Source organism: Anopheles moucheti, chromosome 2, assembly GCF_943734755.1.
Source record: "Anopheles moucheti chromosome 2, idAnoMoucSN_F20_07, whole genome shotgun sequence".
NCBI classification, from domain to species: domain Eukaryota; kingdom Metazoa; phylum Arthropoda; class Insecta; order Diptera; family Culicidae; genus Anopheles; species Anopheles moucheti.
Genome location: NC_069140.1, coordinates 49474081 through 49615239, shown reverse-complemented (window position 1 = coordinate 49615239; position 141159 = coordinate 49474081). Strand labels below are relative to the sequence as shown.

The window sequence follows — 141159 nt, the reverse complement described above, 5'->3', positions numbered from 1 at the left end:
CTCGAGCTTCAAAATAACACTCCGACCGAAAGCGCGGTTATTTGCGTTGGAAGATTAATAATGCTCGCATGTAGCCGGTTACATTCCACCGCGCCAAGAACTGTCCGTAGCCAGTTTCTGCCGGCGAGGACATTAATAACATAAATTAAGTTACCATTTACAACGCCGCCTGCACCGAAATAGCAATGAGAGCGTATGCTTGGGGTAGGGACGTCAGCAAAGGAGGGAAATTTATAGAATATATGATCAAATTATCAATTATGGTAATGTGCGAGCAATCAGTCAAACTGACGATTACAGACGGACGGTAATGACACGATGCTTGATGATGATGCTGGAAGCGCGCTGCTGCCGTTGGGCGAACGGATTTCTGGTTGCTTTAATGTAGTCATGCCCGTTCTTGGTTTGCGGTCCAACATGGTTTGCGGCATGATCCACATCACGCACTCGCCCTGCTTGATGATTATGTTGTTAACATTGGGGAGTGCTGCTGCCAGTTGGCTCGTGTCTCGCATACGCACCTGAACGTTTCAGTGATCTACCTCCGCCGTCGTACCACGGCAGCACTTGTACCGATTCCTTTGTCCTTGTGCACGAGCTAGAACGGTGCACGGGGATCCTGCAACGGCGGGCCAAGCCAAGAACTTCGATGTGCGCACGGTGCGTCGATTGCGATCGCAGATTGTTTTGCCAAAAGGTCAATTGAGGTTTGGATCAAGGATCGGATTGGCGTGCTGCTGAAGGGTGAGAACGTGCGTTTGGTTAATTGTCAGGGCTCGGAGTGAGGAACTTCTTTTTTTTTTGTATCATTGCTGATGAGTTCAGGCACGGAACGGTTCGAAATGCAAGGAAAGCATCTTTTCATGCGCGATTGCTTTCAATGCTAATGGTTCTAGTTGGGAACTCTTAAAGCATTAAACGCTATGATAATGAGTTCCAGAAGAGTATTAATGTCTCACATTGATGAAACTGAAACTTGAAGCACGTTCTTTGCCTAATGAGATTACAGGGTGTCCCAGAAAGTATAAGCACGGTTTAAAAGTTAGACAAAAAAAACCTGTTCCAAAAACTTAATGTTTATTTGATAAATACAGTTTGTGGTATGTTCTGGACTATTTAAAAAATAAAAATAAATTCAATCGTATGCTAATGATCGCACTTTTGATCGGACGCTTCCCATCAGGTTCAGCACAGACTTGTCCCGAACGATTTTCGACACTTTCTTCCAGTCTTTTTGAAAACTGTCGATGTTCTCAGCAGCTTTAAAATGCTTTCTCAATTGTGCCTTGGTTTGCGCCTTGATTTGCGCCCCAAAATAACTCAATCGGTCTGGCTTCAGGGCAGTTCGGGGGATTCATTTCCTTCGGCACGTACCGTACCCCATGTTCTTCATACCATGCGATCGTATCTTTGGCATAGTGGACAGGGGCCAAAGCAACACTAGACCTGCATGTTTTCGTATCATGGGCAGCAAACGTCGATTCAAACACTCCCGGATGTCGGGATCGGTCCTCATCGTCTCCGTTGTCACTAAACGGTTCGGACATCATACCTCATTCGCAAATGGCTTGCCACAACAACGCCTTTTTCCGATATTTTGGGGAAATATAGATTTGTCGGCTTCTTCGACGTCCTGGCATTGGTTCGTACGGTTCCGATACTCACATCTTCCGATTTCGCTAATTGACTTAGCGAAATGTTAACACTCGAGCACCATTTGTGCACAATGCTTTTGCGCTTTTCGACGGAAATGCCTCGCATTTCAACAGACGCTATTGAAAAAAATAGAGTTAATGCACTAGCTTGTAGCTAGCTAGCTGCTAGCTAGCTGTGAATGTAAACAATCAAGCATATCAAGAATCAGCTGTTTTACGGCATCCGTTTACTAGATACGTCATTTAGAAATCGTGCTTAAACTTTCGGGGACACCCTTTATTCACATATTCACGTACACCACGTGATGGGTTCGTGAAGGAAGTGCTAGTGGTATGTTTATTTGAAGACCATACTAAAATACTATTTGTATCTTGAGCAGTGCATTTATCATCGTCAAATGTTTTAAAATTGAACGTCGAAGTTAATAGAGCATACATTACGAGGTTAAGGCAATGTGACCGTATCACCTGCAAGATATAATATGTATGGATATTCTGGAGTTAATTTACTATTAATTCGATTACCGAGAAGAAGAGGTTGAAAGTGATCGGTTGAAGTACTAAGAAGATAAGCATTGGCGATCATCGAACAGAAAATTATTCTTTCCTTTCGAACGTCGATTTGGGAATTAGTCACCGAGTATCGAAGTTATTGTTTTAATAAGTAAGTAAGACGCAAAAAAGCGAAATTTTGAAATAACTTGGTGATGGTGAAGATCATTTATGTCTAGAAATATCTGGAGGGTATGGGCGGTTAAGATTTGTTAGGGCTTTCACTGAAGAGCACTTTTAATCTCAATGATCGACTGGTAGGGAGTCATTTCAACCTCCTTAATTAGGATATTTCACCATCATATTTTTATTTTCACTTCTTAATAAACGAATCATAAAATATGGATAAGATAAACACCGAAAAGGAATAATTTCTTCTTCTATATCGCTTGTTTAGGAACGTACTTTTATCGACGGCCAGCAAACAAACCCCACGTGTAGCATCAAGATACGACCAAGTTCAATATTTTGCTAACATCTACGAAGAATGTAACAATAATCTTCCGTACGTCACACTATTCGCAACTTCTCCGTAAGACCCAACGAATCGACACGAAAGCTTTTCCGTCCTACCGTTGACGATTGCAATTTCCCGGCAAGTGCGTCTTATTTGCTCGTGCCAGCTCGATGATGGAAACAAATACAATTGCCGTACCTTCTTCGATGGTTCATCAGTCAACATCTCGTCGGCCAATCAATCATTCCAATCAACCCGGCGTAGAGAAAACAGAACCAGGAAGCAGGAAAGGGAACGGCCAACCTCGTGTCGGCGGCTAGCAAGGGTTGTGTGGTGACGATATTCATAAACGTAGCAATGTTACGAACGGCAAATGGAATCGATTGCAGCAGCTTCAATAGCAGGGCAGCTGTGCAAACATTGCGCACAGGATGATGCTTTTCTGTCCCCGTTTCTCTTTCCACTTCGGGCACTTTTTGCACTGTGAAGTTGTTTGCGTAGATTTCGGTGCGTCTTCCGTATAGTTTCAACGTGCCCTTGCATGACAGTTACAAATGAATGATTGCATACAATTTGATACATATACAATTTACCGCTTGCTGAACGATTCGGTTTTGGACAGAAATTACTGACAGTTATTAAAAATTGATTCTCGAAAGAAAGAGACATATTAATGGTTTGAACAAACAAATGTTGAAAATATTCAAAATATTGTCTCAACGATGGTCAGTGCGAATGAATGGATGCTGATTGTTTACTGTGTTCCAAATTTCTATTGCTTGCCCGTGCAATGTCGTTGCAGCATAATTAAATTCACCCCGGAGAGTAACATGATAAATAAATGTTAAAGCAATTTCATAAGCTAGTTTTGTCACCAACCACCAACAAACAAGACTAAAGTTAATAAACTCAAATAAATTTCGATGGACTAAACATCCAAGAAGAAATCAACTAAAATTAGACAAAATGATATGTAACGCTGACTATTTCACACTCACTATTAAACAGTGTTTAAATTTGTCATAAAGAAATCTAAAATTGCACCACTGTATCGGGAACCCTTTAATAATTGTGTCGATCGTAATTATGTCAACCGGTTCAATCGAGTAACGGACACACATCGCCAACAATGCCATAAAAAGTCGAAGTCAAAACCAATTCACCCACTGCAATCGTGAACTGTCTATTTTGCAATGGCAGTTCAACACGATAACGATGACAAAAAAGTTTCTAATTTGGTCTGGCAGTTAATTTGGTGGCAGGCTTACGGTGTAGTGTGTATTTGCGGCTTTACGTGCGTTCTGACATGATACTTGTATCGAACACTGCAAGGTGCATAAAAATGCGTTCCATGAAAGATGAAATGAAAAATTTTTAAGGTAATAAACTTTTCAGAATGATGTAATACACAATAATATTAACAAGCTACATTATGGTAGCGCTTAAACAGGGTAATACTATTGAGTTGTAAGTACACTTCAAAATAAAAGTGGATTATTGTGAAACCAACCTTGTATTACAGTGGAGCGCCGATTATCCGTGCTCATCGGGACTCAACAGTTGCCAGATAATCGGATAACACGGATAATAGGCACATATCCTATTTATGATAATATTTGCGTACAACGTGCCAAATATAGGTCTTTTTTAGAGTAAAATATATATCAAATATGTCGGAATATGTCAAATTTCCTTTGCAACTGTCATTTTCGAGCTGCACGGATAATCAGGCACACGGTTAAATGGCTCCCGGATAATCGGCGCTCCACTGTATTTACTTATTGGTAATATCGACTGTTATAATTACCGTGTCGTTATATATAACAACAACATATTCAGCTTCCGCTTAAGAAGACACCAATCAATGATATAGTTGAAAATCGAGTTTGGTAGGTGGTTGATAGGTAGCAATTAAGCAGTATTCATCTAGCAACGATAGTGCTCAAAACTGTCAAGACAACAATCAAATTTGAACCACAAAAGACTGTCGGATTCGTGGTAAAACCGGACGCGAGACGTTGTGTAAAATATTAAACCACATTATTGATCACATTATGACAGCGTTCAATGTGACATGGCCTAGAAATACAGTCAACATTTTAGACCATTACCGGTAGGGTTGAATGGAACCACGATTGTGAATGCTTTTTGCTTGTTCGCCTACGCAAGACCTCCAATGTCGTGGCCGCCCGGAAAGCCTTCGGTTCGCTACGTACCCTGAGATTTGCATCTATAGACATGACTTCATCATTGGTACAGATCCATACTTCCAAGTGGAACCTTACAAACGATACACTTGCAACGAAGAATTGCACTCCGTCCGGTGATCGATAGCAGATCGTAACAATTGCAGCATCATTTCCGAAGTCGGTCAAGAACCCGGCCAAGAGATGTAATGTCCCGAAGGGGTGAGGACGAGATAATGCCAGAGGACGCAGCCTCCACTACATAGCGTGGAATCCTGTGTGCCACGGTTCCCGCTGGCTGATGATTAATTGCTGTGACATTAAAGTCTGTCGATCCATATCTTGACGGTGGTCTGCCTGGTAGATAGCCCATTCGGTCACCTCGTAGTAGTCCGCCGACAGACGAACGTATTTTGGAGGATATCCGACATATTCCGGGAAATTTTTACGTACGTACGGTAGACATTTACATAGACAGCATACACGCTATGCACAGACCAGAGGAAACCTGTATGCATCCTTGAACGATGGCACATGGTGTTGTGAGAGTAAAAGGTCGTTTCGTTTGTTGTACATGAGTAACCCCACTCGTGGACGGACGGCTGCAAATGCAAGGCTGGAAGAAAGGGACCACCTACTACCACCCCGGTCAGCTTATCAATTTCAACAACTTATTCAATTAAACCCTACATCGAAAGCACATTTAAGAAAATCTTTCGGGCCTTAGCTTAGTGGAGTTCCAATATCCACTAAGGACGTAGAATTTTTGTACAAAAAGTAAGAGGCGTAACAGTTCTTTAGAATTTCCCTGTTAAGAGAAGAATAACTGAAACCGTCTTCTTTTAATAGGATAATCGTGATCGGAAAGTTCATGATTTAAGTCCACTCACTCGGCACGGTATTCGTGATTCAGGGAAAGACGAGTTTGTGTTTCTTCATCTTGATAGTCCAGCAATGAGAAAATGAGAACTTTTTCGCCCTTATTCGAGCCATAGGCATTGTCCTCTCATTGTCCTCGCTAAACTTTTTGTTACCGAACGGATCATGCGACCGTTGTCAGGGTCACGCATGAACGAGTTACATTTCTCGGAACTGCTAGAAACGTTACAACTCGTTTGTCTAGGTTTTTTGCACGGTTTGAGCAATTGCTCGTCCAGCATCTCTCGCACGACTGAATGCTGGAGCTTTCTGGTACGCACCGACGTGTGTGCCGACATCCGTGGACAAATCGATTTATTAATGTATGCTAAAGTGTGTGTCACTCGCGCCGGAACGGATGTATACGATTTGCATATGATTATACTGCCACCTTGCCAAACAATAGTGTATTCGTGCCCCTTTCCCTACCACTGCCGGGGATTCGATGAAGACTTCTCCTATAAAATGTCCTCCCCCCACACACCAGGGCGGAATGTGGGAAAAGGAACCACCGACTTTGGATTGCGGTTAACATCTCTCGTTCGTCTCTTCGATTACTCTCGCCTCCTCCTTCAGCTGGTGGAGTTCGGAAATGACAGTCAGAGTGTACCCGGAAGCAACACTTGCGGCTTTTGATCAGTGAGCTTTTTGAATGGACGCGTTCTGTCGTTTGTAGACATTGGATTTTTTTTTATTATTATTCATTACTGCGTTCATTTCATGTTGATTTAATTTGATGCAACTCTCACAATTCTGCTCGAGCCGAATAATATGTAATTGGTACATATAATCTTATGGCAACAGTAAATTTGCTCTTCAAAAGGTGAGGAATTTGGACAATTCGGACAATTTTGGACAATGCGTAATATATAATCACCGAAAATTATAAATGTGGTATAAAGTGAATCGTAACATAAATATTCGAGGAAAATGAATTAGTCTCATGGACCAAACAGTGATAAACGATGGACAAACTGGCACTAATAGTTTGCCTTCGTTGTTGTTTTGTCCATTGCGTCACTTTCTGTTAGTCCGCGGCAAGTTTGCGATTGTCAAAATAACGTTGCTTCAATTAATCGTTTCCACCAACCGAACGGAGAGTCCCTGAACGTCACATGAAAACCTTCCGGTCGGTCATTATTCATACGAATCTTACATTGTCACCGCTGTCGATGACAACGACGCTGGTGATGATGAACGCGGGTACTGGTGGTCACGAAGAAAAGCAACCCAAGTTCAAGGCATCAAACCTGCCGACCACAAACCACCGCGGCTCCAGAACCCGATGCAAAGTTTAAAAGATTGCCACAAGTAATCCCCCAGACGACCGACATTGAAGTTTCCGACATCTGTCTGGGGCGACTTCTAGCAGTACTGGACGGCTAGATCGCCCCACGTGACTACAGCAGCGACGAGACGTTTCCTTCCGCAACGCATTTGATCAAGTCGCGAAAGAGATGGCTGAAAAATGAGCAAAAAAATAAATCATGTCCAGCTTCGTCTGGTCCTGGGTTTGAAGTTCAACATTTGACATTGACTTTTGCTCTATTTTTTAATGGGTTCGTGTATCCTCTGCCAAAACAGGCAGCAGTAAAGGGCCATTTTCCATCGGCACGTTTCACCACTCGCCACGCTCGCGCTCCCACATTAATAAGAAGGTTCGAAATTAATTGAACGGAAATCATAAACGGGGTCCTGCCGCTGTAGCATAACTCTTACAGTGCAGGCACTACAAACGATCGGTACACGATTTGCGAACACCCAAAACGGAGAGATTTGTTCTACAATGGGTCGATAAAAGCGATCCGAGCGAGAAATCACTCCAGTGCACTGTACGATTTACGATCGCGTGAACCTTGCGTGAACGATCATCGAGCAAACACACAAACCGCCTGTCCGTAAGCCATGGCACTCTATGCACTAACAACAGCGCTTGCTTGTTCGCTGTCAACGGTACGTTTGCAACGAGCGCTTCGCCAACCACCACGTACTTACGCTACGGCGATCAGCATCCACCGTGCGGCGTTGGGGAGTGAAGAAAAAAACTGTTCCTGCAAGACAGTCTACGCTCTACGCACTGCGACTTCGCATCATTTCGTTGCTCGGTGGTCCTACTTCTTGTTACCGATCAATTTCAATTTATGTCGATCTAGATTGGTCTGAGACTGGGGGGGCTGTCGGGTTTGCATGTTACCATGTACGAGCAACAATGTTATTGCCAACAAAAACTTTAACACCATTCGGTCTGTCGATGAAATGTATTATTAAATAGGATGGTGGACTACAAACCAATGGAAAAAATAAATTAATAACATGAACAGACTGTTAATTATGCCTTTATAAAAATTTCAATTTTATTGTAAATATTAACACATAATATTTGATTTTTATATGATATAAATGTTATATTTTATGTATCTGTTCTTAATATAATAAATTATTTGATTAACATACCTACAATCCTTTGGATTTTTTGGATTCATTCGGAATAATTTTAAACATAGCAATTCCCAAAGGGTTGTCACAGGAGTGTAATTAAATTCGCCAGGAATTGGAAACATAAAATTTAATCATCGTCCTACTGAATTTGCCATCGCCTATAAAACTCGGATTAATCACGCCTCGTTATGGAACCAACTGGGATGTTTTTTTGTTGCTCCCGAGTACAGCAAGCAGCACAATAAAATTCAGTGCGTATATTTGCAGCAACGACACTAAACTGGACAAAAAAAATCCAGCTGCCGTGTCGGTTGTTGACAAACACATGAACCATCAAGGAAGAATGGAAACAAGATTCAACCCTTCATTGCAACAGTAGCAAGCAATTTTGTGGCACATTGCTTCCGATTAATGTGAATCGTGTACAACGCGAGAAATATAAAAATAGTGTTTCCGTTTTCCAAAAAAAAAAAATAATTTACACTAATAAATAATTCGTTAAAACCCTATAATATGACATACACATTAAATTTTAGTGGTTAAACTTTAATTTATCTTTCTAAATGTAAACATTCCACCTAATCATGCTAGGGTTATCATTTCGCATCGAGTTACCATTGGAAGCAAAAGAACAATTGATCAGTTGAATTGGACAGTACTGATCGTACCAGATCGACGATGGAATTTCTGGAGCGGTTGTAGCGGATGGAAACCATTATTGATTGCTGTTCATTTAATTTATTATTTTCCGGATGTAGACTTGAACGCACAGATTTCTCACATTGCAACGCATTGTTTTCCTATTTTCTGAACCTGTTAACCATTGTAATTTCTACGACGATGACTACTGTAGGACTACTATTTACATCCGACAAAGAACCTGTAACCAACTGGAACATATACCAACTCTACAAACAAGCTCATTTTAAGAATACTAATTATTCGTCAGTCAGATGAAATTAAAGGTAGACGAATCAAAAATGAAATCAACAAACCTGTATCAGCGTTGCGATTTTTTTTCATGGTTCATCGCCATACAGAAAAAGGCCCTTTGCCGCATGATCGTGTAGGGTGAACGACTTCTGGGATCGGTTTGAATCGGTTTCAACTTGTTTTTGTGTGCTTTCCCTCCACTCGAATCCTCTTATGCGCTAAGAAGAGAAGAGAGATCTCTCCTCGGGGGGCCCCGGTAGTTAGTAAACGCAGGCAAGCAGAGAAACTGTAGCTGTATCACGAAGAACCTGAAGCGCCTTCAAGGGCAATCAGCCACGATAAATTAGGCAATCGATATAGAATTTCTTCAATGCCCTTGGGCGATCGGATGGCGTTTGCGGTCTAATGTGCCGATGCTATATAGCACCACCACAGAGATCACAATGGTCGTGCAATTTAGTAAATTATTATTAATTTGAAATATTTCTTTTATGAATATTAAAATTAACTATAAATCTATTTTTACTTGCACAACTTTTTAAATTTTTAACAAGACTTTAAGCTGAGACCGAGTCAGTTTAGTGGTAGAGAAATGTTACTTAAGAAATACCAGACCCTCAAGATCTTCTACAATTATATACAAAAATGTGTTTAGACTGTAGCATAAATTATAAAAAAAATAATCACACAGTTTAAGTCTTTTGATCAAAACTTATTTCACATTATACGATAATTATAATTTTAGTTTTTTATTGAAGAATCACATGTTTACACACAACAAAAAAAGATTCTTTGAAAGGTTTCTTTCTCTCTCTAGCGATAAAATTCTTCGAAATGAAAGAAAAATTCAGTGGCACGTGGAGCATTCTTACGATATCCTAGAAATGCATTGCGCAGGAATTATGTTTTCCACCACTCGTTTTTCAGCTTGACCTTCGTGCCAACCTGACATGCTTGGCCTTAACACAAACGAAGAGAATAATTACGCTTGCTTGCTAGGAAAGCTACCAAGTTACGTATGCAAACCGCTACAACGGTTCCAACAAAAAAACACAATTCAACTCATCCCCATCAACAGCGCGTGCAGATTACGGAGATGCAATTAGAATTCCACTCTGCCTGCTAAAGTTCGACGGGGGGACGCGTGAACGCGGAAGATAAAGAGCCGCCCAAATGATCATTCTATTCGTCATTAGACGGTGGGTGTGTCCACCATGGACACCCCGGCCTGCTCCGCTTATATGCGCCTATTTACGACGCTAACCAACGCTAGGTTCGTAGTACGCGCGCGAGCATAAAACGATGCTCGGTTGCTTTACGCGTGGCGTTTATCTGACGGCGTACCAGAATTACAATTCGGTTACGTGCCTGATGAGATGCAAATATATTCGCGGCAAACGTTCACGTTATCACGAACCCCGCGGACAGAATTAAAAAAAAGGTGATGCCTCCACTAAAATACAAAGCAAAAACATCCCACACACACACGCACGGGATCCACGGCCTGTGGTCTGGGTGCTGGAAACATTTTGAAGCTTACCAGCAAACAAAGGCAATCGGTGAGGGGCAATGGTGGTATTGCTTGATTTGATTTTAAAATTTTCATTATCCTGCCTACGGACGGGGCACGTCCAAACTGATTTCAGTCACTCTTGGTATGCTAATGCGAAGAAGTAATGCCGGCCTTGAAAATATGGTTTTTGCTATCTAAATTGAGGAATCTGCGTAGACAAAAAGAACCGGAATAAACTGAAGCAAAGGAATGATGCGCCATTTGCACCTGTTACACTAAACAAAAGCATATGAGAATGCTGGTCCATGTACAAAAAACCAATATAAAAATACAAAGCAACTGTAATAAATTCAGTTGTCACGCATATTAATTAAAATTATTATATCACATGAAATCAGTGCTCTCGTTTGCAGAAAATTTCTACTTTTAAATACATATCAATATGTTAAATTCTTTAGATAAAATGCACAACGTGTACGCCACTCAAATATTCGAAAGTCGGACGCAATGGCAACGCAACCATACTAATGAAACAACGGCACAAATTTGACGTGAAAAATGAACGACATAATTGAATCTGACGGCGGCATTATTTGCTGCACAGAGATGTTGACGGGATTCGCACGTGGAAGTGGAAGGCTATCACGATAACGCACCATGGGCATCCGGAACTGAGTTGCTCCTGCGATCGTTGCGTATGGTTGCATTTGCATCCCGTGCATTTGCAGTGCTGGGGCAATGCGTGCACGGCTCCCATTGAAATCGTCAGGGAAAACCATCTTGTTCGAGTCATCTAATTTGATTACGTCCATCAATCCGGTTCGTATCAGGGAGCAGTTCTCCGTTCATGCTGCTGTAGGCCGTAACTAACAACCAACTCTCTACCCCGATGGCGACAGTTTCGACACGACGTTGCATTTAATTGTCAACCAAAGCTCGTTACTGCCAACCTGAGCAGGAAACGGTTCAACAGCAGATCCTGGTGCTAGGGAATTTACAATCCTACATGGGCGGGTGCGCATCTTTGCAAGGTAAATGTCAAAGGATGCATCGTTTTGCCTGAATGCAGGAGGGAAACAAATGAATGAGTACCATAAAAATCTTGAAGAGATGTCTATTAAAATTAAAGATTAACTAACCTTCTTTTATTTAGTAGTAAAGTTTGAAGTTTGCTGAGCTTTAAAACTGATTCTGAAATTCATTTCAAAACAAAGAACAAACGACGATACTATAGGTAATGTTAATGTCATTACTCTATTTTACCTCTCTGGAAAGATCTGGCCTGTAAAGACCGCCATGTAGAATCAGTATGGTGCACAGCAACCCTGTATGCGCTAAAGTAAGGCACCAGAGGAACGAGAGGACGATGCAATTTTAACGAGATTTTCATCCAACTAAGTTACCGCTACGCTACGCTCGTCGAACTGTTCCCGCGTCACTAGGTAGCGAAGCGAGCTTTGAGAGCCGATTGCTCACAGGACGTTTTTGCACCAGAAATGGGTCCGATACGGCGTTTCTAGTTCGGTTATCCGTACCAACCAGCGAACCGTCGAACAACAAGCTTATGAATAATTCAACGACCATAATGGTTAAGTTAATATTGAAATTGATTAAGTTATGAACCCCGGTGCAAAACCCGGTACCAACGCTGACCTTACACCTTGCTGCAGGGCTCGCGATTTATCGCGATCTAACGACACGATGTAGTAGTGCTGTGCGCGCTCGGGATCTTTAAATACGTATGTTTCGCTCCGTGGCCCACAAATGGGCAAACACGTTTGCATGGCGCACACACAAAGCTGCCGAGGGGTCGAGAAGAAAATGCTTATCAATCGGTGCTGGGTCGGAATTTTGTTTCGCGCTAAAAATTGATCGATCGATTGATGGACCGAATGGGACAGTTTGGTAGACGCCCGTGGCGCGTACAAGGATGAATTGATATCATTCTTATTCGTGTCGGAGTTTCTTTTATGGCAGATTGGTAGTTTCGAAAGGGAAAACTGCTATCAGATTCTTACGATACCGGCTGCCGTAAATTAAAGGGTTCGTAAGCGAGTGATCACATGTGATCGTAGGAAATGACTGTCTAGCAGTACCCAGAGAGCTTTGTTCCCATAAAACGACAAGTTATTAATTGTCATCAATTTTTACTTAATTTTTCTCATATTATCGTCATACTCTAACGTTTAGACCAACGAATTGCCGGGCTCCCCTCAAGAAATGTAAATGGAATGAAATATCTACAGCCTGTAATAAATATGCTCCTAAATTTGTCCCCAGAGGTGTTTTAACTCGAACTTCAATTACAATGCCCAACAAGGTGTCGTTAACGGAAGCACGTTATTTAATAGGCAAAGCATGCAAAAGAAGAAATCAAACAATCACGGTAATAATCCTTAATTGTAATCGCGTAATCTCGATACAATTCCGTACCGTATCTACCGTACTTGTTGCTCTCGTTTGGCATCGAGTGGCGTAAGAAATTCATCTCCCGTGTCGAAATACAGGCAAGCAATTGTGACCGGATCGCGTGCGAAATGATCGAGTACGGTCGGTGGGACCCGAGTTTAACCGTGCAAGGTCGATGAATTGCATTGAACTTTAAATCATTCTCGCTTCTCGTGTGATGGAATATGCAGACCACAGCAAAACATCAGGATCATTGGGCAGGTTTTGCGCAGGGGGGCACAGCAGCGAAAGGAAGAAAGCGAAGAAGCCAAAGGTCAACCCATTTATGCTCCAGTTTATGCACGCACTTCTGGATGCTGGTGAATTTGAGTCGATTGGACGCGTTGCAACCGTGGGCTGGTGGTGATGGTGGTGCGAAAGACATTTGCAGTTGGATGTGGAGGCGCAGAGGTAAGTTATCACAAAATCCCATCGGCGGAAGCAGCCAGACGTGTAAATCGCATGTAAGAAACAGCTTTAATTTCATGTTCTTTAGGTATCTCTTACAAAAAAAACGAGCAATAAATTTGCTGTTACTGATCAGCTTCGCGAAAGCTGAGCTGATTGTTGATTTGCCACCGAAGCGATGGTTAATATATGGGTTTATCTTCGGCTTTGTCTGACTCTTAAAGCTGGAAAAATGAATAAACTAGGGGAAAAAAACAGACAAAACGAAGGAAGTTAAACGCGTTGATTGGAAAAATATGAATGCAGCGTAAGGCATAACACTAACAAGGGCAAGAGTTGAGCAAAGCTTCGGGCATATTTGGAGCAAACTGTTGATATTGTTCTTGCAGAGTGTCATTCGAGAAATAAAACCTTGACAATTGGCAAATCGAAGCTCATGTAAATCGCACAAGATCTGATTATTAAAATATGTGGGACTAAAAAAACAAATAAACTGTTTTACAGCTGATATAGGACAAAGTAATTTATGTAAGTAAAAAGTTGCCGAAATCCAAATTCAATTTCCAGTTACATTGACTTGAAAATAGCGACATTTATTTACGACTCGATGCGTATTGTTTCGTATTTGTTTCGTATGATACAGTTTTGTTCCTTGTCTAATGGCCTCGGGCGTGATTATTTAACGTTTTCACCTTCGCAGGGTTCTTCACCTGCAGAAACCGTTGCGGTAAGCGGATATAACGGAAACGAAACCCATCAAATAAGATACCCATAACCGGCCAGCTCTATATTTATAGCCCTTAAAACTGGCTACCTTCATCGTGCCTGCGACACATTTAAAAGGGCATTCGAATTTGATGATGGACGTGGTTAGACAAACAAACCGTATTGTGGCATCAAATCAAAAGAGTTTTTTTTTTTTTGGTCGGTAGATGAGGTATCAAAACATTGCTTCCGTCATCTGCAGACACAACGTTTAACCTGCCACTCTGACCTGGTCCGCGTTAAAGGGCCGCTTTGTAACGCAAGGTCAAGCCTTTAACATCACGACACCGGACGGAGGTGACAGACAGGTCGCTGCTGCGTAGGCCGTGTCCAAGTGACAGCAAACTTCAGCGAGGTGAACAGCGGACATAAAACCAAAAGCACGCGTTGACTTCTTGTGCCGTTGTGCGTAGAAAAACTGTTAAAAAACCTGATGGTGGCGCTCGTTGACGGTTCGCAGTTAGATGGATGGACAAAACACGGCGTTTCACGGGCGGGCTACACATTTGACCGGAAAACTTCCGTTGACGGTTGTGGCGTTGGTAGGTAAGTGCTTTGTTACTAGACTGCCGTCCACTTCTAATTGAGTGTGGGCTCCGGATGATGGTAACAATAGTTTGCAAAATAGAATTCTTCGCCTCCTCCCCCCACGGTAATTATCCGATGCAGAGCGCTTTTATTTACTTATGCTGCGTCAAAACAACTGTCACCCCAATGGCTGGGAATCCATTTTGCAGGTTATTATGCAGATTGGATTAAAAAAAACAAAAACCGGGTCGTTTGGATCATTTAAATGCATCGTCATTCCGGACAAAAGGGAATGGTGTATTTGGGAACTGAAATTCGTGTCGCGTCTAATTTAGTATGCATAATCGCTTATCGGATCGTGTACGGGAAGCTTGCACGCAAGCAGACACGCACGGTTCGCATCGACGAACCGGTCACCAGAGACGCCGGATGTGGCCGTCCGATTCCGGGTTTTTGGTTTTTGTTCAGACCGCGCGAAGTAAACTGGAAAGATTAAAGAATCCCGCTTGGAGACAAAAGTTAGCGCACACAAAATGTGACATGTCACGTACTGTCACGAATCACCAGTCGTGACACGCTGGTCAGTCTGTCGGAGAGCAAGAATGCGATATATATATATTTCGATTGTTTTATTCTGTTGCTCAGTGTTTTGCGTTCAATTGAATGATTGAACTTCCTGAACAACAAACACTTGACTAGACGGCGCTGGGTACCCCCTTCGGGGACACGCTTGATTGGGTGAAATTGGCGAAACACACCCCCGGTGGTGGTATAAATTGAAAATGATATTTCAATCACGCCTATCAATAAAAAACAACCGATCCCTAAAGAAATCACTTTGTGCGAACAGCTCCAAGTGATAGCCAGTTTTGTTGAAAACAAGTATTAAATTGCTGTCGTTTTGCAGGGCTTATATTTGTTTTGTAAAAATGTAGCGAACGTTTGGTTGTCGATTGCTTAATGTGAACAAGTGCACTGAAATCACGTTGCTGAGCATTTTTTGCTTTACTGCACATTATTTACTGGACGAGTTAAGGGAAGAATAATATCAATGTATAAACACGAAGGAATTATACTTACTTATGTTATGTTTTCATAACTTTAGTAACGGTCGCATACTGTCATTTCCATTATAACGAATGCAAATGAAATTAGATCTTACCATCCGAAGCTGTCATAAACTCAATGCAAATTTACTTTACTAACATTCAAAGCTTATAAGCTTAATTAATAACGACATCGAATTAAAAGCCACGCAGAAAATACACGACATGAAACAATAATATGCAGCACTATAGCAAATATTTTAGCTAATTTGGTAATATTTAATATTTTTGTAAAAACACAAAGTAGCAAAATCTAAAATGTTGAATGGGGATGAAGCAATATTTCGAGCGATAAAAACGAAATAATAACGCAAGAAAATTGCGTTTTTTCCAAAGCTACAGCCGAACATTTCTACACCAAACTACAAATGCAAACTCACTACTAGTATCGCTAATCGCCTGATGTTGTCTGTTGTTACGAATCGCGACAACAATATGTTTTACAACCAAACAACACACGTGGTTTAGCCGCCAATCGGCGATCGATGAATTCAACTTAACAGACTAGATCATACCAGACAGGTTTCCGGTTGCGGAAATGGCTTCCTTTACCGGGTGCGCACAGTACACACACGGGCGTGTTGACCATTCAAAGAGGGTATTTAACATCGAGGACGGACGCAGCGATGGCGTTAATGAGTGTCATGATTGCCGTTCGATCCAGTATTTTATATCCATTCCAGCGTTCGGGGGTAACCAGCTGAAGTGACGCGGTCGGGGATGCGTATCAAAAATATCTATAAATAAGGCGCCCTCACTTACGTACAGATCACCATACGAGAATTGGATCATAAACCGGTTTACAAATCACATTCCATGAGCAAAATAGCCATACGGAACTTTGCAGTTTACTGCAGCTGCTATTTCTGCATTCAAATCCACCCTTAAAACAAACACTCATCACAATAAACGATATTAATGTAATTTTTAAAGTAAAGAACAATTAGACGACCATAAGAGAGTATAACGTCATTCATACGAATGTAATAATAAAGACTAACGTTAATAAATAGAAGATATTTGGTGTTGGAAAACATTCAAATTATTCTAATAAACACTGTTGATTGAACTATTGATACGTTCTCTTCCGACTTGGTTTATGAGTTTATGGTTTATGGTTGTGAGTTGATGGTTTTCATTACTTTAAAATGTTTGACTCTATTCGCGTGAAACTACGTGAACCTTAAGCAGATTGCTAGTGATCTCAAAAGAGTAGTGCTAATAACGTAGAATGTGAAAAATTCACTACTGTCGATATACTTCTACCATCTATGGATACTACCGCGAACTTCTATCACAGGCACGTAGTAGGTCCATTCCGAGTGATAAGAAAACAGAAAATAAAGAGCAGAACAACAGAAACGAAAACTTACTGCCAGGTGAGACTTCCGGTAATGCCCTCACGCAGCCGATCTCGCAGGGAACGCTGACGGCTAGGGCCGGGACCGGTCGGTAAAGTTGGTGGGCTGCCAGTTGTCGACATTTTATTGCTACCGAACAGCGACAGTTTCGTCGGACTACCGCTGACTGATGGTGGCGTTGACGGTGGTAGGTGAAGCGTACCCGTGAACCGCACGGAATGCGTTTACGAATTGTGTGGCGAATATTGTTTGTTTGTTTTGTTTTGACGACACCCGCGTAGCAGCGATGTTGTGTTTGTGAAAGGACCCAGAGCGAGCACGAAGCACAAACGGAATGCCCGTAAAAATCGGCAAACATGTGGATCGACAGTGACGGACCGGGAGAGTGTGTTTGTAGTTGGTGTAAGTTGGTTATTGTTTTTGCATTTGTAGTGTATCAGTTAAATTGAGGTGAAGCGATGACCCAATGGCAGCAATCAATGGAATTTTGTAGTAAACAAAATAGAACAAGAACAAACAGTTATCGAAATGGTATAGGAGATTTAACAAGGAAATTGTACTATAACAAAAAATTACTGTACCGTTGACGAAATAATATTTTTATGATATTTTAACGAAAAGAAGAAATTGTGATTACAAAAAAAATCATAGACACAAAACCATAGGAAAGACAAACTAATTTTATCTTTATTCAAATATCACATTAAAAGATAACAAAAACTGAAATGTTCCAATAAAAATATATACAACCAAAAACCATATCTATAACAAAAAAACACCAACAAAAAAAAGCCCAAACAAATAATAATATACAAATCATACCAATGAATAGATGCACAAACAATTATGAAATTGCAAATGTCAAAAACTGCAATGAAGTCATCAACAGAAACAATGCTCATCCGAAACATAATGACTATGATGTTTGAATGTGGAAATAAAAGAAGAACAACGCAACTGCGAGCAAGGAAAAAAAGAGTTAAAATAGTAACCAAAGAAACAGTAATCGTAGCAAGCGCAAAACGTACCGCTAGCGAACGAGAGCGAAGATTCGATGGAATTTGCATGGCCAGCCGTCGATGAAGCGAGCGACGAAGAGGACGAGGTGTGCGCGCTAAAGCCGCCCGACCCCGTACCACTACTAAACGTGCGCTGCTTCGGTGAGCAGTCACGAGATGGCGTTGTCATAGCCAAAGAGAGTAATGAGGTCGATGGTTGATTAAAACAAAACGTTGAACAGGATCGCGTGTACTGTGCGCCTTGAACGGATATCGACGTGAGCACGCGTGCTTTTTTCCTTAGCGTCACCGTGCCTTTCAAAGGATCTCGTTCAGATGACCTAAACAACAAAACCTAATCGGAGACGATGGTAAACCAGGCAGGGTGCTGGATGTGAAGATTCGGTAACGGGGCTGGATGGGAGCCTAACAGATAACGATCACGCATCGGTAAGCGTGAACAGATTCCATGCAATCTAAGTTTCAGCTTAGGTGATCAGCCTACCCTATTCAAAAACACGGAATATTTAAAGAAATTTAATATGGACGTTCCTTAGATTGTTGGAAATCATCAGATTGCTTACCTCTTCGAAAGTTTAGCAAGAGAAGCTTCCTGTTTCAACAATAGAAGGTGTTTAAAGGTTTGACGAGTTATTCGCAGTATCATTGATTTTGTTATTCACTCATTTTTGCTACACTTAGTAGGAAAAGAGAAAAATGCTATTCATTAACATATCAATATCAGTCTTCTCGGACAGATACTGCACAAAGAAAAAAAGTCTCTCGATCACTTTTATCAAGCGTCGTTGGTAATGCGATATTTACGCTGCAATCAAAACAATTTCATTGCAAAACTTTGACAATAACGTCTTATTCGTTCAACACATTTTGGAATGCATCATTGAAAAAAAAAACAGCTACATGTTTACGTCAGCAATATCTATAATGATAGTCTAAGAATCAATTAAGGAAGAAGTTTTCTAATAATCGTCCATCCAGAGACCAATCCCTTTGCGCTTTTGGGAGCTATGTTTTGCAATGGCTGTTCCGTAACAAACTGCCCGCGGAAGTATACAAAATGGTAATTGGCACTATTTTTCACGTCCTTCATGTGTCGTGCCAATTACAATATTGATCAACTTTAATGGGAAAGTTTCACCATTAAAAGAACATCCGAATTGTTCTGCAATTCGACATAGAAAAGGTATGTATTGCGCATTGCATACTGTAAGGCGTTTAAAGGAAGGAGACAGCGAAATGATGAATTGCCTGAATCGATTTTCAACATACAGTGCTTTAGCAACATTTTCGGCATAAATATACCATTTAGCAAGAATAAAAGACCAAAACAAAATAAAAATAGTTAGTTGTTTATGACTTATTATCCACAAGAAATAAATTTTCAAAAAATCGCTTGAATGTATGTGTCCTATATCCGAAAAGTACGCGAATATTATAAAAACCTAGTTCCAATCAAAACAACAACACAAACCCTGGTTATCCAAACCCTGATCCTGGTTTCCGCAAAATAGCCGTTTTCGAAAAGAGCAAATTAAAGAACCAATACGTTAGCACAAATGGACATTTTTTTCGAAAAGCAACACAACACACGAGGTAACACAGTTGGCGAACGCACAAACACAACACAGCACAAAACAAGAAGACGCTGCAAAGCGAAGTGGTGATAATGAAAATGAACCTTTGAGAGCGTGAGCGTTGATGATGGTGGAAGAAAAGTTACGTTAAAAGATAAGCACAAGAGCGCGGAAGAAAAGATATCGAAGACAAACACAGACACAAAGCAGAGTGTGTAAAGAAACAAAACAATTCAACGAGAAGAAAGAACGAGAGGAAGACGAACGTAAACATAAAGAAGGAAATAGTTCGAGTATGAGTTTGTAGTAGAAAGATGTTCAGAGGAGATATAGTGAAACACATACATTTGTGAGAGCTGCAGTGAATCGATGGAGGCGCCCGGTGCTGAGTATAAATCGTTCGTTTACAGTCGTGTTCCCAGGTGAAACCGGTCGAAACGAGTATCTAATACAACTTAGGACACAGTATTAGAATGTGCGTTTGTAAAGATGACGATTGGATGTACAATAGATTTCATGAAACGCTTTCACAGCAGAGAGTTAATATTGTGTGTCAAGTACGCCTCACTGTGTTTAAAGTACATAAAGTGAATAGAAAACATGTGATTTGGTATTGGGTTCAAGGTGATTGAGTAGTGATGCTGAAGGGAAACGGATGCTTTGCATCCGTTCGGCATTCGAGAGTACTCCAACAACATTCATGCGACTCACTAGATGCTTTTGGGTGCATCGATTGATGCTATTCTCGCACATACGACAGGTTTACAATGCACTCAAACACGTTGCAAAGTGACACCACAGTTTTAGGTAAAAATAGAGAGAAACCAAAACAACGCGTCGCTAGAAGAGAACATAAACGGTGTTTTTTGTGTGTGTGTTTTTTTTCAGTTCGAAAGCACAAACTTAATCGGTAGCCAATTGTTTGATCCTGAAAGAAAGGAGAATCCAAAAATAATCGGAAGAGAAGAAAAAGAAACCAAAAGACAAAGAGAAGAAAATACAAAATCATTAGATCAGAATTTATCTTTACCAGTTTTCAGGTAACATCAAGTAGATAAGATATCTACGAAATTGGAAAACAAAAAACGTAGAATTTTGTTTCGTATAGCAGTAACAAATGTCACTCAACGTTAGTTTTATAAAATTTTAAGAACACAATCATTCAAAACGTGAGTAAAATTAACAAGAGAACAAACCGTAACAATCACTCAAAATAAACAAGGTTGTTCGTAAGATCGTGCCAATACACAACGAGGAAAGAAAATCAAACCACACAAAGATCGAAGTAAAACAAAACAACAAAAATACATATGTACACCGGAATCGAGTAGTAAAAATTGGTGACAATGTGTGGGGACAAACACGCTTAAAAGCACTAGAAGGTAACGAGGCGTACAGGTATAAAAGAGAAAACCCAGGCAATGCGTCCGATTGAAGTAAAACGGTATCGTTGCAAAACTAAATGTGTAACATTCTACGAGACAACCCGCAGATTTCGTGCTGTGTATGATGCGTTCATTTCGTTCATTCATGTCATCAGTGCGATAGGAAAGACAACTTTGCAGTAAACAATTATGACACTAGCTCTACGGTAAATGTATCAAAAACTTGGTCGCAATAAAAACACTCTCAAGAATATAATAAAACAATCCCAAGTGTTTGGTTATTGAAGTTCGAAGAAAATATTCGGAAACGGGTACATAAACTACATATTTGTTAGTAGAATGAAAAAACCATATAGATGCAAAAATAAAATATACTACAGATTCACCATATTCAAATACTACAAGGTTAAATGCAGTCTCAGACATAGGGCCAATAAAATAATGCAATCATCGTTTGACTGAGAAAATTCATGCCACGTATTTCCTCAAACCGCTGTTACAATGTATTCCGACATCATTAACATGATTAGTGAAGCGTAGTAAAAGCATACATAATTATTACGGACTGCAGTTCAATACAATTGAATAATAACATTTAAAAACATCAAGAAGTGTATACGTATAAATCACACTCACGCAAATTCAACATCTACATTACAAAATGGATTTTTAGTACAGTTCAATAAATAAAACACGAGCTCAACGATGCTGCTGGCCTGTGAAATTACACTCACCTGTAACGAGATAAAAAAAAGAAAAAAAATGTTAATTATTGTTTGTAATTTCACAATTAAATTTAATATGAAATGCAGTAAAGTACAGCTATGCAGCATGAAACTAATATTTGTATTTTAATAAACGTATAAATTTTAATTAAACTGTGCCTAAGGAATAATCACTGCATGTTATGCATGTTAAAGCTAGTTTATTCAAAATATGATACTTATATCGTTAAGCCTGTTAAGTCTACTAAATGTACCAACCATGTTTCTTCAATGCCCGTATGATGCTTCTTAGCTGTCAAAAACTCTTGTCGGTAGAACTCAATACGGTAGTACCTATATGACATGTCATAACGTCAGATACACCAAATGTCAAGTGAAAGAAAGCATTTTGCTTGCATGGGAGGCGTACAGAGCTTTCGAAGGAGCGTTTCAGCATTGACACAACATACCAGAATTGCATGTGCCATAGCGAAATGTAATTTTATGGTCGCAGAAATGGTTGTAAATATAGCACAGCGTTGCAAATGCCGTGGACTTCATTACGTTGACAGTTGGAATAAAAGCAATACTTTTCTGCACCACTCCATACAAGTCGCAGTACAACGTACGGCCATAATTGTGGTGTAGTATCAACGTCATTTCATACGAAAAGTGTAAAGCTGGGTAATCCACTGAAGCAGGGTTGTGTAACCTAGATACACAGCGATGCATGATATATTTTTAGACATCTTCCATTTGATTGATACAAAACCGATTTTCTCAGCAATGACACTATAAATCTCCAGAACATTAATTTCACGCCTAAAAGTGTAGCACATTCTATGGAGGAAGCAAGGAAGAAAAAATGAGTGCATCACGGTTACGACAGTTGCAGTTTATGCAACAACAAAGCATTTCTTTCCAACTTCGATATTTTTCAATAGGAATTTCATACGAAGCTGTTGAGTGCGATGCTTGGAATTTTCCCAAACATTAATATAAAGTCTTTATAAATAAAAATATGAAAAATCGACAATTTACCCGTGGATATAGAAAAATAACACTGAAAGGTACAGCATTCTCAGAAGGTACCGCCACTGCACACATAACGTAACCTTTTCTTTTTTTTAAACTTTGAATATTACTGACTGTATGAATGAAATCGCTAATCAGCTTAATATTTTTCATTACAACTCTTCAGATATATCGTCACAGGCATAAGGCAGCATTTCAAAACAGAAATTTTAAAGTAGTTCTGCAAGTTCCTTCGCATCATTTTCTTATACTAACTGAGTAAAAACTCAGCTACCACCATTTGTTAATCGAGCTTGAATGGTCATACAACATATGAATGTAGTATTGCACATTTGGCATTTGCCGGGATTAAATTAAAAAAAAAATCAATTATTAATTAGCGACAAACCAAAGAAGTTTGTTAAGCCATATGATCAAATTGAAAAAATATGTATCTTATACATATAGACGAGAAACATAACTCGTCTGCTTTCCAAGTACGAGGATACCCAAGTAACTATTTCTGAAAAAAAATGTGAAAAAGACAAGTTTTTTTGTTGCAAACTTTAAATCAATAAGAAAACATAAATCAAAAAATTAATATCGGTTTTTGATGATTGAAAACCTGGGCTCACATCTGACGCTTTTATATCTTTTCCATGAGTTTAATATTAGCGTAGTTATACTAAAGAACCTAGCTGGTACTATAAATATATAAATAAAAATAAAGTATCTTTAGTTCTTTTTATTTTTTCTGGAAAATAGTAAAATCAATGTACTATCAATGACTAAAGATATAAAGTCTGACATGTGAAAGTTATCATCGGTTCAACGAGAAACAACATCATGATCTATTTCCCTCACACGCATTTGGTAATTTAGTAACCTTGTTTGTCAAAGCTAATTTGCAAATGAATTTGTCTCAAAAATGTCGAAAGTGGGGCACAATTTTTGGCTCATGCTGTAGCCACCAAAAATTGCGATCCAGCTATCTTCGTCGCGACAGTCTGTTTGTGTTGTGCTTTGGAGGCGTGTTTCCGTATAGGCAGCGAGAGTTCTGCATGGCACAACGCAGTTCCGAATAGCTGGCGGACGGCCAATTATTATGGGGAACTGTTGAGTATTGCATCGCCGAAGCACACTCGAAAGCGTACTTGTTAGATTGTACGGGTCAAGGACGATAAAATCCATTGCAATCAAACATCCCGTTACTATTTGTTCTGGCTGGCCGGTTCACTCTCTAACATTAGTGCTGCTACTCTGACTGATATTGACCTTGGTGTTTACTAGCACAGGATTACTATATTAAAAAATGCTAGTTAAATTACTAATGAATTAAATAAACCAGAGCACAATCCAAACAATTGTTTTACAATATTGCAAACATTTTCAACAAAATGCACTCATAAAGTACGGAACCCATTCATGGTACGATGCATAATGTAGTTGTGGTTGAGAGGTTGAATTTAATACTCGAAATATTCCTGCCTAATAATGTGCGCAAAAAGTCTTACACTGCAAAATTTATACACTGTCAGAGTAGCAACACCTTGTACACCGTAAAATGCGCATTATCAGTAAATGTCACGTACAAAATGCCTTACCACAGAGTAAATCATTAACTTCTGGTTATCGTTTTGCAGCAAGCAACCAAAATTCCCTTCACCAACGTTTGCTTGCGGTTGAATGGGTTTCCGTGAAAGTCCTGTAAAATAAATATGGCAGCAGTGGTGCGAAAGAAAAATAGAACGCACCATCCAAACGGTTTCCCACCATCTGTATGAAGTTCCCATCCTGCAGCAACATAAAGCTGGGCACATAAATTCCTTTGGAAAAGGCCGGCATTTACACCGTCAGCTTCATGGCAGCTTATCTGCCAACCATCGGGCATCGAGCGACCTCATCCAGTGTGAGAGTCTGTGTGTGTATTATGGATAACAAAAAAAAACGAATTGACGTCCTGGAATGGTTGATCCTAAGCAAAGTAATTTTCACCATTTTGTAGAAAAACTCGTGCCTAATCCTTTTCTCATTTTATGAGTTTTCACACCAAACATTCACCTTCATCGCGCAGAGACGAATGGGGGAAAAATCCAATAGGTTAATATTTTGTTGAATAAAAAAAAACCGAGCCACCCAGCAGCCAAGGTGACACGGTTTCGGTATGCTAGTCGCTTAGCTAGAAAGCCATGCAGAAAATGAGAACGTAAAACTAAAGAAAAATTCCCAACTGCCGCTGCAATGGACAGCAGCATGGTTCTGGTAGCTAGAATTGGTTGACTGAGGTCACGTTTTATGCCATCAGTCTCAATTAAATTAGGATTAGCCAGATTCAAGCTCCGCCTCAAAAAAGGCGAGCTCGCGGCTTGACTTCATCTCAGCATTACAGATGCCCCGTGCATTTCATACTACCCACCGTTCGTGTGTTCGTACTGCTTCACGATGACAATATACAGGCAATTATGTTCGGTGGCGATAAAATTCAATTACACGGTAATAGCAACGGCCAGCACGTCCTGTACAAGTGCAAAACACAATCAAACATCTTGAGGAAAACCACTGGTTGTAAGGTTGTTGGCGATTGTCAGTGACGCATAGAAACCGTTACTTGTTGATGTGCAGTTTCAATAAAGCAGCAAAAAAAACAAACAAACTTCAAATTGTGTTTTGTGATGAGAAGTTCGTTTTATCAGATTCAATTACCCTAATCTACAACCGATAGTGATTCTCCGAAAGCCAAGTGGACCTTTTTTCATGGAAGTGAAATAGTGACTGATCTTAATATCATTTGGTGCTGGAGGAAAATGTGTTGATTTAATTGAATTATCAGATTTCTTCAGATACTGGTACAACGAAAGATAGAAAAATTAACCTCCACTATTTAACGGTAAGTGCAGATCGTAACATTGCAAACGAACATGTCAGGCTTTAAATTTGAAGAATTGCTGGAGCATTTAAAATTAAGTGAAATGCCTTAAATGAGTAGGTGTTCGATCCCGATTAATCAGACGTTTGGGCAAGCGTCTGACGTGAGAAAGTTAATTGGGTCATGAGCGAACGTGACGTTGGAAGTGTCCAGTGAGATCCCCAAAAGCACAAGGAAATAAAAAAGAGATCCTCACTAGAGGATATAAAAGGAGCCTAACTTTGTGGCTCTACAGTTCGAACCAGTTGTTTGTTCTTACACCTTTTGGTCTGCAGACAAGACAACCCCATTTTGTGAACCCCATTTGTGAACCCCAACGGCTCTTATCAGAGCCAAGAATATTTTGAAAGATACAAAGTTTGACAAACTCCAAAAAACACAACGTAGGACATCCCCCGGACGGAACAGTACAGAATTGAAATAACTACCAAGAAACATGGCAATTTAGCTGCAATTGTTTATGGTTTAACTACAAATAGGACGATTTGAAACTCCGTTAAACAGGGAGGATATCAAACAACAAGGATTTGTGTAACTAACATTGAGCAAACAAGCGCGATCAGGTCAAGATGAATAGAGTATCATCAGCGTGCACAGAATGCTCTGGTGTTGATACACTTGTGTTCCAGAGTGTTGTCGGCCTGAAGTATTCTGCTGCAAGCCATCCACAACATCGACCCCTCCCTGAGAACCCGTCTTTCCAATGCCTCCGCTTACCTGTAATAATGAATATTAGTAAAAATAAGCGGATCCTAGTCCTACGTTTGTTTGCTAACTATATTATCCACATTATTGGAAACAACAATACTGTGATTGATATAGAAGTCCTTAAATGTTCATTGTAACCTTGTTTCTTGTTTTCTCCGTTCTTTTTTTTTGTTCTTGTTTTTGTTTCAATTGTAAGTTAGTATTAAAATATTCGTTTTTTTTTTCTTTTTAAAATCTTCTCTTCAAATTCTGCGTTTCAAACTAAAATAAATTCTTCTTTTCAAACTTTTTATCACTCAAACCTAATCAGTTATCTAAGATAATTTCTAAATTTACTAACTTAAGATAAACGTATACGTATACAACGATAATAATATTAGCCAAAAAAAAACTATTTATGCCTAGAAACAGTAGAAGGTATAAAATATTAACATCAGATAATGGCGCTGAGCGGCTAAACAATAAAAAAATAAAATTCTTCATGCTTCCAAATCAGCATAACGTATCGGAATTAATTCTTCATAGCAATGTTTAAAATGAATATCTCTATATTTTTCTCTCTAAAGATAATCTCTATCTTCTAAATAAAAACCCCCACATTAGAGTTCTGCATGTATACATTAGGAATCGTGTAATATTTTAAGATACAAACACGAGGCGTACATTCACACGAAAGTTCGCTCGGTATGGACAGCATGTTGTTTTTGAGGAAAAGGCGAATAGTAGCACCGCAAATAACGTGACCCCTCTCCCCGTGTTGAGTAAGCAAGCTGAAGCAATCCTGTTTGACAAAAACTGTCACTGCGACGATCATCACAACGGGCCCGATATCCGATTCCGGATGAACATTTGCCGCACAAGAAAGCACCAGCCCTCGCATACGACCAACAAACATGGCCGTTCGGTTACAAGAAACATGAACAACGGAACCCGCCTACGCTTCGTCCCTTTGCGCGATGCTACACATTCGCACGCAAATTATGTAACAATGTTTTCCGGCTGATGGGGCCATTGAAATACTCACACGCATATAGGTTTCCTTTCTTTCGCTACCACGTCGTCCGTTGGCCCAACACATGCATATTCCCGGTTGTGGGCGAAATATGCTGCAAACATGTAGAAGCAACTGAAGCCAAACCGGAAGAAGGCCGGTCCCCCGAAAGAACAAGTGAAAATTAATGACATAGGAATCTTGACATGATTAATTGCACTTGCGAAAGACATGATGACAGCAATTCAAGTGGAATGTTGGAAACAAGCAATCAATAGCGTACACGCGTCTGTGGTGTGTGTGTGTGTCGGGTGTGTCGGATGTGGGCTGAGAAGAAGGAAGACATCGAGATCTTAAGAGTTCGGCAAGCGTTCCCGGATGGTTTGACACGTAACATCGCGTTTCGAGCTTTAACGTCCAGTGACGAAAGCGATGTCGTCTACCATGTTTTGCTCCGTGGCACACAATGGCACTTATCGTTTGAAGGAGTAGTTTCTTTTTCCTTCGTCGGAGCGATTGACAACCAAAAAGGCGAATGAAAACTGTGCGTCATGATGGCACATTGCTGTTTGGTGAGCAAAGCATATGCCTAAAATACGTACATAATTTACATTCCAAGAGCTTCCATTTAACTGGCATTTAGTTGACGCTAATTTTGGCCAATGATGGTTAAAATTTCCTATAGTGAAATCCAGTAGTCGTATTCCCGATTGCGCTTTTTGGAGGCGCAATGGAAGTAAATTTGTGGTTTCATAAGAGCCACTTGCGAAATGTCTGGTCTGCTTCAGCATCTCCAGCGGACGTTTTTGATGACGATGCCACTCTTTTCCCTGCTTATTTGGAGGCAGAAGTTAACACCGCGTTCGCCAAGAAGAAGCCAAAGCTCATCGTCGCGGTACTACACCGGCGGCAGCGGATTATCCTGCGCAGCCAAAAAAAAAAAGGGGCCATGATTTCATTACCGCAAAGCAAAGCAGTTAGGACCGACGCTCATCCTCGAACGATGATATTATCAGCGCTTTGAAGCGGGAGTAAATCTTCCAATGACTCGCGCTGTACAATCTCTGTCGAAGATGAAGTTCTGTGGCAGGGGGAACGAGCCGTTCTTCGGAGCCGTTCTCTTTCACAACAACCATCACACCATCAAGCCACATACTGGCGCACATATACGGCAACGCCATGCTAATAATGCCATGCACGAATGGGATGATGGTTGCGTCTTCGCTGCTTCGTGTACATCCTTACACCATCGTGTTCGTGAAAGAAAAGCCAAGGATCAATCTCGAAAAACGGAACAAGTCATTGGTTGGAGGCGAGACCATCGAAATAAAACACAACACGTCCCGTACGTGATTAGGAAGTGCGGGTGTGGTGAGAAATTGGGAAGAAATCGGAAGAAAATAAAATGGATTCCCTTCATGATGATAACACCACCACCAGCAGTAGGACGGGAACGGTGAGATTCGCAAAGGTGGGAAAGGATGAAATTGTTTTTTATTTTGGCGCTAGCGCTCAGATCCGGAATGACGATAGCGAAAGGCTCACGTAATGCTTTGTGTGGCTGGATAGAAATATCGAGAGTTCGTTTTTGGCCATGGCCTTGTTCATTCTCTAATAGTCGCACACACATACACACACACCAGCAGCTGGCATCGAATGAGGACAAGTACCATTGTTCGGGACAGTTGCAGTAGCACGGCACCGAAAGTCATTAAGTGACGCAATTAGCGATAAACGAGAATCGACCACTTGGGAATGTGTCCAATCGTCGGCGAAGTATATTCCCGTATGGTGAGGCAGTGTGGGAGACTCGCACTTGCTAGCTCATGAGTTAATGATGCGATGGATTTTAGTTAATACGTAGAGTGAGTTATTCGTTGGGATTTTTTTTATAAGTAGAACAAAAAGACATACTTCAAAGTAATGTTTACACTCTTAAGCTATGTTTCTGTACAAGAATAGATCTAAAATACATCAATTCGGTTTTTAGTAAAAAATTGGCAAAAAATATCTCACAAACCTCTCTCACACACACACGCGGAAGTCGGAACACCCATAATAGTTGAATAATCGCACTAAAAACTAAGCGCATTTAAAACGGTTGTTTGCCGTTCGATCGATAAAACAATCATTCCCATGCCACAATTGTGTCACCGCATAAGATATTCAGAACGTATCGTAACAAAAAAATCCAGCCACACATATGACAAAGAAGAAAAGCAGAAGTGCACGACACTGTGTTGTTTGGCCTCATTTGTATCGCACATCGCGCAGAAGGTGAAGCTAAAACTATGTCTTGGGAGAGTGTTTTTTTTTGTTCCCTGTCACGAAACTATTGTATTTGTGTTGGGGGTAAGCACAACAAAATGCTATGCACACCAAACGAAAATGGGTTTTTTTCCCAAATGGTAAAAGAGAAAATATTTTCCACGACGTTAGGCAGCGTCCTTCGATTTCGATTGAGTGGTTTGCGCCTTGATGGCGATTCCATCCATGTGAGCTGCACATATGGTTCCTAAATGGCGACCAAGCAAGATACGGCTCCTTCGGCTGGAACTATTAAGCTGGTGGCGTGTTTTTAGAACGCTTCTTTTCCACTACTATTCTCACATTCACCCAGCCTCTACCTGCGGAAGGTTGTGAGCCACCAGGAGGAAAAATATTGAACATCCTTCTGGATCCTTCTACCGGCTCTTAAATGGCAAGGGCAAATAGAAGCACTCGCTGAGGATTAAAGCATCCCACCATCCGAGGAAGGGATGTCCTTCGGTTATGGGAAAACCAACAAAAAAAAGAAACTGTGTTTCCCTTTTTTTTCCCCCTTCAACAACAACGTGAGTTGCGGGATTGGTCTAATGGTTAAAAGCGACCCAGGACCGTTCCGGAATAGAAAAAGCCACTTTTCTTTAAGTCGTCTTTTTGTCCCCCACCCTTCGCGATCGCGGTCTCCTAATGGTAGAAGTTCTAGGCCAACACAGAACACAGCCGATAGAAAAGTAATTTTCCTACAGCGAGAAAGAACTTAAGAAAGTGGAAAACATCAATGAACAGTGCAGAAAATTATCTCACGTACGAAAAACGGACCGAAGACGGGATCAAAGTTTGCAAGCGAGCAAAAAAAAAATCCGAGCTACGGTGGACGGAAACCGGAAGACTATGAAAACAAAACAAAAAAATACCGAAGATGAACAGCACTCGGAAGACTCACCAAATGCAGCAGGATGTTTCATGCATCCTAAGTACGCCTCAGTGGAGAGGAAAATTTGTGGGGGGTATACATTTCAGCACCATTTTCCCGAACGTCAGGGTGAACTGGATAGGAGGAAGCAAAATAACAACACGATACCCGGAACACACGGCGACAACCACACGTTGGCCATATACGTCCTAATGGGCATGAGAAAAGCTCGAGATCAAAACTAGGTCACGGTGATAGTCCGGACGGTTTTCCTAGTTCCGATAATACCTATTTTCGCTAGTGGAAGCAATTCGCGACGAAAAAGGGGAAAAACATCATATCGCTTAACGTTGTGTATGTTTTTCTATAAGCCTAAGCTAAACAATTGCTCTACTTTATTTTAGGTAGCTTTTTCGAGCTCTCCAGCTATATGTGATTGCCATCAAACATTTAAATCAAATAGCTACTCACAGAGAATGCATTTCTGTTTACGCCTAAAAGTATACAATTCGTAATACACATGAACTAAGAAAAACTACGAAACTGCAACTGCACTACTAACTGCATACGAAAAAAAAACTGAATGCAAATTGATGTTGTAAAAAGAATTTATTAAAGCAGAAATTAAATTAATCTCTGCGAGATTTTAAGAGCTACACTCTTAACACATATGCGTACAAAATTTGATTACCGAGCCTTTCTAACACATGTAGAGCATTTCTTATTAGGAACTCTAATTTTAAGCATCACAGACCAAACAAAAAAATCACGCTTAAACATAAAAGAGTATAGACATACGCGGCCTAGTACAATAAATGCACAAAGCTTCGCAGAATTCCATTCCCATAATCATAACCCATCATGGGTTCGGTTGAAGCATTGCGCTTTCTCCTTAGAACTATTATCCACAGGGTAGAGATAAACCTACACTGAGGTGTGATGCGTTACAAGTTTGATCACTATGAGGAGATCAGATCGTTCAAGCTATGATGTATAAAGCGAATAAAAGTATAAAATATTTACTAAGTACTATAATATTTATACTATCATAACTTCGTAAGAATATATTGTTTCCCAACTTGAATTGAAGCTTAAATCATTAATATCTTATTCCACCCGATGATCAAAACGTCTTTGCGCATATCGCCGTCTGCCTCGTTGAATTAACACCTATTGTCTACATGATAAACAAGTATCAGTAAACAAGAGTCAAACTCTGCACAACCTTCAATGGGATGTGTGATGCTAATGGATTGTACAAACGTTAAGAACGTAACACGAGTGCCGAATCGCGTCCGAATGTGTACTGGATGGATGATACTACACATCATACCGACTGTGGAATAATTTTGGCAGTACTTGTTTGAACATGGCAAAGCTTTTTGTTAAAGCCTGTCTTTTTCGAGAAAAAAAATTATAAAATACTACATTTTGCTTCTATTTTCAACTTTACAAAAATGTTTCTCCAACCGAACCTCTGCATATTTCATAATTCATTTAGCTAAGCTCTACACAATACGTCATGGACGAAAAAAATGACATCCTAATCGTATATAAGCTTAGCGTAGAATAATACTTCAATAAAACGATTGTTCCACATTCATCCATGTTGGACCCGCGCGAGGGTGGAATAGCAGAAAGGTATGATTTATTTTGTTTTTATTAAATAATTATTTTCTCCAATTAATCCATCGTACAGCGACACTGTTCCATACGCCCTTCACCATTCACCCAACCTGTTTACCAAAGCCCGGGACAACTGTACTGCGCAAAGGTATTGCGTTTGTTGGGCCCACGCTGCCATGGCTGGGGCGCTTTATCATCGGTGTGGCTCGCTTTGTGTTTTTTTGCGATAAGACATCCTTTACCAAAGGGGTTAGGTTGAGGTTTTATGGGTGTTTCGATTTTTTGTTCCCCATGTTTAGAATTTAAACCCCCGGAAAAGGTCAATGGAAAGCTGTTTGGCAGTGGTATTGTAAAAACTCATTAAAACTTGATGAAAATCGTCCACACAGAGATAGCACCTCACTCGAGACCGGGTAAGGTTTTACGATCGAAAAAGGTATCCCATCCAGCATACGGCAAGCTGTTGACAGCGGGAGCTGGTGCCAGTCACCCGCAGTCGCCAGCTTTGTTCCTTTCTCCTTCGCGAAGGACGTGGTTTCCTAGCTCTGGTGAGGATTTGAATCCGTCCGCTCACAATCCACCCCTAGTAGGGCATAAAATCTGCTCGGATTGCTTAACCGAGGCATCAACCGCATAAAATATACATCATTAAAACATGGCTTCCATCTTACAGTTTTCGAATACGTGCATCGCAAATGCAATCAATAAATTCCGAAAGCTTTTAATCAATGGAGACGCCAGGTAGTTTGTACGATAAAGGACGAAGCTCAAGCGAACAATCTCTGCCTGCTTGATTTTGACGATCTATTTTTAAAATCAATATACGTATGATGCAAAAAATTCGATGTTCGAAACCATCAATCCGTCAATCAATACTGTATCGTTGAAAAGCTTAGAATGTTTTATGAGACAAACACGGAAACACCAATAAGACCCATGTCGAATTATTAATTATGTCATGATTATTGATTATCGTGTAAAACGTTATATCTATTCGGTAAAATACTATATTTTCCTTTTGTTCGCTCTACATTAGCTATCGGGCCATTTTACATAACTCCTTTCGGGAGTAAATTGTTCCGAACCACGCAAAAAAACAACTTCTTCCAGCCACCATCGCCGTGGAGCGGTTACGTAATTCCAGCGCAACACGGCCAGCGTTGTGGCTTGGAAATCATGAGCATAGTAACTAAGAGCGAATCGAATGTATCCCTTCCGGGATGGTCGAGGCCAACATGGGGGCGACACACAAAAAAAAGGCGAAGAAAAGCAAAGCTAAAATACATGTCAAACGCGTCCAACATTCAGGCCGTAATCAAAACTGTGGGTGTGTGAGTAACATGAATATGTAAGCAGAAGCAGGATCCACTCCACTACTGCCCGGGTAAGCACAACAGCGTGTGTGTGTGTGTGTGCCGTTGTTTATGCTTGAACTTATACTTTGTTTTGTTGCTCGTTCTGCTAGTTTACTCAACCGCTTTCGTTCGCATCTGTTTTGTAACAGATAAGCTTAACACTAGCCATCGCTCGCAGTAACAAACGCTTCGGAGAGAGAAAAACAAATATTCACGTGGAATTCCATACAACGCGTATGGGGAACTAGGCGGCAACACTCAACGCTGGCGTCAGGAAATGTACATTAAGAACAAGGATATAGCGGCGAGGTAGGGAGGACACAGGAATTTATCAAGAACTGTAACTCAATTCCGTCGTTGCGATACGAGGACATTCGTTCGATCGATGGCATCCTGCGTAAGTCCTTATCGGTGTCCTTGGAATTGGTTCGATGAAGAGCGCGAGAAAATTGAGAAACACAGAGAGAGCGAGAGAGAGTATGTATGCTGCGAACCACACTACCAGTTGGACATTTCCTTGCAGAGATGGAAGCTTTCCAAAAGAGGATAACCGAAGCACACAAAAAAAATGCAATGGAGATGAAAACATACCACAGCAGAGGAGAGTGGTACGTGCTCTGAAGACATTGGATGGTAACACGAACACAACGATAGGACTGAATATCCTTTTTGGTGCCTTGGAAGCGACTCTTCCATGTGTGTGTGTGTTAGTAGCATTCACCAACTAGCCTTTCAACCCTGAGCCGCCAGAAGAGCTGGCAGTATATGTCCATGCAGACTAGCGACTGAAGATGAGGTAACCGTTTGCTTGCTGTCAGCTGTCAACATTCCCAAAGGAGGAGCAGCACACTACTCCTAAGGTTCACAAGCACATTCCCGGTGCTTACTGTATGTCTTTTGTTAAATATTTAATGAAAGACACATTGATAAGAATCCAATTAGCAGGACACAAAATAGGTAATAGTATTTTACAAAATTTACACATAGTAATGGATGAGAAGTATAGAAAAAAGAGAATTTTAGAATTTGATTTGAATAATTTTTAATAATAAGGAGAAATGCTAATGCGAAATTCATTGCTAATGAATCATCTCCTTCAATAAAATAATAATAATGAAATGTTGTTGTAAGAAACGACTTAAAATAGATGTATTTGTGAACTACTCAAGGCATTAAACAGCTTTGCAAGTAATTAACAAACCCCTAAACACGTGTGAAATATGTCGGCAATATCAACAAACAACGGAAATTGTTATATTTCTAGCTCGAGACAAACACGTTTGCCTGAAACGTTTTAATTAGGATGTTAATCAGTTTTCCATCATTTGGCAATTAGACCGTGCCAAAACGAATTAAGATATTGCTAATTGAGTTTTAACAAATTGAGCGTGTATGTCTTTAGAAAAGTTGACGGAAGTGTGCATTTTGAAGCATATGAGACAATCAAAAATATAATACAGTTTCGTGTGTTATTGAACTCGTTATCCAATCATAAATTGTCGTAAAAATAAATTGCACATAAACAAGAATTGAGATAATACTAAAAGTTCGTCGTATAATGCTCGTATTATCATGCTATTGCTTTAAGTGCAGTAAAACTGTGTAAACAATAGAACCATCTGGCTACAGAAACAGACTTGTGCATTAAAAGCTCTTTGCCAACGACCATATGCAACGCTGATCTAGCAAGCACTGAGAAAGTAAATTGAAAATAGAGCAGACAGGTTCGAGCGAAGAGAGAAATTATTTATGCCACATTCCAGCAGGAAATGCATCGGTATGCGTGCTAGCCGGAGATTAGCCGAGGGAGTTGTGACGTGTTCAGCGGTAAATAGAACTTGTTTTTATCCAACGTTTGTCTGCGGGCGGTGAAGAAACACAGTGAAACAGTGAGAGAGAAGTCTCTAACTCCTGTGAGCAAAACCGCGTTTGCGTGTACCTCTTCGCTCTCGCTCTGTCGCGTATGCCAAAATTGTATTCTATTTAATCATTTTCTACTTTTACATTACTGTTCCAACTTATTTGCTCTTTCTCTCTTGTGAAGTGTCACTTTGCAACTCCCTTCCCGGATGTTTCTCCTGCTTTTTGCAAGTTGTACATAATAATGTCGGGGTGCGTGGATGCTATCGTTTCAATAGACAAACTAAGTAATACGAACGAACAGTTGCAAATAAATGGAACAAACTACTAAAACTCGAGTTACTGAACAATAAAACAATTGCATTTATCTGTACAGCTGGCCATCAACTGGTGTATGCAGTTGTATAGAGAACATAACAACGGAAATATGAACAAGTTAACAACACGAAAACAAAACATTAGACTTACATTTTGAAGCTGGAACTTCCGCTATCACTATCCGCAGGAAACTGGGGACACTGTTCGAAATTATACAACTCTAAGGAAGGAAGTAAACCTTTTCACTCTTATTTCTTCGCTTCACCACCTCAAAATGCCGTCACGGCCCTTTGCTGGGCTGGCACACGCGTTTCACACAGCTGCTTCGAATATGTTTGTTGTTGTTACACGCGGCAGAGTTGGAATTAGTTCTCGCACCCGAAAGAAGAAAACAACCACGAAACACACACACGCGCGCGCGCTAGTTGTATCGTATCAGCAGAAATCTAATGCCAAATTTGAACCCAAATGTAAAGACAACTGCAATAGGTGACAGCTTAGCACGTTTGGCCGTGTACACTGCCCTTGGTCATATATCAAGACGTTCGCACAAAATTATTTATGCAAACTGTGCGCAGCCTATCGGAACCGGTAGTTGAGTGCAATTTGGTTCTGTGGTGCTATGTTGTGTTGATATTTCGGAAAACGGATGAAACACTCGCGTCTAACTTACTCGCACGTCGCTACAATGAATCGTTGCACACACAAAAGAAAAAACAATATGGTACCAACCACGAGCTAAACGTACATCAGCATGGATGGATAGTTTCCTTCTACATCTTTCTTCATAACATCGCGATCCGGAGGCACCACACACCAAACGAGATTGGGAAAAATCGATATCTTCCTGCTCTTTCACTCTCTCACACACGCGTACGCACGCACGGGTCGCGGAGAAATGGCTCTCGCACACACTAAGCCGTCACACAAAAGCGAGCGCACACACCAACGTCGGACACACCTTTCCCTAGCCGTGTACCAAGGCTCCCACTGTTGACAACAATCGCTTCGAAGCCAAACAGAAGTGTGCCTTTTCAGAACAAAAGTGACACTACGCAGAAGGATAATCGATCAATTCGTGCGCCAATCAACGTACCCAATCAACACCGATAAGGGATACCTTTTAGCACACAACGCACGGACTGGCTCTTACCGGGAATCGTGTTTATTTGTTGCACAACCCAGTCACACAGAAAAAGGCAAAGAGACAACGCAATCCAAGCAATCGGCGCTTGTTGTTGCACCGTAGATGATGCGGTTCGATCCGATTCGGTTGCTGCGATTTGTAATGCCAACTGCAATTTGATAAATAGTTTTTCCTCTGTATTCACACTGCCCTCTGCACCGAGCACTACGGATTGTACAAACCACCTGCGAGTTGTTTCGCGTCTCAAATGCAATTGGGAGTGCGTTCGCTTCCGTCCACCGTACGATGCTCCACAGCAAGATGAAGTGAAAGCTTTCGAACGGTACACCAAATGAGAGAGAATGAAGTTCTCTTAACCGTACTGGTTGCAGCCAAGTGGTTTGCTAATGAGGTGGAGAGAATAAATGCTTGATTATCTATATTCACTAAGACTGTCGATGATTTTTATCAGTTTTAACAAAACAAAACCATGTGACAAAACAATAAACTACAAAAATATCACACTTTGATGGAAATGGAGTATAACTTGAAGTATGAAACTATAATCCAGACACAACGGTTAATGGAGAGAATTTTTGATTCACGAGAGCACGAACGACAAAGAGAGCGGTCAAAACAATATGAAAGCTTTTGCTGATAAATAACAAAAAAATAGTTAATGCACGAGCTTTCCTCCTTTTAGCAATATTGTTTGGATGAATAATAATTTATCTTGTGACAAGTTGCAAATCAGCGCTGGAGAAAAGAATGACAACAGTACACATATGCAATTCTACAGCCAATAATGTCATCTTGTTGCATCTACTCTTACCTTTTCGCAGAGTTCCTCTTGTTAATTTCCGACGAGTACTAAAGTGTTGCAATTAAATATTTTGTATTGGGTATTAAATACCCAATGGAAAAGTAATGAACCAAATACAATGTATTCCCCCATCGATAGTATTGCATAGAACGTCACTTAGAAGAGCTTTGGTCACTAAATGGTATTCCGTATCACGATGTTATATTTTTTTTGCACAGAATTCATCGAAACGAAGCTACATAATCGATCCGTTGTCTCAAATCTACGCAGTAAAACAGAGATAATGCTAAGTTTCTGTCTTGTGCTTGCGGAGTCCACAATAAATAAGAGTCATGCAATATGCATTTTTGTTCCGCGTGGCTTAGAGCTCAGTGTGAACCCGTGAACCGCTGTCCTTTTCCGTCGGATGAATGAACAAACCCTCGGCAGCGATCCATTCCGTACCGGAGTATGGATTCGGCATACCAACCACCTCCATTTGTCCATTTATGGGCCGCCCAAAGGTACGTCCGGACACGCCAAGGTACATGTCGGTGTCAATGTGCTGGAACCGAACCGGATTTGTTCGTACCCAGTTATCACCGGAGCAAATCAGCAACCAGTGGTCTCCGCTATCACCTTCACCTGAAATAAAAGCCCTCGTTAGATCATATTTTGGCCGAGTTATTCGTTAAAGCGGTTCTGATTTACCTTGATCATCGCCATAGGCTGAGATTTCCTGATTGCCCGTTAAAGGACTCTGAAAGTGGTGCGAATGTAGGTTCTTGTTCGTAGCTAAATGATGCAGACGAATTGTGTCACCACATTTAATGGGTTCCCTGTTGGAATGGATACATTAGTTTAGCGTAGAAACCGATGGAGCTTCAAACTTCCAACCTCATTTACATACCCTCGTTCGCAATGTTTACCAGTCGCAGCCTTCACTGCCCAGTGACTGTTGACGTCTTCCTGCAGTTCGGTGGCCGTCACCGACTGTTGACCCGACCCCGTACCATACTTTACATCGTGCGAATGTAACCGCACCTTGTAATCCACATTCTGCAGCTTGAGAACCGTTCCACAGGTCACATGTCTGTTGTTCCGGGCAGCTAAAAACACAAGACAGTTGCTTAGAATGCGTGGAGCATGATTTCTATGTTGGGTAATGTTTTCACTGACGTGGTTCTAATAACGCACAGCATTGTTGGCACCGGCGGCAACCGATTCATGTTGCTATCACACATGTCCGAGCATCACGCACACAGCGAAAGGCTGCGGCCAATCAACGCTTCCCAGCACACTCGTCAGCAAAACAAACCCTCGTTGTACTAGCCAGCGCAACTTACCTTCTATGAAATTGAACGTACAAACTATGCTGAAGATTAGGACTAGAAGCGATGCTGTGCTTACAGGTGCGATGCTCATCCTCGGGAATTGATTGTTAGAAAATAGATCCTAGCAAATATCTTCAGCGCTCGAGCCAAATCTGAACTCTCTTCAAGCGACCGTGTACAGTGTAATCGAGAGCAAATTGACATTTCTCAACATGACAGAACAGTTCTTGTGTCATTGCGGGCGAAAGAGTAGGCGAGGGGAAGTAGGTATGGTGATAGTCCAGTGTTTCTCATACTCATTCTGAGTGCTAAACTAATGTCTTCAAACTTCAAATGGTTTCTTGGAGTTGTATGCATCTATTCATGCATGGAATGATACATCAAGAGAAAAATACTATTTTCTGAGCTAGATAACCGATTTTCAGCGTACTTCACGGATTAGAAACATGAGAATGAAACTTTTAATCAGCTTGCGAAACACTGAACCTCTTACGCTGTAAACAAAGTCTGACAGATGCCCACCAAAATGGATCCCAGCCTAGACGATAATACACCTTGGGGCTGGTATAAACCGAACTGTCATTATACCAGTTCAAAACTGACCCAAAAGCTGTTCAAACTTACAAAATGCAACAAAACATTTTTTTACATGTTATCATACCACTACTTTTCTCAGAAAGACTTCTCATTGTGTTTGTTATTGGTATGTGGACAGAATAAGAGTTTATTTTTAATACTGTTGGCAACATTTTATAAATTCTTTTTCTAAATTGTAATTTGTAAAGGCATTTAAATTGTAGTTTTGGCATGAAAATCTAATGAATTGTCACACATTTTGTCAATGCATTAAGTATTTTTAGTAAGTAAGGCTCACACGGCAGGACTTAAACAAAATCCCACCCGGAGCTTTCTCGCATAGCTAGGACTGACCATCCGGCTACATGAGAAAATAAGTCGATATGACCGTTCTAACGAAAAAAGGGCTTATTTTGTAAGCTGGTCTATTTTAAGAGCAAACATAGACATAATTGATGTTTAATTTCTTACACAAAATCACTATTCACGACCAAATTTATGATCCAATGTATTTGTTTTAAATTCAAATATGTTTTAACAATTTAAACACGATTAACCTACTTTCAACCGGTATTCATAGATGTATTTGAAGCTCCCATATAATTTTTCTACTTAAATGAACATATTCGCCATTTCTTTCTTTAACAACATTTAATTGCAACGTAATATAAATATAAATCATGGTTGTTACTGTTTTTGGTGATTGCGCAAAGAAACTAGAGAATAAAAACTGATAGTTCGTTTAATGTTAAGTTATTTGTATTTTTTTTATGTAAACGTCATTTACTACTACTTAAACTACTGTAATGGATTATATCTGCATCTTCTGCATAAACACAATAAAGAGTAAAACAGCATCCATTTTGAATGTAATTAAAAGTGGAGTGCATTCTCCAAAAGAATGTTGTTACACCACATGCAACAATGCGGTTGTGGTTGTGGTTCAACAGAAATTAAATTATTTCATCCCAGCTGATGCATCATCAATAGTACGGCCGAAATCCGATTCATTCAAAGTGTGCATTATCATAAATAGTAAAAATGTCCTTCGGGTTTTGGTAGCGGAATGTTAAACGTGACTCATGATAGGATATAACCGTAGTAATGGGATCCATTGCTCCCATGTTTGATCAGCTGTTGATACATCGCGGAAACAAAGCATCACTCTCACAGTAACGAACATTGCCAAGGATCAAAAGCAGAGTACAAATGAATCACAACCATTCTAAGCAATAAAGCCTACGGAGGGCGAATTAAATGGTTTTCGTACCAAACCGGGGGAGAGTGCAGTCAGGTTGGCTCCAGCGCATATGTACTGTGGATGCAGAAACTCTTCGAACGACCAGCAGTACCAGCCAAAGCGCAGCCGGAGCGTGCTCACTTCCTTGCGCCACATGCATTTGGGGCCACAACTGGTTTTGTCTGCGCTGCGCTCACCAACACCACACCATTTGCTGCTTTGCTTCGATTTGTCTGCAGCGCGGCGTTTCACTCGAGGAGAGAGATTTCAACGACCAGATCCCAACGAACCCTGGTCGCATGCTGTCGCGTCGTCTGGCGGTGCTGACTCGTTGCTCTACGCACGGGAAAGAAGTGAGGTTTGCTTCCAAGCGATTGTAAACCGTACGCTGCAGTGTAAGTGCGTTTTTCTTTTGCTCTCAGCAGCGCGTTCAATGCGCTACAGTGAAGCTTTCATTCAGTCACTTTCCATCATTCGCATCTTGGTTAATTCGCGTGTTAAAGTATGTTTCGTTTGTGATTTGTAAGTTGTGTAGATTAAAAAAAAACAATGGTGATCGAGCATGCTGTTGATGAAGTGGGTGACAATGGTGATGGTACTGCGAAGACACCGATCTAAAACTCGCGATTCCCGTCCGGCCAGTGCTGAAGCGACTGCCACTATGCTGCTCTCTCGAAATGTCAAAGCCTTCACCTTTACGGCGCACAGCACACGGATCTTCGCGCGGGATACTGTCGTGGCGAATTCCGTGCCTTCGTTCGTTCTTGTGTGTTGCGATGGAACAAATGTAACTTTAAGTGCAAACAGCTCTACTGGCAAATGATTGCAGTGAACAGCATTGAAATAGGAAAAGAACTGAAGCTAACGATCCACTAGCCGGTTTAGTGAGCGGGCAAACCATTCGAAAGATCGTACGGACATCGAACGGAAAGGATTGATCGTTGGATATGTGATCCATGCACGGTGAAAGCGAATGTTTTATGTGCGAACTTGCTACGCTAGCCGAAACTAGTTTTCAGTGGGAGAAGAAAAACATTGTTCACGGCAAGAAATATAAAAATCCCGACCGATAATGCAAACTTAACATATAAAACTTTCAACAACTGGTGGCGCTAGTGCAAATATAAAACAAGAGCATTTAAGGCATTAAGAAAGTGATCATACACGTGAGAATTATCTAAGCTGATCGTGGCTGTGCAGATACCTTAAGCATGGTGATGGTGCGCTTCTTCATTAGTCATTCTACCGCGACAACGTCACTAAATGAGATGCAAACGTTTGAATTTGAGGAGGGTGGCCGATTCGAAGCGTGGTAGATCGCGCAGAGATTGATCGCGTGTGTGGGTGCGGAACGTTTGTGAGCATGTGTACGTTATAAAAGCTACTTTGCGTACCTTGACGCTACCTTCAGCTGGCGTAGATCGACCCGACGGTACGCCACCGTTACGTCTTGGGCTGGATTTTTTTTCCACCCCCCCACCGATTTTCTCGATCGTTTCATTTCGTACACCCCGAGTGACACTGGTGGCGCGTGGACCTGATTTGTGGCGACCTGCTGTTGCGTTGGTGTTGGTGCGGAGTAGCGTGTGTGTGTTTGTGTGTGCATGAGTGGGCATCAAAAAAGTGGCCAATGTTCCGAAGGTCTTTGAAGGTAGCTGCCACATGTAATGCCCATGTCTGTGGTACTTTGGTGGTAGTAGTTCAGTGTAAGGGTGCATTAAAAGTGCACTATTTTGTTCATTTAATTAAACGTCATCACACACAGAAGAGCATACTGCATTCGATAGTTAAAGTCGAAATATAGTCGATAATTCCACCTTATTGCTTTAAATAAAACTGTCTTTCTATGTCAGGAGGTTCGTCTCACATCGGGAATTGAAGTCTAATGTTAAACATGAAATTTGTAGCACGAACATTAAGGTTAATTTATCCACTTTTCCACGTTTTTGTTATTTAAATCATTTTCTTCTTAATTTTGTCAATGTTTTGTTTGCTTCGGTGAAAGGCAGTAGTGCGTCGACCGACCGATCGCCGTAGTCGTCGTCGAAGATTGCCGTTCATGTTGCGTAAGATAACGGGGCGAGCGTGAAGACGGAGAGTAAAGAAGAAACACCTCAAAGAGCAAACGTCTCTGCGTAGTGGTGCGACAACGTGCGCAACAACTGGGACGAGGGGTTTTTGGCATTGTGTTTTCGGATATCAGCGGCATATACCCCCGGCCGTGGTAGCATAGCGACACTAAAAAAAAAGGGCAGCTGAAGCATAAGCCTCAGCCGCTGGGTTGGAGTACGATCACCGTTGACTGGAGCCGTTGCTAGGGTAAGTTGCACTGTTGCGGGATTTTTTTGTTGACTATTGAGTTGATTTATCGGTTTACGATGAACGTCAGAACAATCAAGGTTGTCCTTTAAGATAATGTCGTAATATGGAAGATATATTAACGTACAGTTTAACATAGGAAAAGTGAAATTAAATTTTCATTAATTGAATAAACAAAGAAATTTCGTTTTTTAGAATATCCAGCGATCGTATTTGCATGTAAATTAAGCATTGAATTGTTTGTTCGTCGTTGCATTTCTCTCTTCTAATTGTCACACAACGTATAACAAGGTTATGAAACTATAGCTTACATTGTGAAACATTTAATCAGCGTCCCATTCACGGTGTGTGGGTTTCGTTCACCGAGCTTGACAAATTTTTGCAAAATAAAAATGTAATCGAATCACCTGGCCCGGCTATCTTTTCTGACCGAGCTGTGAGCCGCTGGCTGAACTTTAGTTTCACTGGCATAGCACAGACGTTGCTTGCATTACGGCACGATAAGCTTGTTTTTGGCTTGGTGGCCAGTTATTGGTGCGTAGCGCATTGTGCAATGTATTTTTCGGGTGTTATGTTTTCATTATTCAAATTAGGTCCCAAGTAAGAAACTCAACAATTTTGTTGGAAATTAGTAAAAAAAAATGAATACATTTTTAATGATAAAGAACGATTCTTCATGAAAAATAATGAAGCACCTTGTTCGATGTGGAGCAAGAGTTTGTGCAATAGAACCTTCCATTAACGATAGTTTCACAACATCCTTTTTTGCCATGAGGGAATAGAAGTTCTGGCCGACACCCCCCACCCCACGGCAAACCAATTTCCTCGCTAGCAAGCTGTCAAAACAATATCATGTATTGTCTTCCGAAGGGTAGAGCTTTTCCGCCGTAAAGACCACCCCTGTAGGTCTTTAGGTCTGGCGAGTGAAGCAACCACACACACATATAGACAAGCGGATGTAGATTTTCCGGTGGAAATCCATAATTGTTCCGTTCCGTTTCTTTCGCTTTTGCTTTTGCAATCAAAAACAAAACACACACAAATAAGCATAAGGGCTGCTGCACTGGTATGTACGAAAAAATAAAAGAAAACATCATAACGCATAACGCAGTAACCTACACTATGGTCCACGCTTTACTTACAGCTACTCCATATAATCAATTGCTCGTGCTGGCGCGTTGCATGTTGGTTTAATTATTTTTCTTTGCTTTCTGAAGCGAAAAGTGAAACGAAAAAGCACACTTGAAAAAGGGGTGGTTCGTTCGTGGTGGAAAATATTCAACTCTCCCAGCGAACGGTTCACCATCAAAACGGTGCACGGCGCGCAACGTTGTCTCGCGTGTCTTGCACCAATCAGAACGCGATCAACCTCAACCATACGTTTGGCTTTGTTCGCGCTCCGCGGCTGCACCGGGTTTGAGCTTTAAATGGCTCGATTTTATTGTTTGTCAGTTCAGCGGCGCTAACGAGCGCTTCAGCAGCAGAAATAAAGACACATGCACACAGGCACACACGCAAAATCACCCAGAATGTCAAACGCACGGTTTTAAGGTGGTAGCTGATTGTGCTTACTTGCGGTACCGACTCGCAGCTTATACGCACATATCTAGCAGGCTGCGGGCGATAGCTAGCCTTCGCAATTCGACACGTTTGGGTGGAGCTTTGTGGCTTGCTTGGTTGCAAAAAAATAAATAAACCTAAACAAGCGAAACATAGATTTTATTTCACTCGTGCAAGCCCTCCTTAGCCACCCTGTGCGGTGTTCACATTACGTCAATCATGTTCTTTAGACGATGGAGTTTCATGTGCTTGATTTTTTGCTGTTGTTCTTTGGTGGAATTCTGTTTTTTTTTGCCAGAGTGGAGTACTTTTTTTTTAAAAGCATAAATATATCAAATCGAGTGTTAACGGTCAGCGGTGATCATGGGTGTGCTTACGAGCGTTTCTCAAGTGAACCACAAATGAGCTTAAGAATTTTATTAACTCGATAACCTTCTTATGCGCCATCGCACTCAAGGCTTTACGACAAGCCGACGCGGAACTTTTGATTTGGTTTATAAGGGTTGAGTCCGTAATGGCCCATGCTCAACGGACAGCGTGGAGTAAGGGAAGGTGAACTAAGCTTTCAAATATATTTTAGAAGACTTTAATGTATACAATGAAGCTTCAAATGAAGGATCAAAGTTTGAAGATTTTATGTTAAAATGCAGTGAAAACTTCGAAACGAAACCTCCCAAATTATCCCAACCTCCCAGCGCATTAGAAAATATGCTACTTTCTTCTCACCTCGGCAGATCCCACTTACAACTAATAGCGGGCGTCGGCTGGCTGGCAAAGTTAGTGTGTCGGCCATACACTCTAGCCACCGGTGTGGGCAGGTGTGGAGCGAGGCCTGTACAAAAATTCGATCCATTAAATCAAAAACCGACGGGAAGGTGTGTGCCGAAAAGATGTGGCGGAGGTGATTGAAAAGTGAAAACGTTTGAGACGTCGAAGGTGAAGATGAGAAGGTGATTGTAATTTTGCATGTTCGGTACTCTCTTCCCCCATGTCGGTTAGATTAGGGGGTGAATATGCAGCGGCACGGTGGCAGATGTCGATGAACTCGGAAAGGAAATTCAAAGCACTAATGCGAACTTCAATTGCAAACCCTAACCTTTGGAAAATGCAGTACCAACATCTTCATGCATAATTGCACTGACGTCAACTGTAATGTTTGGGGTAGTTTTTAATTGTTACTAACATTTTGAAGGTTGAAAAGTTTTGCAAAATAGAGCCTGTTTCTCAACATTCAGGTAAAGGTTGAAAATTATCACACCTTTTGGATCGTGAAGATGGGACACAATCCCGCCATTGAAGGGGATTCTAAAAATTAAGACAGGTCAGGTAGTAGAGCCTTTCTTTTTTCCATCTGTGGATGGGCAAACACAGAGAAACAAGTCGAAAACGAAAAGTTTTTTTTACGAGGAAGGTTATTTCACCTCCAAGTAGGCCAACATTTCGACGATCGCAATGGCAACCGTACAGTGGATCCCGCTCCGAGGCGCAGGTTTGAAAAGTGAAAATCATTTCACACAGCCGCCAGACAGCCGGAAAGAGGAACGAAATGGGCCGCGAAGAAGCGAAACCGAACAAAAAAAAAATGAATGCCAGCAAAAGAAAACGGCAACCTGTGCTCGGATCGCTACGAAAGTGGCGAGATGGTTAAGCGAAAACGATGCAGATCGACGAACCCGCCATCGTGAGGAAGAGGACCCGGTTCAAGCGCCAAAACAAAAGTGAAACCCCGATGAAAGGTTAGATAAAATACTGTTGGGTGAGAAGTTAAAGCACAGGTGACAGCATCCGGCCGAACCGGTGTAAAGTATGTTGGATAATCGTTTGATTATTAAAAAAAAGGCCACCAAAAGTAAACAAAACGCATCTTTTTATCTTCGCTCAAGAGCTTCTTTGTGGCGTTTTCCCTCCCTAGTAGCTTTATATTCTCGGAATTCCAAAGATACCATGAACGGATACAAGGCGAACAGCACACAAAATAGTGCATTGAGAGTGGCAGTAAGTGTGTCTGCAGCTGTTAGAAGGTATCACAATACTGTCTATTCTGCCTATGACTTTTATGTCTGCCGGCAATGAAATATTTTAAGTGATGTACGATCAAAAGACTCATTTATGAAGCGATGAGAAAGAAGGGCGATAGGAAACTGTGGCCTAAATTGTATTGCTCCCGTTTCAATGGCAAAATGTATCAGTTAATCTACAGCTGTATACGCTGCCGGAAGTATTTTCGATGCCAAACGTGTTTAAAAGCAAGTCCGGGTCTTGAAACTACGAAGTGCAGTCAATAAGTGTATCAAACCAGTACAACAAAATATTTAATATCAAATATAGCTAATTGAGTGAGTATTAGAACAAGCACTAAAAGTAGGAAATGGAACTTTATTGAGCTTTAAACCAAACGAATCAGTGAATGAAAAGTATTATAAAGTGTCAAAGATAGAGCATTACCGTTAAGCTTACTTATATCTCTGAAGAGAAAAAGTCTAATTTTTCTTAAAGAATTGGGCAACAATGTGTAAAACCCGTCCCAACTAACATGTCTATATTATGACAAAAAAAAAGCACCAATGAGAAAACATGAAAGAAAACAAATTAAACCACGCGCAAAGCGAAGATACAGGTAGTGCGTGCGCTTTCACGGGGCAACAGCTTTCCCTTTGCGTCTAAGGAGGGTTGAGGGATGAAGAAAAAAAAAGCACTAAACAGCGACGAAACAAAGCAAAAGTGTGGCAATCCCGCAATTACTATCGGTTAGAAATAACAATACGCGATGATTAGTGCACTCGGTGGCCTGAATGTGTACGACCAGTGATCGTCCCATCGATCGGTTGCTCTGCTAGGCGAAAGATGCATGCCACCCTTTCGCCAGTTAGTGAGGGATGAAATTTTCCTGCAAGAAATTTTCACCTCCCAAGCATTGTGCTATTATTTCAGTTTGCTTCATTGCCATTGCTACGCATAGTATTATGGTGCATGAAAAGTGAGGATTTGATTGGGCGAGTAAGATGATGATCAAGCTGAAGATGATTTTCCAAAGATAAACATATCAGTTAAAGATCACCTAAAGCATGATTATAGGGCAGGTTTGCAACATACGGGAAAAGAGTATTTGGCTGATAAGCCTTCAAGAATGCATATTGCGGATTAGTGCGATCAAACCATGTGATCATACAAAGCCTTCCAAGCAAACACACGAACAAATCGCAGTTAAAAGTATTCGAGAATTCACAGTATCATGGAAAAATATTCAAATTTTCGTAAAAAAACTTGTCCAATTTTTAAGACTACCATCATACATCGTTGAGATATGTGTTTTTTTCCAGAGCCCATAAATCACTTGTAACAGCCACTTGTGTGGTTCACACATTTGTCTTTAGTGGCACACGACGTTGCTGGACGTTGCTGAATGTCGGTTGTAATTCTCACGAGTGATACAATTACTCATTATGTACTATGTTTTTGTTACATTTACGGCAGCATAGTGTGCCACAGCATGCCGATCATTGCAAGCGGTAATGAAAATTGTTGCATAAATAGGCCACCTAGCTGCTGGGAGGAATAAAGTGCGAGGGAAAATTCTAACTGAAAAGGTCTCGCATATTCCATTTCTGTCTCGTAAGCCGTATGTAACAATTCGAATTATGTAAATTGTTTAAAGAAAATTGATTTCTGCCAAATCTATCTGACCCCACCCAAAAACTTGCTCCAATAAACACCCTTCGTTCTTCGAATCTGCTTCATCTTGTACTGGAGCTTGTTTCTGGCCTTCGCAAGAACAGCGTGCCCGTTTGACGTGGTGGCATGTATGGTTTTTACCGTAACCTTACTATGTTCACCTCCCCAGCGTCCATCTGCGTAGCAGATAATCATGCGTCCAAACATCGCCCAATACGCATTGTAATGATCGTTAAGCGTTGAACCGAAAGATCTTATTGAATCGAACGAAAAACTAACAATACACAGTCTGTACAGACCAGTTTAACATGATGTCAAGCTGTAGAGCTGACATTCGTAGAGAATTAACTCTCGACTGCGATGGAAAGTTGAAGAGCAAAAAAGGCCCCCAACCACCGAAAATGCGAGGATATCGATGAATGGGCGGCACACGGACGGAACAGCCCGCTCCAAAGACAATCACTCAAAGAATCCTTGCCCGTGGGGCGCGTTGCGCAATATCGGTTGAGCAGTTCGCAAATAAAATGCTGCCCAACATCCATTCGCTTCCACCGCAGCGCCGAACCGTGTGCATGTGCCAAGGCGAGTAATGTGTAACCATTTTGCCACGCCATTTGCGTACCGGTGGATTTTGGGGTGGCTGCATTATTGATGGAAGCTCCAAACAGAAAGGTGACCGAAACGCTAATAACCATAACGGTAGCGGGGTTTTGTTTTTGTGGTGCCTTTGGACAATGATGTTAGCGCGACCTTGCCGCAGCACTGCGTCTTCGGTAGGGCAGTAATGGTAGGTGGGTGGGTGTAAATTTTATTCAAATGTTTGGTCAGTTTTAATAAGATGAAAATTTAATAAGTGCACCTGAGGTGAAGCATCTCTGCTCAGTAAGCATTAGCAGTAAGTAGTGACAGCATTGTGACGACGGCTTTTAACTACTTCTACATAATACAATGCGTACCATAATTATGAAGCCACATGTTTTTCTAATTTCTTCAAAAGATACTTAAAAAAAGGTAAAAATTTGATGATTTTTTTATTCATGAAGAGCGACCAGGCCGTATTTTTTTTATTAACTCAGGAACGGCCAGGCCGTATTGTTACTTGCAAATTTATTATGTGTAATACAGCAGAGTTCTGCATACTTGAATGGGGTTTAGTCTAATTCATAAAGGTGGTAGCAACATAGGATAAAAAGATCTTTTCCTTGGGGTAACGACCTTACTAGTCTAATATTACCACGTAGTCGGATAGTCAGTCCTTAATACGGGAAAAGATGATAAAGATAAGATTTTGAAGCGGTCCTGTCGTGTTAAGACCAGTGCCCCAACCAAATACACTACCGGATAGAAACAAAGAAAATAAATTAGAAGTCATTTTCAATTGTTTCTTTCATTGCAAAAAATGTATTAGAAGCTTTCAGAAGCTGCTCGTGCTACGACAAAAATCTTCAAATGTTTACTAACAAAAATATACTAACTTCAAAATATACTAACCTAATTCAACATATTTCAAAACTATTTACAATTTTGTAAAAAAAACTGTTTTTTCTGTTTTATCTGTTAAAAAAATTAATTTTATTTAGTGTTATTTAAATCTTGTTGCATAATTATAACACAAATGTAAGAAATTTAGTAGCAAATTTTTAAAGATTGATATTTTTAAGCGATATTTCCCTGTATCTGTATTTTTGAATTCTTAATAACTTGGAGTATCATTGTTCATCACGAAAAATTTATAAAAAAATAATCTGAAGAGTAATAATAGCAATACATCAACGAACTACTAACATCAACTAATCCATTCGATCATCTAACTGACATCGTATAATAAAATGTATTATTTGGAAATTACTGTTTTATATAATACAAGCAAAGCATACATTTTCATTGAATTTGTGTCCAAAGAACTTCAAAAAGTGCACTTCCACCCATTTACTCTCATAAAGCAATCCCTGCATCGCAAGATGCATTCAATTGGCTTCGCTTCAATAAAACTACAAACATGGCGAACGGCAACGAAGAAACATGGAAGCTTTTGAATTTGCATCATCTAACATTAACATCCGGTACACCGGAAAGCCAATTTCAAATACATACGAAAAAAAACAAGATTCAACACAAACTGCACTCAAAGACAAAACACCCACAAATGGTAAAAGCTTTCTCCGGCCCGGCGCAACCGGCTGCGTGTCCGTTTGCCCGACGATCCCCTTGCGCGTTCATCTCGATTCGATCTGCTTTCCGTGGCAGACGAGTTTATTATCATTCACTGCTTCACTTTCGTTTTCCACGCTGGCTTCAAGTTTCCATTCGCAGTGTCCAAGCATCAGTGCTTGCCACCGTTTCAGGAAGCTGAGCGACAAAATTGTGCATTACGACATCCGATTGGATCTTCCAAACTGCCAAGGTTGATGGAATTGGCGAGGGATGAAGCAGTCCGGCGACTTTACGACCAGATACCGGGGTCGGTGCCGTGTGCGATAGGTTTTCAGCTGGGAAACAGGTTCACCGCCATTCGATGGTAATCGTGTGGCCCTGAAACTAGCCATCTTCAGCGAGCCGAAATCGCGATAAAACGTTTCGGCTGCAGCTTTTCGGACAACGTTTTGGAGCCGAAAGATGTGGTTTCTATCAATGTATCGCCACCCTGAAGGTGCGTGATAGAGTAGTCCGTTGTCTGGAAGTTGTATCTGTTTGCACGTGCACCCCGCGATCGTAACGATAGTGAAATGACACATTACAAATCGGTGCCATGATTCATGGTGCAAATCTTTCAAGGTACTAGAGTGATCTAGCCTGCCTCCCCTCCTTGGCGATCAACATGGTGTCCGATACAGCGAGTGGCCGTTGAATTAAAATGAAAAAAAGATCGCAAATGACGTTACGCGAGCCTCCTTGACCCACATGGTCGAGAAGATCCGGCATAGCACAAACCGTTCCTTGCCCAGCGGTGCATTTCCAGTGCAGTGCACCAGTGTCATATTACCGAAACATTGTATCACGGTAACGTACAGAGTCACTTGTAACGGTACCGTTGCGAACAATACGCTTCATCATGATGAACATCGCGGAACCCTCGTGTGCGCGCATGGTTTTGAAGGATCATTAGGAAAAGCTCGTTAGGAAGCTGAGAGCCAACGATCGGTACATGGGAAGTTATACGAAGGCCCTTTCTAATGACAACTGTAGCGAACATTTTGCTGATCCTCGAAGCTGCATCAGGCAAGCAGTTCTAGTCATTCTAGTAATATAAAGTATGAAACAAGCAGTCGCCAATGCTAAAACCAAGCTTACACTCAGTGCGAAATGTTTTAATACTTCTTAGTACCTTTGTTCGCCATCATTTCCTGTGGGCGTGAATTATACACCCCAAAACTACTTTCAAAAAAACAAAAAACCCCAACGACTCCAGGCTGTTAAGCAAATGGAGTAACACTCTTGAAAGATCAACCACGCCAACGTTCGCAGCGTGCAGCGTGTACTTTAAGCATTTATCAGATGTAGGGGAGAAGTATAAAAAATAAAACCACACCGAAACCACCCCATTCCCAACGTACACGGACATTTGGCCGGTTTAGGGTTGCTTTTCGTGTCCGTATGCGACGCAATGTACGCCTGTGTGCTGTTTTTCACTGGGCGGAAGGGGGGTTTGCTTGGTTCGAAGGAAAGAAAAAGTTGTTTCCTTTATCGCATTCGTGAGCGATTGGAATGAGACGAAGCAGAAATGGCTACGCCGAGCCCCGACTGGACGAGGAGTCTAAACGAAGCTAGAGAACTGGTTTGACCACTCCAAAGTAGAGTGAGGAAATTAATCCAGTATACGCCCGGGTTTCTATCTGTCTCGTTTACTATAAACTCTCTCTCTCTTTTTCTCTCTTATTCTCACTTTTTATTGTACTGATGGCTATATTGTCCACTAAGTTTCACATCATACTGCTATGTTTTCTACTAACATCTACAGACACTTATATCTTGTCTTTGTACAGTGTTAATATAATACTATAGAAAAGGGAAATGAGATTTTATTTTATCATTTTGAAAAATATTACTTAGTAATTTAACTTTTTAAAGTGAAAGCAGTAGATAGAATACTAAAAATTGATTAAAAAGAACAAGTTATTGCCAAAACGTTTATATTACAATTGCTAGTGGTATGGTTGGTTGTTAATCTAATAATTGTTAAATTCTTAATTTAATAATAAATAAAAGGGAAATGGATTTTTCTTTTATCATTTTGAAAAATATTACTTAGTAATTTAACTTTTAAAAAGTGATAGCAGTAGATAGAATATTAAAAATTGATTAAAGAGAACAACTTCTTGCCAAAACGTTTTCATTACAATTGCTTGTGGTATGGTTAATTGTTACTCTAATAATTGTTAAATTGTTAATCTAATAATAAATAAAAGGGAAATGGGATTTTTTTCAGCATTGGAAAAATATTACCTTTTTCATTATCGTTAGAACGGCTAGGCCGTATATCTGGAAAAATATTACTTAGTAATTAAACTTTTAAAAAGTGATAGAAGTAGATAGAATTATAAAAAATTGATTTAAGCACACAAGTTCTTGCCAAAACGTTTATATTACAATTGCTTGTGGTATGGTGTGCCCTATATTTCATCACGATCTACTGCTGCTGATCGAGATTCAATGTGCTGCAGGTTAATGCCATCGGTATGATCTTCAAAAACGCCGCCCTAGTCGACGGCAACACACTCATATTGAAATGATTCAACAAACACAGATCGTAATCCTCGGTACGTGTACGAGCGGACTGGCATTTATGCTACGTGTTGCTAGATGAACACCGGAGGGGTCATCGCTGTAATTCCCATGACTGCAATATCAGCCCCCGGTAGCCCCGAAGGCTCATGTAAGATGTCAGAAAACCCCGAATCCGAAACCCCGATGGATATCGTGCTCATCAAATTGAGCTTTTATGACGCATCCGCCGCAAAAGCTGTCTAAGTGCAGGTTGGAGAAGGTAGTCTTCCGGGAGGTATAATTTCGTATGCAACCGGAGTGTGTGCTGCTGTTCCCACATCTAGTGGTCTGGTCTGGCACCTCCAAGCACCACCACCACAAAGAAGCTTGGCGGTGCCGACAAACGTGAAGCCGTAGATCAACGCTGACATTTCGTTCATCATCGGACGGGCATCATCAACACCTTTGATGGAACATTTCGTGAAACGATTACGACGCCTTAACGACGTCGTTCTAAAGGTTTATGTTGATCCACGCAGTGGAGTTGAGTGTTGTGCGCCCTAGCAGGGCGCTAGCTGCAAATGCACTCCATCGCTTCTCGTGCGTTGTGGCCGAAAGTTTACAAGCCAGTGTCGATCGGTTTTTCGTTGGATAAAGCCTGCCCCCTCGTTTTTACCTTTTGCCAACAAAGAAACCAGTTCGGCCAGTTCGTGTCCACACATCGTGGCATAGTGGGGCTGAACGTTTCAGAGAAGGTGGATAGTTTTCCCTGCTGGCGATCCAACGATCCGTTGCCGCCGAGTGGTTGAGGTTGAGAACCTCACTAGATTGGGTGTTCACACACAGTACGGGCGGGCGAAAGCTTGGGACAGACGCGCAACCGAAGCGTGCAGAATGCAAGACAAGGTCGTCTGCAACATTTCGTACGATCGTATTCACGGTGCACACCGGAGCATGACGTGGATCAGCCCCACACCAATACGGCTGTGCGCTAAGAAAAAGGGAGAGTAATGCCAAGACTTAGACTTTTGCTGTGCTTGCCAACATTCATTTGCAAACGCCTTGCAAGACGGCAGTACTGTGGAAAGCGCTGTTGATTAATGTGTTTTTTCAACCTCATCTTAACCAATGATTAATTATATTCTAACAAATACGCTGAATGCAATAAATGTCTTTTAATCCTCTTCAAAGCGATCATAAAACTCTTTAACTCAACACACTCACATTCAAAATAGTTGCACATTTCCGAATGATCGTTCATTTGCCTACAGCTCACCAGTATAGTAGCTGCAGAGCGAAAACTTGATCTGCGATAGTGTGTGGTTTTTTTTTCCTACCACCCAATTCTTGCTTCCGCCATCAAACACTTTAAGGATCAGAAACGACCGCATTCCGATTTAACTAAACACCCTTCCATCCAGCTGCCACATTCCGACGGCCTTACCCCTCCTGATTGACCTGAGACAATGCAAATCTGTACCGGAGAGCGAACAGAAATCGAAAGTCAGCATCAATCCGCTGCTTAAGCACACGTACACCAGTACACACGATAAACGGAGCCGACCGAAGCAGGGCATAAGAGACGTGGCACCATTTTAATTGACCCAACCCGGTCGGTTGCATATTGATCTGACTGGCATGGCGAAGGGTGCCGGGTGCCGCGTTATATCGGCCGGGCGTTATTGTGCAAAGTTAGCAGAAGTGACGCAGAACGGATGGAACGGGGGAAAAAATATAACCGCAGCAAACTAAATTATATCTGCCGTTCTCTTTGCTAACCGTTCACGTGAAAAAAAAGCACGAACTGTACAAAACAAAAAAGCTCCATGTCACATTGACTTCAATCGAGTTACTAGCCCTATTCAGCTAGTGGACGGGTGATACGTTCAATCGTGAACGTAGGAATGGCGACGACTGGAAGCTGCAACTGGAACAGGGAAGTAAGCAACACGTCGCATGGTCACCGTGAAGCTTTTAGTTGTTCCACAGGCTTTGGCAACTCTTTAATTCGAACGAACCCCCCCGGACGCTGCTTAAAACAAGCTCCACCTAAGTCAGTGACTTATCTTAGTTCAGCAAGCAATATTATTCTTCTTCTGGTTCCTTCCATAATTTATGTTGCTTTTCGTAGATCTGCGATAAGCATTAAGCCGGCAGCCCAACCGAATGCTTGCCAGGATCGCGGTTTCCTGTGTCGATCGATTGAATAATGGCTTGGGCGCACAAGCGACGAACCTTTTTGCTGCGAATACAATACGCGCGCGTGAAGTAAAAACCCCCATGGGATGGTTTGGGCTGGGCTGGGCGACGAAGAAATTAACTGCTTTACCCACAGGGCCGCCAGTGAAGGTCAGAGCTTGCAGAATAAGTTTACTGACATTTAAAGATCTGGAATGTACCGATCAAGCAGCGTGGTAAGTTGCCGGGTGCCTGAACCTAAGAATACGCAGAGAATCGGCAGAGTTCAACGGCATGTTCCGTAGCGCACTACATCGCCTAGAGAGTACTCCCGTAGGCAACCACCGAAGACCGTCACCGTTCCGGCCGTTCACATTTTTGCACAATGAGCGCAACTTCGCACGGGAAAGGAGGAAGTTTCAGCTGGTTGAACCGGTTCTGGCCGGGTGTTGCATTTTGAGCAATATAAATCAAAATGCTGCCCAGAAGGGCGAAGTCTCCTGATGTCCATTTCGAGATAGTTCATCGTTTCCAGAAATAAAATCTCGGTGCTATGCTACCATGTTACTGGAAGTGATCAAACTCAGTCTTACTAACTCTGTGCCGAAAAAAAAACAAGGATATATTTAAGTAATACATTAGAACACAACTCCTACGGCTTTGCGTACAAAAGCATTTGTACACGAAAGCTTGCCAACGACATAACTGTTGACGAAACCCACACGGGTTCTACTTTCTACAGAGTACCTTTCCAATTAACGTCCATTGGCCATGCTGTGCGATGTCCCCAAAAACGACAGCTTTTTTCTGTATTGCCCCTGCTTACATCACCTAAAACGAAGCCCCTTTCAATGTAGTTCATACCGAAGTTCAAGTTCATCCCACCACACAAAATTCTAGCATGAAGCCGAAAAGAAAGAACGGAACCAAACCAACCTTCTCGGGGTTCATAATTGGGCAACGCGCTGCCCGTTGGATTTCGGAAGTAGGAAGTTACCGCACGGGTTCCTGCCATTGTGTGACAGCGGCGTTTCCTGCTCGACTGTTGCGATAAACACTTCACCAACGTTCACCCTTCAAAAGCAGATGAATTATTAACACGGTGATTGTTGGCGCTTTTTTCCGTAAAGAATCATTCTTTAAACGACGCCATATTAACACGAGCAATGAACGACACGGAACGGCCTATGTCGATCGATTAGGTGCTCTGTTAGGGGAAAAAAAAGGGTACGGATTTGACCAAGCACCAAGTTCGCAGCTCGTTAGTTCGAAACACGCACTGCGTGGGATTTTAGCAGCGACAACGAAAGACAAATCTACGCTCGATTCAAGTCGATCTGGTAAACGAAATAAAGACTGTGGGCTTTATTTTGTGGGTTGAGTCACAGCTGACGCACGGGAAAGGTTCAATCCTAGCAAGAAGCTGTCCGCCAACTATATTCTACACGGTAAGCTTTTTTAACGTGCTTGATCCAATCGCTAGGTATCGCCAGTATCCACAGCGAACAGGACTTTAAAAATCCTAAAGGCAATCGATATGGTTTTGTTATTTCTAGCACGGAACTTGTTTTCTTGAAAGTCATTCCACTCAAACCATCATTCACTGCGGTTTCGTGAACGACAGAATCATAAGTAAAGGTGTGGTTGATACAAATGGCAACAGAAGTGGATTGTGCTACAGCAACACTCGGCCACATTTTTTGGGCCAACTCGTCGTAGGTCAGCTTCTGTATTTGAGCCATTAGGAACATTATTATCCACAAATGGGAACGATTTTAGAAAGGCTGTGACGAAATAACCATTTGCTATTGTTTATTCGAGTAATATAAGCTATTGAAGATATATATGTTTGAAGCTAAAATTTGCTTAAAAGCTTTATATGACAGCTTACATATTGATAGGTATTAATATTCTTTACCCTTTGGTCGCACGATCATGCGGGTTTAGTTTCGCTGATCAGAGTTTGAAATATTTCCACAGCTCATGGTGACCCTTTTGTCTATGCGGTAAAGGTACCGGCAGGAAGATATATGATACTTTAGTCGGAAAAAAAGAGAAGATACACACCGGTTCCTCATAACCTTGACGAGAGTGAAAACCTTTACGCTTCAACCGGACGTTCTCGAATGTCTTTTGGCAAATTTTGTTTTCTATGCTACAACGAAACCACAACCGTTTCGGCATCTCATATATAGTTGCCATCGTCTGCTTCAGCAGGTTCTTTGGATTCAAAATGTCACTAGTTTGACCAGTTGCTTGCCGTCCAATCTTGTTTTTGAAATTCGGTATTCGCTTCGCACTCCCAAATGTTGGGGAGCAATAAAAAAAAGGTATCGTTAGAAATTAATGTGTACGGTTTAGCATATACGCAGAGAACAATCATTTGTGGCTGATCTAATTCGTTTGAAATGGTGTTTGTGTTTTGCAGAGGCTTAAGCCGAGAAGATGTCTGCTATCAGACATCGACCTCTGGCAAATGGTCCGAACGAGAGCGACGACAACTTTTCTGATGACGAGAGCACGCCCTTGACGCATGACATCTATGGAGGAAGGTAAGTGACGATTTGATGCGCAGTAATTATTTAGCTTTCGCACTGTAGAAGAATAATACATTTAAGCAAGATTTTAAAAGAAGTCCGCCCCCGTCTGTATCGGTCAATCGGTCAGCGTAACATAACTTCGTTGGCAAGTTCGAGTTCGTTGCCTGTGTTACCGTTGAAGTCTCTTGATAGTACAATTCCGCTCCCTACGTGCCGTACAATACAAATAGCTTTCTCCTTACGTATCCACAGGCCGCTCACTTGAAGAAAGAAGGTATCGCCGTTGAATTCACCAATGCTGAACCATGCATAATGAATTCGACCTTGTTTGTTTGATCGCGGGGTTGTTTGTCTTCGATAATGCCACACCACCACACTCGACTCGCTGGTGGCGGCGATCGTTTGACGAATAATGCTATCCACCATCGCTACTTTTCCATGTGTCAGTGTAAGTGGGGTTGCAAATCGTTGTCAAGCGGCAAAGGTTGTTGTTTTTTTTTGGGCATGCTCAAAAGAAGTCACTAAAACCAGTAAGCCACTGGGTAGCAAAAGTGTGTCACAACCCGGATCTGAGGTGCGATTCCCATGCCAGGTGATCATCTACCCGCCCTGCACGGCTAGAACGAAAACAATCTTTCGCCAATCTTGGTTTGGCTGGGGTGTCTTATCTTCTGCATTCTGCACAACCCGCGATAGCATCGTGCTGAGCGGCATTGAAAAAGGTGATTACAATTGCAAACACCACCCACCTAATCTGGTACCATCTGCAGCTGTGCAACCGCAGTCGTTACCTGGCACCGAGATGCACTTTTTCTGTTTGTTGCCGAGAAGTAGCGCCATCGTTTTTTTGTGCATCGCGCTTTGCCACACGCGCGCTGCCAACCACAACGACCGGTGGCGTCGTCTTCGCAGGTGCATTAAACAGCAATTATGCAGCATGGCAGAAACATGGCAGGGTTTCTTTTGGCGGCGTTCGACCGCTTCGCTTGCGCCGTTCCGTGGGACAGCATAAACATCATCATTCGGAGCGACAGCGAAAGAAGATTGCGTCTGTGGAACGATCGTTATGCAACTCGGTGCCAGGAGAGCTGTTACTTCATCCAACCGTCGCCCAGTGGTAACACTTACCACCATCAACCGCGAGGTCTGCTAACCACTACTACCATCCACAATCGTGCAGCGAACCAAAGAATGTACAGGCCGAAACTTTTGTAAACGACATGGATACACCTACTACCAGGGATGATGATACAGTGGCGCACTGATTTGTACCCCTAACCCCGGCATACTATTGTGGCGCTACCGTGAGTCTGCAACATGCAATGGGGAGGAGAGAATGCCATTTTATCAGCACAAAAGTATTTTGAAAGCGTTAAAACATAAAATGAGTTGCGTGTAGTTGTGTGGCGTTATTCGGGCAGTTGTAAACAACGTCTTTCATTCATTCTTCACCTCATTTAGCACCGAATAGTAACACCCAAAGACAATGTGGAAGATGCTTTGTTGTGTGTTGTAGTATGCTGATTCTACATGATCGGTATTTTTGCTGATGGGACTGAAAACTTTGAAAAACCACACATTTTTCATTAAATAACTAAAATGAAATATATGTGTATCTTAAAATTCCAATGTTTGAATTTTTTCTACTAAGTATGCAGAGTTTGTTTCCTAAATAAATTGTGAGATAATATTTAACACGTTCCGTACCACGTCACCCAAATTTGAGTGATGCTTTTGAGAACTTTGAATAAAAAAAATCGTGAGAACGAATTCCTTAGAGTAAATTAGAAATGAACAATAAAACAGTAATTTTAAACTTCTTAAGAGATTAAAAAAAAATATTATTATTTTCTTTTAACATATTTTTTTTTAAATCACTGTGGTATTTTCAGACAGCTGGAAAATATTTTAAATAATCGTTAATTTTTTTTGGAATGTTTAATATTTTTCTTTGTGGATTATTGCATATTTTGGGTAATTTTTATGAAACCCGAATGTGAGAAATGTAGTATTACGTGTAGTATTACTTGCGGTACTTAGTGTATTGGTCTTCACTCGACAGGACCGGTCCAAAATCCCATGCGGACCAATCCCCCGTAGCACAAGGACTTACTATCCGGCTAAGTGGTAAAAGTAGGTCTAGTAAGCCAGAAATGGCAGGCATAATATATATGACCTTAGAAGGTCGTTACGCCATGAAGAGAGAGTGCCGCAGACCTATTTTTTCAAAAACCAGCCTTTGATTAATATTTGATGGAAGTATTTTATTTTTTTTTATAGAAGTTTATTGAATTAATACAAGTCGAATTCCAACCATTATCCCCAGCATTAAATGCAAAATTGTCGATATATTTTTAAAAATTGTTTCTTTCGTACAATAGTTGTAAATGTCGAGAGTAACATTCTGGGTGCGGAAAGTGTAGTAAAACATTTAATTGTTATCGGCTTAGCAAAATTTCAATAAAAATGTCCTATCAACATCGATTCTCTACCGCATTCTTCCAACACAAATAGATCTCTTTCTCTTCTTGGCGTAGTAATGCCTACCATTTCTGGCTTAGTAGCGTAGCCGGATGGCCATTCCTTGCTACGGAGGGTTAGTTATCCCAGATAGAGTTTTGGACCGGTCCTGTCGTGTGAAGACCGGCGCCGGTACCAATACACCACCGACCGCCTCTTCCTAGCTACTGTTACACATGAATTTCCACTATGCTAAATTGCAGTTAGTGGAAAAAACACCTTTATTAATTCCAATTCCTTTCCCAAAACATGCGAATCATTGCGGTGTTTTCAAGCGGAAGCCACTGCGAAAATTTGCCTTCGTTAGCAATAATACCTTATTTTTGTAATCGTTGCTCTGATTCGATCGAAGTTGGTTACGTCGGAAGCCCCGAGCTGCCGCTAAGTGAGTTAGTCTTGGATCTGGTCTAACCGAGCCGGTTAGACATTACAAACTTAATCGAAAATTTCAATCACCTTTCAAACGCTTCTCGTACGGTTACATTCACACCGCACACAGCAGCGCATGCGAATAATGCAATCGTTCGAAATTTAATAGACTTCAGGGTTTATGCAACAAACGCTCTGGATGATGGAGAAAATATCGCGACGGCTTTAATTTGTAACTGACATAAAAGCAAGAGTTAACGAGACCAAGCCATGCCAGTCGCTACATGCCGAAACGTTATTTGTGGTGTTTCGTGTGCGTCCAAGATTTGGCTAAGGAGCGTGAGTTAAGCGAGAAAAAAAATCGAATGGCATCCGGATGGGTTAGCGAAGCGCAACGAATGGCGAACCGTTACCAAGTGTTTAAACCGCACACGGTTCTGCGAGCATAAACACAGCATACCGAACAATACTTCCTGTCGACGGTTTAAGAATGTTGTACAATATATATCCAAATTATTATCAGCATGCTACAGAGCATCCCTTTCTTCTAGCATACCATCGCACTGTTTCGGATGTAAACATGCGGTACGCATTTCACCAACTCACTAACAACAATGTGTGTAGAAAATCACCAACACTTCAAAGCCCTCCTCTCCTCATCTTGAAGGGTCCACCAGTTGAGCATACCGAAGCGGTATTCCCCGGATCATGATCCCCCCGTAGTGGTTAGCGCGTGCGAATCCAATATGAACATACGTACGTACTTGCCCGCGACACAGGTTTCCATCAATCAGCATAGTTTTGTTCGAAGCCACTCATAACGCGTACACACTCTCACTGTCCGCTGTCCGGCATGTGTTTGGGGGAGCGCAAAACGGAAAGCTCACAAAGGATGGTGAAGACGACGACGATGAGGATGAGCTGGTTGCGATGGGAAGGACTGGGTAGTAGCTGAGTAGTTTTATTTTTCACCGCACACGCCTGCCGCGGTGTGCGTTTACTTTTCGATTTTTTTCGATTTTGGTCACCCACCGAAACGGCGCGTTCCGATCGGCTCCCGATCGGATCCGGACGGTGGGTGGTGGTGGCGTGCTTGACCAATCAGCACCCCTGTGCCAACTGTGAAAACCGACCAAACTAAACGCCACCAGGCGAAAGACGCGCTCAGTCCGGCACATCCATCGCAATCGGAAGCAACGACGGTGCCCTTGCGGTTCGCGCAAAATCGGTACCATTGTTGCGGTGGTTTCAGTGCCGATGGTGTCTGCAGACATCAGGACAAGAAGTGCTAGTGATTGTAGCTTCGATAATGTAAAATCTTCTTTCCAAAATCAACAAGTGAAGTTCTGTGATAATTTCGACAACAAGTCGATCGATAACTTTGGTAAAAGTGAATGGTTGGAAGTGGTCAAAACATCCCGCAGTATCTTGCAGCTTTTCCGCGCTGCGAACAGCGATAGCCTTTTGTACCAAATGCAAAGTGATAATAGGTGTCATTAAGCACCGAACGGCATCGGGATGTATCGGAAAGTAAACAATACCGCTGCACCAGCCCCAACACCCAGCAGCAACACCAGCAGCGGCACGGCCATGAACGGGATTGCGCTACCAGGGCTTCCCAAGCCGCAACGGAGCGGTACAGAGGCTAGCAACTACATCAGCGGCCAGAGCCATCATTACTGCCGTGTTGCGAATGATATCGACGACGAGGAAGAATATCTCATGTATGCTACCTTCGTATTCTATCCAGGAGCGTTAATCGATCAGTGAACCGTTTTTGTTTTTGCGTTGGACAGAGTGCCTTACAGCAGTGGACCAACTTTCACTTCTATTTGTACTATAACGAGGGAGTATCCGTCTCGATTCGCATATTCGTAACGCTGTAAATGAAAGTGATTTACAGTATCGTGCGCACGGGTGCGTGGTGATTCGATAGCGCGATATGGTGTGCTGGTGGTACAGCGAATAGATAGGAGTGTTGCTTGTGAATTGAAAGTAACAAAGCTGAGCTGTTTGTGCAAATCCCTAATTGAAGCAAAACGGCTATTCGATAAGAAGATAAAAAAAACCTACCCACCTATTAAAACGGCTCAAATAGTTCGAAAATCGTTCACCCTGTTCGTCGCTTAACGATCGTTGAAATCTTTCCTTACCAGCTATTAGATTTTGTATCTCGGTGTTCCTTATTGCGGGAAAAACATTTAAATCGGTACAATAAACAAACAGTTTCCGCACCAAAAATCTTGACCTCGGCCGTGCGTACAACGCAACAAGCGAACCGTGACCTATTGCTCCACCGCTTTAGTGACAACTATGCCATAACATTATACGCCTATGTGTGAACAAAGTTGCAACGGATCGCTATAATTCATGCCCATTAATTTAAATGCATTCTCCATCTTGTTTTTCTTTTTTGGCAGTCAGCGGACCGTGCAGGAAACGAAAGGATGGGACGTCTTCCGGGATCCTCCAATCAAGGAGGATACGGGCTCGATGGCGGACCAGGCCTGCCTGGATCTGACGATCAAGATCCTGAAGATATTTGCCTACCTCATCACGTTCGTGATCGTGCTGCTGGGCGGTGTGGTGGCGAAGGGATGCGTACTGTTCATGTCGTCGCAGTTGCGTCGCGATCGGAAGATCACCTACTGTAACCGTGATCTCGCGCGGGACAAATCGTTTATCGTGTCACTGCCGGAAGAGGAGCGGATCGCGTGGATGTGGGCGTTGATGATTGCGTTTGCCGTTCCCGAGATCGGTACGTTTATCCGGTCGACGCGTATCTGCTTCTTCAAATCGATGAAGAAACCGCTCAAGTCCCACTTCCTGCTCGTCTTTCTGATGGAATCGTTCCACACGATCGGGCTGGTGCTGCTGTTTTTCGTCGTGCTGCCGGAGGTTGACTCGGTGAAGGGAGCGATGCTGACCAACTGTCTGTGCGTCATACCGGGTACGTATGCTTAAGGGGGGAAAGCTACACGCGGGAAGCATCTAACGGACAAACTCTTTTGGCTTTCGCCTTCAGGTATGCTGGGTCTGTTTTCACGCACCAACAAGGAAGGCAAGCGGGCGGTAAAAACGATTGTCGATCTCGCAGCAATTGCCGCCCAAATCACCGGGTTTGTCGTGTGGCCGCTGCTGGAAAACCGTCCCGTGCTTTGGTTGATTCCCATCTCCGCACTGTTAACGTCCTGCGGCTGGTGGGAAAACTACGTGTCGCCACAGAGCCCATTCTCGTTCGTACGATCGCTTGGCCGCGTCAAGGAAGACCTCAAGCAAACGCGTTACTTCACGTACATGTTCCTGTCGGTGTGGAAGATACTGCTGCTGTTCTGCTTCGTGCTGGTAATACTGTTCGTGCGCGGCGATGAGGTGGCGAACCTTTTCGCGCTGTTCGGCACAGGGTACGGCCCGCACAAGATCGTGGTGGAAGAGGTGGCGCTACCGTTTAGCTCCGCATTGCCCGATCTGGTCGAGGCTGCACAGGCGGTGGACACGATCGACATTGATGCCGCCTACAGCACGGTAACGTACGTGCTCATCATCCAGATACTGGCCGCGTACCTGTGCTACATCTTCGGCAAGTTCGCGTGCAAGATCCTGATCCAAGGCTTCAGCTACGCTTTCCCGGTGAATCTAACCGTGCCGGTGGCGATTTCGCTGCTGATCGCCGCTTGCGGCATCCGCAATGATGATCCGTGCTTTTTCCACGGCACCATACCGGACTATCTGTTCTTCGAAAGTCCGCCCGTGTTTCGGCTGAACGATTTTGCGTCGCGGCAGATGGCGTGGGCCTGGTTGCTGTGGTTGCTTTCGCAAACCTGGATCACGCTGCACATTTGGACGCCGAAATGCGAACGTTTGGCCAACACGGAGAAGCTGTTCGTGACGCCGATGTACAACGCACTGCTGATCGATCAGTCGATGGCGATGAACCGCCGGCGGGACGATCAAGCGGACGTGAAAACGGAGGATCTGGCGGAAATCGAGAAAGAGAAGGGCGATGAATACTACGAAACTATCTCGGTGCATACGGACGGTTCGGCCTTACCACGGCCCAGCGTCAAGTCGTCGGATCATATCACGCGTATTTACGCATGTGCAACGCTTTGGCACGAAACGAAGGAAGAGATGATGGTGTTCCTGAAGTCGATCATGCGAATGGATGAGGATCAGTGCGCACGACGCGTGGCACAAAAGTATCTGCGCATCGTCGATCCCGACTATTACGAGTTCGAAAGTAAGTAACTTGATAACAGATCTGAATATAATTGTGAACAAAAAAGAAAAAGTTTGCTAACAAATCGCACATTTTCTCCTCACCTTCGGACATACGCAGCGCACATATTCTTCGATGACGCGTTTGAAATCTCCGACCACAGTGATGATGATATCCAATGCAATCGGTTTGTGAAGATCCTGGTGGACACCATTGACGAAGCTGCCTCCGAAGTGCATCAGACCAACATCCGGTTGCGACCGCCGAAAAAGTATCCAACTCCTTACGGGGGGCGCCTCGTTTGGACGTTGCCCGGCAAAACGAAGATGATTGCGCATCTGAAGGATAAGGACCGCATACGGCACCGCAAGCGTTGGTCGCAGGTGATGTACATGTACTATCTGCTCGGTCACCGGCTGATGGAGTTGCCGATTTCCGTCGATCGGAAGGAGGTGATGGCCGAAAACACCTACCTGCTCACACTGGATGGTGATATCGATTTTAACCCGAGCGCCGTTACGCTGTTGATCGATTTGATGAAGAAGAATAAAAACCTGGGCGCGGCATGCGGCCGCATTCATCCGATCGGTTCCGGACCGATGGTGTGGTACCAGAAGTTCGAGTACGCTATCGGCCATTGGCTGCAGAAGGCAACGGAGCACATGATTGGCTGTGTACTTTGTAGTCCCGGTTGCTTTTCACTCTTTAGAGGTAAGTGTAATGGCATACCATACAGGCGCAAATTCTGAAGCGGGTTTCTAATGCTTGTCTGCTATGCTTAGGCAAAGGTCTTATGGATGACAACGTGATGCGGAAGTACACTACGCGATCGGATGAGGCCCGACACTACGTGCAGTACGATCAGGGTGAGGATCGTTGGTTGTGTACGCTGCTGCTACAGCGAGGTTACCGTGTCGAGTACTCGGCTGCATCGGACGCGTACACCCACTGCCCGGAAGGTTTCAACGAGTTCTACAACCAACGTCGTCGTTGGGTACCATCCACCATCGCCAACATTATGGACCTGCTGATGGACTACAAGCGTACGATCAAGATCAACGACAACATTTCGCTGCTGTATATCTTCTACCAGATGATGCTGATGGGTGGTACGATTCTGGGCCCGGGAACCATTTTCCTTATGTTGGTGGGTGCGTTTGTGGCCGCCTTCAAGATTGATAACTGGACCTCGTTCTACTACAACATCATACCGATATTGCTGTTTATGTTGGTGTGCTTCACCTGCAAGTCCAACATACAGCTGCTAGTGGCACAGATACTTTCCACCGTGTATGCGCTTATCATGATGGCCGTAATCGTTGGTACTGCGTTGCAGCTAGGCGAGGACGGAATCGGTTCACCATCGGCGATTTTCTTGATAGCAATGACGGGGTCGTTCTTTATAGCAGCCTGCCTCCATCCGCAGGAGTTCTGGTGTATCGCTTCCGGTATCATCTATCTGCTGTCCATTCCATCGATGTACCTGCTGCTGATTCTGTACTCCATCATCAATCTGAACGTTGTATCGTGGGGCACGCGCGAGGTGGTCGCCAAGAAAACGAAAAAGGAGCTAGAGCAAGAGAAGAAGGACGCCGAAGAGGCCGCTAAACGTGTGAAACAGAAGTCGCTGCTCGGCTTCCTGCAGGGCGGTGTTGGGAACGGTTCGGACGAGGAAGGTTCGATCGACATATCGATTGCGGGTCTGTTCAGATGTTTGCTGTGCACTCACGGCAAAACGACGGACGAGAAGGCTCAGCTCATTCACATCGCTGATGCGCTGGATGCAATTACGAAGAAAATTGAAAACCTTGAAAAGCACGTAGATCCCCATGGGCACCATACACGCAAACGTACTGCTTCGGCTGGCTCGAAGGATCACCATCTGGGATCGGTTGCGGAGGACACGGAGGACGATGACGAGGACGAGGAGTCGGAGACGTCTACGATGCAGCGTGACGAACGTGATTTCCTAACGAACCCGTACTGGATTGAGGATCCGGATCTAAAGAAGGGCGAGGTGGACTTCATCTCCAGCACTGAGATCCAGTTCTGGAAGGATCTCATCGATAAGTACCTTTATCCGATCGATCAGAACAAGGAAGAACAGGTGCGTTGCGGTTTTGGCTTTCGCAGAATGCTAAATATGCTAAATCTATCGTGTTCGATCTACTTTTTTCTCCCCCCCAGGCACGTATTGCGCACGATCTCAAGGAGTTGCGGGACTCCGCCGTGTTCGGTTTCATCATGATCAATGCACTGTTTGTGCTGATCGTTTTCTTGCTACAGCTCAACAAGGACAACATCCACGTCAAGTGGCCGTTGGGTGTTAAAACTAACATTACCTATGATGAAGCCACGCAAGAGGTAAACTCCTGGAGACACCGGTGTGCGCACCATAGCGGACTGTTTCCTTATGCGCGTGGTCCACGCGTGCGAACGCTATGGTAACACCGGATGTCTCCATTCGGGACATTATTATTAACTTTCAGTTTTCTTTGTTTTTTTTTTGTTTCGTTTTATTTTTCTCTTTTACCACCATTTTGTTTTGCTACCTCTTCGGGCTGCGTATGGATAATCGAAATTCAAAATCAAAAAAAAAAAACCTGACATCCGCAAAATCTGCTCCACTCATTACGAAAACTTCACCACACACTATCACCATTTCGGCAACAACAACAACAACAACAAAAACCGACTCCAAAACCAAAAATGCTACGCAAACGTACGCCTCAAACAACACCACAACAAACGCCGCCAAACACCGCATTGGTCCGGCACCGACCGCAACGAATCGTGTTCACAAATGCCGTCACAAACCGCGCAAATATGCAATTGCAAACATATCTAGGCAAGAATTGCTGTCGATCTGAAAGAACTGCGTAACAAGTCCGTGTTTGCGTTCTTCATGTTCAATGCACTGTTCGTCCTGATCGTGTTCTTGCTGCAGTTGAACAAGGACAAGCTGCACATCATTTGGCCGCTGGGCGTCAAAACGAACATTACCTATGACGAAGTTACAGCCGAGGTTTGCTACTACAATAATCTCACGCTCTTCCATATTGTTGTTTCGTTACCTCTATATGTTTTGCTCCCTGGTTGCTCCCGTACAAGCGAATCCCGCGCTTTACACCTTGCGTGTTGCGAGGAACGGGGTTTGGTCCTATTTAAATGTTTTCTGGTTTTTGCCCATCCCCTTTGCCCGGGAACTCCTGACCACGGTTCTGGTGAATGTGTGTTTTTTTATTATGTACTCTTTTCTTCCAAAACTACACCGTGGCTCTAACAGGTGTAATTTATCCTTTCCTGCAAAACGGAACCCACCCCCGGTGGTATGGATTGTGTTTCTTTTTTATTTTTGTAACCTATCGCATCTAATTGCAATTGGTCCAACCCAGGCGCGATGCAATAACTGTTGGTTTTATTTGGTGGGATTTATGATAACAAAACTTGTTAACTTCATCTCGGGTGCATGTAATACATTCAATATATTTGTTTCATTCACAAAATTATTGTTAAGTGGTAACGTTCCGAATGTAATTAACATCCTTCTCTAATGTTCCTTTGCACGAACCTGTTTATCCTTCATGCGCAAAATTCCCTTTTGTGTGTTTGTTATGAGTTACATGTTGTTTTTAGCATAATGTAAAACTTAGTGTTCATCAAAAGAAACTGCAACAATCTTTTTTTTATTATGAAACATTATTAAAGTTGATCAATATTTCATATGCGCTGAAAAGATTTAAATGATCGTAGCAGTAATGTTAATCTGTAATGAAAAGCTCAAATATCTATTAGTGTTTCTGCAAATGTGTAATACTGCTGCACACAAAAAAAAACATTTAAAATTCCTTTTCCTTTTCCCCTTAGTAACAAGCTAAATAAGGAAACAAATATATCTGAGAGCAAACTGTGCATGTATGTTCCACTTCTTGGCGCCAGTTAAACTGCATGGCTTTCTGAAAGTGCACAACTTTCAGTCCACTGACCCATCCACGGACATGATAAGAAAAAAAAGAATGGCTTTAATGACAATTTGACGCTTGATTTCCAGTACAATAACTGCATGGCTATGTCTTGCATGGACGCAAACAATTACCCTACGGTTTATCGAACAGCCCCTATCCAATTCCAAACCTGTCCTCCCAATGTTTCAATTCAACCGAAGATCCAAATTTTAACAACTAAACCCGTTCGACTATGTGGCTAACTAAATTGTTTAAATTATTTAAAAATTTCACTAACCCCTCGTGTACCTGATCTCTGTTACCTTTTAAAAAACATTCCCCAAGGCACGAAATGCGTGTTAACCACTTCCACTTCGCGGTGCACAATAATCACATACGCAATTTTCCATTATGCAACAGAAAAAAAAACAAGTTATACTAATTAATATTCTTAACTTGACACAGGTTCACATCTCGAAGGAGTATCTCCAGCTGGAACCGATTGGTTTAGTGTTTGTGTTCTTCTTCGCGTTGATTCTGATCATTCAGTTTGTGGCAATGATGTTCCATCGCTTCGGTACGCTGTCGCACATTTTAGCCTCGACGGAGCTCAACTGGGCCTGCAACAAGAAGCCCGAGGAGCTCTCGCAGGATGCTCTCATAGACAAGGTATGGGCCATATCAGCTGCTTTTTGAATTCCAGCGAACTATTAACATGAAACAATCATAATCGATCCCACGTGTTTTTAGCACGCTGTTGAGATAGTCAAAAATTTGCAACGCTTGCAAGGAATCGATGGGGATTACGACAACGACTCGGGCAGTGGCCCAGATCGTATTGCCAGGCGTCGAACCATCCAGAATCTGGAAAAAGCACGCCAACCGCGGCGCCAGATAGGAACGCTCGATGTCGCATTCAAGAAACGCTTCCTCAAGCTGACGGCTGATGAAAATAACACTGCCACACCGATTCTCACGCGTCGGATGACAATGCGGCGGGAAACGATACGTGCACTGGAGGTACGCAAGAACTCTGTAATGGCGGAACGACGCAAATCCCAGATGCAAACGCTCGGCGCAAACAACGAGTACGGTATTACCGGTGTGCCCAATGTAAGTACTTCACTTCACCCGAATAGGCTTTTTCGTTGAAAGTATATTGACATCATGTTTTTTTATTCAATCGCTGCAGGGAAATAATAATGCCCCGGCCAGACCGACGCGCACATCGAACGCCGGTGTTAGTGTGAAGGACATCTTTAATGTAAATGGAGGTCCTGGAGGTGAGATCTACGGAGTCACTGGACAAGTAAACCAAGCTTACGAACCGGTCATCGAAGATGACGATCGCAACTCACTGCGCATGCAGCCACGGAATCAGGTCACCTGGGGCAATAATGGTAACGCACGGTTGTGAGCATTAATGAGCTGCTTTTTGTTTTACTCAACCATCGACTCGCTACGAAGTGTACTGATCTGATCTGCCGAACGATCAGGATTTCAGAGCCGCTTGATTTAATAATGGTCGAATACTACCTACGTACGATAGAGCGAATGAGAAACGTGCGAGCGTGGAGTGTATGCGGTACGCGTGAAGTGTGATTGTTGTGAACACTAATTTATAGACTCGATATTACATTAAGAGATTGGGTGAAGTAGATGAAAGAAAATTGATTAGCAAAAAAAAATCTCTACAGTTATACGATAGATAGGTAGCTTAGACCTCACTCAAGTCATTACCCGACAGTGCAGAAAGGTTCTTAGCCCTGCAGGCCCAACATTGCAATACGGTATGCAATTTCCGTTTCATCCTCTGGACTGTGGTTCCATCGAATATACTGAAACAGCATGAAGCAAAAGCTCAAAATGATTACAACTGTAAGGCGCACAGTAGCTTACGTTATAAACACTACCACTAAATACTCATCAACGTAGAACAATTTAGCAAAACTAAGCGCAAATGAGATCGTTTCAACATCCATTTCCTACACAAAATTCGGATGGCAATTTCGCTCCCAACCCCAACACTGCCAACATCTCAAGGCAAGAGGAAGTATACCGGCAAAACATATGCATACATTCTTCGGGAGCGTAGAATATTTATTTAATTACTAGCGTTGTACAGCTTACGCGAACGTAAGCATTGCCGAGCAACGACGAAAACACTGCCACAGGTTTCGCGAACGAATTGTACAATCAATGTTGCTTTCAAAATTAAGCGATTTCTTTGTAAATACGTACAACGTGCTCACACTGCCCGTTTGCCCGGTCATGCAGCATGCTCTTTACTTCACTTTACTTATTTACTATTCGAATCTTTTGATATTTGTAACCTCTGAGAAGGCGATCGAATCTCGAAAACGAATGTAATGGAACTCGAATGTGATGTTTACAGAAAATTGTACTCTACAATAAAATTGATAGACTTATTTTTATATGTTTTATAAGGTGACTTTTTGCTGTGTTTAGTTATGCGTGCATGTTTAAGATGACCTAATGCGTTTATTGTACGATGAATATGAATTTGAGGATAATATTTTCCAACATCTGTACCTTTACAACCGTTGATTCTGTTTCGCCCAGATGGCTTCAACAACCAATGATTTAATTTACAATTTAACCAACTTGCCACCGAGTTCAAAACTAAAGAAACATTGAAATCTATTTCGGATGCTAACGAAAGAAGCCACATTGCTACGCACTATAACATTTCAAATTAAATAGCTTCTGTTATCTCCAAATATATTATTTTTGTTTAGCTCATTCATATATGTATACGTATCTATTGCCTATCGTTAAAAGTAATAACTATCAGTTCGCTTAAATTAAACCTTGTTAATATCAATATTTATCATCCACTACATAATGCTTACATGCACGTGGTGTTGCACTTGCGCTAGTAGTGTTGTGTTGCACTTGGTTTCCAATAGTTTGCAAAATTTGCACGTGCTGACACCGAAACACACTTTGCTCCCCTTTTTCGCATCCTCCTTCTCTTTATCTCTATCTTTCCCCCTTTCCCTCTACTTGTTGCTAATGCACCATCATCATGTCCGAGCATTATATAATCTACAGACAACTCCAACTCACTACGTTTCATTTTAAAACTAAAGCTGTATTCACAGGTTGGTTTGATTTTGCCTGTCTGTTATGGTACCATTAAATAGCTAATCTTGAGTGGTAGGAAAAGGATCCAGAGTCCTAGCAGAAATTGGTTTTGTTCTGTATTATTTTCATCGTTTCAATTAGTATTTTTCGTTTGGTTGGTTCTATGAGTAAGTATGAAGATATATGCGCATAAGTATATATGTATCAACGAAATGTGTACAGAGCATCCGTTCAGGAGACTTTTCTTATTAGGATTTCCTAGTAGCAATAACATTTACACTACTGTTTCGTTTGCTCTCATTCTTGCACACCGTCCGAAAGATGCTAACAAAAGGTAGTAATCATAGAAGTAAAAGCAGTTGCACTGTTACAACTACTACGGCTGCTACTGCTGACGCTAACGTATCAGCTGATAAGTTACATTAGTTTACAGAATACGGGCGCCGACAGGTAGTGTGCCGAGAAACCCTTCCCGTACGCGTTGTTAGTGGTGGCGGTCCACAATCGTCTGACTAACGGCACCGTTGGCTAGCTGATGGCTAATGACGATTGCTTCTCGGTATTTACAATAACCTGCACAATGTATCCGGGCTGTATGTGGGCCTCATCGATGTGCATTTTATCACCTAACAATTTGCCACCGTAGAACCATCGCTGAGTAAATGCATCTATTCCTTCCTGAGCCTACATCGGGAAAGGAGTACCAACCGAAAGATGCCGAGTTCCAGCCGTTAGCAATTTATGAACGCCAGTGGAACAGTATACGGTAATGCAAGATAGTACAGGTAGGATAACCCGGAAGCAATGTATTGTTGTGGTTGTGTTCGAAAGATATTAATGTTGGCAGTTAATGAAGGGTACACACGCGATTGTACCACGGTACAGGGGACACAGTTTACGTTCGTCAGCAGTCGTCGTTAGGGATGCATCGTGCGCAATTGATTTGAAGTGTGGGTACCGTGACCAGGCAAACGATGTATTATTGGGGGTGGAAAATAGAAGTAGACAATTGTAAAGAATTAATTATTGACCGTAATGGCAGGATAAAAGGTTATCAAGAGTTTTAAGGGAAATCGATATTTCTATCGTATGGTAGAGTTCAGGGGAAAATACTTTAACAAGCATGGAAATGTAGCGTGGATACACTGAACCGTATTGAATCGAATGATTTTGTTCCAGAAAATTTTAGATTATCTGCAACATTACTACATTACGCAAAAGTGAAAAAAAGGAATACGCACCTGAAGTTTCTTTTTACATTGTCCAATAGTGTCTTTAGAATAAACTGGTAGCTTAACATCTGTACATGTCGACGATAGTCGAAGTTTTAGAATAACTTCCGTACCTGAAATAAATGCAAATGAAACATGTTTAAATGCGTTCCTGCCGATGGTTAGTAAATTTGTTTATTTTTCAATAGTACACTAACCACCATCGACTGGTTCCGAGTATTCAGCTGGTGAGTCACATCCGTAATCTTCCTTAACTACGTTGACAGGATATGATAGGCAATAGATTGGTAATTTATACTGCGAACCAAGTTCGTCGTAACATTCCGTGAGGTATCCGTTGGGGACCGATATGTTAGCCCCATCAAGTATTGCTTGGGCCAGCTGAAAATCGAGCGCCTCGGCTGCACTGGTCGCCGCTCGCAGTGCGTCCCATATCTCTTTTCGGCCCTCAAACGCGGGAGCCGTATCCCAGAACTCATCACGTTTGCTCCTGAGCTGCCCTTCCGTCAATGGCACTTCCGATTTCCAGCGTATTGTCTCATGACAGAGAGGATGATTTTTGCGCTGAACACCGACGAAGCTGGATGTGGTTCCTGGTAAGTCAACATATAAAGAAAAATTTATTAGTTCAACGCTTGCGAGCCGTATCAAAGATTGACTATATTGCACATAATCCGTAGCAGCGTAACAACCACTATCGTAATCACCAGAGAGTGAGACGGTTTGATCTTTGAAGCAATATTATTTTATACATTCGCTTAAGTGCTCTGCTGGTATGCTTACGTCAGGTGTTAATTCCTAATACTATCAAATGTGCCGATAAGAGTGTTTATGAGGATGCATTGTCACAACATTTAAGATACCACATCTCTGACGATAAGTAAGCAATTGAATCTAAATTATCTGGCTTGGCTTGCCAATGTCGTTTATACCCATTGCGTCAATGTGTACTGGAGTAGAATAAATCCGATTTTTTATATATCCATGAAGAACGGCCAGGCCGCATTGCTTATTAGCTCGATTTCATCATACAACAATGGAAATTAAATATATTCGCATATAAATGATTTAGACCCGATCAGCGCAAAAGGGCCACGGTCCTCTTCTGATTTTAAACCTTTCCGGACGTGTTTTTAAGTCATGCGTAACCGACTATACTATTTGACCGACCATCTGCGGTAGAATACAGTAATCAAACATTATTGCAATTTATGCCGAATCAAAACAAACAGCGATTTCAAAGAAATTTATTTATAAACTGATTAATAATGTTATAAATATTTCTCAAGTGTCGCTTTGCTTCCGCTTCAGATGCTTGATAATGCCATTAGTTTAAGCAATTACTCACTTACTATAAGTCCAATTTCCATCATTTGGAGTTGGATTCGTGTTGTACGATTTGGAGCGATGTCTTACAAAATAATTTGAAGAAAAAAACACCAAGGGTGCCATTTACAGAATGACTAACCATCTCCGAAGCGCATATGTGCATATTGCCTGTCTGTATGTGAAACGTGACGGCATTTACGCACTCGTCTACACCCACATACACGCAATATACGCAAATTTCAAATCCGCGAGAGCTTCTCGGCCCTTTCCTTCCTACTAGTACCAGCTTATCCCCGCCCGTAGTACCTCAGCCTTCCCTTCTCCGTAGGTTGTTTCGATCTTTCAAAATGTGTCATTCAAGCACCGTCGCCGTTGCTGCTGGTGCTGCTGAACTAATAACAAAAATAGCACAGCCGCACCATCACACCGATAGGCTACCGAAACGTTCGCGGCTCGTAGCGTAGCGGTGATATTAATGATTGAAACAAGTGTTCGAAGGACGCCGCGTCGCGAACGCACAGACAGGGTGTTTGGGTGGGGTGGAGTAAAAGTGGTTTCCACCCCCTCCTTCCGTTCAACACGCTCACAACCGATACCTCCGCATTCCATTCCGTGTCACTATCACCTGGTGGATTATTGGGTTAGCATTTGACATGAGATGCGAAGGAAGCAAAGATCAATAGAAACTAAAACCACCAATGAAGGAAGCGATTATTTTTGCTGGCGAAACAGAGAACTTTGAATGTACCAACTAGACGAGATCATCAGTGGTAGATCGAAGAATAAAATTACTGCCGCACTGGTGCCAACCCTCACCGTCCATCCCTTCATCACGACACATTCAAAACAATGCGGTAATCTAACAAAAATGGTGTAATGAATGTGGTTTAAAATTCACATCATGCAGCGTCAGAGTGGGTTTTTGTGTTGAATGAATCCGTTACACTGTAGTGCAGCTTGAAGCAGTACCCAAAACAGTACGGTCGGCTCGCCGTTGTATGGCTGATTATTTCTCTACGATCTTGCGACTGATATGGTCACCCGTCCTTTCCCTTCTCCTTTAACCCGCCCCGGTGGCGGTTGAATATTTACGTCTTGGGCCGTCAACCACAGTAGGCAGCGCTGCCGTACACCATGAAAACGCAACTCGCCACTACTACCCTCAACATGAGGAGAACGCACAATGTGAATAATATGCAAATCCGGAAACCCCCCCTGCCTAGGCTAACTTCGCCAACAAGAATCGAACGATTCGTGTGACTGACATGGTGATGTATTTCTGGTAACCGAGAGGCACAGGAGTCAGAGCATGGGCTGGTACACGCTGCTAGTAACACAACTTTGTCTGTTATCGATTTCTGAGGACCTGCGTTATAGAACTTCAAAACCTGGGAATGGGAACAGGAAGGATCATTGTGTTAACTTAATCACTACGGACTTACCCGTCACTGGCCGGGACACATTATTCGATCCAAGGTCCAGCGTTTCATCGTTACGATTGATGCCGATGCAGTTACCCATTACGATGGCGCACGGTTAGTCTGCGTCGACTTTCGGTATTTGGGTTGAATAATTTTTCGTTTCGTCCAGGTTGCGCTTCCCAGCGCACTCGCGGATAAGTAACGTCGATCTAGCTAATTGGTTCGCAAACTCACTATAGTACAACCCTCTGTATGTGATCCCTGGGTTTGGTTTTCGCCTGCTTCCTTGACCGTTGACCTTCTAACTAAAGTTGGTTAGTTGGCAAACGGTAATTCACAGCATTTAGCTCCCTGCAGTGGGGTGTATGAAATCCTTCAGTTTCCTGATGTGTTGATGGCCGTTTGCTGCAAAACCGCAGCGAAGCAGCGCTTTCCGGTTGTCGGTGCGTTTTGTTCGTTGCTAGTGAGGTGCCTAGTGAGCTAGTTTGACTTTGTGTGGCGTGTAGTAGTAGTAACAGTCTCGCCGTCGTGAGTATTGACCATTCCTACCGGTTCCTGTTTCACGCTCGAACTAAGTTCGCACCCTTGTTGATACTACCTTTCGCGAACCGACTATGCGCGGCTTGCTTTGTGATAACACCGTGTGCAAACGAACGACGAGATACACTGCTGCTGCTGATACCGCGCTACGTAGCAGGCACTAAATGCACTCACAAGGTGAACAAAAATTGTTTCACGCATTTTACTGCACCGTTTTTGTAACAAATCACTAGCGTGTTGAGGTATTTTGAAACCAGCAGATCTTCTTCTGTGATCGGCCGCACTACCAGGTTGCACTAATGCCGTACAAATATGAATCAAAGCCGATACAGTTCGTTCGCAGTAGGTTCGATGTTTTACTTTATGTTGGGTCTACTTTGACACTCGCATATCGCGCGCACGTAGATTACGACACGGTAACCGGGGAAGGGGATTTGACGGATATTTCTTGATAGCCGCAAAACGCTCTGTCCGCAGCAGCGTATGAAGTGGACAAATGCCGGTGGCCTGACGCAAGAGGGGAATTGGGGGAAAGGCAATTGAAAATGTACCGAAACGAAACGAACGAAATAAAATATCACCACCGCACGATCGAAAAGCACATCACACTCTACGGCAAAAAGGCGAACGAGTGCGCGTTCGGGCGTATTTGCTCCTCCATCATCATCGTCGCCTACGTTTCCTTATTTTGCTCCTAGCACAACCGTCCGCGGACATGCTCAATCGTCAGGCGCACAGGAAATACGGTACTGTGACCATATTTTCCGACCGACCGGATGACTGAAGAAGCGCCACCGCTACTATTGTCGTCACGAGGTACGCGGGTGCTGTCTTCTGGGATTAGCGCAGCGCTATATTACTTCAGCACCTTGAGAAATCGAGAGATGATGATGATGGTGATGATGATGGCGATGATGATAGCTTCAAGTAGATAGGACGACGGTGAAGCTGCCTCTGTTGCCCATGATGATGATGCGGATGGGAAGAAGCATGGGACAGGGAAAGGTACGATGACGAAGAATGCGAAGTATATAGTACCGAAACGAGGTAAACGCACACGACGAATGAGACGCGCCGCGACGGAACCGGAGCAACCACTTTTAATGCACCACAACACTGCACTTGCTTGCTGCCCGCTTAATCCGACGATGGATGGTCAGGAAAAATAAATTCATTCAGAACGCACTGCTATTTGCTTCGGTGCTGCTTGCTGCCAAGGTGAGTAGTGGAAACACGGGTTGCTCTATTCGCTCGGTTTTGACAGCTCGATAACGTTGACGTTAGTGGTTCGCAATGGCCAAGGTGGTTCGGGAAAATTTAAACAAATAAAGCTTAAAATAAGGATTTTATTCATTTAAAGATATTTTATCATTCTCCCACAAGTTCATCATAAGGAAATGATAGTATTTGGAGCAACTGGATTCTCCGATATTGCTAAATTTAAGCAAACAGCAAGAACCCGAGAGTCCAACATTATTTGTAGTAACCTTGCACGGCATACACAAATTTGTAAACCGCTGAAAGAGATTGGCCAAGCTCTGTTTCGGTACTTTCTAAATTTTTACAAAATTTACTAAACAACGTACAGATAGTTTGCTCCAAATTGTGCGTCCAAGCAGTTGAAAAATTCGACGCGTTATTTCACCGAATGTTATCCCGCGGTTGTGTCACTGTCCCGCTGTCAAACAGAAACCCAGAACAGATTGGTGCTTGGAAAAAACAACAGTGAAAATATCCATGTCCGCGCAACAAAAAGAAAATTGAAAACATTATTCAACACGACGAAAAAGGTGTACGCTTTCTACACCGTACCTGTGCCCTCGGTGCTCGATTGATGCTACGCGGCCAACGGACTCGTTCGTAAGCGCGCACATTATAAATAGTTTCACAGCCAGCTGCATCCAGTGCCCCGTCGGAATCTATTACATTCGGTCGCATACAAAATGGCACGCTCGATAAGTCCTGGAGGTTACTCGAACTACGACGACGACTCAATGTTTCAGAACGCCGCCTTTACGCACGACATCAGTGAACAGATGCGGGTGCCGAAAAGGATCCGTGCCACCGGAGATTACTACGATGATCAAGATCTGCTGCCGAACGGCAACGGCGAGATTAACTCGTGGAACTATCACAACAAGATCGATATGACTGTTCCGGATCGTATCGTAGTGCTCGGGCAGGATCAACATTTGGGTGAGTTGGTGTGTTGTTGTTGGGTTTTTGGTGGTGCGTAACAATGGGGGGAAAACTAGTCCAAGTTTGGTATACAGCCTGGCTAGCTAACTTACTGCAAGTGTCTTTCCACGCATTCCATAACACGCCTCTATGTGTAAAGCTACTAACATTCATCCTCTTCACATGCGTTTTTACTTTCTTCGTGTACGCACGCACTACGAATGGTTTCTAATCGTGCCAGTTCTTACATCAGGCACCAAATCAGCCCCTCGTGAAATAATGCTGGAGAATTCCATTCTGCCCAAGGATCCGGGGTTCGTGCGCGTATCCACGCCGCCGCGCGTCATCACGCTCTCCGAGCATCATTTTCCCTCGGCTTCGGATGAACCGGAAGAGAACGCCAAAGACAACAACCAGGAGGATAACTATGGACCTGCGTCGTTGGAATCGATTGAGGATCCGAACAGCAGTAATGCCTACTTTTCGAGACCATCCGTATCGCACAACAGCCGTGATCCGGTAAAACGGTCCGCATTTTCGAAATATAACAATGAGCTGACATTAACCAGGAGGTAAGGAAGAGTGGCATACCGATATACCGGAATGTTTGTTACATCGTTGATCTTGACCATGTATTTTCAGCATGCGCGAAGAGACACCAACCTTCGGTGGTAGTGTCGAGAATTTGACACCTTCAGAGGAACTAACGCACCTAAGACGCCAGGTGGCAAAGATAAATCGACGCCTGTTAACGGTAGAGATTGAATCCGTACAAAGGCAACAGAGAGAGAAAATAATATACTGCGTAGGCATGGCTTATTTCCTGTTCAAGACGTTTATGTGGTTGAGCAGGAAGTAAATCGAATCCACAACAAGGCACGCCAAACACTTTGTTGGCCATTGATATTGTTGCCACCTGCAGGCATACTGGTGAGTGCACGATTGAACAACTCCAACTATTGGAGCATACATATGGCACAAGCATAAAAGGATTCAACAAACGGTACGATGACCATCGGTGGGTGCGTTTGAGGATGTCGGTATGGTATGGTACGGGAAAAGGCGTCTGCATGGGTGGAACGAATTAAGCAGTTGGTTCTGGTAGGGATGTTGTCTATTTTGTGTCAATATAGGACAAACAGCCTTTGTCTAAATATTGGCGATAAGCGAGTGTGAATGAAATTGCCGTAGCAAAGCAAACATTTTCCGAATGAGTCAGAAGCAAAAGTATTTCCATACAAACTGAGTGCTAGTTGATTAGATTTCCCATTTTTACGTTCCCTGAGAGTAGCGATAAAGAGTAGATTTTTTTACGAATTGTTTATTCCTTCTTCTATTGACTCTCTGAACGAGAATGGTTTTTTTCTTTGTGTATCGAAGATATTTGTGTTCTTTTTAAGTTATTCCACAAAACTTAAATACACGAGCGATAGGATTTACAAACTCATGATGTAGCATGCAAATTTGCAGAAAAATATATAAATATCGTTAAAAATAAAATTAAAAACACGTCTTATCTCGTACACGCTGTTAGCACCGAAAAGGGATAGTAAAAGATAGGATAGATGACAAAATTCTTCACAACTGCGCGCAAAAGGGTGGTTGATAGCAGTGAGAATTACTTATTTGGGTTTGACCCTAGTGTGTCCCAGCTGGATTTAAAAATGGACATTATGCTAGTTCAATGAACTCGACCTGCACCCGTACATGATGGCAATGAATCGTGTAGAAGGCCAAATATGGAAAATGATGTTTTGTTATCTTTCTGTCGGTTGCACGTTGCAGTTGTGAGAAAAGAGTATAATTTGTGTCGATTGATAATAATTTATGTTATGTTTCTGTCACCAGAAGTAGCAATTAGAAAGAATGTGATAGTTTATAATTTGTATTGCATCGAGTGCAACGGTTGGCTGACTTTTTTGTATATCGCGACCAATTGAGAGACACTCACTTCTACCTCACTGTACCCTGTTTGGCAGCTGTCAAAATTGGCATTGCCGAGAGTTGTTTGGTCATTGTCAGTTGAAGCATCTTCGTCCATTGTACGCAATTTTGTGAAAGTCATCGACGGCACCAGCTTGTTATTTCTTACAAAAGTGGTGCACTGTGAGCAGTAATTACTTAGCTATTCAAAGTTCCAACAATCCGAACTAACCGAAAATGGTGAACATCACCTCGGCCGCCGGCATAATATGCCTGTTGGATGAACCGGTCGCGGAGCTAAAGGTATTTGCGTTGAACAAGCTGAACATGATCGTGGGTGAATTCTGGCCAGAAATCTCGGAAGCGGCCGAGAAGATTGAAATGCTGCATGAGGACAAAAGCTTCTCTCATCACGAGCTGGCGGCACTGGTGGCCTCGAAGGTCTATTACCATTTGGGTTCATTCGAAGATTCTCTAACCTACGCACTGGGAGCTGGCGATTTGTTCGATGTGAATGCACGCAACGAGTACGTGGACACGATTATTGCTAAATGTATCGACCATTACACCCAGCTGCGGGTATCGCTGGTCGAGGCAGAAGAGAATAATCTGGTCGCGAAGCCGATAGATGCACGCCTTGAAGCGATCGTAAACCGAATGATTCAACGCTGTCTTGAAGATGGCCAGTATAAGCAGGCGCTTGGTATTGCGCTCGAAACCCGCCGTATGGACATCGTGGAAGCATCGATTATGAAGGCGGATGACGTACCCGGAATGCTGGCGTACGCGTTCCAGGTGACGATGGGTTTCATCCAGAACCGTGCCTTCCGCAATACGGTGCTCCGCTGCTTGGTCGAACTTTACCGCAATGCGGGTGTGCCGGATTACGTGAATATGTGCCAGTGTTTAATATTCCTCGAAGATCCGCTGGCGGTGGCGGAGGTTCTGGATGGGCTAACGAAGGAGAGTGAATCGTCGGTGCTGATGGCGTACCAGATTGCCTTCGATCTGTACGAATCCGCCACACAGCAGTATCTTGGCCAGGTGCTACAAGCACTGAAAGCAACCGCACCGATACCATCTGCATTGATTTCCAACTTCAAACCACAAGGTACCACGACTACCGATGCGACATCTGAAGCCGCCGAACCGAAAACCGAGCGTACGCTGGAAAGTCTGAACGAGGCTGAAAAAACTCATCAGAAGAACATCGAAAAGCTAGCCAGCATACTGTCGGGAGAGGTTACGATTGAATTACAACTGCAGTTCCTCATCCGCAGCAACCATGCCGATCTGCAAATCTTGCGAGCGACGAAGGAATCGGTTCGGCTATCGATCTGCCATACGGCCACCGTCATCGCGAACACGTTTATGCACAGCGGTACCACCAGTGATCAGTTCCTGCGCGACAATCTCGAATGGTTGGCAAGAGCAACGAATTGGGCAAAGCTTACTGCAACCGCATCGCTCGGTGTAATTCATCGAGGACACGAAACGGATTCGCTCGCACTAATGCAAAGCTATCTGCCGAAAGAGAGTGGTCCAAGCTCGGGCTACTCAGAAGGTGGCGGTCTGTATGCTCTCGGTCTGATACATGCCAACCACGGTGCGAACATTATTGACTATCTGCTGCAGCAGCTAAAGGACGCTCAGAATGAGAACGTACGCCACGGTGGGTGTCTCGGGCTTGGTTTGGCAGCGATGGGAACGCACCGTCAAGACGTGTACGAGCAGCTAAAGTTCAATCTGTACCAGGACGATGCGGTCACCGGTGAAGCGGCGGGTATTGCAATGGGAATGCTTATGCTCGGTTCTAAGCATGCGCAAGCGATCGAAGATATGGTATCCTACGCGCAGGAAACTCAGCACGAAAAGATCCTTCGTGGGCTGGCCGTTGGTATTTCGCTCACGATGTACGCCCGGCTGGAGGAAGCTGATGCATTGGTGGCATCGTTGTCGAACGACAAAGATCCGGTGTTGCGTCGCAGTGGTATGTACACGATCGCGATGGCGTACTGTGGAACGGGCAACAATCAGGCTATCCGTAAGTTGCTTCACGTAGCCGTCAGCGATGTAAATGATGATGTGCGTCGCGCTGCAGTTACCGCCATCGGTTTTATTCTGTTCCGTTCCCCGGAGCAGTGTCCGTCGGTCGTTTCCCTCTTGGCAGAATCGTACAATCCACACGTGCGCTATGGTGCCGCTATGGCGCTGGGCATTGCTTGTGCTGGAACTGGTTCTCGTGAAGCAATCGCTTTGCTCGAACCGATGGCAAAGTTTGATCCGGTGAATTTCGTTCGCCAGGGTGCGTTAATTGCATCGGCCATGATCCTGATTCAGCACACCGACCAAACGTGCCCGAAAGTAACGTTCTTCCGGCAGCTGTACACCCAGGTCATCACCAACAAGCATGAGGACGTGATGGCAAAGTTTGGAGCTATCCTAGCGCAAGGTATCATCGACGCAGGTGGCCGCAACGTGACAGTTAGCTTGCAATCCCGTACCGGCCACACCAATCTGCAAGCGGTCGTGGGAATGTTGCTGTTCACTCAGTACTGGTACTGGTTCCCGTTGTCCCATTGTTTGTCGTTGGCTTTCACCCCTACCTGCATCATTGCGTTGAACTCTGATCTGAAGATGCCGAAGATCGATTTCAAATCTGCCGCTCGCCCCTCGCTCTATGCGTATCCCGCCCCGCTGGAGGAGAAAAAGCGGGAAGAACGGGAAAAGGTCACCACAGCCGTGCTTTCCATTGCGGCTCGTGCGAAGCGTCGCGAAGGGGACAAAAAGAAGGAAGCGAAGGATGGTGGTAGCTCAACCGCGAAGGACGGTACAGTGGCAGGAGAGACTAAGATGGAAGTAGATGATGATGCGGCTGCTGGCAAAGATGACGCAGCTAAGCCGAAAGAGGAATCTAAACCATCCACGGCAGCGTCCACAACACCGGTGAAGGACGAATCTAAGAAGAAGGATAAATCCGGTAGCACTAGTGTGGGTTCACCAGCAGCGGCTTCTTCAGGGGACGACGCCGCTGCTTCAAGTTCTGCGAGTACGGAGAAGACAGCGGACAAGACGGCCAGCAAAACACCCAAGGAACCGGAGCCTAGCTTTGAGATTTTAGCCAACCCGGCCCGTGTTATGCGTCAACAGTTGAAGGTCATCAGCATTGCCGAAGGAACGGTCTACACCCCACTGAAGGATGTCACGATCGGGGGTATTATCATGATGAACCATACAGCCGCTGGGGAACAGGTTTTGGTCGAACCTGTTGCTGCCTGCGGCCCAAAGAATGATGATCTAAAGGAACCGGAAGCTCCGGAACCGTTCGAGTATGTGGAAGATGATGCGTAAGCTTCTTTTTTTTGCTTTTGTAGATGGACTGCATACATGGGTTGTAACCAAATTGAATAGAACCCTTTGAAACACAAATAAAACGTTTTCCACAATGTTCACTAAGAGAATGCGTTTGTTTATTTGGGTAATCGCTTAACAAGTTTCAATTCGTGTGTCAACCAGATCGCCAAGGAGAGCAGAATTAACGAACCCGATTGATGGCTTGCGGCTAGCGGTACGGGAACGTACGTAAGTAACGTCGTTATGCCGAGGGCTACCTGCATCCAGCCCATCGCTGCAACGGCCGTGGCCGCTTTATATGCGCGCGGTGGTAACATTCGTCGGCGGGAAATCAGAAACATACCGGTGATGAGCGTAAGTGTGGCTGTTCCCAAGACTCGATGGTCAAACTGTACCGTGGTGGGATTTTCCGTAAAGTTGCGCAACGTTGGCGACAAAGCGAGTATGTCACTCGGAATCCAGCGGTCGGCCATCTTCGGGAACGAGTTGTAAATCAGCCCCGCATCTAGACCGGCGACGAACGCCCCAGAGAGGGCGGTAAAGAATACGGCCGCCTTGGTAGCATGGGCCAAACCCTTAAAGCGGAATGTGGCAGCAGGAATCTGACCGACCAGTTTCTGTGCCGGCAGCAACTTATCCAGCGCGGACCACAGGAAGAGAGAGTACAGCACGAAGGCAAATCCGAGATGCGATGCCAGACGATACTGTGAAACACGCGGTACGTCACTTTCCTGGTGGAATCGATCCTCCAGGCCAGATTTCACCATGTACCAGCCCATTAGACCCTGGGCACCGATAAGGGCGCCAAAAGCGAGCACACGTATTTTCATCGCTTTGTTAAAGTATCCTCTGGTCCAAAAATAAAGTGCTGGAATGGCATAGAATGCTCCTATTGCTCGACCCCACATACGGTGCCCATATTCCATGTACCAAATAAGCTTAAATTCTTGCAGTGTGATGTCCTGGTTTTTGCTGAAATTTGGAAGCAATAACATCATTACATTGTTTTGCTTTAGTCTATTGTGAATACTTACAGCTTAAATTCGGGAAACTGCTGATATCGGTCAAATTCCTCGCGCCATTCCACATCCGTTCTTGGCATTTTTTCGCCCAACAATTTCCACGTAACCATCGACAGGCCCGACTCGGTAAGCCGCGTAACCCCACCTACAGCATCATTGCGGTTATGATTGGGAATTCATTGAAGAAAGAATTAATATATATTAGATCAGGAACGGGACAAACGATAATGTTATTGTTAACTGGGGTACTCCCTAATTGGGAATTTATTTCCCTGTCCGTTTTACAATCTCCTCCATCACAATGCACACGCAATGGATGACAAATTCATAGTACGCAATCCCACCTAGTACGACAGCAACGAAGACCATCCCACTGCATCCTAGCAACCAGTACCCGACGCTTTTGGTTCCCTTTTCTGGTGCACTCGATTTGGTGCAGTATCGACTGATGGGAGTGCGAAATGTTCTTCCTATCGTAAGTAAGCTATTCTGTAAAGTGGAACCGGAAAGAGAGAACGTTAATATGTATCAACACGCGTCAATATCGAGGGGATTAATCTACCTTTGTTGTATCACGAAAGGCGAATCCTCCGCCGTTTGATTTGACTAGCAGTGAGTTGTGAGTCACGAATGATCTGGCGGGGCTGAGAGTTTTAAATACGCTGAGTTTGTTGGTACCATTTCGTGCAATGCATGATGAGAGGCGTAAACAATTGAACATGGTGAACACACTTTTTTTGGTGCACGATGTTTAAACCTAGAAATGCTTATTGCATCAGTAGAAATCCACTTGCACGTAAATCGTTGCGAAATGTTATTCTCCTCTGCACCGGCTGTAAATTCAATGACAACCAAAATGTCTAGTTGGGACAGAAGAACACAACAAGAAAACATTCGTTGAAGTATTCGATCAACACAGTGATTTGTTTTGGTAAACTTTTAATAATTTTTTTCCCAACAATTCGTTTACTTTCTTTCCGATTAGTAGCGCAATTCACGATGTATTTTTGTTTCAGATGAAAATTAACTTTTATATTTTTTGCTAGATTCGATCTTTTTGTTGATGTGGAAATTGTTGCTGAAAGCAAACGTCAAACGTGAGCGGGAAAATTGAAATGAACCAACCTTGCTAACGGCATTGTTTCGTATCGCCGGCTTTTCGATTGCCTCCAGGAAAGCAATCACTTTTACCATTATCAATTTGGCTGATAACGGCTTTGTTCGTGTTTTTGGTAAAGAAAGTTCGTCTCATCGTCTGATCAAATGTGAGTAAAACCCGCCACATTGCGTGGATGAAAATTATTCGTCCACACCTTAAACTGCAAACTTATATCAATATTACGCTCCAGATTGCCAACGCCATCATGCTGGACTGCCACAACTACACGGTGAAATCGGGTGAGGAAACGTTCATGGGCTATGTTATTAGGCATAAGGCTGCCCTTATCGATTCGGTACAACTGCTACCGAAAGAGGAAGCTGAGCATGAGGTAGAGTTGGCACTGAACTTCATGCAGTACTACATGCACCTGGAAGACGATGGCCTGATTGATCAACCTAAAGCTCAACACCGGGTGTTGATCGACAAGCGAAAGTCGGTGTTCGAGATAATGCTGGATTTGCATTCGGCCATGCGAGCAACGTGCGTGGGCTTCAAGCTGTACTTCTATGGAGAGAACCCTATTACGAGCGAGTTTATCCAGCTGCTCTTACAGTACCCAGCGTTTTCCTCCCAGGATGGTAATCAGCTGGCATTGACTGCTGAAATACCGCTACATATGGCGTACTGTACCATGATCGTGTTCGACTCGTGCGATCTCGAATCGGCAAGCGATCGTTTGGCGCTGGCATGGATGAGTAATAACGCACCGTGGGCCATTCGTAGCGTGCTGGTGCAGGAAAACGTAAAGGATGAATTCGTACAGCTCGTTAAGGCCAAGTTAAAACCGTTCACCGAAAGCCAGAGCAAGTTCCTGAAAAGTTCCCTAGAAAAAGCGCTCGATGCGGCCAAAACACTTGGTGCCCAGCTGGTACAAAGCGATTCCGATGCGAGCGAAGTTAAGCCAATGCTTGCGTTCGTACCCGGTGTTCAGTATCTGCTTTCTACGAATGCTGGCGCTGTTCAACCGAGCCCCATTGTGGCCATAAACGCTTTCCGTACGGCAAAGGAAGCGATATCGCTGGCCAACACTAACAACGGTGGTTCTGTCTCGCTGTGGACCGAAGAACTATCGCTGACGTTTGAGGTTGCGTATGGATTGCGTAGCCAAACCGTTTGGGTGAACAGTTACGCGGAGTTCAATCCGAACTGTGCGTACACTTTCCGTCGGGATGATTTCTGCTACGGTTCAGATTATGCCGTATGTGAGAAGAAAGTAAAAACCGTCTTCGCACCGACGGTTACCACGCCAACGAACAGTGCGGATAAGAATCAACAAGCGATCAAGAGCTTGGGTACGTACGTGGCCAACAAACGGAGCTACCGCGGGAATACGGTGCAGTTGAAAAATGGCATCCGCTACGAGAGCATCTGTACGCCGGCAGAATTGCAAGCGTACGGTGAAGGACATCGGCTGAGCGTGGTGGAAAACTTCTGGGAGACGTACGTCTCACTGGACGCGATCGATCGTCATTTGCTGCTGGATACGGTGCACACCCAGCGTAAGGTAATTTGCATTCCGTACGGTGTAACGTTCGCTAATTGAATGTTGCATATTCCATTTTCTTATCGGTTGCTAAAACCAAATTTCCATGATGTTCGGTACTACTGCGTACGTTACGTATTCGTGAAAAACGATTGCTTTATGTGTTCTCCTTTCGTGATGTCGTTCACGGTAGTGGCCATTACAATGAATCTTTGAATAAAATATATTTTTTTTATAAACGAACACAACACGGTACTTAATCTTCTATTAAATAGGATTCTATATTCTATAAGAAACGCTAAAAGCGTGTGCCTACCTTTCACCTTCACCTTCACTCTAATACGTATAATTGTCTGTGTCCACTATCCTGTTCACATTGCTACCTGCAATTACTGCTTAAAAGTAGAAACTGTTCGCATTATGTTAAACATTGAACACAATTATGTCGTGAATGCTGATTTTGTTTATAGAGACTTTCAGCCTTACAGCTTCATTCGTCTTTTCAAATAGAAATAATTATGCACCACGCAGTACTCATTTTGGGGGCTAATTTATGGAGTGTCAAGGTAAACGATTCGTCCTCTGCGTTCCATACCTCTCACGAAGACTTCGCATCGATTCGGAGCGTACAATCGAATGCAAAAAAGGGTAAGCAAACCTTTCGAAATAGATTTGTTCACTTTCGTTGGTGTGTGTTTGTTGTAACGAAAATTTTGTAGCTACTTTCGGTGCCTAATTAACTTCAGTTTAGCTTAAGCAACTAGCAGTAAATAAGTCCCTCCAACTCCAACCATTCGGGTTTCGGTTGCATAACGATATTTCGCATAGTTTTTACCAGCGCTGTAGTTTGTGTCATCGTGCCTTAACTAATTGATCGCTTTCCACTTCATTAATGGTACTAAGTTCCATCTTTGAAGACATCGACACACCGATCGACAGACGACAATATCGGTTATTACAGTTTACACCACATTTATAGCAGCTTAATATTTTTCAAGCCTCATTAGCTAACAGATTACATCATGTTCGATGCGTGAATGGAGCACAACGATTCTAATTCGTCTATGTGTGAAACGAACACGCAACCAATGATGGCATTCGGTTCCATTTATCGCACCTTTGCAGGTCGCCATCGGCATCTTTTGTTTATTGATTTTAAACTAAGGACATTGATGAGGCGCAAATAACATTCGTACGATCTTGAAGAAGGTGTTAAAAGTTAGAACAACACTGAAGAGCATATGATGTTCGGCAGATGTGTTGCTGCTTACAGCTTAGGTAGTAAAACAGAGATGGCACTGTATGACATAATTTAACTTTTATTGCTGATCACGTGCTTTTTTTGGTTAATTTTTACCTTTTTTTCGCATTTAACTGTGACTAGGTACACAAATGCACTACAACACAGGGTAACGGTCTACATCTCCTTATCCGGTATCCATTCCCGGGCCGACTGTAGTGTGAACAACCGATGGTGTCGTTGAAATTGTTTCTTGCGCAGAAACTCTTTTGCCGTGCCGTGAAAAATGTCCCACAGTCCAAAGTTACCGAAACACTGGGTGTAGCTATTAAATATGACATTAAAGTGTGACCGGTTAAAAGCACTCAATGCCGCGTCCCATAGACAGTGCCACACACTTACTTTAGATGATGATAGTCGTGAAACTCGGAGCTCGCCAGGTACGGTAGATGGTAGTCCGAATGGTCGGCCAGTGTGTCGATCGTAACGTACGAGAACCATATCATGATCGTAAAGACGTGGCTCCGCATTATGGCTGGCCCGGCATACACTGGCAGTAGATCGCTCAGTACGAACTCCACCGGATGGGAGTACATGGCGGCCAATGCTACGGGTGCAGTCCACTCGTGGTGCTGCTTATGGAAATGGCGGTACAGCAGCCGACTGTGAAGCAATCGATGCGTGTAGTAATACCCAATCTCCCAGCACAGAATGCACACCAGCATGTCCTGCCCGATCGTGTACAGTGACGGTAGCACACGGACGGGAGGAATATCGACGGTGAACAGTTTTCGGCTGTGAAATACCAGATAACTGGTGGGTATACCGAAGAGAAACTGATTGCGCAGCACGGTGAGAACAAGCTGCTTGAAGCGCTTCCAGGGCAGTGGTTCATTTTTGCCCGGTTGTATTTTGTACTTGCGCAGACATTGAGGCCGCCCGGTAAGATCCATCGCGACGAACAACATACCGAAGAACCAGAAAAATGCGTACGTATAGGCGGTGAGAAACCAAACGTACAGCACATCGGGATCATCACCTGATACAGTGAAAGAAAAGGGGAATAGAAGACATTCACAATAAAACAGCACTTCCTGCAAGATCCAGTGAGAGAACTACCAATGATATCAAGCAGCTTGTTCCACTGAATTTCGAAGTAGTTGAAGCTAATCGTTGTATTTAGTTGGACATACGTTGACGCGTTTTCTACCGTTAACGATGCCACCCCTGTATTAGCGTCTAATGGATGCGCGTACTCCATCCTGTTGGGCCCCGAAGTAGTAAATCTTCGCGGTTAAACAGCGTTCCCGTCTGTAGGATTAGTGACAGATCACTTCACGCCCGAACTGTGTACGATCGCCAGCAGTACCGTGCACTGTTGTATTGCCGTACGATAACTGATGTTGCCCGCGGGACTGACTGATATGAAAACCGTACACATACCCAGTGCCACACACTCTTCTACATCTTAATTGCTGATCGAGGAAAGTTGAAGGTCTTCGTCGTGAGCCTGAAGCGTGACCTACCTTACTTTAGTCCGATATGTTTCGTACAGCTTCGCCGTGTATTGAACCATGGTTTAGTGCTCTTTCGCCACAATGGTGATTTCTTTGTGGACAGATACGGCCATAAAATGCACTAAATCAATCCGTCAAAGGAATAGTGCCAGGTAGTGTACCGCGCTGTGTATTGTGTGCTTTCTTTCTTTTGGGGTGTCATGAGTCACAAGCTGTTTTTGGGTAGTTTGCTATACTCTACGAAAATGGTATTTTGGCAAAGAAGGCATTGCATTTTGCAACGAGCATTTATTTCGCTGGTACTAACTCCCTGGCGCATTTGAGACTGAAAATACGATAGTGTCTTTGGTATTGTTTCTTCTTACGAAATTCTGCATTAGTTCCATGCAGTCGATCGATCCAGCCGAAGTTTCCATAACATTGATTGAAGCTAGAAATAAGAAATGTATAAGTCAATTATTAGAGAAGTTATAAAGAAAAGTAAAAGCAGAAACAGGGTTGCAGGTGCTGTATAGTTCACACATGCCGATCACATCTCCTATTTGTGCTTATAAAGTGCTCTGTTAGTTGTTATAGCAGCGATTTATGGCATAGCCTACTCAAATGCAAGTTAATGATGATAAACCTTCAGTTAACACGTATGGGGAGTGGGGGGATAAAAAATCAATCGCCCAGCTATATGCAACCCTCTCTGTTGAAATTAATTAGTGAATGAAGGGTTTACGCTCGAGTCAAATTTGATGAAAGACGTTAAGGATATCAGTCCACTTACGTCGTATGATGGTAATCGTGTGCTTCGGAGCTACCAAGAAATGGAAGGTGATAGCCAGAGTGATCGCCTAGCGTGTCCCACATCACGAACGTTAGCCAGAGGTTGAGTGTGAATATGTGGCAATTCGTGATGGCCGGTCCGACGAAAACTGGCAGCAGACCACTGACGATGAACTCGATCGGATGCACGTATATAGACGACCATGCCACCGGTGCCTTCCATTCGTGATGCTTTTTGTGGACATGCTTGTAGAAGAAGCTCGTGTGCATTAGACGGTGAGTGTAGTAGAATGCTACCTCCCAGGCAACGATGCACACTATCATGTCTCGCAGGATAATGTCCAGCGTGGGTAGCACGCGCACATCAGGTACCGTGTCCCCGATCAGCTTTCGGGCATGGTACGAGCAGTATGTTATCGGAACACCGAAAACTAGCTGGTTATAGGCGATTGTTTGCATGAGTTGCTTGCACCGTTCCCAATCGAGTGGTTCGTTGGTTCCGGGCTGTGTTTTGTACTTTCGCATGCAGTGAGGTCGATTCGTCAGATCCATCAGTACGAACAACCCTCCAAGCAGCCAGAACAAACCGTACGAGTAGAGCATAGAATACCACACGTAGAGATTGTCGGAATTATCTCCTGTGAAGGAAGGATGAACGTGTACACCATTAATCACTCGGAATCACTAACAGCCACAAGCAAATCCTTGGAGTATCCCATGCTTTTCTCGATCATACCTATAACATCCAGTAATGCATTCCATTTACTCTCGATAATTCCCATAGGAAAGTTAACCTTATCTCCATGGTATGATTCTTCGGTACAATTCACTGCAGATACCTCGCCTAACGATAGATTCATTTTTCAAGCTTCACTTATTTCCTTTGTAACAAAATGGTAGCACTGCACTTAAGATCACTCCTCGTATCGCGCTAACATTACACCGTAACTGTTGCGGAAACACTACTTAATATCACAAAGTCTTCTGGCAAACCGTGAAAGGTTGCAAGCGATGCGGCGCTCACGGTGGTTCGTGTGGGACTTGAATTTTAATACTCCCATCGCATCGATTTTAATATCCATCGATTTAAAAAGAGATCTCAATCGGTTGCATAAAATTTTAATATTGTTTGGTTCGATGGTGGGGATTGCTATCGCTCGCATCATGATTAGAAAGGCTCGGACCATAGGCGAAACATTTTTTTTTGCAGTGGTTTTGCTTGACACTCAATTCACACTTCGCTCAGTTTATTTTTGGATGAACTAATTCGTTGCCCACGTTATTAATGGAGATTTTGGCACAGAAACGCAACAAATTCATCCGTCGAAAAACGCATTGTCGATTGAGTTGAGTGCGAGTTCCCGAATTGTTGCATAAATCTGGTTTTAGCTAAATCTGTTAATGAAGCTATTAATTAAAATTTGGCCCATAGATCCGTGGCCCATAGATCAAAGAAGTAAAACCTGTGGAATATAGTATACCCGCCGCGCCTTTAACTTAAATACTCACCTTTCTAGTGTTACATCTGATACAGGTTCATGAATCTGAATGAAACTTTAAACTGGAAGAAGGTAACTAAATCCCTATTCGACAGATTAATCAATTCTCAGAATTTCATGAAACCTCAAAGATCAATTAATCTTCTGAGAAATATAAATCCTCACAGATTCTACTATCCTACTATCTTTGAGAATTCATGAATCTTTCGAGAGTTGACTTCTGATTTGAATGACCCCACACCAAAAAAACCTATGAATGATTCCTCTTAAAAGACTAATTAAGCACAACACTACACTTCTTTGTAATAAAGACAGACGCTATGTAGTTGAATTGGAATAGATTGCTCCTGAGCCTAGCACGTATAAAAAATTGCCAATATCAGCCAATAGAAGGTTAGTAAAAATTTAGAATTTTTGATGATTTGGATAGTTTTTATAGATTAAATGTTCTTAAGATCAGTATTGTAAGAAGGCATAAAAAGATATGTAATATGGATATAACTAGCAAATCATGAGTATTATAGAATTTTCGAATTAAGTCCTAGAAAAAAGGTAAAAGTGATCGCTCACAAAACTTAACAATAGTTCAATTTCTAGAAGTCCTGATTTACGTTCTTGTCAGATGTATCTTTCGTTCCGCCACGAAGAAATTGAAATTTGCATCATTAAGATGTTATTCTCTTTTAGTGTAAAGTGGCTTTATTAGATTTGTAAAAAAAACAGTTTGTAGTACACCTTGTTGGTTGTCTTTACGGTATAATATGAAATTGATAAATAGTGTTACTGTACAAAAGCGCTGTAGTTTTCCCATGATTTGTCCAAAATTCATTTTGTTGGTATTAACTCCCTGGCAGATTTGAGGCTGAAAATTCGATAGTGCCTTTGGTATTGTTTCTTCTTACGAAACTCGTTACTGGTTCCATGGAGCCGATCGCACCATCCATAGTTGCCATAACATTGATTGAAGCTAGAAATAAAAATGTTAGAATAGCTATTAAAAACCCTTGGCCACAAAGTTCTTATATTTTTGGGTTCAGGGCTATGGTAGTTATAACAGCATCAGTTCATAGTACAGTCGATAGAAATGCAAATGAATGATGATAGTCCTTCAGATAACGCTTTTTACAGACGTTAGATTGACAATCAATCGCCCAGCTGCATAAAGCCCTTTCTAATGGAAATGGATTAGTGAACGAAGGGCTTATGCTCCCGTCAAACCCTAGGTGACGAAAACTAAAACCAAGCACTTAAGTCCACTTACGTCATATGATGGTAATCATGCGATTCGGAGCTGCCAAGAAATGGAAGGTGATAGCCAGAATGATCGCCTAGCGTGTCCCACATCACGAACGTTAGCCAGAGGGTGAGTGTGAATATGTGGCACTTCACGATGGCCGGCCCGAGGTACACTGGGAATAGATCACTGACGAGGAACTCGATCGGATGAGCATACATAGCTGACCATGCCACCGGTGCCTTCCATTCGTGATGCTTTTTGTGGATATGCTTGTAGAAGAAGCTCGTGTGTAGCAAACGATGGGTATAATAGAAGCCCACCTCCCAGGCAATGATGCACACTATCATGTCTCGCAGGATAATGTCCAGCGTGGGTAGCACACGCACGTCGGGTACCATGTCACTGATCAGCTTTCGGGCATGGTACGAGCAGTATGTCATGGGAACTCCGTATACCAGCTGGTTGTAGGCGACCGTTAGCATGAGTTGCTTGCACCGTTCCCAATCGAGTGGTTCGTTGGTTCCGGGCTGTGTTTTGTACTTGCGCATGCAGTGGGGTCGATTCGTCAGATCCATCAGTACGAACAACCCTCCAAGCAGCCAGAACAAACCGTATGAGTAGAGCATTGAATACCACACGTAGAGATTGTCGGGATTATCTCCTGTCAAGGAAGGTAACGTGTACACCATTAATTATTAGCAATCAATCGCAATCACTAACAAATGTTATATACATCTAACTTTCACAGTCCTTTGCAGAGTCCGTAATCTCAATAAACACCATACAATTTATGTTTTAGAAAATATCCAGTTGTGTGCACTTTTTCCACCGTTAACACATGATTTAAAATGAAAAATTTAGCAACTTAAATAGTATAACAATAACTTTTATGTTCCACACATTGCACTACAATTTTTTGTGATTTTAATATCAGTACAATATCATTAATAATATTTCTCACGATCATACCTATGACATCCAGTAATGCATTCCATTTACGCTCGATAATGCCAAATGGCAAATATGTTTCGGAATGCAACACACCTTCATAGTGTGCTTCTAGCGTAAAATTATCGGCAGACACTTGAACAAATGATTGATTCATTTTATATAAGGTTTGCTTGGGCAAGTATTATTTTTCGTGATAGTAAAAATCGAAAACGATAACACTTCACTTCGGATCACTACTTGTATCTCGCTAACATCACACTGGCAACTGTTGTGAAATCACTGTTTTATCTCACAAAGTGGTCACCCCTAAACGGCCAAGCGCTTCAAGCGATGCTGCGCTAACGGTGGCTCGCGTGTAACTTGAATATGAATAGCACCTGCAGGTGAGTTTTGATGAGGTTCTGTCGATTTAAAAAAAAAATGGAAAAAAGCTCTCCCTTGTCTTGTCGTACAGTGCACGCGAGAGATTCGTACTCCTGCCGTTGTTTTAATGGTCCCCAAAATCAACTTTTCGGCTACGAGCGTGAGATGAAAGCGCCAAGCGAGCGTCTGTAATTAGTACCATTACAGCATCCGACCTTCGCGAGATGATCGATCGACTGGCGACCCGCTCACGGTGAGTGCATTTCGGATCGGTGTGAGGAGACGCTACAGAGCTAATCGTCCAAGCCTACCCCAATGTGCTAGATGTTAGGAGTCAACGTATAAAACGGTTGCGGTAATAGATTCACCAACGGTGACTTTCTGTTTGGAATTTAATCGGCATGCAATCGTTGGCATTGAAAATTGCACGATGGCGCTTAGAGAAATTTCCCTCGTGGTTGATGAGTTTTTAAGTGTGTTTATCTCTGGAAATAGTTACATTTGTGTGCTTAAAGTGAAACAATTAAAACAACGGTAAAATAATATTAAAAACTTTTTTGAAATAGTCTAACCTTTCCAAATGCCTTGGGTCAAGATCGGACGAAACCAATAACTAAATTTACATTTCCGTGAACCCACGGTTATCTGGTTTGAATATCTTTTTTATTGAAAGTTTCGATATGAACATCTTCAAATATGTATTTAGTTCGTTTATTTTATTTATTTTTTATTCTTGTGCCAGCCCTTATGTCTTCTTTTTGCGTTCATTAAATTGATACTGTTTTACACAACGAAAAAGACGATCACTTCCTAACAAAATAAGCAGCACAAGATGAATTGTTCATTTTACTAAAATTTAAAGCTAAAAAAAGAATGTTGCAGTGCTATATATTTGAGTCATAATTGTGCATCGTCCGTCCGTAAGGTAAGGTAACATAATAACTGTAACTAATAGCATTAGAGTGAACAGTGTTGACAATATGTGGAAAAAATATGATCGCTTGTTGTTTTAAATATATTGGCATAAAATGTAATCATTGAAACGTAAATGCAATATGAACAAATTTGCAGTGCGGTCGTTACACCTGGAAGCACCATTTTTATTTCTTTTCAAGGTTATCTTCAGGTGTTCAAGTGTTATGTTGAATTGATTGAGAAAGGAATTAATTATGACAGAAATTAGTTTTAGCAATATTTCTCAGAATTTCCATAAGTTCAATACTACTGGCTGTACTGAAATTACAAGTGCTTATGAAATTGTGAAGAACCACCCTGTTCGTTAGCCCATAGGGTGAGCTTTTCTGCTCTGAGCTTTAAAGCTCACCGATAGCGCTGAGTGTGATGCAGTGCATCCATGTAACGCTTTGTAACGCTTTTATTTAAGGGAAGATTTTGGGTAGGGGTTGGTTACAGTAAACACGTGCAAAAAAATATAACAAAAACAGTTATCGCATCTTAATTATAATGTTAAACTTACAATAAATCACAAAAATAACCTTTTTTTGTTTGGGTTTCCAAGTGTGATATCCTTCTAATGATGATTTTCTAATTTCAACCGTTGAGTAAGATTCTTTTACATCGTTTTCGCAGTGTTCTGTACAGAATTTGTTTAAATAATGTAATTCCATTTATTGTTTTATTATTTTATTGTTTATTTTATTTATTAGTATGACAGCTTTTGCGAGTACAATGAGCTTTCAAGGCATATCCTCCTCGTAATAATAACGATGTATTTTTGTGATATATTTATGTTGTCCGTTTCGGTTTTATTGTTTGTTGTTGATGATAGGACAATAAAAAAGATATGATAATGTTTCACTTTCTTCTTCAATGGCATTGTACTACTATCCTCAAGCGGTCTCCTATGCTCTATTTCACTTTATTCGTGTAAAACCGGAACCAAATAAACTACCGGAACGCTCCAATGTAGCATATGATTAAAAGAGATTCCTATTGGCGACTTTGGTATTGTCTCCAAAGGGTAACTGTATCCTTATCCGTTCCATTTCGATAAAAACAACACAACAGATAACAAAAAATGGATTATGCGGACATAAAAGCAAAAAAATAAAAGGTTAGGATTGAAAGGAGTAAATTGTTGTTTCGTACATGCCGGCTCATCTAGTATTGTTGTAGTCGAAAGCCTGCGGCGTGTAAGTTTTGGCAGTTTCGAATTCTACATTGGATCACAAAAGATTATCCAACACTGCAGGCTCACGCTTTCGTCTCAGCCAGTTAGATGCGCTGCAAAACGGCAGGATTTGAGACATCGTCTGTATGAATGTGCATTCCCACAGAGCCTTTTCGAACCAAGGTCACAGGGACACTTGCTGAACGACACATGCATCTACATGCTCTGAAGGGGTTTTTTTTCTCCAATTTATTGTTCGTTAGATAATAAACTGCTCTTTTATGACCGAGAAGTGAAACCAAACATGTGCAACACGCCGCTAAGAAAATGCCACGAGTAAGTTCTACCAACCTGCATGAGCTGTTGCTGAACAATTTCCACATCGAAATCAAAATCTCACAAATTAGTGTAGTTCTGAATGCTAGTTCATGTAAGGAAAAGGAAATTCCCTTATTCGATTGTTTTATTTTATTTTACTCACAAAATAATTTCATAATTTGAATTCCGACTGTCCGGGTGCATTAGCTCTGAAAATGCACTAAACTTTTTGAAATTGCCATTTATTGTCCGGCAATTCGGCGATATGTTTGGAAAGTTTCGGGATTTTTTGTTGTTGCATACAATTAGAAGACAGTATGAATAATGAGAAAGAAACTTTCCATGCCATCGCAACAGCTCTAGGAACTTCGTCTAATCTACGCAGCTACAGAACAAACGATAAAAAGAAGGTGTTTTTTGTTTTAGCCGACACAGTCAACCATACTTACAGTTCGCATTCTTTGCCGGGAAGTTCATGTGATATTGCATTAAGTTTTATGGTTGTAATAAAAAAAACAACAACAACATACAATCACACAGCGCCTACTATGTTTCGGAAGTGTACAAAAACCAAACCCTCAAAACTGCTAGTCATCGCTCTTCATTAACGCGGGCATCGCTTTGATTGTTTAGTTCCACTTCCAACGGTACGTCCCTTATGTGGGACAAGTGGAACTACGCAAGAAACATCTCCATACCGGTGCTGTGGACAAAAAAAAAAACAAAACAACCACCAAATCTATTTTTCGTGCCGATTTGCCGACCACAATTGCTATCTCTACATCTGCGCTACAAAATTGTCATCGGGCGAATTAATCAAAACCATGTCCTTCTGATGGGTTCATTAATTACGCTGCTGGCAAATGCTTTGATTCGTTCAAGATCGAGTGTACATGGATACAAAAAAAAACAAACAACAAAACGTAAAAGAAAGCCCAATTTCTGGTCAGCCTCCAGCCTTTCGGGAGGTTTGTTTGAGTGTTTGTATTTTGTTTTATGCTCATTATTGATTATTCGTTACACCAACACAGCACGGTGGCTGGTGGCCTAATGTTTGGCCATTGGGTTTTATACAATGGTTATAACCCCCGGCGGAGCCCCCACTGACTCAAGCATCTCATGCTTGCCCTTTAAATGCTAACACATGCTAACGCTAGTTAAAATCAGTTCCTCAGAGTAAAGAAAAGATAACGATAATACTATTCCGTAATAATACATTCGAGCGCACACGACACCATCGGCGAGTTGTCATAAAGGTGACGGGTTTTGTGATGATTATGGTATGGTTTTGTGTGTGTTGCTTGGTTTTAAATATGCCCATTTGAATTCAGCACAGCACGGGAAGGCCGTCTCACTACTCTCTATTACGGTGGCGATTCGCGCAAAACCTTGATACACGGGCGTGTACGCAGCTAGACGGGGCTGTGCGTCTGTCCATTGCCTTGGATGGATGGTTTTGGTGGGTTCCCTGTTTGGCAACGTTGTACACACACTGCTTTCTCACCGCACTAGATGCGTGACCATCGTTCGCTTCCGATTAGCTTAGCCGCGCTAGTGTTCCGGTACGAGCTCCCGTGCCGACTTGAAGCTGAAGATGCGATGATGCCGCTGGTACTGTTTCTTCTTGCGAAACTCGCTGTCCGTACCGTGCAGCCCGTCCCACCAGCCAAACAATCCGTAACACTGATTGAACCTGACGTACCGACGATTGCGACGTGTTAATTGTCCAAATGTGTTTGCAAAATATCAATGGTAAAGTGAAGATAAAACAACAGCCCAAATGGCGAATATTGACCCCCGTCCCACCAAAATGGCGACATATGATCACCGTTGATGAGTTTATGAGGTCGGAAAGGAGAAAAAAATAAGAAAAAAAAAACACAAGAAGAAGAAGAGAAAAAAAAACATAAACGATAATTAGAAAGTGATTCACAAGAGCAGCGGTTAGTGTATACGGTAGTAATATATCTATTGGTGATCTAATAGTTTGCGAAGCGTATGCGCATTGCGTGCGTGTTGCACGATGGCCGATAAACTGTTGCTTAGCGCTCAACCGCATGTTGTGACTGTTGGGAGAGTTGTGTGAAGATGCAAAAGGTTCATCAAAATCTAATCGCAAGGTAGCTCCGAATAGCTTCCATCACAGCTAGATTTTGGTGGATCCAACGTTACAACCTCCCATGTGCTAAGCACCGACTAAGGGACGGGCTTAACCGATTGCGTTGTGCAACATAAATGCCGCTGGCTGCAGCACGACGTTTTCCAAATCGCAGCATCCGCCAGCCACTGACCTTCCGATGGCGGTTTTCTTCGGCATAACCCTTGTGGAGGTTAACCGGTCCGTGGCCCACCTTTGTTTAAAGCTTTGTGTTCGCGCACCGTAGCCGTAGTCGGAGGGCGCAAACTTAAAACAGGCAACTGCGATCGTTAGAAATTGAAATGCATGCAACGGTTGGCTAGCGTTGGGGCAACCCGGTGAGACAAGCCGTTAATCGTCCCTCTGATACCGCATTTCGGTCTGTCGGGGCGATCGATTGACATGGCGAAGCCCCCAACGAAAACGTTGACGTGACCGTTGGCATTATTTCGGGGGGGCACGCTACACCAGTGGCACTATGGCGACTGTGTATGGTTTTTTATGTTTTTTTTGTACATTGAAAAATAAAAGAAATCATCTCATAGATGCGTCACCGGTTCGGTTGGTGAAGGTTGCATCGATCGGCAGCGATCTTCGGAAGAAGCGTTAACAAGGGCAGATACCCAGCGGGTTATTCATCCAAAACGAGTGGAATTAATAATTGTGATAAATATGAAAATATTTAGCTAAATAAAGATCGTCTATTGGGACTGTTCGAGCGTAGCTTGTCCATATATCCGCTACACATGTGATACAGAAAGGAAACGATCGCACAATTATTCCTTTCATTGCAAACACTGCGGACGACATGTGTTGAGCTAAAGTGGATATCTTCAGAGCTTTGCTTCCGTACGCTTCAGAGACAGTAACAAACAGGAATGATGAATTGATAGTGGAGAAAATTGTGGTCTTCTCCAGTTTTAGACCAAACGAACTGCGAGCTACGAACGGGAGAAAGAAACAGCCAAATATGCAAACTATACGAATAACCTTGAACGATTATATCGATTTTGGAACTGGTTGCTAACATGATGCTGGTTTCCGCTTTGTTTTCCTTTTCGTTTTTGCAACTCTATGAAATTGTTTAACCTGTGCGAATTAGAGGTTTATGCTAATCGCGCTGAAGTGGTCCGTACTACACCCCAATGGCGGAAGAAGTCGCGATTTTTGGGAATAGACAAGTTTTTAGCTGGAGGTTCGAATGTTTTGACTAATTTCGAATTCAATTCTCGCACTCACGTACCTTCGCTATCGCAACGCGTGTCCAAGAATAGGAAGCGATGATGCGTTATGGTTACCAATGGCACAGGGATGAAAGCGAAAGGAATGATACAGTGAACCGTGGGAAAATGACGATTGTCTTCCAATCAATCAATTGCACATTTTTACGTTTTAGATGATTATGTTAGTAAGTCGCCCAAAGCAGAGATGCCTTTCCTGCTATCGTATATGGTTGATTGTTAGCCACTGGAAGCGAACAATCGTATACGCAATCTCGGCCCACTCTCAAGGTCAATCGGGAATGTTTTTGAAACAAAAAAAAAATCACTTCGTTCACCACCATTCATAGTTGGATGTTGCAAAATCTCTAAACATTCCCGATCACTGGTTGATCACTGGTGGTTTAACGCGTTGTAAAAAAAAAGTTACGGCACCGTGCTTCAAGGTAAGGTCTACCCGAACCGGGACCATTCACTTTCGATCCAGCCGTACCAGTTTCCGGCGGTACCAGGTAAGGTGGTGTGAAATGTTGACCTCACAAAACCGAAAACCCCCGAAAAAACGAACACCACGGTGCGGCAGCACTGGCCGGGTCCTTCCACTGTCACTCCGAGCCAGAGTCGACTTACTTGAGATGGTGGTAATCGTGCATTTCGGAGCTGCCGAGCACCGGTAGATGGTACCCCGAATGGTCGACCAGCGTGTCCATCATGACGAACGTAAACCAGATGAGGATCGTGAAGACGTGAGAGGTCATCAGGGCGGGACCGACGTACACCGGAAGCAGATCGCTGATGATGAACTCGAACGGATGCGCGTACATGGCTGCCCACGCCACCGGGGCGGACCACTCGTGATGCTTCTTATGGATGCGCTTGTAGAAGAAGCTCGAGTGTAGTAACCGGTGGCTGTAGTAGAACGTGATCTCCCAGGACACAATGCACACCATAACGTCCCGTACAATGATGTACAGCGATGGTAGCAGGCGCGGATCCGGAATGCTGTGGGCAATCAGTTTGCCCACCTGAAAGGACACGTACGATGTCGGCAGACCGTACACGAGCTGGTTGTACGCGACCGTTTTCACCAGATTTTTCAGCTTGGCCCATTCGAGCGGTTCATTCACACCGGGTTGATTTTTAAACTTGCGCATAAAGCGTGGCTTATTGGTTACATCCATCAGCACGAACAGACCACCGACGATCCAGAAGAAAATGTAGGTGTACGAGGTGAGGAGGTAGAAATACAGCGTTTCGATATCATCACCTTAGTGTCGCAGAGGGTTAGAAGGGCGCGTAAAGAAAGAAGGGAGAACATTACAATACCGAACATTACACACCGTACGGCCACAGAGAAACTATCACAGATGACTACAGATGACACGTTCGTCCCCGCACTAGCCGAAACCGTCAGAAACGAACGTCACATAGCGACACGTGTGACAGAAGAAGGGCTGAGCTGTGAGCCAAACCTATCGTACCAATAATATCCAAAAACCCGTTCCACTTTTGTTCGATCCAGGTACCGCTCGGTGTCACAAACTCGTCCACCGGCAGCTGCGTTACGTTGGCAGCAAGATCTAGTATCGTTTCCATGGTGGTTACTGTCACCGTGTAGCAAGGAGTCTTGACACTCGAAAACTAGCGATCCTTATGCACTAAGAGGCGGTGCGCTGTTGTTGGCGGCTTTCGCTCAACTGAAGCCTTCCGGCACAGTACCAGCGAATTGGAGTCGACGTCGCCAAGGCGTTAATTGACCCGGTGAGGCAGCGGCACGGTAAGTGGTGGTACGCGCGACCCATCTACGTGCTTGCGTGCGTGCGTGTGGTCAACGCGATCGTGCTTGATTGTTTGGTAGCGGTTCGCCGATCTGGTTCGGGCATCGTTCGGCTTTTCGGGATGTTCTGTCGTGTCCGGTGTGCAGGTGCTCACACCGCTTCATCTGCCCACTGTGCGTTGGGGGCAACACGCGTTCAAATTTAAATGCGTTTGGCCCATTGCATTGGTTCGCAGCCCACCGATTAGTGACCGTTGCAAGGTTGGATCGCCGACACCCTCGGCTCGGAAGTACGAATTAGATCGGTACATAGATGGCCTCACTCGTATTAAATTCATTCGCAAATCCTTGATCATCGCCGCCGGCTGGTGGTGATGTGAAAATAACTATTATTTTGCAGGCGACTCCTTTCGAAAAATTTCAAAACATGTTTGAACAACCCTGGCTACGAGAGCGCGAAGTACGCTTTCGGAACCGGCAGACGAAGACACCATTAGATAAGCTCTGTGAGGATAGTGCGCGCGGTGGCGATAGTGCGAATCAGCTGTGCATCGTTACCGAATGCGTTCGAGCGTTATTTTTTGCGATAGGTCAAGATAAAAATGATGGTCAGGTTTTGTTTTTTCTCCCAATTCCTAAATAAAGCAATCTTGTGTAAGACACGCAGCTCATTTCCGATGTAGTTAACGGAGCATCACGATCACCCCGCGGACGTTCGATTAGATGTCGGAGAATGTTTAATGGATACATTTGTTAGCAGTTTCTAAAATGGTAGGAGGTTCCTTGATGGCAACGCACGCCAAAGTTTGCAATTTGCTGTTCGATGCGAACACGCTTACCGTATTTCAGGAAGATGGAGCTTGTAATTAATACAGGCAGGTTGTCTGAAATTTTGACTATCTACCAATACCATTAATTCAATGTATATTTGTGGGGGTAGAATCCCCAAAAATTTTAGGATATAGAAATTGAAAAATAATTCATAGAATTCAAAAGCTTTTAAAATGTTGGATTGAGTAAAGACTTTATAAAAATGTTTGTCTTATGGAAATCGTTTGGAATTCAATGTGGCTAGGTGGTTCCATTTGTCTTTCTACGGTATATTATTAGCCTCTCAGCAAATATTATGCCCGATCGATTGTCTTCAATCTCAAGAATGGGATAAATTTGAAATTCCTTTTCAGTCCCTGTTGCTTGTAGTTATTAGCAATCCAAATAGCTTCGGTAGCCAAATGTCCTGGGGAAAACAGACATAGAGCTCCTTATTCAGCAGTTCATTGGCTTCAAAAGCATTTATTTATTGGTGTCAAAATACATGCGATAACTTATGCAATTATATCATATTAAACTTTTCCAAGAGTAAATCAACTTTTCATATTAATTTCAAGCTATATTTGATTTCAAGCTTTCTATTTTGAATTTTCATGGAAAATGTTTTGCACTTCTAGAAGCTTTTACTATTTCAATTCATCGTTCTGTTTAATCGTGTTCTGGTAGTCCACGTCGACAGAGGAGGCGTGGTAGGCCCAAATTGGGATGGAATGATGGTGTTGATGCATTCGCCTGAAAGGCCGGGATAATGGATTGGCAGACGACGGCGCTCGACCGTGAGCGGTTTAGAGGACTTCTGCCAAGACCGCGGAGCGAGTATAAGTAAGTACGAACAGGTTTGACTTAGTAAAAGTTAGATTAAGATATGTTTACTTTTTTTTTCTTCAGCCGTTTTGGCAAACATAATATGCCAAATGTGTATAAAAATTCACATATAATGAATTTTAAACAGCCAAAACATGATATTTGGTACTACAATTTAAAATATGTGGTACATTACATTAGCAGATGTCCACCAAATCAATCATATTAAATGCAGTGATTTTATCAAAAATCTTATTAAAAATCAAACAAATATCTACAGTTCATTTTGGACAAAAATATTTCGAATAAATTTCTACTCTCGAAAAGAAACGCATAATTCAACATTCATACATGAACAATGTATTGATCTCGTATGGGAAAAGAAAAGGTCTATGAAGTGGGAGGATTGGGGGAATCGATTAATTACTATCCTATTGGTGGAGACGGCCCTTGGTAGCTCAAGGGCTAGCAACTAATATTTTTTAAGAAGTCTTTTGAGTTGGTCTAGTATGGATGCAGGTGATGCATTTGGTAATTGTGCCGATCTTCACACGGCAGGACCGGTTCATTATTAAAATTATCTCCCGTAGCAAGGACTGACTATCCGGTTACGTGGTAAATTAAGTCTAGTAAGCCAGAGAGGACAGGCAAGGCCTAGAAAGTCGTTACGCCAAAAATAGAGAGAGAGAGAGAGAAAGTATGACTGAAGTTGGGGCAACCTGGTGGTGTATTTGGTAGTGGCGCCGGTCTCCACACGTCAGTACCGGGACAAAATACCATTCGGAACAACAACCCCGTACGCTGGACATTATGGATTTATAAAGTCAAAGAGAGCCAAAAATGACAAGCCTTAGACCTCATGTTGTCGAGGAAATATTTTACTTAAAGAATCGTTTTGTACTGCAAAACGGAAATTGTAAATCACATACACCGTTTGGATTTCTATTGGTATTCGACCTTCTGAAGATTCCTCCAATTTTTTATGTCTTCATATCTATCTAAACATTTAAAGAACTCTTTGTTCGCTTCATTCCAATGGTTCCAATCTGGCTGCTTTTCTAACTGAGTTATATTTGGATGAAAAGCGTTCCAAAACATATTCGCAGGCCAAAGTTGTAAATCAAAAAATATATTAAGCTCGATGCATAACTTTGTTCAACATCAAGGTCGTGGAGCGATTGTTTCTATTCCCCTCATGAAACCTTGGAACTTGAGGTGCATCTGAACATCCACCGCCAGATTTATCTGACCAGATTGTTGATACTTAAAACATGAACGAATGATTTCATTCCACTGCATCTTCAATTAATTTCACTTTCGGTTTCCGGGATCTTTAAATAGCTTACGTTGAATTTATCAACTCCAGTCTCACTGAAGTTGTACAAACGAGCAAACTTGAAGAATTTCAGAAAGTATTCCACAGTTTATTCACACGACACATCGTTCGACCAACCGATTGGTTGCATAATCCCCAAAAGTAAGCCAAATTACCTTTACCATTCGCTTGATTTACAGTAGTTGTCGTTCAATATCGGACACCTGATTTACGGAAAGTTTTTTTTTTCAGAAGAAAAGTTTTTTCAGAAGCGTATATAATTTTGTCTATATGCATAGCTGCAACTGCCACCTCTTCCCATGAAACTTCCTAGTAACCATTTTTCCTATATATATATAGTGGTTATTCTGTAAATGATCGGAATGTTATTACGATCGTAGTAGAATCGTGAAATTTGTGAAATACTTCATGAAATTTTGCAACGAAACATTTCCACTTCGAATCGGAACCTTATGGCGAGGGAATAAAAAGCTGAAGCCAACAACATGTATGGAAGATTGAGGTGTTTTTTTTACGATTTTTACGATTGAAGTCGTAAAAACGCTCTCCTGAACGCTGTTCCGATCGGTAAAGTTCCCGAGCAGCTCAGGCTAGCGTGAACTCACATCGTAAGCATTTATTTTTCTATTCGTTCGAATTTTTAGTGTCCAATTGTAAAGTTTTTTTTTTATGTACACCGTGTTTAATTACTAATTTATAAGTTTTTTTACTGTTTCATTATACAAAAATTAAAAAAAGTAAAAAGATTCAAATATCTGTTTTTGCTATGAAGGAACGGTCCGGATGGAATTCTGTACCAGTCCTGTTGCGGGGACCGATACCGCTAAAAAAAATGCACCACAGGACCGCTTTAATTCTGTTTCTGCAATTAAAATTCTGTTTCTTTTTCACTAGCGGATTGTATGACTAGCTTAAAGCACTTTAAGGGAAAACCCGTCCCGAGTTCGAAAAAGAACGATAGTATTATTGACAGTTTGAAATTGAACAAATGAATGCTTAAAAAATTGAGTTTTTTTATAATTCTTTTCTTATTTTTTACTGTTATATAAATGCTTTACTTTCTTCCAGGATTGTGTTATGTATATCCATGGTCTTGATTTAGTGGAAACGTATGCTATTTTTAAAAAAAATTAATTCTCTCATAAACTCAAGTTACAAAACGCAACAAACGGACGCAACAAAATTCAAACTTCGATAACACACCAATTGGAGATAAAGCCGATCGATATGTAGCCTGCATCATCCGCTCACGGTTACGCTCGATGTGGGTGAGCCATGGCGCTAAGTCAGCCGTGCCCATTCGGTTTTAATGACCCAAACCGTAATATTTATCACAAGGAAGCTTGGCTAGGCATGATTTGAATTTGATTAATCTCCCGACGAGCTTTGCTTGAAACAAAGCCTGTGATACGTGATGGTTGGCACGCTTGCGTTAAAAAAAAAAGTTTCATAATGGCTCAATGCAGCGGACCGACGCTTCGTGGTGCATTTTTATCTCGACGTCGTATTTATATGACTTCTTTTCAAATGTCGTACCAATTGTCCGTTGGAAAACAAGACAGTGTTTCATGGTGACTTAGGGATTCAGTGTCACTGCTAGATTTAACCCACGATTGGCCGACTTTACACAAAGTTCGCCCAGCAGGGGAAAGGTGAATTGTGTTTTAGGCTTGCGTGTATCACTAGCTCTCCAGTTGACCTTAGGTATTAAGGCGATCATTGTTTTAAATCTACGCGCCAGCCTCTGCATAGCTTTTTGCCGGCAAAGGGGTTTGGCGTAGCGACGATTTCGCATCACTATTCGCTGCCCAAATGTAAAACGTCCCAGTTGGTCAAGGTTTGCGCACCGGAAGATCACTGTTAGAAGTGTGTTATTTTGGCAGTTCACAATAACACGACCACGTTTGTAAACAGTCCAAGAGTAACTGTTCGGAATGCGTGGACGAATTAGGTGCTTCAAAAGCGGTTTGCCACAGCATCTATTAATCTTCTAACCGACGACGGGAAAGCGACAGGTGATTGAACAATCAGCCAGAAATTTGTGTGTGGTTTTACAAAATCCCTTGTTGGAATGACTATGATGCAATGACCCCAGTCAATCAAGCGCTATGGGACACTCTTACTCAAAGAGTCGCCGACTGAAGGTTATTCCGTTTGTCGCTTACATTCTTGTAACATAACTCCGTTACGTGACGCGAATCAAGATCGCAAGAGGTGTTAATGAGGTTTGTTACTTCCTCGTAAATGCGTGTGACCTTATGCGGACTCGCAATGTGCTATCTGCACAAATATTGACTCGACTCATCGTTGGACTGATGGGAGAGAATTACCACTGGCGGAGGTATATAGTGACTACGGTTAGAAGCATGTTTAGATAAAAGTGAATTGATTAGCACGATTGTCATTTTCGTTCAAAACTGGTTTTGAGAGGAATGTGTGACGGGATTAGATAGGTAGCTTTTCTTCTCGCAATTTCAACAGTGCATTAAATTCGCTGTTGTTGCTTCCTTGTTTGTGTTTTACGTTGTGATGATTTTCGTTGAAACTAATGAGATCAATCTTACTTTAAATTTTAGCTTAACTGATTTATATTTTTTTCCGGAACATTCCAAAGAAACAATCAAACAAAATTTATACTATTTTTGCTTGACCTAAATTCTCAGAAACAGATAATGCTTTGAAGCCGGCTAAATGTGAAAGTTTACTGAGTGTTTCGTTAGTACATCGGTTCCACACAACAGGAGCGGTACAAAATCCTCCAAAATCCGAGTCTAACACAAGGAATTGATTCGGTTACGCGTAAATCAACTCAAAGAAAGTCAGAAATGGTAGGAATCTTTGAAGTTAAGTCACCATAGAAGAAGATGGATAATAAGTGACGGCTAAGCTATTAAGAATATCATCCAAGCGATTTGTAAATAATTTTTAGTAACAGTTTCACGCAGTCAAACCAAACTAGTCGAACATAATGATCACGACAAAACCTAAAGTCTAATGTGATTTGTAGTATTCGATAGACAGAGCAAAGCCTGCAATTATCTCAATATATGTACTAATACGTGGAAATGAACCAAGGGCATCTTGTAGGATGCATTCTAAGCTAATATACTCGTGGAATTAAGTATAAGGACACCTCTTTTTACACGCGTAACTAAACGAATGTCTTACGAAATTATTTAATCGATAAACACTTATTTACTTGTTTTGGAGAAGGTTACTGGCTTCAAATTAAAAATCTATATCATATTTACATCTAAAATGTAGAGTAAAATAGCTTTTATAACTACACAAATGTAAAACAAAATTTCGGGGAGATATGGATTGAGTTTGCGATAGAAATAGCAATTTTAGTCCAACAAAGCGAAAAGTGTTCTTATACTGATTTCTCTGAGTATATACAAAATATTATGAATTACTTTGCAATAGAAACCGACTCAATAGTATTTGTAGAATATTGTGTTACTTGAATTTAAAATATTGACTTTATCTCGGTTTTAGCTAAATTTTAATGTAGAAAAAAACTTATTTCCACTAATGTTTTATACGAGGCATAGCGATTTAACAGATACAGCCTCAGCCACTAATAATATGCATAATAAATTATGAGTATTTTTTACCCATTGAAAAAGAGAATGCTTATTTTAAATATTCAATATATTCAAATCAATTTTTGAACTTCAAATCTCTATAAAAAAATAATTTGTCTTCCATTTTCTTGGTGGTCTCATTCTTGTTAGCGTTTGTGTTATCTTGGATGTGTAAACTATTTACTTAAAGTGTTAACTATTTTGCAGATTTTCATTAATATTTTGTACTTTTAAAAAAATAATGTTGTATTACTCAACCCAATATTATCGATAATTTTAATTCTGAACAATCGAAGGTAAAGTAGGTATTTAATTACAATATTCTTTAGATTGATGACGGCACTCTTTTTGAATGTGGTTACATGGTTTGAGTATTTTGGCATTGAGTATTTTCTATTTTTCACTGTTACTATTGGTAATTCACAGGGCGGCTAGTGACAAAATTTTAAACAGACATTTAAATGTTAAACATTTATCACCATAACGACTTCCCAATTTGATTGGCTAGCCATGATAAATCAAAGTCTGAAAAGAGACAATCTGGCAACAGCATTTGCGTCATGCACGGATATTGCGACGCTGCAACCAAACAAACAACAAAGCTTGTAATTACGATGCGATTAGAACCATCAAACAAAGTTTTCTACAATAAACAAGTGGTTGAATGTGCTAGTTCTTCGTACTGTCTAGCATGTGACTAGAATCGAGGGTGAAGTGTGAATTTTCTAATCATCTGTTCACAGCCCCCTGTGAGGATGGATCGCGCCACCGGCTTGCAAATATTTGATTCTCACTAATTCCTCCGTTGATACAGCTTAATCTACACTTCACGGACTAGTATGCAAAGCAAAAAGACTTGATGGCATTCAAATTTACACAAATTCACTGAACGATAGCTGCGCACGGATACGGATGTACGGTATGAGACGCACGCAACAGATATCACTTTACCGGCCCTCGGCACTGTTAACACACAAACGTGAAATGACCACCGAAGCACTTAGGTACACTTACTTGAGATGATGGAAGTCGTGCATTTCGGAACTACCGAGTACCGGTAGATGGTACCCGGAATGATCCACCAGCGTGTCCATCATGACGAACGAGAACCACAGCACGAATGTCAGCACGTGGCTGCTCATGATGGCCGGCCCTATGTACACCGGAAGCAGATCACTGATGATGAACTCGAACGGATGCGCGTACATGGCTGCCCACGCCACCGGGGCGGACCACTGATGGTGCTTCTTGTGGACACGTTTGTAAAAGAAGCTCGAGTGCAGTAACCGGTGGCTGTAGTAGAAGGTAATCTCCCAGAACACGATGCAGAACAACAGGTCACGGCAAATGATGGGCAATGATGGCAGGATGCGCGGATTCGGTGTTTCAAAGAACACGAGCTTACGCATCATAAACCCAAAATAGGTCGTCGGGACACCGTACAGGAATTGATTTCGTAGCACCACCTTCACCAGGTATTTACACCGATCCCACTCCAACGGTTCGTTTGCACCTGGCTGGTTTTTGAACTTTCGCAGCGACTTTGGCCAGTTGGTAAGATCCATCAGCACGAACAGTCCTCCGACGAGCCAGAAGAAGGAATACGTGTATATCGTCAGGAAACCAACGTACAGCGTCACGTTGTCGTCACCTTGAAGAAAGCCAGCGAACGAAAGAGGGAGATGAGCGTTAGAAAGAGCGAAGATGGACCTTTACGTCTGCGGGAAGGTCGATATTTATCAATCGGGTCAACCGTGTGCCCGGGCGACGATTAGGTAACCGTGTGGATGACGCCACATGCCCAACCCTACCGATGCGATCGAGAAAACTGTTCCACGTCTGGTTGAACCACAGCAGCAGCGGGCCTTCGGTATGGGTGTCGGGAAGCTCGTGGCCACTCGCGAACGACGCGTTACCGTCCGCGACGGGGGCCATCCACGGTGGGACGAACGACAGGTTCATCTTGGACGCGAGTCTAGGGAGAGCGCTAATCAATCCGTCCTTGCGTAGACCGACCTGTAGCAGAAACGTCACGTTTCGATTGGAATTGACACGTCCAGCGCCTAGGACGATCGGCGATTAACTGACTGCGCTCCGTCGATCCGGGGACGATAAAAGGCTTCTAGCCCGTCGGGGTGGTTGATCGCAATACAAATCACGGACGATGGAGGGCGTCAGCGGTGGCCCAGTGCTTAAGTGGTGTGCCGAAAATAATCGTCACTTATTACTCACGTACCAAAACGTCGTACGCAGGGGACAAACACGACTTACATGGGGTTGTGTTCTTTTGCAGCATCTTTGCATCTTCTGTTGGTCACCGTGCTACTCCCACCATGATCGTTTCGGAAGTTCACATTCGGTGTTTTGGGCAGTGGCGAGCAAGTGACTGCGACTACCATCGGCCGCACGCTGGTCAGATAGGTACGATGGTGCCCGAATCGATCCTTGAATCTTCAGTCACTCGAGCAATATTTGCATACCCAAAATATGGAATATCAATGACATGCTTCGCCAGCAAAACTGGGGGGTAGCGTGCCGGGTCGTTTCGATGGGCTGTGGAAGATATGCTGTGGTTAAGGACACGGTTGCTAGGATGCTGACGGTATTATACGTCGAACATCAGCAGTGCTGTGCTTATGATATGCAAAAGAAAACGACAAGAGCAATCTTAACGAGTAGGGGGAAAACGCGTCCCCTCGCTGATGACTGTAGCCTGTTTGGTAAAACAATATTTACTTCGCCAAATATCGACGACACCGGCAAAGCGGTTTGACGGTCAAGAAACGGCACGCTGCCGATTGTTTTGTGTTTACACGGTTTTGTTGAATGATGGAAAGTTCGTCCGTTTGCTCACGAGTGCATGATCACAAAACACAAGCCGAAGTGACCCCTTGACGTTAGTGTTTGACATACTGTTGGGCCCTCTATTTGCGAGCTGAGTACATGCGTGTATGCTTTTTGGTGAAAATAGTGATCAATCCAATAGGCGATAAGCTTGATCGCTTGATTTGACCGGTTCAACGAAATGTCGTCAATGCGTTTGGATCAACCCTATCGTGAAGGTCAGCGGGATGCGGGTAACGGCCATTGCGGATCGTCGTTCCCTTGCCGGATTGTGCGCCGGTAGTCGCTAAGATTGGTTTGTTGACGCAATGTACGTTTACTACTTTAACGAGTAGTTTTATCTTCGGCTATCGCTGCCGGTGCTTGGGAAGAGCTGTGCCAAACTGTTGCAAAGCGGTACGAATGATGGCTCTTTTTATTCGTCATTTGAAATGATTTGAGGTTTTATCGATTGGTTTGATTGGCCGCACTGGTGCCGTTAATTGCCCGCGAACTTGTCTTGTTCGGTTCGGCCAGCGGGTCGGACAGAAGTGCTTCCTACCGCACAAGCTTTTATTTTGCGCGGTACGGATATTTAAGGGACATGACTGTGAACTTCTTGTCGAAGTTTCTACCATCTTCGATTTATCTTGAAGGCGAGGTCGTGGCGTAGTATTAGCTTTTTTGGAGTTGTGTAATGATCGGTTTGGAACATCGAAAAGAATTTGCGATGAGAAAACACAAATTCCAAGCTTCCTTTCCTCGCAAAGGTGAATGAAATTAATTCAATTATCTGAAATAAGTTGGAAACTATTAGCAGCTTGTTAATTAAAACGGTATTAGCTAAAGTAAGTCAAATGCATTTTTGTCAAATCATCATGTGATGATCGGTTTTTTTAAAGAACAGCTTCACGTTGAAAGATAAAAGAGGTGACGATCCCATGCTATGTTTGTATTATGTGTTGTTTTAAGCTGAATAGAAAACGCTCGAATCTCAAGTATGAAGAAGATGAGATGACTTTTCCGCGTGGACCAGTTTGTGTTGATGCTAATGAAAATAAACATGTGCCATGGTGAACGGGTTGCACGCTGAACTATTCCGGGTTGAATCCACCAATTTGAGTGTTTGATTTATCTTCACATTCTTCACACGTCTCGTTGTACCATTTTTTTACTCCTTAAATCAAATATGTTTTTGAATAATTCTGTAAGTTTGTTGTTTAAGCGAGATGCAGGTTTTCAGATTATGATTGATTTCGTAAGAACTTGGATTTATTAGTATACGAGAAATTAAATAAGGTACAAGCTTCTATTAGTGTATATGTTGAAGTTCATAGTATATGAAGTACCAGAAAAAACATATTTCTAGTAAGAGTTATTGAAATATTATTTAGTTGATTCGTGTTCATTCATATTTATACATTTTATATTCACATATCAGCAAAACTCACCATATGATCGTAACATAAAATTATGTTTAATGTAAAATATGATTGTGGTCCACATCAGCAGAAACACATGCAAATTACGTGTCAATTAAAGTTGGTCGAATGAAATTCGCTGAAGGTGAAAATGGCACTTGTCAAATTAACATTTTTTATTTCTCCTGCCAATACTAACCATTACTTGGCAAAAACTATCGACGAGCAGGTGAAACCAGGTTGAATGTGTTATGCATTAGTAGTCAGTGATAATTATATGCTAGCCAAATCAGGGCCTGAGGAAATGTAAACCGTCTGTTAAATCTTGCTTGTCTTAAAAATACTATCTGGGTCATATGTTCTTGATATTGTTTGTTCCATTCATGGCTTAGCACATTTTGTTGATGTTATCAACTTGTCAATCGCTCTCCAGGAAGTAAACGGCATCCATCGCAACACGAATCGATCTCTTATTAACTTTTTAAGTTCACTGCATCCAGGCCAGGGAAGTATCTTTTTGCAGTAAGCTTTTTGCCATCTTTCTAATGGGGAATTACCTATCATTTTGACGTTCATCACCAACACCTTATCTGGTCTGTAAAGCTGTTTAATTTGCTTGTGATTCTACATGCTCTGCTGATTCACACCGTCAGAGAGAGTTCACCAAGGAAGCACCATTTGACAATATCATAACCGTCCTTTGACGCCACAGCTTAAAAATGTATGTATAGAAATGTATCAGCGTGCATTTCGTAATTTGCGTGTATTTTTATATTAAGAAGTTTTCAGAGTCCTACAGAGTCCTACGAGTGGTCGGGGCTAATGATTGTGCCATCATATAAGAATATTTTCTCCAACTAACACTAATTTGTAGCCGATACCTGTTACAAACAGGTTCCTTGTCTTTAGGTTTCAAGCTATTAATCTAATCCCTGAGTTCTTAGCTTTTTGACTGACACATGAATTTATCAAGACAAGGAATGCGTTTTTTCGTGGATTATTGGATCGTGTCAATATTTATTTTTGAGAAATACTTATTTCATCTTTCAATGACGTATGACATATCTATTTCCCTAATCTTCTGTTGCCTCAATACATCATTTTATCATTAAATGTTTTTGTTTCGCTTAGCACAGCCTATCGTTAAGCTCATTTCCGTTGTATAACAAAATAAATAGATAAGATTTGATAATAGATGTAATGCAATTGAAAACATGTGTTTGGGTTTGAAATTTCGCACTCTGTGAAACTTGGCTATCGGAAGACATAAATCTAACCTTCCCGGGGTATAACATAATCCGTGAAGACCGAATCTCCAGGGGTGGGGGGGTATTGATCGGTATAGGAAAGAGTCACAGCTTTTCCAGAATACCAACCCCAAACCAACTATGTATTGAAACTGTCGCAATAAAGGCAAAACTTGGGGGTCTTCACGTGACAATTGCATCTGTTTATATCCCCCCGATAGCCAATAATGAAAAAGACAAAATTGAAAAGTTCAAAAAGGATCTTGGAAATTTAGCAACGGACTTGCCTGGACCGCTTTTGATCCTGGGAGATTTTAACTCCCATGGAATCGAATGGGGGAGCGATAAGGATGATATCCGCGCTCCCATCATTCGTGAGTTTTGCGACAGGTTTGCGTTTTCTATCCTGAACTCAGGAGAGGCAACTAGGATGCCGACGCCGAAAAGTAGAGCAAGTGCACTGGATCTGTCTCTATGTCCTTTAGCTATGGCCCTGGATTTTAGTTGGAAGGTCATCCAGGACCCTATCGGAAGTGATCACTTACCGATAGAAATTTCCTATGTCAAGGGATGTCCAGTTAATGCAAACCCCGTCAAATGTGACTTGACGAGGAACATTGACTGGACAAGATACGGTGAATTAGTAGCCGTTTCGCTTTCTCTTGTAGGAGAAAATTTGCTCCCAGTAAAGGAGTATGAAAATCTTGTCTTAATAATAAACAAGTGCGCCCTTGAAGCTCAAACAAGGGGCATCCACCAAGCAAGGAAATTCAAAAGACCTCCCACTCCTTGGTGGGACAAGGACTGCCAAGCGGCTTTTAACAAGAAGCGGAAGGCATTTAAAGCCTTCAGAGACACAGGTTCCAGGTCATTATATGACAAATATAAAGGACTGGAGAGATTGTGCAAAAACCTCCTGAAGGCGAAGAAAAAGGGTTATTGGCGCCAATACGTCAATAATCTTGATCCTTCCACTTCTCTAAATTCGCTTTGGAAAATGGCTAGAAGGATGCGAAACAGCAACAACACCAACGAGAACGAATGTTTTTCTGGCGAATGGCTTAACGAGTTTGCTCACAAGTTTTGCCCCGATTTCGTTCCAGCGCAAAACTTCTTCCAAGATGCGCCTGGTAGTGATCCAATGTTGGACTCACCATTCACCATGATGGAGCTATCTCTGGCTCTTCTTTCATGCAAAAATTCGACCCCAGGTCTGGACCAGGTTAGTAGCAAACTACTTCAAAACCTACCAGACGTGGGCAAGAAACGACTGTTGAGAATCTTCAACAATATGTTGGAACTCAACATCGTCCCGCAGGAATGGAGAGAAGTGAAAGTTGTCACTATTTTGAAGCCTGGCAAACCGCCATCAAGACACGACTCATATCGTCCGATATCTTTGTTGTCGTGTCTGAGGAAACTCCTAGAAAGAATGATTCTTTTCCGATTAGAAGAATGGTTGGAATCCCACAACCTTCTTTCAAATACCCAGTTTGGTTTCCGTAAAGCTAAGGGTACTAATGACTGTTTAGCGCTTCTGGTAACAGAAATTGAACTTGCTCGTGCTCGCAAGCAAAACATGGGGTCTATTTTTCTAGATATACAGGGGGCGTTTGATTCAGTTTCTCCGCACAAACTGAGCCAAAAATTGCAAACTGCCGGGCTGGGACCAAAATTGAATAATTTCCTATTCAATCTTTTGTCGGAAAAAGCTATGAATTTTAACAATGGTCACGTTCAATTAAAACGAACCAGCTACCATGGACTGGCACAAGGGTCCTGTCTGAGCCCCCTGCTATATAATTTTTATGTGAGTGAAATAGATTCTTGTCTAGCACCCAACTGCAGTATTAGACAATTGGCAGACGACGGCGTCATTTCAGTCGCTAGCAGGGACGCCGTCGAAATACAACAGGCTTTACAAACCACTCTGGACAATCTTGCCGAGTGGTCCGATAACCTTGGTATCAAGTTTTCTACAACGAAAACTGAAATGGTAGTCTTTTCTCCTTTTAGCGACACCGAAAAAAATAGGGAGAAAAGACTATATGAACCCAACATTGATGTACCGTGCTGCCCTTCCTGAGTGCTACAGTTCCATTGTTAGTACGGACTCCTCGTTGCGTGAGGAGATCAAGATCATTCCCCATGATCTTCGCCCGAGGGTTGTGCCGGGCATTTTTGTGAATAAGTACGGCCATATTGACAAAATGAACCAGTACTACACTGATGGGTCATCCTCTGAGGAGGGCACTGGCTTCGGTGTTTTTAGCGAGACGACCGAAGCATTCTTCAAATTGAGGCAGCCGTGTTCCGTGTTCACGGCTGAGCTTGCCTCAATTTTTTACGCACTATTGTTAATAGCAGCGAGTCCCCCGGATCAGTACTTCATATTTACAGATAGCCTCAGTGCTATTGAAGCACTGAAAACTCCAAGGGCTGTTAAGAGCCAAGACTATTTCGTAGTTAAAATTGTTGACTTGCTCGGCTCAATGTTTAACAAGGCGTTTAGAATATCGCTAATTTGGGTCCCTTCTCATTCGGAAATACCTGGTAACGAGAAAGCTGACTCACTGGCCAAAACAGGCGCCTCAGAAGGCGTTTTTTACGACAGGCCTATCTCAACCCAAGAATTCCTCCGTTCGCCACAGCAACTTTTCCTGTCAAGATGGCAGAGCATGTGGGAAGCGGACGAATTAGGGCGTTTCCTTTTCTCGATCTCTCCGCAAGTGTCCCTGCGGCCTTGGTTTGGTGGGCTCCCTGTAGATCGTGCTTTCATTCGAATGATGTCCCGACTCATGTCGAACCATTTCGCTTTGGATGGACATCTACAGCGTATTAATCTGGCAACGTCAAAGGTATGTGGCTGCGGTGTAGGATTTCACGATGTGGACCACCTTCTGTGGTCCTGCGTGGAGTTTGAAACCGCCAGACCTTCCTTGTTGGATGCGGCCGGTATAATCGGAAGGCTCCCGGGTACTCCAATACGCGACATTTTGGGGTGTAGGGACCTCAAGTTTATGAGGCTCATTTACTGCTTTGCGCGAGATAACGGACTTATCCTTTGATTCCTGTCCTTAATTTCCATTGTTCCCATATCCCTTCGTAGTCCATCTTTTGTTTTTTGTTGTCTTGTGGATAATTGTTTGTGCCACTTTAAGCCGATGAGGAAGCAGTCACCTCCAAGGACAACGCCAAAACCACTGGAAGGGAGGCAGACTTATTGGTGTATACTTGTAGTCCGTCTCTAACCCATCTGCTGTCTTGTTTTGTTCTAGTTCCGTTAAGGGTCGGCCAAAGTCGAACGTAGTAGGTTGTTCCAGTGAAGAGTGGCGCAATCACCCATCAACCACACCACGAACACAGAACCTTTCAACACAGAAACCACTATACATCACAACAACCAAAACAATAGCCCTGGATCTATACCATCACACAAAACAATAGGACAACAGACGTATCACATACAACAACGATAGACAAACGACAAACAACATCGAAATACACCAACTACCAACACAACCGAGCATGCCCGGGATAAGGTAAATCGCAAGGAGGAAATGCCTTGTGACAAAAAATTGTTATTTTCACTCAACACAAGCGGTGTTGAAAATACGGCATTGCCGTCATAATGGAATCTAAATAAATAAGATTTGATAATAGATGTAATGCAATTGAAAACATGTGTTTGGGTTTGAAATTTCAAAACAATTAATATATCACATGTGTCCTAACACAAAAATATTACTGTTTGTTGAAAAATGTAAGCAAACTTTGTGAACAATCTGGCGGAAAAATAAAAATAAATTTAAAATAAAAATTATATTTTAGCACTTACACACATTACAATGAGCACTGAAGCTCAGCATAATTTTAGTCATATTTGTAAATTTGTTAAATTGTGAACAATACCGAACGCGTGGTCTACTGAACTGTCCAACGCCAACCAACATCAAAATCAACTTACCTGTAGAATATGAAAAACGATCCTATCAAAATATCAAACATATTTCTTTTTATACACTACGCAAATACTGAACGCCTTATACTGAAACTACCATCAATTCTACGCAGCAAACGTTAAAAGTAATCCTTTACAAAGCTACACATTGATGAGTATAACAACGGCGAAAGGTTGCTGAAGAAAAATGACTCTGTCGACAATCATTTCTTTCCAACCATTCATCATCAATGCGGGTTGGATATTTCGGTATTTTGCAACGCTGCTGCGTGAGCCAATGCCATCAGAATGCCGTCCTACAACCAAACGAAGCAATGTTACTGATTCGGTAGAAGGTCTTACAAACGCACGTTTGAAACGTTTCGTTTCAACATACAGAGTGATGCTAATGATCGTTAAATTTCGGAGAAAATCCATCAAAAGCAAATGAAGTATAAATCAAGAAGTTTTCATTTTCTGTCGTATTATTGATTTGTACTGTACACATGCTGGCGTCACGTTTTTTTTCACATGATGACATTGCAGCGAACTGGTTGTATTGCCCTATAAACAACTATTTTAAACTTGACTATCACGCAATAAGATTAGGACCCTTACACAAATACATTTTTCACCCTGCTCAGTTAAACCTATGACCGTTAAAAAACGGCCCATCATCGTTTGGATTTTGGTAAGGCGCAGTCGAATGGCGAGAGGCAGAACAAAAAGGTGCGTCCTACGGAGAGGACGCTCACTTGTCCGGCACTAGCTCCCGCGCTGATTGAAACCCGATGATGCGGTTATGCCTCTGGAACTGTTTCTTCTTCCGGAACTCCGAGTCCGTACCGTGGAACCAGTCCATCCATCCGTACAGCCCAAAGCACTGATTGAATCTGTGAAGGTGGGGTCATGATTAGCGTGAACAGTTCCAACGGTCAAGTGCGATCGGTGCGCAGTTGCTTACTTGAGGTGATGGTAATCGTGCGATTCCGGACTAGAAAGGAACGGCAGATGGTATCCGCAGTGATCCAGCACGGTATCCACCATAACGAACGCAAACCAGATGGCGGTGGTCGAAACGTGACACTTCATTACGGCCGGACCGGCAAACACGGGCAGCAGATCGCTGATGACGTACTCGAACGGATGCGCATACATGGCGGCCAGGGCCACCGGTGCGGTCCACTCGTGGTGCTTCTTGTGCACATACTTGTAGAAGAATCGCGAGTGTAGTAAACGGTGGCTGTAGTAGAATGTGATCTCCCACAGCGTGATACACACGGCAAAATCACGCACGATCGTAAACGCGGACGGCAGTGCCCTCGTTGGTGGTATTCCGTTACGATTGAGATTGAACGCAATGTAAGCCGTCGGGATACCGACCACTGTTTGGTTGAAGAGCAGCGTTTTCACTAGCTGCCGAGCCACAGTCCACCATTGTGGTAAAGAAGAGAAAAACAATACAACACATATTGATTAGCGGTCGTACTAACTCACTACTGGCTCACTCCTATACCTTCTTGAACTTTTCCCAGTCTAGTGGCTCGTTCATGCCTGGCTGGTTTTTGTACTTGCGCATAAACTTGGGCCACTCGGTCAGATCCATCAACACAAACAGTCCACCAAGTATCCAGTAGATGGCGTTAGTGTAGAATGTCAGCACCCACACGTACAGCGTCTCCTGGTCATCTCCTGCAGCGAATAAACACCCAAATTATTGGCACCGTTTTAATCTGTACCTTTCAACGTAACATCTCGCACACTGCACAAGGTCACTGGTGGTAACGGAATACACTTTCGGGTCTTGGCCACACACTACAACTTACCGATCGTATCCAGCAATGCGTCCCATTTTTCCACAAACCATTCGCGGGTTTCATTGCCATAACCCAATGCCAACGGAGTAGGTTCGTAGAACTCCATCCTAGGCGGATTTCGATTGCGCACTGAGTCGTTGGGCCGGGCTGTTCGGGTGGACAGCCGTATCAAGAGACGAAAGCACCGGCTCTATGACAATGTACGTGAGTTTGCTTTGCTTAAATCCTGTTCACCGAATAAAAAAAATCACCAAATCCACACTGACAGTGTTGTGCGCTCCGTGGTTCAACGAGAACTGCAAACGATTCTGGTGAAATGGTGAATATCTACTGCGGTACGGTGCGAAAAAACCACACGGCACGTGTTTAGCCCGTATCCACCTCTTTCGTGGGGGGCCAAATTCTACCACCTCCGTGCCGGCGTACCGGACGTCAAAGCACAATTATCGAAGTGGGAGAGTAGTGAAGTTCACACCTCAAGATCGCTTGCAAATAGTGTGGTGCTTGGGTAATGAGGTAATTGAACGATGACGAATGGGCACGAACCCATCCAGTGCGGCGTCCGAGGCATACCGAGCCTGCGTAGTGAGCGATTGCGCTAGGTACGGTCGCAACAACTTCACAATGTGTGCGAGAATTGCGCATCATCAACACGCGCTGCGAGGATCACGCGGAATCAGATGAAGCTCCGAAGGGGTAGTGTGTAAGGACTGGTAGACGTTGTTTGTTAGGACGCTTGTGTTGATCTGCTCTTGCTCGACGGCCAAACAATGCCATCGGTGCGATGGTTACCGGCCTGTTTGCCGTTGTATCATGTGTTGCTCGCCCATAGTCACCGAAATGCAATGAGCTTAAAACTTGCAGCAACAACTTTCGGAGGTTTATTGGAGTGAAAGTTGCCCATGGCCCATTAAGGTGGCGCGTTCGGATCGTGCGCGTTTTAAGGGCTAGGAAGTACTTTTTGGTAGGTTTTGTTTTGCGAGCGAAGTACACGAGCTGGTGGAATATTTACGCATCGCATTGTCGAGTACATATTGTACAGGTGCAAATTTTCCACCATTAGGTCATCCCTCTGGCTGCTGTGGGTATTGGTGAAATAGCATACACTTGGGATTTACGCTTTGTGTTGTTAGTTAGCAAGTCAGTTAATGGAAATGGTGGCATTTGGATTTTTAACCTTTCTATCTTTCGCCGGACAGGTTTTGTGCTCGGTGTGATGTAATTTCGATTAGCACAGGACGCTTGTTGTGCTGTGCTTGTGTTGCTGTGCGGGGTAGGGTTAAATTTGGCCGCAAATTTTAATGGAAAGTGATTGATGGATGCCGGGTGTATAGTGCAGGTGTGCGGTACTACTACTGTAGCAGTGAAGGGAGAACTTAATTACGATAGCTAATGTGACTATTGTTTCTTCCAGCAGTGCTGTGTCGAATTCACAACTCGTTTTATTTGGCTCTCAAATCAATCGAGCTCCAAGCTCGATGACCTTGACGCTTCAGTAAGCATCTTTCTTCTCAGGTGTTTGAAGATGAGATGTTACAAAGGTGTAACAACAATGATTTAGAGCTGCGTAAATGTTTTGAATTCGCAATAATCGTCTGCATCGTTTCGCTTTCTTGTTATCAACCAGCGTTTGAAACGGGTTTATATTGGATGGTATTTTTCATATGTACAATCATCAGGCTAGATTAAATAAAACGAGCTGCAAAGGTGACATTTAAACAAGTTCTGGGGTCTGCAGACATAGAAAACGAGTCAATTTTAAATCTATTGTTTAGAAAATCGTCAGTACAACAGTTTTCGACAAAGGTACTTTAATCACATGCGGAGCGATTGTAAATCATTTTATGGATCCTATTGTATTGTACAGAACATGAATTAATGTCTTGGTTATGGTTGATTATTTACGCCATGGTTTTTAGTCGTTGGAATACTCCTTCCGTGGAACCTTGCACAAGGACTATCATTGTTATCTATAGAGCCGTGTGATCGTAAAAATAAGTCCTAACTGAAGAATTGCGTTCGGAACAAAACTCAACGGTTCAGAACAGGTTCTGGCAAATGGTTGCGCGTATTACCGCATAATGTAGCCAACCATTTAAAGGCCGGTTTGCTTTTTTTTGTGGCATTCGCATCATCATTCGGGCAAAACCATTATTAGAAGGTATCTTCAAATTGCAAAAGAATAGAAAGACTTCAATGCCCGGAAGGTGTACATAAGAGACGAACCCCTCTCTCTCTTTCTAATTATTCTCCCTCTCTCTATCTTAACCTGTTTCTCCGTACAGATTTGTGGAGCAGCAATAATGTTTATAGCGATCTATGAAAATAAATGCCAGTACGCATTCGAGTAGACATTGACCCAGCCCCACAGCAACGCACTGTAGCTATGACGATACGGCGACATTTAACGACGGCACTGACAGTGACGTATTGTTTGGTTTTTTTTCGGCGTGCGGTAAACCGGTTTCCCAAATTTTGAGTGCGAACAGTTACTTACAATTACAAGAAGGAGTAAATATTGAAGAAAAAAAAAACAGCAAAATATACACAATATTTGAACGTTGTTTGGTGGGATTTTTGAAAAAAAAAATCACACAGATATAGTGTAAAATCATTAACAAAACCTTACGATGGCCAAAAATGTAAGTTATTGGATGCGATACATGGTGTTCGGTGCGCGTTGATGCCGAACATCGGACTGCTGGGTTTTCTGCAATAGAATCGCCACAAAGTCGTGCAATGCGTATTAACGGTTCAACTACTACGTTTGCTTTTAGCGCGAAATCATTCAGCTACACCTCGGTCAGGCGGGCGTACAGATGGCCAGCGCTTGCTGGGAACTGTACTGTCTCGAGCATGGTATCTATCCGGACGGGATGTTTTGTGACTGCTCTATCTACGAGGACTGCAGTGCGTTCTTTAGCTGTGATCGGTCGGGACAGTGCGTGCCGCGTGTGCTGCTGCTCGATCTGGAACCGTCGGTCGTAGATGAAATCCGGCTCGGCACCTACCGGGAGCTGTTTCACCCAAACTCCCTGCTGACGGGTTGTGAAGATGCCGCAAGCAATTTTGGTCGCGGCCATTATCGGTTGGGCCAGACGATGATCGAGCCGGCGATGGATCGGATACGAAAGCTGTGCGAACACTGCTCATCGCTGCAGGGGTTTATGATGTTTCACAGCGTTGGCGGTGGGACGGGGGCGGGTTTGGGTACGCTGCTGCTCGAACGGCTCGGCGAGGAATTCGGCAAAACGTCCCGCATGGAGTTTGATATCTTTCCCTCGCCGAAGGTTTCACCGGTGATTGTGGAACCGTACAATGCGATACTCGCGTCGCATGTCGCCATGGAGCACAGCGATTGCACGTTCGTGCTAGACAACGAGGCACTGTACGACGTGTGCGAACGGAACCTGAACGTTCGCGAACCGACCTACACGAATCTGAACCGATTGGTTGCGCAGGCCGTATCGTGCATCACCGCCTCGTTACGATTTTCCGGTGCGATCAATGTCGACCTGCTCGAGTTCCAGACCAACTTGGTACCGTTTCCGAGGATACATTATCCTTTGGTGACGTACGCACCGCTCGTACCGGGCAGTACGGCTCGCCACGAGCAACCGACCACGGCCCAGCTCACGTACGAGTGCTTTGAACCATCGAACCAGCTCGTTAAATGCGATCCCCGGACGGGCCGGTATATGTCCTGCTGTCTGCTGTACCGCGGCAACATTGCACCGATCGAAATCAATCGCGCCTTGCAGGAGATGCGATCGAACCGCTCGATCCGATTCGTTGACTGGTGCCCGACCGGGTTTAAGATCGGCATAAACTTTCAGGCACCGGTCGCTGTACCGGGTGCCGATCTGGCACGTTCCAACCAAGCATGCTGTATGCTGTCGAACAATACCGCCATCAAATCGGCGTGGACGAGGGTCGCCGACAAGTACCAGCGCATGTACGATCGAAAAGCATTTTTCTATCATTATCTCAATGAGGGTATGGTTTTTGGGTCGATGGGGAGGGGGAGAGCAAGTTCCGATTGTAAATGAAATTAAACTCACTTTTTTCCATCGCTAGGCCTCGAAGAGCATGACCTAGCCGAAGCGATCGAAAACATAAGGACGCTTATAAAAGATTATGAGGAAATTGAAAAATAGCCACTGGTCATCGTTAGCGACACGAATGCATATTTGCCGCAGCCATTACGCACGTGAAGAACCCTTTAAAGCTGGCTGCACCTTGCCATGGCTCTATTAAACTTCCGGCTGTATCGACCATGGTGCGTTGCATGGTGTTTGCTCTGTGCGTCGCAGTGACCTTACCGGTCGTGCCGATGGTACGCGCCATCTGTACGGCTTCGATATCGGCCGACAGTGTTCGTTCCTGTGCGTTCAACCCTCTGCTGCTGCTTGTCGAACGCTCCGGTTGGGTACTGTCCAGACAGAACTGCGGTGAATCGGTTGGCGCGGAAGCATTCGAGGTGCCACCGGTTGTATACTTCGACTACACTGAACCAGATCATCTCTACACCGTGGTGTTGGTGGCCGAAACTATGCATCGCAATCCTTCCGATAATGATCCCACGGACAGATCGTTCTATTTGCAGTGGCTCATCGTAAATATTCCCGTGAGTAGCGCGTTGCTTACTTCAACGCAACGAAAGGTGATAAAAGTACATTTGCGTCACTGGTGACGATAAAACAACCCGTTCCGGAACTTCAACAAAACATTTGAAGGGTTCCTTTTTTGCTCACCCATTCTCATTCCAACCCGAACGGCCGTGGCACAAATTGCGCAAGCCAAACAGTGATCAAACGCGTGGCGGCAAATTGTTAGCTTTAAAGCAACGAAAGTCACATTTTACCCAAAAAGGGCTTTTTACCGATGGGAGCTGATCAAACAGGCACAGCAAATGATGCCGCAAGAATCACGATCTTTAATGAGCTGCCGAAAGATGGTGTCCGGTTTGCTACCGTTTATCGGGGCCCCGGATCGGGCACCCGGACACATCGGCCGCCGATGTCATTGTCCGTCGACCACACGTAAGCCCGGGCAATAAGTGTTAAGTGCAACGCACCGAAAACATCATTAAAACTGGAAACCGGCCAGCGTCAGCTTGTGTAACGAATGTTGCCCGCCCGTCCTGGCCTGTTGACAGTGCGCATTATGCTGCGCCGCTATTGTCCAGCGTTGACAGTAAACATTTGCCGTAGCATTTAGTTATCAACCTTATGGGAGTTTGGGTATTGTGTTCGTGTTTTGTTTTTAGCGCATACATGCCTGATTACGGCACGGTTATGGCTTTATTTCGGGGGGCGAACAATATCTGTGCAGTTTGTACACACCGTGCAATGTTGGTTTGGGGTGCTTTTTATCGTGCAAAAAAGCACGAAAAAAGAAGCAACAAAGCTTCAGCGGATAGGCCAAACATAGCCAAGGTGATGAAATAGATATTCCACGCGAGCGATGCGATAGATTATTCATAAGATGAGCGTCGTTTTGTTTGATCACGCTAATGGTTTGCCGTTAGTTGGTAGTACTAATTAGCTGCTGTTATTCAATGGTAACGCATGTGGTTTTCCTCATTGCACTTACAATCCATAAGGTTTAGCTAAAGTAATGTTTCATTTAAAAAATAAGAAAAAAATCTTCCACCTTACTCACATACTCACGCATTTTAAAAGAATAGTTAGAAATAACGGGTTGACAAGTTATTTTTATGGGGTTCTCATGACAATGATCGCGTCATCACCGCAAATGGATGTGCGGCGCAAATTGTTAACATTCAAGTGGCCACCACTGTCCAAACAATGGCGTAGACCACGCGAGAACAAATAGTGGCCAAATAAAAAAAACAACCCATCATTCATCTAAGCCCACCGACCGAAAAACGGTCAATGCGAAATGGTCACGATCTTTGCTCCTTTACTTGCTTGATGGAAACCTCATTTTCACCAATGGAAACGTGAAAGTGTATTGATGCTGACGTATTGAATATTCACCGAATTGACTTCGGCATGACCTTCAACTTGAACACATCGACGGCCGAACATGTTGGTGGCCGCACGCAGTTTCGATCGATAGAAAATTTTAAAAAGAAGCATGAGATCAAATCATGCAAAGCCCTCGACGCTGCTTGGCATCGGTAGAAGGGATCAAGTGGATGCGGACGGAAAGGAAAACAAAAATCATTACACACAGCCATCACGGCGAAGCGGGTCGGGTAATTATAGCACTCGATCATACGCTGTTGTTACGATCTATGTATGCGGTGTGGGTAAGGCCAGCTGGGAACGGAATCTGACGTTTTCAGTTCAGTTCTTGTGGAACACGTTTCGATTTTGAGGTTCCAGCATGGAGGAGTGCAAAACAAAAAAAAACGCACACCAAACATCGAAAACATTGTTCGCCCTATCGTTGAATCCGACGCCGACGTTGACGTTCGTTTCAGCCTGTGGCAGTGTTGTTTTATGAGGATGGGACGGTTCGATCGTTCAAGGAACTTATTATTTTCGAAGCATTTGTTTTCTGTACAACCACTTCAGTCGGCCACTTGGCAGCGTGCGATTGTCGTCATTTGCTGGCGTCAGCGAGCCGGTGGCCTCACCTTTACCCGTGGCAACTTCCGGTGGGGTTGCTTCCGTGACACTTTGGCACGGAATTCTGTTTTGACGGCGACGGTGTAGATAGTGTGCTTTTACCCGTGCGCAAAACCATACCGGCACGACGCGACAAATGTAAATATTTGCTATCGGTGGAAGCGACTAGAGGTGACTTTATCGCTCAATAAGAGAGAGAGCAGCGGCTTTTAGCTGATCGTTTAATTGTTATGCAGTGTGAAACACAAATTAATTTTTATTTGTAATCATGCGTACAATGTGTAAATTTATTTGGTACATTCAGAATGGGAAAATAGTGATCTAAAGCATTCTTGAAAAAATTCCCACATCAATTGATTCAGAAAAGGCGTATCGTAAGAAGTTCGCAATCCACCTCAATTAGTCATGTGGTGATGAATAATTTTATTGAAAAATCATAAAAATTTGTCATAATTTCATTTAATATAATTTTATTTGTATTACTGTTGCAAAACCTAGCTTGCGATACCTATCGGTTATTATAAAAAAAATTAAATGTACAAATACAGAATATTATGTGAATATGTTTTTTATTATGAATATTATTTTATTTATATTTCCATTATAACGGCTTTTGCCGTATTATCGACACCGTAGTGTCGAGTGGTGTAAAATTTTACAAAGCATTTCCTCCTTGCAATTTGCCTTCTCCCGGTCATACATACCCGGGTAAATTATGAATATTGTGTGTACAAAAAAATAATTGCACTAAACAGTACAGTAAATATCTAATAACTTCACTCTTTTTCATGTAATTTCATTGTTGTTAAAACCATAAGCTTCGAGAAAATACTTTGTTCTGTGTTATATTCTATGGAAATCGCTTAGAATGATTTGAACATGGAGTTGAAAGGAGAACATGGAGTTTAATGGTGGCGTTTATAAATCACATTTCAGAATTGAGCCTTCCAAATTTAATATTCTCCTTGGCCTATAAAGTAATGTCTGTTATATTTTGGCTAGCTAAACTTATTTTTATGAGGAAGCCGAATTTTTAGGACTGGCCAGCTGAAATTTAATTTGATTCGTTAACTTGCACGGATAACAGGGAAAATACCTAGGAAACTTCCGGAAAATCTAGGGCTTTTGCAGTTGAACCATGTTGTTTTATTTACAGAATTATTTATACAATCATTTCACTTTCAGACCCTTTTCGTACGATATGAAATATGTCTAGAAAACGTTTAGAAATTAATAAGTTCTAAAAAATTGATCCAATTGAACTTTCAACTTTAATTTTCTTCCAAAACAAATATAACATATGAAACATATAACAAAAGTATCATATAAAATATGTTGAATGATCCATTTGCTCTAGTTCATGAAGGAATTGGAATAATTGTAAAATTTACAGTTTTATAAGCGGAAAGATGATATTTTAATATTAAAAAAAATATATATTACAATATACTATGGTAGTAGAAACAAATTTAGCTTGATATATCAGAGGAACAAAACATAAAACATAATTTTCTTATGAGCAGTTTGCTTGTCGTACACTGTGCTGGTACTAAAAGATATCCGCCTAAATGTATGCAATAGTGAAGTATTTTCAAATATACGCTTTGCATACATTCTTGATGATCGTGCTGTGTAGAGGATTGTGCACGACGAAGGCAAGTCTCAGCACACGAATCCTTTACGAATAGATAGATTCTGTTATCCGCCTTCCAAACCAGAAGAACCTCGAACGAATAATTTATTAGCTTTTTAAAGATGTTATAACAGTTTTCTGTGCATAAATTATATCTTAGTTAGAGTAGTTAAGCTTTAATTATTATTTTTTTGTTTCAGGAATCATCCCTTGCAAATGGCATGAAGTACATGGATGGCGACACAATTGTGGGTAAGCAAATGTGTCATCCTGTTTTACACTTAATGTCCTTCCCAGCAAGCTTTTCATACTTTAATCTTTTCCGCGACGAGCACGACATGAAATTAACTACATTGTTGCCATTCTTCGATTGATTCGAGACATCTTTTGCTAATGCTTGGACTTGTTTCCTTTTGCGCTAATGCAGATTATCTATCGCCTATGCCACGATCTGCCGATGATGATGGCGATGTTGATGGGCAACCGACACGCTACGGATTGTATCTGTACGAACAGGTTTACGGTACGATTTATCCACCGACACCGAGCACCAGGGAGTACTTCAATTTGGATGGTTGGATCAGCACAATCTATCCCGAGGCAGCCCTCTGCGGTCCGGTTGCATCGATCGGGTTCGGAGTTTAGTAGGCAGCGTCAACGATTCGTAGTGGCCCCTCGGCAGTCCGGATAAATTGTCCGTCCTATCGAATGCAAATATCTTTCTCCGACGAGGCTGGTTGTCTTTGGGGTCCTGTAGAGCAGTAAGAATTGAGCGGATTGTGATCGGTTTCGCCGCAGCCAAAAGGTTTCGGTGGTTTTTATTTACTACCACAGAAGAACGAAATGGTAACACAAGATAGCGATTTCAACCTGAAGCAAATATAATATCTCGCTAGGCACAATTTATACGATCATCTGGTGCATAATTTAGCTTCAAGTAGTGCAGCGCTTACGTGCGACCAGGCAACAGTCATATACACGTGTTCGTTGCTACACCGGAGACGATAAACTAGCAGTAAATAAACGAACAGATTTCCTTCTTTCAGCTGTGCGAATTTCTCCAAAGTCCTCCAAAAAAAAACTTCACTCCCGATCGACAAACTGAAGATGATAGTTGACCATTTTTGTGTGGGTCTTGGTTGGTGGATGTGCATTTTGTCTTTGCTTTATCCGGCTGGAGTTCCGAGGTGTGTTGTTCAGCATGGAAGGAAAGAAATTGTACCACGAACAACACGATGTTGTCGTCACCCTTCCGGTCTTTATCGCAAACTACGTGCCCCTCAATGTGTTCATCAGATATCTCCGTTTGTGGGAAGGAAATACAAATAAAAAAATGAACCTCCAAAGTTGCCAATGCTGCCAAAGGTGTCCGAAGGAGTAGTGGGCCGATTTGGGTTTGCTGCGTTTACTCGTGTCCTCGCCCTGCTCGCAATAAGCGTTGTCAACATTATTTTCGTGCTAGTCGCACCGGGTGCTTTTTTTCTTATTCGGCGCTTGCTTTTGCTTTTTTTTGCTGTTCTGGTGAGGATAGTGCGAGACCCAGACGCGCACTAGCTTTGGCAGGCGGGCTGGAACGGTTGTCAGCGAGTTGTCGCATAAAAACCTGGACAGGGTAGATAAGATTTCGATTGGAAATGGTCAACCATCGGTGCGTCGGTGCAATCGGGCGCATGTTCAAACAATGCCATTAAATCTTAGCCCAATCGAACGTTCACTCCCCTTTCCCGGGGGGAGGGGTGGGGGAAAATGGCATCAGCGGGTGACAGGTTTGGTCGCGGCAGGTAATCCTTCGCTGCACAGTACCTTCCGTATGGTGTACCGGTGAAGATACCCGCCAGACAACGCCGTCCAGCGAGTGACAGTAATTGCGTGAGCGCTCGCAATGAAGTCATTTCCAGCTGAAGCACGTGCTCAGAAGTCCCGAGTCCTTTGCGTTGTTTTGCATGCCGCCCCTATCCAATGTAACTTTCGTTCATCCGCGAGTGTTGAAAGGTGCGAATAATAATGCAATAATAAAGGAATGCACCATTCTGTGAGGAATCCTTTATCGAAAGCCAAATGGCAATGGGGAACGGCGTGCACCGTTGTTCTGAATTTTTGTGTCAAATCGTTTGACGCAATTGATGATTAGCGAAATGGGAAACGCACAACGCGATAGCGATGTGAAAAAGCTGTTTGCTGTCGGTGGTATCGATCGGTTTCATTGCTTATCGCAAAAATCCATTCCATGAAATGATGATGTTTCGCGGTTTTATTGAGGGTTTGCAAATATAGAGAGACATTTCGCAAAGGTGAGTTTGTTATGTGTATTGTTAGCTCCAAACAGCTTACTTTGATGCTGATCGTGGATATTGTTTATGGAAAGCAGTGATAAAACTTTGATTTTGTTGTGAAATATCGGCTTTATTCTATCACTCACCAATATTATCTAGAATGTGTTTATCGAGCTAAAGTAATATGATTTCAAACGTGTTATTTTAGTTTGGTTGTATATGATCATGATCTTAAGATCATAAAACCTCGTTCACTACAAACTTTTGATCTTTATAGTTGATCTTCAGCCACTTTATAGCTGGTGGCTTGTGCTTCAGCATGATTCATACGTTTGGTCAAACTCCCCACAGTCATGACCTTCACAAATTCGCTAACAGATCTTAGTCGTAAAACAGTGTGATTTCGTAATAAAAGTGGTGACCATTCACTTGCTGGGGTGTACACGTTTACCCAATTTAATTTAAGCATTGGCGCCTATCCATTTAAAGGAATGCACAAACCTTCCGTTGTACGAATCCTAGCCCCGATGCATTCTTTAGTGAATGTGTAGTTATTTTATTGTGTGATTTGGTAGCGGCTGATAAGCGGCAGATCCACAGCGAACGTCCATTTGTCAAACTGATCAACCGCGATAGCTGCTACCGGATGAGTAAGCGCAAGACTGGTGCGTAATTAGCACGGCTAACCCATAAACGAGGACCATCCTCTTCAGTCCTCATCTTGATGCCTTGCTCAAGCGCTACGACCGTTCGTCAAGCCTTTTTGTGGCAGCAACTGCTGTGGTGGCTGTACGGAACAGGAAAATCATGCTCCCTCCAGGTTGCCACCCGATCTCCTTTCCACGTCCCCCTTTCCAGAGCCTTTGAAGTACCATTTCGCTGTTCCACTCGAGTACCTCGTTGAATGTTTGATGTTTGTAACACGCAAACGAGCGAGAGTTGCGGCGGTATTACGGCAAGTGACGATCGGATGTTTTCTTAGCCGATGAGCACTGTTTAGGCATTCGGTTGGATGCTGGATGTGTTTACCCTTTCTCCTTTCTTTCGAGTGGCAAAATTATTCGGTACTTGAAGCAGGCACGTCCTGCTTGGCGGAGCTGTTTTTTGCTTGGCAACGCGGCACATCATGCCGGGCGTATGTTGTGTCGATCTTCGCCGTGATTGGGGGTTCGTTTCATTCATGGCGTTGCGATCTTCGCCGTGATGGACCGGCAAATGGTTTGACCGTACAGTTTTGCATTCGTTTGACATTCGGCTAAGTGCCGGGCCGCAGTTGCTCTTGCTATGTTGTAGCCGCGCATGTGCGAAAAGGGCGCCGTCGAGAATGAAAACCGGGCTTGTAACAAGATGGCGTGTTCCGTATGGCGGAAGGCTGAAACAGTTCTGCAAAGAAAAATGGGTTGTTTGTTTTCTTTTGCTTTGTATTTTTATTGTTGATGTTGTTGCTGTTGTTGTTGTTGTTGTCTGATTTCAATTGATGCCTGGCACAGCATGTTATTATAACATTAACTCAAATGCCCTGATTTATTCTTTCCTGAGATTCTGCCGAGAATATTGTTAAATAACTTAATTTGATTTAATGAAACAACCTCTTTGCTGGCCATCCAAAAGGCAAAGGTCACAGGGAAAGCCTGGAACCGATTTAATGAAGAGATAATACCATAGTTCCAAGAATGGCTTAACGATTAGCAAATAAAAATTTCCCCCCACATATCCCCACATTTGGAGTAAAAAGAGCGACTGATTATAGAATCTGCAGGATGAAGTTGGCCGGAGAAATAATTCTTACTCTGTTCGCGCTGGCGCCATCGATCTCCACCGTGAAGGATCAGGCAGTCGTGCGGAAGGGTGTAGTATCATTTCACTACGCCTAATGAAATGCCCGCCGGTTGTGTGCAGTCACATTTTTGTAAGCGTTATTTAAGCGGAAAATTATAATGAATTTTCTCCGATCGGCTTGCGCATAATATCGCATCATTTGTTTGTTGTGGCCCCGGGTAAATGCGCGGTAGGATGGCACACACGGGGCACGGTAATGGGGGGTCGACGGGTAATTCGTTTGATCACAGCCCGTTCATTATGCAACGAGGTATGTAATTTAGTCAACTGCTAGTGGTTGTGGGTCCTGCTCGTTTCGCCTGCTCGTACGGTCAACAGCCAAGGGAGTCAACCAGTTTTGTTTGATAACGCTGCCCATCGGTGCCGCTGAAGATCGTGGAGCGGTTGAGGTAGGCGAGCAGGAAGGCGCGGGACGGTTGTTACTGTCCGACTTATCATTAAGCAAAAAGGGGAGCAAAAGTGCCGAACGAACGATCGGTAACGGACGGTAATGATTGTCATTATCCGAGCGTATAGTTCATCTCACACACGGTACGGACAGGTTGACAGAAGGACCGACACTGGGAGACCGACACCTTTGTACGGGGTATGGGCGCGCAGGATGCGCTAATCGAAAGGTGTATCAATCTGGAGGTTATTGGAACGGTACAAGAGGATCGCAGGGAGAGCGGAAAGTATTGGCTAAAGTGTCAGCTGATTGATGTATCACGAGACAATTGGCTATGTGCAGTGTTTAACAATGTTTGTTCGTAGAGCCTATCAAATGTTTGATGGAAATGTAGAATCTATCAAATGAACGTTGATAAACTAGATTGTACAGGATTGGGCACTCAAGTAAGTTTAAATGCACTTTTTAAATTGACAAGTAATTATGATGTTCATGATATATTTTTTCAGATTTTCTATCTTCGTGGGTTGATTTTTTATTGCTTTTTTAGAATTGCATACAGTAATATGGATAATTCACTCACATACATTATAAGATGATTAAAAGAAAAATAATTTTCGCATTACATGATAGGTATTTCATTGTAATTTGAACAAAAAATGTGAACAAAAATAAAATAATGTTGTATGCATGGTTTATTTTAATGCCATGTTTGATGCCAACTGTGAGCAGTTTGGAGCCCTGTAGTCAGTTTCTTCTTTTCAATTCTTATTTAGTTATATTCCATTCGTTTTTTAATCCAAAAGGATTCTGGACGTATATGTCACTGATTGTTAAAAAGGATATTTGGGAAAATGCATATAACAATTAGCTCTCCTATCTCTCTCTTCTTGGCGTAATGGTCTTCTAAAGTCATAATATTATCTTTTAGCGTGTATATCCCCCGTGTATAACGACCCCCTATATGATTTATCCAAAATTTTAGGAAAAAAATGTTTTTCTTTTTTTAACAATTGGAACAATTTTATTGTTACATCACTGGTGTTTTCAAACACATTTTCATTGTCATCATCCCCGTCACCACTATCTTCATAAATTGCATGATCCTCAGTCCCATCAAGATTGTTACTGATTTCGCATTTTTGAAAGGATTTGACGGCAATCGCTTCGCTGACTCCTGACTATGCAGTAATGACCCATTGACAGATCGCTTTAATGGTGCGTTTTTCTTATTCTTCCTGAAGGTGTCAGATTGGAATCAGCCTCTTTTATCCACTTACTCCTTTCTTCACTTATCATACCCTTAAACGGTTGTGGTTGCAGCTGATTTTCCAGCTGATTCCTGAAGGTTAGACCTTCAGGAATGACTTCCAGAAACGTTTTGTTTTGAGGAACAATTTGTTTAACTTTTGCTGCTCCAGGTCTCCAGGTTATTTAAGAGCTCCAGGTGTCTTGTTCCAAACATTATTAAACCACAGATTCATCCTTGTCTTATCCATCCATCCTTTTATTTCAACAAAACGACCTTTAATCCATAAAGCTAGAACGGAAAAGTTACTAAAAGTATAACGACCTCCTTAATTGGACTTTGGTCATTTTTGACCTAAAAGGTGGTCGTTATACACGCTAAAGTACGGTATATTATGCTTGCCATTTCTGGCTTATCTTCTGGCTTTATTTTACCACGTAGCCGGATAGTCAGGCCTTGCTACGAGGAATTGTTTCGGATGGGATTTTGGTCTGATCCGTTGGTGTGAAGACTGGCGCTACTACCAACATGCCATTGAGCCGCCCCTTGTGCGTATCATTCGTATATGCCACAGGATGTAATTTTATTATAAAATTAGTATATTTTATGAATTCTGAAAAACACGAGTATGTGCCATATTCAACAATATTTGTATTGTTATATTCTTTATGGTTATAATGTCATGGTGTTTTAAAGTGCATTTTAGTTTATATTGGAAACAATCAGTTTGATCGATAAAAACGTGAACAATGGAATGGAGGAAATTATCGATTTAATTTCGCCTCACTAAAGTCTCATCTTCTTCACTAAATCCACCACAACTATAACGGAACCATGGAACCGTCCTCGTGCACATCGTACTGGCGGTGGAGGATGAATGTCATGCGGATTTATGTTCCATTGCGAGGCTCAATTAACATGCTCTCACAGCCATGAGCCTCATGCTCTGTTCCGCCAGCAAGCGTGGCAGTATCCTTCCCAAGAGTTGAACTTTCATTCGGTTCTTCCGGTCCATCGGTACGATTTCACCCCGATACAAACCCCAAACCCTGTGTACTGTGCCGCCCTGTTGCTAGACAACAACATGGCCACCGTAATTTTATTTCTTACGATGTACCCTGTTCATGCTTCTGCTCGCTCGCTCTCTCGCCATCCTGCCACGATACAGTTTGTGTTGTGTGCACTATGCTTCAGCTCGACTTTGTTCGCTTGCGTACGTTGCTGTACCGGCGGGGATCGGAACTACGATCGGTGGAACCGTCCATGCTCGTGTGCACTGACATGGGGTTTGCTGGTTGGTTGGAGGTGGAGGGCAAAGGCAAAAAATTAAAGATATATCCCCAATCGCCTACGCGAACGTGTACCAGCGCAGCGTACCATCCGTCCGTCCTCTAGCACTTCAGGCAGTCCTTGATGTCACGTATGGTTGCCGGTTGTTTTCGTTCGTTCGCCGCAAAAAAAACCATCCACCCTACCCGCATCTGCATCTGTGAGGCACTCGGATTTATGAATGAAATCTTGTCTCACTGGGCTGGGTTGAGGCCGTGCGGCTTCTCTAGCCTTCCCATCTGCCGCAACGTGTGGAAAACAGTGCTGCGTTGTCTGAAACGATGACATGCGATGACTAAAGCTGTGTTTTGGTGTGTGTTTGCATCGGCCACTAGCTGCTTTGAAACGAGCCACAGTCTTTGCTGTATTGCGTACAGAGTGCGCAAACTTTATGAATGAATTGAATGTGAGTCGTGTGAGATTAGTAAGTAAGAAAAACAAAAATATATAGCTAAGCTTTGCCACAAGCGAGTTTGTTGTCATGGTCATGGTGTTGGGATCGATTTAATTCAATCAGATCAATATTAAGCTGTTTAATTTTAATGATTTCCAGTCACAAGACATGTTTTAATATAGCAGTTCATTGAAATTATTTTGAAAATATCTTGAAAAATTGTTTCAATTTCACACAATTTTGTAAGTTCGTAACAGCTGTTTGGCTTAACCTACGATGATATTTTCAAGAGATGATGTTGCGATAGTTTAGATACCTCTTCTCGGAGAATATTTTTAAAACACCATTTAAAGCGGCTCATTATAACGATTTTTGGAATTAAATGACACAATAGCAACTCCCATACTCTGTAGCTCATGGCTCATACAACTTCCATCTCTGATTGCATTACCGTGTATCGTGTTGGTGCGAGTGTGAGTATTTCATTTTTAATCCTCCCCTCGCTCACCAGCGCCCGTCGTGCACTACCAGACACCGATTTGGGGTCGCATTCAGCCGAGCCTTGCGTTGTGTAGCGATAATTTCATTCATAAAACGAACTCGTCGGTTGTTGGTGCGGTTGCCGGGTAGCGAGCGACAAAGATATTGAAGAACCAGTTTCTAAAGCTTCAGTCAATCCCTAAACATGCGCGGTTGGGTACGGAGTTGGATCCGGGGAAAGGCACGTTAGTCGTCGGATTATGTTGCTGTGACGGGGTGACGTTTGCCTGGTACGGTGTGGCAGTTTTTTTTCTTATTAATGAACTACAGGTCGCCGGAACGACGATCGGGGTTTGGGGTGTTGGGAATTGCGCAGACGGGTGGGTTAAAAATGAGCGAACCCGTTCCTTTTACACTTGACGACCTCGTGTGCCGCTCGTTAGGGAGGTTCGATTTACTCTAAATCTTATTGCCGCGGAGTGCTTTCGGGCGCAGAAGGGTTTTGTTGCGAACGATATCGTTGCGATGATGGTGCAACAATCGAGGACGAGTATGGCGTTTCACCGTAAGTAGGGCTTACGGTTGTTCAAATCCTTTCAGCTACGGTCTTTTGGTAAAACTTGATGTAAAGGAGTCTCAGATGTCTAGCTGCGCTATGCGATAAAAGATTCTGTTACAAATACATAATTTAAAAAAGCGCAATTTATTAGTAACTGTTAATGTAAAACACCTTGTAGAAATTAAATTTTCAAAATGGTTTACCCATGGTGGTAATGTTTTATGGCTTTAAAGCATGTAACTCAAAAGCATGTAAAAGAAGCAATTGGAATTCAGTGTGGTAATAATCGCTTTTAGTACCACTGTCACGTCATTTAAAACATTTCAATATGCTCGTTAACCGTTTTAAAAATCGTTAAATAAAACAATTCGTGTTGCTGCAACGGGCAACATTTCTTTGCCACACTTCTTTGCAAACACAAATCGGGTTGTTCACTGATACCGAGGATCAAGTATGATACAGAGTATGACTCCAACAAAGCATACACAACCCATTGACATTGGTGTTGTTTAAGTGCCATTTTAAAATCGTTGCCAGAAGGACCAGTTTCGCCCAGCGGACCAGCCTGTCGGTGACATTTTGCCATGGATTGTGATTGCTTCGAACACAGAATTCGCACGCAAAAGCACTGTTTTTCGTGGACTTGACTATCGGGAGGGGTTGCATTTTATGATCTTGTTTAGTCATGATGGTGACTCGCTTTTTTACGGTTGGCTTTTTGACGATTTTATAACGTGTAAAAGTTTCGGTATCTGGTGCTGAAACAAAAATCGCCCATAAGAGTTGGGAATGGTAGTTTGAGACGAAAAAAAAACGAAATCTATCACTTTTAATCGAAGGACAGTTCGAGTGGTTGAATTTATTTCCATTTTCGCCCACTAGGTGGCGCGTGGTTTAAATATTTTCCACCATTTTAATAACCGGCTCGCTTCGGGGGAGCATTTGTTTCAGGCCCTACAATGCAGTGCCGAGAGTTTGTGAATTGGTTGCGCCAAAGTTTATTATTCCATTCCGATGATTTACTGCTTCTCGAAGGTACGGCCCCTGCTTTGCAGCAAGGCCAGACATGGAAAGGAAATTTGCATTCACCACAAATGGAAATTCTAACATGGAAAGTGTCAAATGACGTTTTGACGCCCCTTGTTCCGTTGGTTGCAGCGATGGGAAGCAACTATTATAGACGAGAAAACTGTTTTGCAGACAGTACTGCGAACTACGTATAGTTTACGAGTTACAGTCATTTAATTAAAGTTCCAATAATATACGGCACGATAAAATTGAATTACAACTAGCAACGCTGGATAGTAAATTTATCGAAGCTTCACAGCGTGGCTACTAAACGTAGAGTGGAGTAGAAAGCGATCGTACTAAAATATGTAACATAACATTGAAATGGGATCACCCGTTCAAATTGTGTCCTTTGTCGATCGAACATTATACCGTGACGGTAAAATGGATGATTCGTGGTAAGGGCTCCAAAATATTTCCTCCTCAATTTATGTCAATCGCTGTCGGCCTCGTGCATGGCCGTGCATACGGTACGCGTGTGCGTTTCGTTTTAGCCGCCCTCGGTGGCGCATCCCAGCGTCCGTACCGCTGCTTCCTCGGCTTCGCGTTTCGTTAATTCAATTCAATTTTATGACGGCAATAATGCAGCGATGCCACCGATATCGGTGACGTCCCGCGCGGATCGCACCGCGGCCGGCACTCGCTTGGGACTATGGCGATTTAATTTAAACACATTGTCTTGGGGCATCGTTTTCACTGCTCGTAACCACTTTTGCCTGTCTTCTGGAAGCTGGCCCTGGACTGGGGCCACTAGAGGGTACGGTTCCGTACGGTCGGCTCCGTTTCCGTTAGATTTTCCCCGAGGATGTTTTATCGTCGATTGGCTATCGGGGGATGTGTGAGCGCCGTGCTCGCCGGAGACGACGGCGATGTACATCGAATTGGAGACACCCGCCGGTAATTGGATAATGCTCGGGTGGCTCGTTTATTAAACTCGATAATTGTGCCTTTTCCATCCTGCCAAACCCAACCCAACGCTTCTCCTTCAACGCTGCAGATGACAGATGAAGACAAAAGCAATAGCCTTTGGTGAACTGTCGGGCAACGAGTACGCGCATCGAATCGAAAGTCTTCACCGACCCTCAGTGGCAAAGGAGTTCGGTTGCGATCGTAACGAAATCACAGTCTGCTGACGATGATCGTCACCTAGCACGGTTCTCGCGCTGTGATTCCGATGGTTCTGCACCTTCGTATTGTCACCTTCCGCTGCCGGTTTATTCCGTCACAAGCAGTGTAGAACGGAAATGTTTAAGAAATGGCAGTGCTGTACGCCGCGCCATGCACGTCGGGACAAAAGGGCCGCTGTCTGCCTACAGGGTTTGGCGAAAGCTAGGGCAAAAGCCGTAAACATGATTGGGAATTATAACGAGTATCACATCTTCATCATCATCAGCTTCGGTCGCTCGAATGCATGCCGGGCTCGGGCCGTGCGATACCCAGCATTCGTAAAAAGAAGGAACACTGTTGCCGAAGGTGCTTTCGTGCTCGTGTTAGGCGATTCTTAAATCTCCTTGTCCACACGTTCACTGGCCATACCGGTGTGCCCCGGCGGGAAGAGAATAAAACCTCAACGGAACCACACGTTGCTAGCGGGCGACTATTTCTGCTATTTATCACCGTTTCGCGCTTTAATGTGATTTACTTGCATGGGGTAGGAATTAATTAACTCGATGCAATCGGTACGATGGTGCACGAGGTGGTGCTATGATGACGACTGTTGTCTCGATCATCGCCAGGGGCTTCCGTTGCGTGTCCGTCCGGAAGATGCAAGTTCGCTGTACCAAGTGAACAATCTGCACTGCGATACGGTTAGTTATGGTATGGAGGCTTGTCACTACGATCAGTATATGATTAAAGAGGTAATGATGTATTTAAACTGTACATTCGCACAAGACATTGGGTTTATAAGTAAGTTTCTAAGTTTAATTAAGTGAATAATAAGTTTCATATATAAAAGCATTATTTTCGAGAAGTGAAGTGAATGTATTTTAGTAAGATAACATAATAAGATAACAGATCAGTTGAAGAAAATTTAATGTTATCCATGATTTATCCAGGAAACCTTTGCAATAAAACGTTTTGTAACCCTATAAAAATACAAAACAATTCCTTAAGCCTTTCCCGCAAGCTCGGAAGTAAAAGTGATAAAGTCGTTCATTTTTTGTCTGGAGTTCAAGTTACCAAAATGTGAGAAAAATGTTTATGTTTCTAATGGAAAATGTTTTAAGTAAAAATTACGTAGAAATTGCTCTAAAAAAATTGTTCTTTAACCCCCCTCGATTAGTTTGGGAGGATAAAGCTGGAAACTTATTTGTACACCCAATATACTATTTGAAGAATCTTACAGAAGAAATCAGTTGTAATAAAAAAGTAACATCTTCACGATAACTATATATAAATTCCTTCTAAACAAAAAGAAAGAGACATAAATTTAACTACTATAAAAATACGCACCACAAACAAATTTGGTGAGCATGTAACGCACCTTTAATATATTGATTAAAATCGTTACTCAATCGAATCGCGATGAATGTGACTACATTTACATTAACCTTCAAACCGTTCTAAATACGGTCTGACTAATCATTGGTGCCGGCAT

At 42.7% G+C, this 141159-nt stretch overlaps 15 protein-coding genes across 20 annotated transcripts; 6 read left to right on the top strand and 9 right to left on the bottom strand.

Moving 5' to 3' along the window:
• Window positions 1-38029: 38029 nt before the first annotated feature.
• On the bottom strand, window positions 38030-39362 carry LOC128297489 (stromal cell-derived factor 2). Its single transcript, XM_053033138.1, has 4 exons — window positions 39202-39362; window positions 38766-38964; window positions 38567-38694; window positions 38030-38500 (listed from the first exon to the last, which is right to left on the bottom strand). The coding sequence occupies exons 1-4, from the start codon at window positions 39278-39280 to the stop codon at window positions 38238-38240; spliced, it is 669 nt and encodes a 222-aa protein (XP_052889098.1). The 5' UTR covers window positions 39281-39362; the 3' UTR covers window positions 38030-38237.
• Window positions 39363-57883: 18521 nt separating this feature from the next.
• On the top strand, window positions 57884-70447 carry LOC128296898 (chitin synthase chs-2). Of its 2 annotated transcripts, none has more exons than XM_053032420.1 (9): window positions 57884-57990; window positions 63288-63817; window positions 63893-65107; window positions 65207-65797; window positions 65869-67193; window positions 67935-68111; window positions 69496-69699; window positions 69781-70143; window positions 70223-70447. In XM_053032420.1, exons 1-9 carry the CDS (start codon window positions 57884-57886, stop codon window positions 70445-70447), a joined length of 4737 nt encoding a protein of 1578 aa, XP_052888380.1. The 2 variants fall into 2 exon arrangements, with proteins under 2 accessions (XP_052888380.1, XP_052888381.1); XM_053032421.1 differs by lacking the exon at window positions 67935-68111 and adding an exon at window positions 67274-67450.
• Window positions 70448-71751: 1304 nt separating this feature from the next.
• Window positions 71752-77847, bottom strand: LOC128306204 (ubiquitin domain-containing protein 1). Of its 3 annotated transcripts, none has more exons than XM_053043735.1 (5): window positions 76149-77847; window positions 75847-75860; window positions 73568-73950; window positions 73380-73483; window positions 71752-72822 (listed from the first exon to the last, which is right to left on the bottom strand). In XM_053043735.1, exons 1-5 carry the CDS (start codon window positions 76218-76220, stop codon window positions 72667-72669), a joined length of 729 nt encoding a protein of 242 aa, XP_052899695.1. In that variant the 5' UTR covers window positions 76221-77847; the 3' UTR covers window positions 71752-72666. The 3 variants fall into 3 exon arrangements, with proteins under 3 accessions (XP_052899695.1, XP_052899694.1, XP_052899693.1); XM_053043734.1 differs by lacking the exon at window positions 75847-75860 and having other exon boundaries at window positions 73568-73963; window positions 76142-76943; window positions 77699-77847; XM_053043733.1 differs by lacking the exon at window positions 75847-75860 and having other exon boundaries at window positions 73568-73963; window positions 76142-77847.
• A 527-nt stretch (window positions 77848-78374) lies between these two features.
• LOC128310720 (transport and Golgi organization protein 11) lies at window positions 78375-80334 on the top strand. 2 transcript variants are annotated; one of them, XM_053047428.1, is made up of 3 exons: window positions 78375-78856; window positions 79092-79410; window positions 79481-80334. In XM_053047428.1, exons 1-3 carry the CDS (start codon window positions 78604-78606, stop codon window positions 79695-79697), a joined length of 789 nt encoding a protein of 262 aa, XP_052903388.1. In that variant the 5' UTR covers window positions 78375-78603; the 3' UTR covers window positions 79698-80334. The 2 variants fall into 2 exon arrangements, with proteins under 2 accessions (XP_052903388.1, XP_052903387.1); XM_053047427.1 differs by having other exon boundaries at window positions 79080-79410.
• Window positions 80335-80923: 589 nt separating this feature from the next.
• LOC128310539 (26S proteasome non-ATPase regulatory subunit 1) lies at window positions 80924-84212 on the top strand. 2 transcript variants are annotated; one of them, XM_053047200.1, is made up of 2 exons: window positions 80924-83741; window positions 83826-84212. In XM_053047200.1, the coding sequence occupies exons 1-2, from the start codon at window positions 80999-81001 to the stop codon at window positions 84110-84112; spliced, it is 3030 nt and encodes a 1009-aa protein (XP_052903160.1). In that variant the 5' UTR covers window positions 80924-80998; the 3' UTR covers window positions 84113-84212. The 2 variants fall into 2 exon arrangements, with proteins under 2 accessions (XP_052903160.1, XP_052903159.1); XM_053047199.1 differs by having other exon boundaries at window positions 80924-84212.
• Window positions 84213-84231: 19 nt separating this feature from the next.
• LOC128310538 (cytochrome c oxidase assembly protein COX15 homolog) lies at window positions 84232-85948 on the bottom strand. Its single transcript, XM_053047197.1, has 4 exons — window positions 85700-85948; window positions 85482-85626; window positions 85150-85282; window positions 84232-85087 (listed from the first exon to the last, which is right to left on the bottom strand). The coding sequence occupies exons 1-4, from the start codon at window positions 85856-85858 to the stop codon at window positions 84232-84234; spliced, it is 1293 nt and encodes a 430-aa protein (XP_052903157.1). The 5' UTR covers window positions 85859-85948.
• Window positions 85949-86282: 334 nt separating this feature from the next.
• LOC128297673 (uncharacterized) lies at window positions 86283-87872 on the top strand. Its single transcript, XM_053033356.1, has 2 exons — window positions 86283-86402; window positions 86487-87872. Exon 2 carries the CDS (start codon window positions 86502-86504, stop codon window positions 87840-87842), a length of 1341 nt encoding a protein of 446 aa, XP_052889316.1. The 5' UTR covers window positions 86283-86402; window positions 86487-86501; the 3' UTR covers window positions 87843-87872.
• A 1327-nt stretch (window positions 87873-89199) lies between these two features.
• LOC128310186 (fatty acid hydroxylase domain-containing protein 2-like) lies at window positions 89200-90598 on the bottom strand. The gene is made up of 4 exons (XM_053046765.1): window positions 90549-90598; window positions 90142-90188; window positions 89425-90061; window positions 89200-89347 (listed from the first exon to the last, which is right to left on the bottom strand). The coding sequence occupies exons 1-4, from the start codon at window positions 90596-90598 to the stop codon at window positions 89200-89202; spliced, it is 882 nt and encodes a 293-aa protein (XP_052902725.1).
• A 229-nt stretch (window positions 90599-90827) lies between these two features.
• Window positions 90828-92170, bottom strand: LOC128310154 (fatty acid hydroxylase domain-containing protein 2-like). The gene is made up of 3 exons (XM_053046724.1): window positions 92047-92170; window positions 91312-91948; window positions 90828-90969 (listed from the first exon to the last, which is right to left on the bottom strand). Exons 1-3 carry the CDS (start codon window positions 92168-92170, stop codon window positions 90828-90830), a joined length of 903 nt encoding a protein of 300 aa, XP_052902684.1.
• Window positions 92171-93634: 1464 nt separating this feature from the next.
• Window positions 93635-95151, bottom strand: LOC128310146 (fatty acid hydroxylase domain-containing protein 2-like). The gene is made up of 3 exons (XM_053046713.1): window positions 95016-95151; window positions 94071-94707; window positions 93635-93776 (listed from the first exon to the last, which is right to left on the bottom strand). Exons 1-3 carry the CDS (start codon window positions 95149-95151, stop codon window positions 93635-93637), a joined length of 915 nt encoding a protein of 304 aa, XP_052902673.1.
• Window positions 95152-98778: 3627 nt separating this feature from the next.
• Window positions 98779-102762, bottom strand: LOC128310438 (fatty acid hydroxylase domain-containing protein 2-like). The gene is made up of 3 exons (XM_053047081.1): window positions 102648-102762; window positions 101797-102433; window positions 98779-99502 (listed from the first exon to the last, which is right to left on the bottom strand). Exons 1-3 carry the CDS (start codon window positions 102760-102762, stop codon window positions 99361-99363), a joined length of 894 nt encoding a protein of 297 aa, XP_052903041.1. The 3' UTR covers window positions 98779-99360.
• A 7749-nt stretch (window positions 102763-110511) lies between these two features.
• LOC128310137 (fatty acid hydroxylase domain-containing protein 2-like) lies at window positions 110512-111463 on the bottom strand. The gene is made up of 2 exons (XM_053046701.1): window positions 111313-111463; window positions 110512-111152 (listed from the first exon to the last, which is right to left on the bottom strand). The coding sequence occupies exons 1-2, from the start codon at window positions 111461-111463 to the stop codon at window positions 110512-110514; spliced, it is 792 nt and encodes a 263-aa protein (XP_052902661.1).
• A 7942-nt stretch (window positions 111464-119405) lies between these two features.
• LOC128296702 (fatty acid hydroxylase domain-containing protein 2-like) lies at window positions 119406-121035 on the bottom strand. Its single transcript, XM_053032171.1, has 4 exons — window positions 120759-121035; window positions 120449-120624; window positions 119897-120348; window positions 119406-119825 (listed from the first exon to the last, which is right to left on the bottom strand). The coding sequence occupies exons 1-4, from the start codon at window positions 120853-120855 to the stop codon at window positions 119684-119686; spliced, it is 867 nt and encodes a 288-aa protein (XP_052888131.1). The 5' UTR covers window positions 120856-121035; the 3' UTR covers window positions 119406-119683.
• Window positions 121036-123379: 2344 nt separating this feature from the next.
• LOC128298645 (tubulin alpha chain-like) lies at window positions 123380-124906 on the top strand. Its single transcript, XM_053034415.1, has 3 exons — window positions 123380-123391; window positions 123527-124745; window positions 124827-124906. The coding sequence occupies exons 1-3, from the start codon at window positions 123380-123382 to the stop codon at window positions 124904-124906; spliced, it is 1311 nt and encodes a 436-aa protein (XP_052890375.1).
• A 119-nt stretch (window positions 124907-125025) lies between these two features.
• LOC128298646 (uncharacterized) lies at window positions 125026-129875 on the top strand. Its single transcript, XM_053034416.1, has 3 exons — window positions 125026-125376; window positions 129182-129233; window positions 129409-129875. The coding sequence occupies exons 1-3, from the start codon at window positions 125026-125028 to the stop codon at window positions 129624-129626; spliced, it is 621 nt and encodes a 206-aa protein (XP_052890376.1). The 3' UTR covers window positions 129627-129875.
• Window positions 129876-141159: the final 11284 nt, after the last annotated feature.

Excerpts from the sequence above, each read along its gene's own strand:
- LOC128297489 (XM_053033138.1), bottom strand. The coding sequence starts at position 39,280 with ATGAGCATCGCACCTGTAAGCACAGCATCGCTTCTAGTCCTAATCTTC. Across the intron at positions 38,695-38,765 it reads GGTAAACATTGCGAACGAGG|GGAACCCATTAAATGTGGTG; the intron begins GTATGTAAATGA and ends CCATTCCAACAG. Across the intron at positions 38,501-38,566 it reads AGCCTATGGCGATGATCAAG|GTGAAGGTGATAGCGGAGAC; the intron begins GTAAATCAGAAC and ends CTTTTATTTCAG.
- LOC128296898 (XM_053032420.1), top strand. The coding sequence starts at position 57,884 with ATGTCTGCTATCAGACATCGACCTCTGGCAAATGGTCCGAACGAGAGC. Across the intron at positions 63,818-63,892 it reads CTGTCTGTGCGTCATACCGG|GTATGCTGGGTCTGTTTTCA; the intron begins GTACGTATGCTT and ends TTTCGCCTTCAG. Across the intron at positions 67,194-67,934 it reads ATCAGAACAAGGAAGAACAG|GCAAGAATTGCTGTCGATCT; the intron begins GTGCGTTGCGGT and ends AAACATATCTAG.
- LOC128306204 (XM_053043733.1), bottom strand. The coding sequence starts at position 76,220 with ATGGGTAACTGCATCGGCATCAATCGTAACGATGAAACGCTGGACCTT. Across the intron at positions 73,964-76,141 it reads TGTGTCCCGGCCAGTGACGG|GAACCACATCCAGCTTCGTC; the intron begins GTAAGTCCGTAG and ends TTGACTTACCAG. Across the intron at positions 73,484-73,567 it reads CTCGGAACCAGTCGATGGTG|GTACGGAAGTTATTCTAAAA; the intron begins GTTAGTGTACTA and ends CATTTATTTCAG.
- LOC128310720 (XM_053047427.1), top strand. The coding sequence starts at position 78,604 with ATGGCACGCTCGATAAGTCCTGGAGGTTACTCGAACTACGACGACGAC. Across the intron at positions 78,857-79,079 it reads CGGGCAGGATCAACATTTGG|TTCTTACATCAGGCACCAAA; the intron begins GTGAGTTGGTGT and ends TAATCGTGCCAG. Across the intron at positions 79,411-79,480 it reads GAGCTGACATTAACCAGGAG|CATGCGCGAAGAGACACCAA; the intron begins GTAAGGAAGAGT and ends ATGTATTTTCAG.
- LOC128310539 (XM_053047199.1), top strand. The coding sequence starts at position 80,999 with ATGGTGAACATCACCTCGGCCGCCGGCATAATATGCCTGTTGGATGAA.
- LOC128310538 (XM_053047197.1), bottom strand. The coding sequence starts at position 85,858 with ATGTTCAATTGTTTACGCCTCTCATCATGCATTGCACGAAATGGTACC. Across the intron at positions 85,627-85,699 it reads CCTTTCGTGATACAACAAAG|AATAGCTTACTTACGATAGG; the intron begins GTAGATTAATCC and ends TCCACTTTACAG. Across the intron at positions 85,283-85,481 it reads CTTCGTTGCTGTCGTACTAG|GTGGGGTTACGCGGCTTACC; the intron begins GTGGGATTGCGT and ends ATGATGCTGTAG.
- LOC128297673 (XM_053033356.1), top strand. The coding sequence starts at position 86,502 with ATGCTGGACTGCCACAACTACACGGTGAAATCGGGTGAGGAAACGTTC.
- LOC128310186 (XM_053046765.1), bottom strand. The coding sequence starts at position 90,598 with ATGGTTCAATACACGGCGAAGCTGTACGAAACATATCGGACTAAAGTA. Across the intron at positions 90,062-90,141 it reads CAAGCTGCTTGATATCATTG|GTGATGATCCCGATGTGCTG; the intron begins GTAGTTCTCTCA and ends TCACTGTATCAG. Across the intron at positions 89,348-89,424 it reads CACGACTATCATCATCTAAA|CTACACCCAGTGTTTCGGTA; the intron begins GTAAGTGTGTGG and ends CATATTTAATAG.
- LOC128310154 (XM_053046724.1), bottom strand. The coding sequence starts at position 92,170 with ATGAATCTATCGTTAGGCGAGGTATCTGCAGTGAATTGTACCGAAGAA. Across the intron at positions 91,949-92,046 it reads TGCATTACTGGATGTTATAG|GAGATAATTCCGACAATCTC; the intron begins GTATGATCGAGA and ends CTTCCTTCACAG. Across the intron at positions 90,970-91,311 it reads CACGATTACCATCATACGAC|CTTCAATCAATGTTATGGAA; the intron begins GTAAGTGGACTG and ends TCTTATTTCTAG.
- LOC128310146 (XM_053046713.1), bottom strand. The coding sequence starts at position 95,151 with ATGAATCAATCATTTGTTCAAGTGTCTGCCGATAATTTTACGCTAGAA. Across the intron at positions 94,708-95,015 it reads TGCATTACTGGATGTCATAG|GAGATAATCCCGACAATCTC; the intron begins GTATGATCGTGA and ends CTTCCTTGACAG. Across the intron at positions 93,777-94,070 it reads CATGATTACCATCATATGAC|CTTCAATCAATGTTATGGCA; the intron begins GTAAGTGGACTT and ends TTTTATTTCTAG.
- LOC128310438 (XM_053047081.1), bottom strand. The coding sequence starts at position 102,762 with ATGGAAACGATACTAGATCTTGCTGCCAACGTAACGCAGCTGCCGGTG. Across the intron at positions 102,434-102,647 it reads CGGGTTTTTGGATATTATTG|GTGATGATATCGAAACGCTG; the intron begins GTACGATAGGTT and ends TGCGACACTAAG. Across the intron at positions 99,503-101,796 it reads CACGATTACCACCATCTCAA|GTTCAATCAGTGTTACGGAT; the intron begins GTAAGTCGACTC and ends TCGGTACGTCAG.
- LOC128310137 (XM_053046701.1), bottom strand. The coding sequence starts at position 111,463 with ATGAACCTGTCGTTCGTCCCACCGTGGATGGCCCCCGTCGCGGACGGT. Across the intron at positions 111,153-111,312 it reads CAGTTTTCTCGATCGCATCG|GTGACGACAACGTGACGCTG; the intron begins GTAGGGTTGGGC and ends GCTTTCTTCAAG.
- LOC128296702 (XM_053032171.1), bottom strand. The coding sequence starts at position 120,855 with ATGGAGTTCTACGAACCTACTCCGTTGGCATTGGGTTATGGCAATGAA. Across the intron at positions 120,625-120,758 it reads CGCATTGCTGGATACGATCG|GAGATGACCAGGAGACGCTG; the intron begins GTAAGTTGTAGT and ends TATTCGCTGCAG. Across the intron at positions 120,349-120,448 it reads ACTGGGAAAAGTTCAAGAAG|CTAGTGAAAACGCTGCTCTT; the intron begins GTATAGGAGTGA and ends GTGGCTCGGCAG.
- LOC128298645 (XM_053034415.1), top strand. Across the intron at positions 124,746-124,826 it reads CTATCATTATCTCAATGAGG|GCCTCGAAGAGCATGACCTA; the intron begins GTATGGTTTTTG and ends TTCCATCGCTAG.
- LOC128298646 (XM_053034416.1), top strand. The coding sequence starts at position 125,026 with ATGGTGCGTTGCATGGTGTTTGCTCTGTGCGTCGCAGTGACCTTACCG. Across the intron at positions 125,377-129,181 it reads GGCTCATCGTAAATATTCCC|GAATCATCCCTTGCAAATGG; the intron begins GTGAGTAGCGCG and ends TTTTTGTTTCAG. Across the intron at positions 129,234-129,408 it reads GGATGGCGACACAATTGTGG|ATTATCTATCGCCTATGCCA; the intron begins GTAAGCAAATGT and ends GCGCTAATGCAG.